The sequence below is a fragment of the Maylandia zebra genome, linkage group LG5, assembly GCF_041146795.1.
Source record: "Maylandia zebra isolate NMK-2024a linkage group LG5, Mzebra_GT3a, whole genome shotgun sequence".
In the NCBI taxonomy this organism is placed as follows: Eukaryota; Metazoa; Chordata; class Actinopteri; order Cichliformes; family Cichlidae; genus Maylandia; species Maylandia zebra.
In genome coordinates, this window is record NC_135171.1 from 19,425,801 (window position 1) to 19,529,781 (window position 103,981).

At 38.9% G+C, this 103,981-nt stretch overlaps 7 protein-coding genes across 13 annotated transcripts; 1 reads left to right on the forward strand and 6 right to left on the reverse strand.

Moving 5' to 3' along the window:
* The first annotated feature begins 400 nt into the window (after positions 1 to 400).
* Positions 401 to 7,293, forward strand: LOC106675089 (cathepsin Z). The gene is made up of 6 exons (XM_014408946.2): positions 401 to 663; positions 3,232 to 3,395; positions 3,536 to 3,715; positions 4,125 to 4,275; positions 6,159 to 6,321; positions 6,517 to 7,293. The coding sequence occupies exons 1-6, from the start codon at positions 536 to 538 to the stop codon at positions 6,640 to 6,642; spliced, it is 912 nt and encodes a 303-aa protein (XP_014264432.1). The 5' UTR covers positions 401 to 535; the 3' UTR covers positions 6,643 to 7,293.
* Positions 7,294 to 8,841: 1,548 nt separating this feature from the next.
* Positions 8,842 to 15,482, reverse strand: nelfcd (negative elongation factor complex member C/D). Its single transcript, XM_004545020.3, has 15 exons — positions 15,267 to 15,482; positions 13,637 to 13,749; positions 13,443 to 13,552; positions 13,233 to 13,342; positions 13,037 to 13,144; positions 12,011 to 12,163; positions 11,741 to 11,871; positions 11,455 to 11,620; positions 11,230 to 11,364; positions 11,008 to 11,147; positions 10,141 to 10,255; positions 9,960 to 10,055; positions 9,715 to 9,855; positions 9,300 to 9,429; positions 8,842 to 9,186 (listed from the first exon to the last, which is right to left on the reverse strand). Exons 1-15 carry the CDS (start codon positions 15,321 to 15,323, stop codon positions 9,152 to 9,154), a joined length of 1,740 nt encoding a protein of 579 aa, XP_004545077.1. The 5' UTR covers positions 15,324 to 15,482; the 3' UTR covers positions 8,842 to 9,151.
* A 2,047-nt stretch (positions 15,483 to 17,529) lies between these two features.
* On the reverse strand, positions 17,530 to 36,530 carry kdm5ba (lysine demethylase 5Ba). Its single transcript, XM_004545019.5, has 27 exons — positions 35,928 to 36,530; positions 31,839 to 31,916; positions 31,353 to 31,475; positions 30,328 to 30,498; positions 28,236 to 28,361; positions 27,471 to 27,564; positions 27,239 to 27,345; positions 26,968 to 27,126; positions 26,710 to 26,829; positions 25,459 to 25,617; positions 24,948 to 25,129; positions 24,487 to 24,649; positions 24,186 to 24,305; positions 23,812 to 24,006; positions 23,389 to 23,570; positions 22,904 to 23,028; positions 22,653 to 22,803; positions 22,219 to 22,339; positions 21,669 to 22,024; positions 21,087 to 21,225; positions 20,825 to 21,004; positions 20,520 to 20,678; positions 19,593 to 20,012; positions 19,339 to 19,429; positions 19,064 to 19,248; positions 18,713 to 18,976; positions 17,530 to 18,594 (listed from the first exon to the last, which is right to left on the reverse strand). The coding sequence occupies exons 1-27, from the start codon at positions 36,078 to 36,080 to the stop codon at positions 18,457 to 18,459; spliced, it is 4,461 nt and encodes a 1,486-aa protein (XP_004545076.1). The 5' UTR covers positions 36,081 to 36,530; the 3' UTR covers positions 17,530 to 18,456.
* Positions 36,531 to 41,043: 4,513 nt separating this feature from the next.
* Positions 41,044 to 44,852, reverse strand: rabif (RAB interacting factor). Its single transcript, XM_004545017.3, has 3 exons — positions 44,737 to 44,852; positions 44,141 to 44,383; positions 41,044 to 41,523 (listed from the first exon to the last, which is right to left on the reverse strand). The coding sequence occupies exons 2-3, from the start codon at positions 44,276 to 44,278 to the stop codon at positions 41,275 to 41,277; spliced, it is 387 nt and encodes a 128-aa protein (XP_004545074.1). The 5' UTR covers positions 44,279 to 44,383; positions 44,737 to 44,852; the 3' UTR covers positions 41,044 to 41,274.
* Positions 44,853 to 47,031: 2,179 nt separating this feature from the next.
* On the reverse strand, positions 47,032 to 54,239 carry adipor1a (adiponectin receptor 1a). Its single transcript, XM_004545016.3, has 8 exons — positions 54,122 to 54,239; positions 52,088 to 52,303; positions 51,893 to 52,006; positions 51,256 to 51,427; positions 50,963 to 51,149; positions 49,467 to 49,654; positions 49,123 to 49,316; positions 47,032 to 48,905 (listed from the first exon to the last, which is right to left on the reverse strand). The coding sequence occupies exons 2-8, from the start codon at positions 52,232 to 52,234 to the stop codon at positions 48,777 to 48,779; spliced, it is 1,131 nt and encodes a 376-aa protein (XP_004545073.1). The 5' UTR covers positions 52,235 to 52,303; positions 54,122 to 54,239; the 3' UTR covers positions 47,032 to 48,776.
* A 1,687-nt stretch (positions 54,240 to 55,926) lies between these two features.
* On the reverse strand, positions 55,927 to 76,333 carry inavab (innate immunity activator b). 7 transcript variants are annotated; one of them, XM_004545014.2, is made up of 11 exons: positions 76,047 to 76,333; positions 69,748 to 69,848; positions 67,373 to 67,450; positions 62,811 to 62,944; positions 60,749 to 60,871; positions 60,430 to 60,661; positions 60,291 to 60,344; positions 59,748 to 60,048; positions 58,936 to 59,091; positions 58,070 to 58,769; positions 55,927 to 57,767 (listed from the first exon to the last, which is right to left on the reverse strand). In XM_004545014.2, the coding sequence occupies exons 3-11, from the start codon at positions 67,425 to 67,427 to the stop codon at positions 57,675 to 57,677; spliced, it is 1,848 nt and encodes a 615-aa protein (XP_004545071.1). In that variant the 5' UTR covers positions 67,428 to 67,450; positions 69,748 to 69,848; positions 76,047 to 76,333; the 3' UTR covers positions 55,927 to 57,674. The 7 variants fall into 7 exon arrangements, with proteins under 7 accessions (XP_004545071.1, XP_004545072.1, XP_004545068.1 ...); XM_004545015.2 differs by having other exon boundaries at positions 67,373 to 67,455; XM_004545011.2 differs by lacking the exon at positions 69,748 to 69,848 and having other exon boundaries at positions 58,936 to 59,088.
* Positions 76,334 to 84,707: 8,374 nt separating this feature from the next.
* Positions 84,708 to 86,301, reverse strand: gpr25 (G protein-coupled receptor 25). Its single transcript, XM_076884462.1, has one exon. The coding sequence runs from the start codon at positions 86,272 to 86,274 to the stop codon at positions 85,171 to 85,173; it is 1,104 nt and encodes a 367-aa protein (XP_076740577.1). The 5' UTR covers positions 86,275 to 86,301; the 3' UTR covers positions 84,708 to 85,170.
* Positions 86,302 to 103,981: the final 17,680 nt, after the last annotated feature.

The following is a 103,981-nucleotide window of genomic DNA, read 5'->3' on the forward strand; positions in this document are numbered from 1 at the left end:
ATATTTATGCTACCCGATGATTTCCTCCAATACACAGTGATGATCTTTGGAAGATGCAGTTTGCCCAGTACATTTCAGAGGCTTCTGAAGTTTACCTCTTTAAAACATATTGTTTAGTTCTAGCTTTCTTTTATTCTTTTGTGTATGCTGGCAGCCTTTCTGCACTCCTTACTGTCTTAAGAATTGTAAAAACGAATCTTATATGTTTAATTTCATCTTATCTTGTCACATTGCTTAATAATTCTTCTCTTGTAGTTTAGGATAGTTTTTCACTGTCATTACAACATTATTAAAACTGAGCTGCACAGACAGTGCGACACTAAGAGCATTCTCACACATGCCACAACATGACTTGTGATTTCCTTGTAAATCACGTGGGCTTTCGTAGTTGGGGTCATGTGACTAGTATCGGCACCGGTTAATCTTTACTGCATGCATCCACCCAACTCACTCTCAGGTTATTTATGCAGCGGACTAAAACTCTAGAAGTGAGTATCTTCTGGTCCCGTAACTAAAGCACTGCTCGGTGTCAGAGATGGCTCTCAAAGCCGCGGTTCTTGTGCTTTTTTCGGCCGTGCTGTCTGAGGTGTCGGCTGGAGTATTTTTTAAGCAGAAGGAGCCGTGCTATGTCCCCTCACCGAAGAGAGGCGGCTTTGGACTGCGGTAAGTTCAACAAAAGCTTATGTCGCTTTTTTACATAAAGCATAGCAAGTAGTTTAAACTATAAAGAGAAGCGGGTTTAAGTATCTAAGTAACTAACCGAGGCTCGCGACAGCCGTCTGTTAGCTAAACTGGCTATTGTAAATAACCTTAACTAAGAGGTTATTTATTCTTTAATAGATTTATATGAATAAATAATTCAATATAAAAGAATTAAATAAGCCGTACACAGATGTACTGGAAGTCAAAATCAGACCGTTTAAATCCCTTGTTTTATTTGCTTTGTTTTTGGAATGTGTAACAAAAGAAAAAAACCTGTTTTCTCGGTCGGTACAAGTCACGGGATTTGGCGGATCCGTTTTTGCGGAAGTTCCCTGCAGCTCAACCATCAGCCCCCAAAGACTCATTTAGATTCAAAAACAGCTGCTAAACAGCCAGGAGTTCAGAAATAACAACGTGTCGTTCCCAAATCTCCGTCAGAACAAATATTAAATACAAGGCGTCTTTATGTGCAATCTGCGCTTCTATGTGAAATAAAAACAATAAAATTGAGAGCTATTTAGTTTGAACTTGAACTGATTTGTGCCATATTTCTGAAACCAGTGCAAAAATAGATATTCAGTATGTTAAAGAAGGATTTGCAGTGCTTTGCAAACTCTCAAACTTCCCCTCGGGTCTTTATATTTTGCTTCCAAGGAGCCAGACTTGCCTTTTAATTTTTTTAATGTGATCTTTAAAGTAGTTCTTCAGGCTCTCTAAAGGTCTTCGCAGCTTTTCTTTGGACATTGTCTGTTTTTTCTCTCCTTTTTAGTCTAGTCATTGTATCTGACCTGACCAAGGGATTAACCAGTGTTGTGTCTACAAATAAAGAACCATTTTTCCTAGCATAAGTACAATTATTTGTTCCAATTTCTTCTGTTAAATCTATGAAACACACAGTGAGAGATATAAAATAGTATTTTTTTTTTCTTCAACAAGCTGTGCTATTGGCTGGAAAGTTGGCATATGACAGCATGTAGTGTAGGGCTGCCACGATTAGTCGACTAGTCACGATTACATCGACTATTAAAATCGTCGACGACTAATTTAATAGTCGACGCCTCATTTGAAGCTTTGTAAGATCACAAAAGACGCAGGAATAAGTAGTAGAATTTAAGAGTGTAATAACGGACTGAAACAGAAGATGGCAGTACTAGATGTAGAAGGATGCCAGCTGCCGTTAAACCCCGAAGAAGAAGCTGTGTCCCAGAATTCATACCACAGCCCAGCACGGCCGTGCTCAGTTTCCAACAATGGCGGCAGCTAGTTAGTTTTAATGTTACTCTTATTATTCTTTCTGGGTCACACAATCAACGTTTAACATATTTTCAGGCGAGAATGTAGCTGTGTAAACTTCAAAAGCGCTCCGACGTTTTCAGAGACGTCTGTTATCCACTAGCTCGATAGCTAGCCGGGGGCAAGGCTCACTAGAGCCTGTGAGAGCACCGGACTCCCGGCAAATCGTTTTCAAACCCACCGCCGTCTTTCGCTACTCAGGTTAAACATGATATTTGAGTCACTTAGATAACTTTTTTTTATTGTTTGGCTTTTTTTCAGTATTTTATTTGTTCCTGAGTAAATCGGTTTGGCTGAGATTAAAGTTATAGTTTTTACACAGTTGAATAAACGTCAAGCAGACAGCTGATTATCAGAAGTGTGAGATGCTGGAGAATATACTCCGGTGTCCTGTTATATTTTAGATAGCAAGGAGTTTATTAAACTCCACCGAGACAATCTGCTGATTTCAATAAAATTTAATAAACTATCATCTTGACTTTATTTTTAGTTAGGATATACCTTAAACACTTAAAGCTGTAAGCTAATGATAGTTATATAAGAGCACATGCATGCTGGTGCAATAAGCTGTAGGTTTTACGTCCAATGACTAATCGCAAAAATAATCGGTGACTAGTCGACTATCAAAATAATCGTTTGTGGCAGCCCTAATGTAGTGTAGTGTGTCCTTAAAAATTAAGGAAACTGGAAAAATAGAGGAACAGTGAAAATGTTGCAGGGCTTAAAAAACTTTCTGCAGCAGATAAACAATGTCCTTAAAATAGTGAAAAAAAGACCTGAGACACAAGACCCGAAAGATAAGTTAGAACTGTGCAAACCCTGTTTTTGCTTAATATACTGTATTTCAATAAAGTACTGCACCAATTTCCCATTTTCTGAGCAAAATCTAAAGAAATGAGGGGTGGCTCAAGACTCATTTTGTATGTTACTGGTATTACATTTGTGTAATACCAGTAATATGTGTAATCTATATGGTATGGACTGACAGAGCACACGATATCTGTGTATTCTTCTCAATACTGCAGCTGTAATGTGAGGTTTTGCACATCAGACTAGTGAGAAGGACAATTCTTTTGCATCTTGTATCAAGACTTTAAAAGTTATTTTTTTAAAGAGAGGAACTGAAACAGAAGAGCAAGAAGATTTTCAAACAGACTTTATATGTTGTAGCGGGGACATCAAACTTAAACATCAGACTGATCCAGTAACTGTGTGCAATGACACGTATGTTCACAGGACCGCACCTCGTCCTCACGAGTATTTGAAGATTTCTGATCTGCCGAAGTCGTGGGACTGGAGGAACATCAATGGCACCAACTACGTCAGCACTACTCGCAACCAGCACATTCCCCAGTACTGTGGGTCCTGCTGGGCACATGGCAGCACCAGTGCGATGGCAGGTATGACTCAGCAAAGCTTAACTATGTCACATTGTACATGACTGTGACACAGGTGTGCTTTCACTTCTTCTTTCCATAGAAGGGACATTGATGAACAGAAAGTAATGGCTGCTACTTATTTCTTATTTGCATTAAATCAGATCGAATCAACATTAAGCGGAAAGGAGCGTGGCCATCTGCCTACCTGTCTGTCCAGAATGTGATCGACTGCGGTGATGCCGGCTCGTGCCACGGAGGAGACCACACTGGGGTTTGGGAATATGCTAACAATCACGGGATCCCAGATGAGACCTGTAATAACTACCAGGCTAAAGACCAGGGTAAGACTTTCACAGTGTACACAGTGACCAGAGTGATGATCATATGCTTCAACATCATATGTTTACTCAGTGCTAATCTAAGAGGCCCTGTTTTGGCTCAGGACACTCCTGCAAGATAGATGAATGCTGTTCTGATAACCTAGGGGAATATGATTATTGACGTTAAAAGGTTTTTACACAGTGTAGGCTAAAATGCACAGGATTTACTGTATTTCACCACATGTGCAAGAGTAGACAGACTCTTTCAAATATGCAACAACTAAGATTAGTAAATATATTTAAAGGACTTCATCAGAATTTGTTAGAAGAAAATACATTTGTGTTTTTAAGGTCAAAATGTTCCCCTGGCTGGCTGCTGCATGTCCCTGTGAGGCTGAGCCATGTATGTTCTGTTTCTCTCTCTCTAAAGATTGCAATAAATTCAACCAATGTGGCACCTGCACCACTTTTGGAGTGTGCAATATTGTGAGTAACTACACCCTGTGGAAGGTGGGAGATTACGGATCCGTCAGTGGGAGAGAGAAGATGATGGCAGAGATTTACGCGCATGGGCCGATCAGGTTTGCAGCTTTTTCATACGTTTATAAAATAGTCCATTCTGGTTGCTTTGTTTTACTTGATAATTCAATCTTAATAATAAAGCAGATATCCCAAACCAACATAGGACACTAGTTAGAATCCTGATTTCCACCCTAAACCTTTTCCTGTCATTCCATACTTTCCTTTCTAATAATTGCTAAAAAGGCAAAAAGAAATCTCTAAAAAATAATTTTGTTCTAGCAAAGTGAATTTTAAAATATTTATAACAATGTAGATTTGAAAAAAGCTATGCAGTACTACAAATTTTGGTATCTGTCCAATACCAAGTAACTAGAAGTGCAGTATTGCCACTACTGTTACCGATTCTTTCAAACTATAAAGGCAGCTTATGTAGGGGAGAGCAGTGTGTCATGATTTATGAGAAAAATTGTCATCGATATACAAATTCTGTAAACATGAAATCGCTGATTTAATAATTAATTTGTTCTTTGGGCCAACTTTCATTTGTTTAAATGTGGTACAGGCTATAAATAAGTAGACCTGACAGTCGAGACAAAAAGTACATGTTTGAGGTATCATTTTTTCAATTCCCAAAAATATATATATTTAAAACAATGAAGCGGGCTACATATTGAATGGATCATAACACACAAGTATTGATCTGATAGCAACACTAGCACCGGTATCTATAAAAATTAATATTTGGATCGATCCACCTGCAGATTTTTAAAAGAATCAAAAGTATGACTCATGTGACATTTCTCCCTTTCAAGGTTTGGTTCCATTATCCACTCAGTTTCCAGTCAACAAAATGTACTCACATTTTGTTAAAAATACAGTATATGAATGTGATGACAATAAGCACATGATGCACGAGAGTTTGTAGTGTGATCGGGTACTAAATATGGTGCAGCTAGAATACTCCTACTTCCTCTTGTCTCGTTTCTGTTAGTTGAAATCTGAGGTGTGAAGCTGTTGGAGCTACATAAAGATTATACTGAAACCGTTTGTCTCTGGGTTGAGCTTCAGTAGGACAGAAGTGTAGTTTTATATACCGCCTTCAATTGCAGTGAAAGTGAATTGTCATTTGTGGCATTATAGGCACATGTCAAACTTAAACCTCAGAGGGCAAATCCTCATTATTTGCAGATTATAAAGTTATTGCAATGACAGATGAGAGTATTTGTAGTTCTTAGGTTTTAATAAGCATCCAATTTTATTGACATTTCCCAGTCATTGAGTTGTCATGTTGAGATTTTTGGAAATGTGTAAAAACCCAATGAAAGGCATAGTGTTTCGCTTTTACACAAGGATTTTTGTGAGCAAAGTATATATTTGTGCTTCACTTACTGAATTGTGTGATGGCAGCTAGTTGAGTTTTTGTTGAAGGTTTGATTGTAAGAGTGGGCCTTGTATTATTTATTACTAGCAAATGTACCAATATATACGATTGTGGGAATCGCATAAAATAGTTGAATGCGAAATATAGATATAGTTTCATCAAGGTCGGTCTGCTCGTCTAGGGGGTGATGGGGAACGTACTGTACATACATAAGCTACAATCATTATAGTGTGATGTCAGTAAAGTGTATTTGCCTGTCCCTGGCAGTTTGACAACCCTGACCCATTTTGACTCTGTTTAGAAGGTGGTGGGTTGAGCAGCTTTTGTAGTTTCTTTGAATCATGTTTCTGTCTTGGAAATAAATGTTTATTAAATTAAATCTGCAGTCAAGAAGATCTGTGGTTTAAAGTAGCTTCTCTAGGCTTCATCATTTCAGCATCCGATCATCTGCTGCTGAAATGTTGTCAGTGCAGCAGAGCATTAAACTCATCAGTGACTGCTGCAACTTTTAAGCAGAAAGAGGAAGTAACCTGTGGTATTTAATGATTTTTAATTTCTTAGCTGCGGGATTATGGCCACAGATAAGCTGGATGCGTACACTGGAGGTCTCTACTCTGAGTACCAGGAGGAGGCCTTCATCAACCACATCGTGTCAGTGGCAGGATGGGGAGTGGAAGACGATGTCGAATACTGGATCGTACGCAACTCCTGGGGAGAGCCATGGGTGAGTCGATGCCAGATAGCTAATGAAATGTCCTCTCGTTGCTGTTTAATTTGCAGCCGGTTTTATCAAATCAAATGCATTTTCGCGGTCACAAATACAAGAATATTATTTCATTTGAGAAAGAAATCCTGTATCTGATTTCTTAAAAGAATGACTTTCTTATTTAAGTCTTGGCTTCTTTATTTTTGCCTTCAGGGTGAAAAGGGCTGGCTCAGGATCGTGACCAGTGCCTACAAGGGAGGAAGTGGCAGTAAGTACAACCTGGCAGTAGAGGAGGACTGCATGTACGGAGACCCAATCGTACCCAAGGACTACCTCTAGAGGAGCCCAGTGTCAGATTGTGGGCAGACACTCCGATGCCTTCCAAAGAAAAGCTTTTTGTGTTTTAATGTTAAGAAGGGAATAAGTTCAGGTTTTTCTTTTTTTAAACCTAAATCATTATCAGGGTCTTCCAGCTGAATATCAAACTGTTTATGCCGATTCAAACTGTCTGATTACCACAGAGAGGTGTGCAGGCTGTTTTACAGATTTAAACTTTTAAAGGGTTTTATCAGAAAGAAGAATGATGCAAGTTTTTGTTCTGCAGAAAAATTCAGGCCATGCAACAGTCATCACAGTAAATAAAGAGGGTTTTTTGTAACCTACAGTATTGCGACAGCATAGGAAAGCTTTTAGTTTTAATTTGTAAATTCACAGTGATTCAGCCAAAGAACACAACTATCACACTTTCTGCTGCACTGCTCTGATGCCGAATGTTTGCAGTGTGTGGCGTTACTGCTACTGACAATGTTGCACTACACAGGGATGAATGCAAAAACTGAAATAAACATACTTTGTGTGCCTTTGTGTGCAGTTTGAGTCAAATATAGATTCTTGTAATTTGCCATTTGTTTTATGATGAACACTTTGAACCCAAAATATTTCATTGTGACAATTTGTTTTCAAACTGTACCAATAAACACTTCATCTGTCCTTTGAGTTAGAATGTTTTATAGAAACCTCTCAGGCTTTTCTATTTTACCATCCACTGTCTTTACTTTAATACACACGTCATTAATTGACGTCAGTCAGGTGGAGATGATTTCCTCCAATACACAGTGATGATCTTTGGAAGATGCAGTTTGCCCAGTACATTTCAGAGGCTTCTGAAGTTTACTGAAAGAAGCTTTTTGCAAAATAAGCAGTCTTCATACCAGCAGATACACAAAAGGAGAAAAGGCACAGAAAGGTAAAAACAAGTTTTCTATTAGTTAATTCAAATCAGTTCCATTTTATTTGTATAGTATCGAATCACTGTCGCCTCACGGCCCTTTATACCATCACCTGATTGAGTTTTCTCGTTTACAGAGAAAGCCAAACAATCGGGTGATTCCTTATGAGGAAGCACGTGGCGACAGTGGGAAGGAAAAACTATCAGGTGGCTCGGCCTGGGTAAAGCTAGAGAGAGTGTAGGACCTGAGAGCAGAAATTAAAGTGAGTGGAAAATTCAGACTGAAAAGCAGATCTTGCATTTTCTATTAATGTGACAGACCTGCAAAGAATGAACTACATACCAACTGTAAATCAAGAGCCTGTGCAGGTGAAATGCACAGCCCGGTGAAGGCCTTTATCAGGAAGTTGCAGTTTCCTTCAAGCCATCTGAAGAGCAACATTCTTACACGCCAGCAGGGAAGATGTTGCTTCTCTTTGAACCCATGTTCATTTGTGAACACATTTTTAGTGATAAAGATTAACAGATACAGATCCTCTCTCAGTGGTGATTGCCTGTCTGCTGGTCTGCTGGTGTAGTCAGGTGTTTCAATACACCTGACTACACAGGTGCTGCTTCTCCTAAAGGAACACTTCCTCTACCATTTGTCATTGTTAGCCAATGGTAAGTATTTAGATAACTACAGAAGTGACATTTTTACAATTCTTAAGACAGTAAGGAGTGCAGAAAGGCTGTCAGCATACACAAAAGAAAAGAAAGGTAGAACTAAACAATATGTTTTAAAGAGGTCTAATTTGCATCGTTAAACAGTCATTGGTTCACTAGGACTTAGCAGGGGACCACTGATGCTAATGACCCCTAGCTTTAAAAAGAGGGAGAGGTCACAATACACCGAATGGGAAAAATAAAACAATGTATTTAAATGTCTTACACAACCAGCTTCAAAGGCTTTGGTGATGTATTTTTGAGATTGTGAGTTCACTACCTCCAGTACTGTTTGCCTTGCAATTAGTATTTTAAATTTCTTAAATCTGCATCTGAGAAATATCTCGTATCATTAAAAGACGAAAGAAAACTATGAAAATTATAAGAACTAACCTGAAATCGTCAAAGTCAGCCTGGAAACAAACCGAAAACAAAAACTTCAAATAAAAGTGGTGTGTAATCACCTGCTTCAATTAAATATGCGGCTTTTGAGGTTTACAGATCTCCATATTAAAACAAACTCTCATGCAAATAAAATGCATGAGAGGGAGCCGATTATATTTACGCAGTCCGAGACTGTATGAAAAACAAAAACAGAAACAAGCAACATTTTAAAGTTTATTTTAAAAGAGCTCAGACCAACATAAAATATAGAAAATCAAATATACAGGTAAAAAAAAGCAACGTTCAGCTGCATCGTCAGATAAATCTGGGTCATTACTTTCACACCACTCAGCCAGCTCAGCGACAGTCACATCTGCTTTCATGTTTCCTTAACAGAAACTAATTTCCACTTCACTTTGCCAAAATGAAAAATCCACCTCCAAGCTATGTGCTTCAGCCACAAGCACCTGCTTATCAGATAACAGATCTTCCACCTCCTTTACGTCTCCCTTTTTGGGTGTCAATTCCACATCAGTTGATCATGATGAAGTTTGACTTGCAGTGGGCTGAAAAACAATCACCCACGTTAGTGCTTCAGACGGATGAGAGCCCAAAGACTTCCTTTTATTTATTAAAGGAATAATAGACTTTCTATAAACTTTCCTTTCTCGCCACTTACCGATAAACTCAGCAACAGCGTCGTGTTCTCCATCTGTGCGGATCGTTCCTGCGATGCTGTCGTTCTCAAGGATCGGCAAGAAGAGTTGAACAAAGTCCGACGTATAGGGAGGCGCGATCACATCCAGCACCTTTAAGAGAAATATCTCACACTGAGCTCTGTTCACAAAGGTCTGATGTACTGAAACAGTGTCTTATTTCCACATTTACCAATTATAGAGCATCAACTTCAGGTGTTTTATGAAGATTCTAGATCAAATATACCAACTACTCGGGTAAAGACGTCACTATCCAATAACAGGAATGGAAACGGTGAACATTAATCTGTGCAAAGCTGAAATTGAACAAACAACAGGAGAACAGACCTGACAGGAAAGAGTGCACACATAAACCAGATTTCCATAAGCAGCTGTTACCTCAGTGACAAAATATCTAATGAGGGAGATATCTGTGTTGAGTTTCTCCAGACATTTGCGGATGTAGCTGACGACGGGCAGCACGTAGCCACGACTCAGCAGGTGAACCATTCGGTCCAGCAGAGTCTTCTTCAACTCCAACTGGAGGGGGAAATAAAACAAACACGCTGTCAGCTCAGAGCTACAACACACAGGCGTCTGTTAACAAGCTGGAATTAAAAGCATGCGAGGCACACAACGCCCACCTGCTCCATGACGTCCAGCTGAGAGTGCTCGGTCTCAAAGAGCTTGATGAGCAGCTGGAGGACCTGCGGGTGCAGCAGCTGGTGACATGTACAGATCTGTGCAGAGAAAATTTTAATGTTTGAACTTTAAGCTCCGCAAATTAAACACAATTTAATCTTTCATCTTGCAGCAGTGTCGCACCTCATCCAGTAAAGCTAAATGGACGGGGGTGTGGTCTGTTTGCAGCTGGAAGTACCGCGGCTCGGACACCGTCCAGTCCACCCACTTCAGAACTCCCATAGCAACCACTGGAAACCTGAACACACAGACAGTCAGTCAGTGTGGAAGTCTGGCTCTCAAACTCCGGTTTTACTTTAAGTACCAATATTTGAACCCTTCTGTACCGTATATACACACAATAGATTCTAATGGTATAAAACTAAATAATCATACATGTAAATAGATTTTTCATTTGCACATTTCTTCTGGTAAATCTTGGAAGCCCATCAGCTCGAGCTCGGCTGTATTCAGGCTTTGAATGATTAACTGAAGATCAACATATTAAAAATGCTGTTGCTTCAAGTTTCCCCTTTGTTTCTTCTTTAACACAATATACTTCCTACTCTTACTACAGACCTTACTCTACAACAATGAAAACATTATGACACACAAATCCGACTGTACGGGTTCTGCTTCAAAATATTGAACTGTTTTCAGTGCCTATGAAAATATCAAAATTAACTGCACAGTCTGGTAACATCACTAGATTTGTTGCTTCAGAAAGAAAAACAGAGGTGAAAGTAACTACGATGGTGCAGTGAGCACTGAAAGAGCTGTATTCTAATAAATAACCTTGTTCATTTTCACTGATTAAAAGTGCATCTTTTCCTGGTAAAACGATGCTTAACAACCATTGCAACATGTCTCAATAACCCTTACACTCCTTTACAAAGATTCACTGCATGATGGGGTTAAGATTAGTGTGTTAGATGATAGAAGAGTCGCATTAGATACGATGAAACCAACTAACCAATATTTCATATTTGAAAGCTCTTGTCAAACACTCACCTGATGCACTGGTACAAAGTGCCGAGCTCAGCAATCAGCTCTGTGGCTCCTTTGTTCTCATTGCAGCACAGGTTGTGCACGGTCTCAATAGCCTTAGAGGTTGACTTCAGCTCATCTTTATTAATGTTCACTCGCTTGTTCTGGAATTGGGATAAAATAAGCATATTTTCATTATTATATGATTTAAATTAACAATGCACACAGCATCATTGTTTTTTGTACCTTTTTCCAGGTCTCCACCACACTGGCAGCATAGGCTAAAATGTGGATGTATTTGTGTTTATGGTCTTGGTTGATCTTCGATCCAGGCTTGAAAAGCGACTGCATAAACAGGTCGAGAAAGGCTGGCACTCTGATCTAAAGACAAGACAGACAAGTGCTTAAATTCAGAGTGCTTTAGTTAGTAAACACTGGACATAAACAGCAGGAAGAATGTTCTGAACTCACCAGTTCGACAGGAGGAGGGTCCATGCTGCTAAACATCTTGAACAGAACTGTTATATCAGCAGGATTCAGGGCTCCTTTGGACAACATGGCGCCGAGAGCCTGGCAGGCTCGAGGGTAGGCTGCCGCTGTACCAAGCGCAAGGGTTATCTGACTGGCATCGTGACCTCTGCAATATAAACCACCTTTATTGCATCGTTTTTATTACTCAAGCTCATCCACAAAACTCTAATCTCACAGTTAATCACATTCGCTTGATCACTTTGACCACATCCGTTGACAACGTTACCTCTCATGTGCAGACTTTTGCACCTCCTGGCCGATCCTGCGGACAGCTGAACCTCCCTGTTCCTCCTGAGCAAGGATGGACATCATTGCCTGGGCAAAGAGGTAGGTGTGCTCGCCGTGACACACCATTTTCTGTTGGAAAGAGTCGGGCGCAGCTCATCAGAGACCATTACTTACAGCACTTTTAAAAAAGTGGCACATAGAGACAAAAAGATACATATTTTACAGATCTTTGATGGTTGACAGAACAGACATGCAAAGTAATCCTCACAGCAAATTCGGGCAGGTTCTTCTCCAGGTTTTCTTCTCCTCCGTCTAGCAGCGTGGCCAAAGATGTTCTCAACACCCGAGAGAAAACTTCCAGCTGTTGGCAGGCTGTGGACACGCTGGTGATCTCGCCCTGGTAACCTGCATCTGAAATGAGCTAAACAAACACAAACACAATACTGAAAAGAAGCAGTGACAGTCCAAGTCATCAAGCTGCAAAAATGTATCAAAAAAAGAAGAAAAATGATTCTATTAAGGTGAATTTTCATAATCGTGTGAATTACAATTACAACAATACACTTACTGACCATGTTTTTATGTGCACCTGTTTAGCTGCACATTAACAAAAATAACTAATGAGTCAAACCCATGCAGAGCCAGACTGATTTACTGGCAGGCCTACATTACCTTTTCTGCTGATCTATTGGTATTGGCATTAACTGTTGCATAGTTTGTCCACCAGAGGGCCCTCTGCAACTTCCCTGCTGCCAATACTTACATGGGATCTCACTAAAACAAAATCTAACTGATCTAAGAAGAGTTGGACAGAGCATATACAAATAAATAAAAAAAAAACTACACATAAAAAATAAAACACAGATAAATCTGTCTGTGTTTCATGTGTCTGAAAAAAATTAGATGCAAATGTCTCTGAATATCTGATTCTTAAATCGGTCATACAAATCATATCAGTCACATGGCAGATCAGTGTGTGTAGACATGATCAAGGCAACCTGCTGAAGATTAAACGAGCATCAGAATGAGAAAGAAAGTTGATATAAGTGACTTTGAACGTTGCACAGGATCAATGTGGACCAAAATCTGAGGAATTTTCCCAGCATGAAGAATTAAGGCAGTTCTGCTCCAAGCAAAGTGTCCCTAATAATGTGTCCAATGAGTGTAAACCACAATGACAGAACATCAGAAACAAATTTAAAGTTAAAATCTTTAACTTGACTCTTTCTATTGGTTAGTTTGTGTTCATGTCCAGCACCTGCTGCTCTTACTGTTTCCACAGCTACTACTATACCTTTACAGTGAAGTTGAGCATCAGGCAATCTGGGTGAGCCTCCGCCAGCTTATAGAAGAGATCTCTCCACGTTGTGTGCGCTATCATCTGCTCAAGCCAAGCAGGAGTCTAAAAGGGCAGGAGACTGGTTTCTCAAGGTTTCTCACCACTTTCATTTGTCATATATGTAATTACCCCGGGTGTTTAGAGATCTCACCTCTCCCTCAACGGTGAAGATGGAATCAGCTTTCTGGGGGTCAAAGTGTTTTATCAGAAGACTCTTGAGGTGATTTTCTACTCGTTCTTGGACCTGTGCAGGCTCCACACCTGAATAATTATATTACACATTAATGAAAAGCCATCAGTAAGACAAACTAAAAATAGCTTTCTGACACAACAACAGTAAGACGAGTAGTCTGACAGGTACCCATCTGGATGAGCCACTCAGCCAGCAGATTAACAGTCTGAGCCACGGCAGAGTAATTTTCAGAGAGAAGCTGGATGACATGTTCTGGAGAGCCACCTGCTTGAAAATACCTGCAGAAACAACATGGTTGTTAATCAATAAATGTCTTTTTAACAAAACTTATATTACATTTACATGAGAGTGCAGACACTTACGTTTTGAGGGTGCTGAAGATAGCAGGCTCCATGATGTAATCCCTGCTGGAGAATTTCTCCAGGCAAGCTTCCTGGATTTTCCCATCATTTTCTCCTTCACCGTAACCATCCTCCTGAAATACACAGTGATGCAGATGCTTCTAAAGTGATTCATCTATCTTGGGAATAATAAGTAATACTCTGGTTCTCATTTGCATATAGTGACATATTATGGTGTAGCTACAAGGTAGAGGAGAATCGACAGGTGCTATACAAGATGTTATTATTAGACTCTGAGCAGGTTTCCTAATAATCATCCAAGTTAAAAGACACGGATATGTAGACATCAGGTTTGTGCTTCAGTTCAGTAACTAAGCAGAAGTTTCGCTTAAAACACACAGCTCTAACAATTTGAGCTTATTTTCTTGTCTCTTCTAGTTGAATACAGGTCTATGTGACTATCACCTTATCCTGATTTACTACTGTTTGAAAAACATGCACACTAAAAACGGAACAAGGTGCCATATTGAAGGCAAACTTAACTTCTACAGTCATAGTTTATATATGAGGACATAATAAAAACCATCCGTTCCTAGAAGTGACAATCACCAGACACTGCACGATGCGTTATCACAATACTTCACTCACGATGTTGATTACACACACAGCTTCTTCTTCTTCAGGGTTTAATGGCAGCTGGCATCCTTGTACATGCAGTGCTACCATCTTCTATTTCAGTCCGTTATTACACTCTTAAATTCTACTACTTATTCTTGCGTCTTTTGGGATCTTACAAAGCTTCAAACAAGCATCGACTATTAAATCAGCCGTCGACGATCTTGATAGTTGACGTAATCGTGACTAGTCGACCAATCGTGGCAGCCCTAACTGGCAGTTTGCTGCTCTGGAGCATTCAGGTGTCTCTGTTCCCCAGAGAACCCATCCCATCAAATTCACCTCAAAGTCAGAGCATGCCATGCTCAGAAAAACTGCAAAAACCCAAGAACTACATCTCAGACTCTACAGACTTCAGTTATCATGTTAAAGGTTAAAGTTCGTGGTGGAGGGCTGATGATTTGGACTCGTTTTGCAGCCACAGGACCTGAGCGTCTTGTAAACATTGAGTCAACTATGAGCTCCTCGGTATACCAAAGTGTTCTAGAGTCAAATGGTCCAACAGCTAAAGCTTGGCCCAAAGTGGGTCAATTTTTATCATGTCCTGATTTACAAAACCTTAGAAATGACACAGGTGCGATTTCTCCTTTGTAACCACGACTGTGTGAACACTATCAAAACAGTCGATTCTGTTTTCTGTTGTTCCAAATCAGAGATAAAATATGTTTTATCAATTTATTTTATCAGATATTTTAGTCAGAAATAAAACAAACTTGAACCTATAGCGAGTTGATCACCAGTTTGTAACATGAACATGAAGCAGCTGTGTCGTTAGTTAGCCTGCAGCTGGCTAACAAAGCCAGAGTTTAGACTATACAATGCATCTTTAGAGTACCGGAAGCACTTGTCTCAGCACATCAGCTCTTGTATTAAAGATAACGAGGGTCTGACAATTAATCATCAGCTGCTGTGACTCCAGCGATGCTAATGCTGGCTAGCTAACCGAGAGCCAAACAGCAACAAGTCGCGATCTCACCATGCTACCCTCCGTGCCTTCCCAGTCTCCGGAACCGCTGTAATATTCCTCGTCCATGGTCACGGGGAAAGCAGGGACGTTGGTAACCGCTGCAATAACACACCTGTTGTATTTAAATCATGCACTGACTCGTTTAACTGCAGAAACCGGGCTGACAGTCAGCTTAGCCAGCAAGCTAACAACAACACAGGAGGAAAATGGCGAGGCTGTAGGCCACGCCCCATTCGTGGGATTTCTCCCTGAGTTTAGACTTTCAGGCTCAAACCGATTGGAGTTTCCTTTGTTTAGTACTTAAAATGGTAAACTTTTGCAAGGAAAACTGGAAAAGGGTGCAGTGATTTATTTAAACTTTAAAAACATAAATGGAAATAACAACATATAAGGGAAAAACTGAGTTTGTGCAATGCTAATGAACTCGAAAGCCACTATTTGGTACAATCACTGGAATCTCAGATGTCTTAGGCAAGCTTTCTCATAATTTTTTAAGTAGTCTTTAGGAATAGTTCTGCAGCCTTCTTGAAGTGCATGGTTCAGGGTTAAGTGGTTTAACAAACAAAAAAAACCCATTCCTTTGAAAATGGTCAGGTAAAAAGAAGACATTCAGAAAGCTTTGTGAAGTATTGCTCAAGAGCACTTAAAAGAAATAAAACAATAGAAACTCTGGCTTCTTGTAAACAAAATATAAAGAAATGAGGAGTGATTAAAATATTTGCATAGTACTGCATGTGACCAATTTATCTTCAGGTAGACCTTTGTAAAAACCAGAGGAATGTTTACTATTTACTTCTTACTAATATAAACTAAGTAGTTCATATAATTAGCACAACTGTTTAAGGCATTTCTGAAGGCACTAAAAGTCCACATATTACATTGTGCACATTATAACCGACAGCAGGACTGTCGAGTAAAATAGCATTAGACAAACAAAAATGATCTCTTAGATTAGTGAAAATATGTTACAGAAGGTGCAGATGGTAAAGCTTTACAGGATGTGAAAATAGTTTCTTTAGATTTGCATGCATGCATTACAGAGGCCTAAACTATTTTAAGTGTGCACTAAGTGAGTCTGTCAAAACTGAGAGTATCCACGTCCTGCCTTGTCTACTTTAGAGAAGAACACAGACTGTCTGGGCTGAGTTACCAGAATTTCTTCTGTAATTTTACACATTTCTTAAAATTTAAGCCCAAAGTGTAGCACTGAAAGATTTCTTTCATTTCCTCCAGCAGAATTTCTATATCATGTGGAAAATGTAGGATATACTGTCAGAATAGTACTTCTTTTTCTTATATTAAACTATTTCAGGGGTTAAATGTGCAGGTAATCGTCTTTACAACAATAGAAAGGAGGGTTTCAGTGGTCTGGCCGGTTTAAGATCAAAGTGGGCTGTATGTGGCCCTTGATTAAAAAAAAAAAAAAACGAGTTTAACATCCTTGTGAGGTCAGTTCCTTCATCCTAACTATGCAAATTCTCATGACCATTGATCAACAACCACTGATCAAGGCCCACTGATGAAAGGCCATGAGTACCATTCACAGAGAGTTGGGAAATGGACGATGTAATTTATGCCTTTACTTTGACGCCCTCTATTGGTCATATACTACATTGCAGAAATTAGTACTTTGTTTTTAATTCTGAAAGATTGGTTCAGACTCTGCTGAAAACGTGCATAGATCACTCTTTTTATTATTATAATTCATTCAATAGAATTAATAAATCTGGTGGAGACTCCATCCACATAATGTTCAGTAAGACCACCCGTGATGTATACCTGTTGGCTCAGCCATCGGACTCATGCACAACTCCTCTCCTCTTTGGTCAGCAGCCTTCTTACCTGTATCTTGTGGCATACTGTTCCCTGTACGTTAGCGTTGACCACAAATTAGGGCTATATATAAATTTTTACAAAGTTAGTGTATCTAAACATATGAGCCACAGAGTACAGTATAGACTTTTAAATTACGAACGGTTCAAATAAACAGGATAGCCAACTAAACAACCCTTTATTGGGTTTTAAAAGAATAGTATGTCAAAAGTTGTGCTTGAGAAAGAACAAGTGAATTTCATTTTTGGCTTGCCAGCAGACACTGGAGCCTGTGATAGTGTGTGTATGCTGAGCTCTTTCTGCAGTTAATTGAATTTACATGTGAGGAATTATATTAGTGGCAATGAATACCTGTGTCTGTTAAACAATCACAAATAAGCTGAAAATCCACAAACTAACTTTCATGGTATTAAACGCCGAGTACTGAGGAGTCCAGCCGTACAGGAACAAACGTTTTATTTTATAATGCAAACTGCAACATATGAATTATATTATTTACCCAAAGGAGCAGGAAAAAGGTCATATACCCGTGGCAAAATAAATCACACAGTCTGTGTTAAATCTAAGTCCAACACATATATCAGCCTCAGCCATAAAGGGAAAATCCACCCAAAAAACAACATGTACATTCCTTTGATGTCGGACAGTTCATTCTTACTTTGTGGCTTTAATTGAGTCTCACCCAACAGCAGGAATATGGGATCCAGGACTTTTACTTTCCTCTGCAGACATCACAGAAGGAAAACCTGACTTTATATCAAAGTCAGTGGTTTGTGAAAGGATCGTTGATCCATTTCGGTTTTGACGTGTACACAAATTTGAAGTGAACTGTGTATCATAGGGTCATAAAGTGAATTCTTCAGGGTTTTTGCTTTAGGAAGGCATTTTATCAAAGTTTTTCTACGCACAAATATAGCTCAGGTGAAAACTGAACCTTCAATTAATCTGTTCAGCTATTGCTTAGATAAATAATATTTAATCTACAAGAAAAAAAAGATAAGTTTCACATTGTTCAGATGCATGTAAAAGAAAAACAAACTGTTCTAAAATGCCAAACTGACATTTTTTGGTTGAAAAATCCCTGCGCTGTTGGTTCTTGAAACACGTTACCACATCTGCATCGAGTCTTGGAAAGTTTCAGAAAGGATTAGTTGACTGGCTGAAAATCCAGCCATGTGACAAACAAAACAAAACAGTGACAGAAGTCTTTAGTAACTCTGGGGAAAAAGAAGTAGCACCATGTTCACTGAGGGCAAGCCAGAAGGTAAAGGGGAGAAGCCGCAGGACACACAGAGTTCAGGTGTGCACTTAAGTGCTGCAGCATCTGCAGTAAATCTGCTCATCCTTCAACATGACTTTTTGGTCTTTATTCTGCTCTGCTGTATTCTGGCTGTGTGCAGCTTATGCAAACATAATCCTCCTTCTCCGCACGCTCAGCAGACAGGCCGACGCAGATCTGGTGAAACCATTGATTGCAGTTGCCGTCACACTGGACCCAGTTTACCTAAAAATGACAAGACGAGATACAATAAATTTTCACTTTGTACACTTAAACTTCAGCTATACAGGCACATAAGTATTTACATAAGTTGGCGTAAATGCAGCAGACTAATGAAACTCACCTCATCACCCTCTGGCTCTCTGCACCACGGTGCAGCACACAGCGAGTAGTCCTCTTCTGAATCTGAAAGAGCAGGGTCAGATGACGTGTGCGTGGGCGAACCGCTTCTCTTCGATTCTTCGGTCCTTTCTTTGCTTCTCTTGGGCTTTTTCTTGCGACACTTCTTGGCCTTCTCGCTGTGCTGAGAATCGGAGCTGTCCTTACGTCGCTTGGTCCGCTTGCTCTGACTGTTCACGGCCTCCTTTTTCAGGCTCGACACGCCATTCTAAGCACAACATACGGAAAGTGGACTTAATAAACAAGAGCATTATGGCATAATGCATTTGGTGTGACACTTAGTAGGAGCTGTTACCTTGTGTTGAGGGCTCCCTTTTGGAGACTTCTGGTCCTGTTCTGTGCTGTTCCCACAGGGAGGGCTCTGTGAGGGCAGGGGGACCAGTTTGTAGAGTAGATATCTGTACAGCTGCTCCGTCTCAGGCAGAGTGACCTGCAGCAGGAATCCCTCCACCATCAGCTCCTCCAGCTCAGGACTAAGTCCTGTGAAAAATTAAAACAAAATGAGCATCAGAGTTGCTCTGAAAAGTGAAACTGCACAGAGTGCTTAAATGAAAAAGCTTTGACACTTACCGTGGAGCGGAACAGACTTGTGCTCTGTATAAAAAGCTGACCCATTTTTTTCCTGAGGCAAATGTGAAGAGACTCTAGGTCCAACTCTCACCTGAAACAATTAAAAACGCCATCAGTGACTGTAAATGCTCAGTGTCTAGTGTTTCCATGATGGTGTCTAGAAAACGGGACTCCTGATGGTGAATCACAATAATTCAGACCACAAACGCTTAACTTAAATCAACAACAATGTTTACAAAATAAAAGACACTGACCATCTTTGACACGTTCTCGAGTACTCCATCTGCGCAGGCTTGCTGGACTCTGTGCTGCCATCTCACAGTCCTCTCGATGAGGAACCGCAGAGCGTCGCCCTCTGGCAGGCGGACCCGAATCCTCTGAAGGGAGGCCAGCAGGGGCAGGACTTTGTCCAGAGGTGGTTTTCTCGACCGCTGGCACAGCGGGCACAGCCAGGCCTGACCGTACTCAAGTTCTGCGGTTGTTGTAACACACCCGCAGTGGAAAATGTCTCGACAGAGCTCGCACTGCATCATGGCTCCTGAGGGAGCCTTTTGGCAAACACAAACACTAAGTGCACAACAGCTTTCAGCAGGAAGGAGCTTTGACTCGTTTGAAGACCTCAGAGACAGTAAGATCTCCATCTCCCTCTGTCGGACCTCGGCGAGAGTGGTCATCTGTGAGGAGAGAAAATTAGATGAAATTAAAAACTAATCTGAAGCTTAATGCCAATGTCTCTATTAATATATGAACTTTCCCTGATGAGACTTCTAATAAAGGAAATCATATTTTTCCCCCCCCATTCATTTTCTGAGGAACCCTCCACTCATCGTTACACAGATTTGTGCCTACTAAACCTTGTTTAATGCTAGGTTAACCTACTAAAGGTGACCAAGATAGAGTCAGAGTCACTGCTTCTAATACTAGGTTAAATGGTTGAAATGGCATTCATAGACAATATTTACTGACAGAGTAAAGAAGAACAAGTGAATAAATAAAAAGATCCGTTTTTATCTGTTTATAAGTTAAAAAGAAAACAAAAACAAAACAAAAAAAAAAAAAACAGCACTTCTTAACAAAGAAGGATTCTGGAGTAAAGGAAACTATACAAGAGCTGGTTTTTAGTCCTAACTATACTGAAAAAGTTACCAGAGAAAAAGAAAATTTGATGCAGCCATACTTACAGCAGAGGCAGAGTCCTTACTCTCAGAGAGAGCTCTCTCTACATCACACAAAGAGTCCAGTTTTGTTAAAGTCTTTTTAATGATCTGTGGAGCTTCTTTCACTTTTTTAGATTTTGACTTCTGATGTGCAGATCCGATGTCACACCTTGGGCAGAGGACCTGAAAACATGATGACAAATTCTATTAGAGGCGCTTTTCAAGTTCAGGTAATTTGCCACACTTGTAGTTTTGTGATATCTGGCACTAAATTTTCATACTGATGCATAATGATTAAATTGGTCAGCCACATTTGCATACGCATTTACCTCTAGAAGTGAGAAAGGGGAGTTTTTCAATAGGAATGTCTTTGCGGCCGTCTCCTTCCAGCTCTTGACATCACTGACAAGGGCCTCCAGTCGACTGAGCGGGTCGAGCTTCACTGGGATGCCCTCTGCTCTGAGAACCAGCTCAGAGAGAATGTCGAGCACAGGAATACGTCCCCCAAGCTGTAAGCACAGACAAGATTAATAATTCAGTTTCACCCATTACTCAAACTAAAGTGCTGAAAGCATAAAGTATGATTTTTACCTGCAGTGTTTCAGCTTCATGGAGCCATTTTTTGGCCTTGGTGACGACATCCTTCAGCTGCAGACAGTTGGGCAGATAAGCAGGGATGTTTTCTACTTCCTGCAGAGCAGCTACAAGGGTTTCTATGCCCTGATATGGCCTGTGAAGAGGCGTCAGGGTTAGAAAACAGTGTAGATGTTTAGGTTTTATACAAGTGATAAAGAAATAAAATAGACATTTCTAAAAATGAAAGACCATAAGCTCATTTGTAGTATTTGGTTTATGTTTATCTATTAATGGGTTAAGCCAGTGGTTCCTAAACTTTTTTTGCTAGGCCCCCCTTTGTTTTACAAGAAAAATGTTCGCCTGCCTGTCACAGCACCATAATCCACTTTTATCCACCACGACCCAGCTCTACAGATGTGGCACATTTCACTCCGTCTGAAGTTTTCAGCTGGTTTTACACTTTCACACAACACAAAATGTGAATTTTACTGCATTTTCATAGAGTTCATTAGTTGCAATAACCTTGGATTTTCTTCATTTCTGCCTTCTGTCATCATGATGTGAGCATGAAAGAAGATGTGAACCGTCATATCTCACCTGGCCTCCAGGAGACTGAGCACTCGCTCCTCCCACTGCTCTGACACTGTCAGCAACTCCTGCAGACGAGCCATGGCCCTCTCCACAGAGCTGTGAGGGGCCAGGCCCACACCCTGGTCTATCAGCCTCCTCATCGTGTCCAGACACAAGCTGTCCGGCCGACTGCTGGCTTGCTGAACGGTCTCCAACCATCGAGCCTGCTCCAGTCTCTCTCTGAGAAGGGGTAGCTGCGGCAGTTCCACGTCCAGGCCCAGACTCACATCCAGCAGGTCCTGCAGCTCCAGCGTGCTGGGTGACTCATCAGAAAGGAGGCATTCACTGCGCTGCTGGAAGTCATCCACCCGAGTCAAAAGATCCTGTAGATCACATCCAACAGGTATGACGTTGCAATATTACCTCGGCCACACCTTACAAATCTAAAGTCTAGAGATACTGCCAAACCTTGGACACATAAGGACTGAAGTTGAAGCAATTTTCTCAAGAGACTAATAGCTTGGAATAATTAAATTTATACAATTAAAAATTGTATTTACTTTTTAAATAAACAAACCTTCAGTAAAGGAGCCTGTCGGATGTTACATGGCAGGCTGTCCAGTTGTTTGACAAATGACCTCAGCTCCTCCACAGTTAACTCATTCTGGCTTTGGGACTTGCCTCCCCCAGAGCGGTACCTGAAACACAGATTAAAACTGATTTACACACCACTTAGCACTTTGACTGGCAAAAAAAAATAAAAAAAAATAAAGAAAACGGCCGAGCAGATAAGCTCAACAACAGCAATTTGCAAAAATGTGAGTAAGCTCACACTAGCACAAATTGGAAATCTGTCCCACAAAACGGGTTGTTCCAGAAAATAACAAGAACATGACATAATTGTGTAATATCTTGTGTGACCTTATATGAAACTGAATCAACATGGCCGTTTCACAGAACTAAAGATGGAGCCACGAGCAGCGTGGAACATTTCAAATCAGATTTCAGTACCTCGTCTGCCTCTTCCCGTTGAGAAGCTGCTGTGCCGTCACAGAAACTTTATCGGCCTCCGAGGCAATTGTACGCAGCTGATCCAGGAGGCTGCTTTGAGGAAACGCCTTTGTTTCCGCTTGCTCTACCAGGATGTGAAGATCCTCCAACCCTAACCAGGAAAAACAAGAGTTCGTTAGAAGAGTCCAAACTACACGTTAACATTTGAGTAACTCGCTGAGATTACAGAAAGTGCATCACTGTGGTGGCACCTTTTTTCTTGGTTCCTTTGTTTTCCACAATGTCCTGGACATTAGACACCCAGTCTTTATATGAATTGGCACGCAGCTTCACAGATGCCATCAATGGGTACAACTCATCCAGTGTAAACTTGTAACTGGACGAAAAAAAGAAAAACAAAACTTGGTGAATAAACTGATAACTGCCATGTCAGTTTTCAGCAGAAAGTCATAATCGCCTCTGCCAAACATTGCAAGCTCCAAACCTTGTCTTTATAAAAAAGGCAGGCTGGCCTTGCACAGCTTAATATTTGTAGGTTGACTAGTAGTTGGTGAAAGTATAAGTTACTTTTTTTGTGAAACAGTGCTTAATTTTTTATGTTTTTGCTTTCAGGGAAAATTTGCTCCAACTTTTACTTCACGTAACATTTAAAGTAGGCCACACAGCTGTGACAGTACATGAGAAGAGAAATGAACATGAAAATGAGTATGCAGAGTTCCTCTGATTAATTACTTACTGGAGTGTGAGGTTGATAGGAGGACAAGAGCAGAGGTTCTGGGTGTGGTACAGGCAAACCATCTTGTCAGGACTGCAGGCACAGGTGATGCCAGACAGGTAACAGGTGGTCAGACACTTGAAACACTGCCGCGCCTCGTCTGGGAGCACCTCATAATCAACCTGTCGAGACTGCATCACACCCTGGGGACACAGATTCAGTCGTTAGAGCAGCACAAGAGACAGAGGAGCCAAATGTGACATATGTGTACCTAAAAAACAAGATCTCTCGAGTGGAAACTTATATTGTGACAAACATCTTTAAAAATTTTAAGTTCTCCCTTATTTCAGTCTGATAGATGAAATCTGTTATTTTGTGCTTCTTTTTTGATGGTTGTAATGTGCATGTTTAAAAACACTGGATACTGAGGATGAAGCTCCTCACCTTTTTAGTGATTTTCTCTCGTAGTTCCTTCTCCTGTTGGATCATGATAACCATATCCTCATGCAGAGTGGCGGCCAGGTTGACATCTATCGTGTCAGCTTTAATGGCCATGTTGCAAACCATCTCATCGTGGGAGAAGACGCAGTATCTGTTCAGCTGACGATAGTGAGCCACACAGCCACGGCCAAAGGGCATCTATCAGAAAACATGGAGATCAAGGGGTGTTCAAGAGGAATGAGTCAATCATGTGGCGCCAAAACAGTAATATTAGTAACAACAAGCTTCTGTTTAGGGTCTAATCCTGGATTAAGCTTAGTGAAACAAACTGAAAACTAAGTATAGTATTATGTGATACATAATAAAACATTTCTTACCCAGTCCATTGTGCAGAAGTTGACCGCTTCAGCAAAGTTGAAACCCTGGTTGAATCCACTGTGGTAAGCTCTGGGGAAAGTGATGACGAACTCACCTGCACACTGGTTGGTGCGATAAATCTACAGGTGAAAATACAAGAAAGAAATGTTCCATGAAGTCGTTTTAAAATGAATTCAATCTCAAAACAAATGAGTAAAACAGTTTAAACAATGTTGACATTTAAATCTTTTTAATTTGATTTCCATAATTGTGTGAGAAAATCATGTATGCGCAAATTTGTCTTCACTGTTTTTAATTTACCGGGACGCCGTTGTTCATCAGCGTGTTGGGATTCATGATGGTGACCAGCTGATGAAGGAGGTCTGGCTGAGACTCAAACAGCTCAGGAGCTAGTTTCTTCATGACCGCTTCGAGGTGCTCTGCAGCATAACCAGGAGCCCCATACCACGTCTTAGGCTCACCCCTGCACATGTGGACAAACCTCTTAGTAACAAAAAAACCCCAATCACGGTAACCCCGCATGTAACACAGTTTTATGCATTATAAATAAGTTTCACAATGGAGTGACACGCTCCTGTCCGTTTGGTTTTTCCTTGATTTTGAAGTTCAGATGAGATGCGTTTCTAATGTACACACACACAAAACTGCTTTTAGAGTTTAAAAAAAAAAAAAAAAAAAAAAAAAAAAAAAAAAATCCAAACTCCCAAATTAAAAATCATCATCATCACAGTTACACAATAGAGTTAAAAAGTCCACTGTACCAGTGAAGATAGTTTATGGAGTAGCTCCAGTGGTCCTCGATGTGCCAGCAGAAAGAGGAAAAACACATGCCCACGTACAGCCAGGGTACCTTCATGCCACAGATGTCGGCTGTAATGTGAGTCAGCACCGAGGCATCGAGGACCGGCATATTGTTCAAGTTCCAGCCGCTGGTCAGGTAATGCTGCGGGTAAGACACAGGTCTAAATACTCCACTCACTCAGATATAGCCCAGAAAACTTTTAATATGCGACTGCAAACATCAGTCATGTTTATTTTTACTGTTGCCTGCCAGAAATCTAACACCACTTTTGGTGATAATTCAGCAGTAAAAGTTACCATGCTTTGAGAAATTAAAAACATTAATATACATAAAAATATTAGTCTTATATAGACAACTATATATTTTTTTCTATTGTTTATTGATATTTAATGCTTTAAAGAAAACAAAAGGAGACAAAGCATTTTCACAGAGAGAAGGCACAATACATTCCCATGACAGACAATTTGTACCTCATCCTCAGGAGAAACTTCAAAATGGCCGTTTCTCACGGGAAAACCACTCCCAAACTCCTTGGAGGCGATGTCTGCTCCATACTCCACAGTCACATCCTCCTCGATGGTACTCACTAGACGCCAGAACTCCTTCTCCACCAGCTCAGTAGGCACCATCTTAATAGAATTAAGAAAAAAATAAATGAAGGATTTATATTAAAGCATTTATAATCATAATGGAATCCAGGGCCGTTTTCCTTGTTTTTTTTAAAAAAACCAAAAAAAACTGGTTTATGATGAAAACGGCACTTTCGTGCACTGGAATACTTTCATTTTGTACATTGTTATGGTGTTGCGCACAGAGCAGTTAGTAAGAGCCAGTGCAGCCTCTGTTTTGATTGTGCAAGCTGTCACATTTGGAGGACATTCAATAGCATAAATAAATAAAGTTGTGGGAAAACTAGATTTACATCACTTCTGGTAAGAAATGTAAGAAATACTCAAAGTTGCTTACAACGTGGTTAAAAAAAAAAAAAAAAAGCAGCAAACTGGAGCATATTAAAGAATTTCTCAATTTGTTTTGTTTTCACTTCTGATTGTTGTTATTCTATTTCTATCATGGCCTGTATGTGTGTGTTTAAAATTTCTGAATAGTGAAATAAATTTAAATAAATTCCTTCCACTTCCCCAACTTATCATAATTGTACTTAGTAATAACTTAATCTAGTATGTGTTTCATATTAGTGCTCATATGTTTGAGCTGAAAAATATGATGAAATTCTCATTTATGTTGATCGTTGGTTAAAAGACATTATTATAGCATAAAGTCATTGGCCAATTCATTAGATAGGTCTGGTCAACTGCTTATTAATGCAGGTGTCTAATTAGCCAATCACATGGCAGCAGCTATCACAAATGAGTATCGCAAATGAGGAAGAAAGGTGATTTAAATGACACTGAACATGTGTGGTTGTAGGTGCCAGTCTGACTGGTTTGAGGATTTCATGTGCTGAAATCTTCCCCACAAAACCACCTCTGTTTATAGAGAATGGTTTGAAAAAGAGGAATTATTCAGAGAGTGTCCATTTAGCCCGTTTTTGTTGTATATAGAGAACCTTCACGCTTACATTTCTAAACTATTAAGCTGCTGACATCAATAAACAGAAACAAGAAACTGGAACTTAAAGACTTTACTTTTGACTAAAATGAACTGCAAGTATCAACAAAACAGACTAAAGGCTACTCAGTGTATGTGTGATGAAAACTCACATGAACTGGCATATTGAAATAATCAGACTTGAAGGAGTCAGCCATGTCTCCAAAAGTTTGGAGGGTGTAGCTCCTGCTGGCCTGCTCAAAGCCAAATGCAACAGCTGGTTTGCCACATTCCTGTCAAAACCAAAAGATTGTATATGAAGTTAAAACAAGTCACTTGGGATTATACTATAATTGTACATGTCAGATGGGAGACTACACTCCAGTTCACGGTGACTTGAGCTTCCTGAGGGGGCAGGAGGTATAGCTCACCTCAACCAGGCACCTGGGGCATCTCCAGTCGCCTCTGGGAACATCGTGGAGCGGAGGAATGAGACAGAAGATGTGATAGCTGTCATCGCAGCCGTCGCATAATAGCAGGCGGTCCTCAGCACTTCCACTGCCACACACCAGACACATGTAGTGGTCCACCTGATGAGACAGAACACTTATGAGGATGTACTGTGTACAAAATAGATCCATGTTTGAATCATGTAACAAAAAGTAGTTGGCCAATAAATTTAGTACATAGGGAAACATTTACTTTATTCACTGGAGGTTTGATAATTTTATCTAATACAGTTTCTTCATATTCAGTTGTATCCTTGTGATCAATGGGCTCCTTTTTCACCTCAGTGACTGCCATTCTCACTGAAAGACAAGGACGAAGATTGATTGGAGGCTTCAGGAGTCCCCAATAACACTCAGACCCATTACACAAACCAATTATTTCTATTTATAAATATATCAGTACAGGTCAGGTTTATTTTTCTTACCAGGTTCTGGCTTGGCAACAAATGTTCCCATCCTCCTCCTCAGGTTGGGACGAGTCTCACGAACTTCTCTGGGTTCACTTTTGACATAGCCCCTCTGCAGCAAGAGTCAGAAACAGAGTCAGCTGTACTTTCAAAACTAATGTGGGAATATAACTAGTAAAATGCTGTCATAATGACAAGACATAGAAACATCTTGTTTTAGAGCTGAAACAAAAGCCTGTCAAGACAAATGCACAACACTTTATTTTTAAAAAATTAATAATAAATTTAAAAAAAACCCAAAAAAAACGCATGCAGCAGAGTCATTAAGAATGCTGCACACTGGAACAGTGCCCACTACTCATGCGTCAGCTAAGCCTTCCTGCAGTTCTTCTGCAGTCAACAGGGAGTTGTGTTTTGCCTAAATGCCCAGCAGACATGTGGTTTTCTGGTTCCTGCTGTTTTGCTGCAACTTTCACAGTTCCTTTATCCTCCATTACAGTCAGTGTAAACTACCTTTTTATAGCCTTTGCCTGCTTCAAAGGCATCAATTAGCTTCGCTGGAGATCAGATGGTTAAAGGAGGCCATCGTTGTTTAAAGTAACCACAAATCTGGAGAACGAACTCTACTGCCAGCAGCCAGTAACAATTATTGACCTGACCTTATAGGTGAAAATGAGTTAATCAAAGCCTAACAATTAAATAGAGTTTTAAGAATTTCAGAGTAAAATCCATAACACAAAGAAGTTATGATTCAGAGGGAAATGTCAAAGATGACAGACTCACCTCAGATCTCATTCGTTTGGCTCGGCGAGCAATGCTGCAGGTCTCCTGGGGCTGGACAGATTGGCGCTGCGGCAGGTCGTGAGGGGTGTACTCCTTATCTTTAGTGTCATTGGTCAAGGTGGCTGCCTGTAGGAAGAAGTGAATGACACCAAATTAAACACACAGAACCCCCTGCCCCCCCCAAAAAAAGATTAAAAACTGGCAACGATTTAATTATCAAATATCTGAGGATCTCTACATTCAAACATGGTTGTCAACATTTGAAAGTACCAGAATTGAGTATATGAGTTTCAAAAAGTCAAAAGTTTTACCGCTGTGATGCTTCTATTTAAAGACATCAAAAAAGAAATGTCAGTCAGAGTGTAGATCTGTCAACAGATCTCAAAGTTTAAGTCAAACTTGCAAGATACCTGCAACTAAATTTGTTCCCAGTGAATTTTTACTGTCAGTTTTAACTTTTAGGAATTTGTGTTTGATAAAATCAGTCTTTCTTACACTGGAAAAGTCACTCTGACAACACCTTATTTTGGTGTGTGCATAATGGAAGGTCATAAAACACTTGAATTTACATGGTGGAAACTTTTACAATAAAAAGCACATCAAGTGCAAATAAAATTCCTTCATACTCATTTGCTTTCAAGACACTGTCAAGAGACTGAACTGCACCGTTTTTGGTGTGTACTGGATGAAGGTTAAGCAACAGTACTACATGCTTTGTAGTCCTGAGGTCTGTACTACAAGGCCAATTTAACATAACCAGGATGTCCTGTCTGTTATCTGGTTTCACTTACCCTAAGATCAACAATCAGGTTACGTGGTCACATGAAGCTGAGCGCATAACTCAGTAAGTATAACCCAGGGTTTCCCCAATCTAGCTACCAGCACATTAACATGAAAGAGGTGACATTAATGGCATCTGACCAGTAACAAACATGGACAGGTCCACTGTCTGAATGGCTGGTTTTACAAAGAAAGCTAAATCTATTAGAAAAATATGGAGAATTAACACATAAAACAAGCTTAAAGTATATTACAAATAAGTGGTACGAATGTCTGTAACAGGATAAGCACCGAAAAGCTCTTTGGCCAGTGAGACTGGAAAAGGTCTACTACATTAATAAAGTTTAGCCTATTTAAAACCAGGAAGGAAAGCTGGCAAAAATGCTGACACTGCAAGTTAACAACCTTCTTAGTATCACTTAGCTGTATTATTAAGACGTGGGAGTGTCTGACAGTTAATATAATTGTTGTTCCATTAAATTAATGTTTAGATGTGCTTATGATAGTTTTCCTTTTCAATCCATCAGCTGCAGTGGTATTTGACAATATGAGTGTAAGGATTAAATATAGAGACATCGTTCACATGTAGAATTGCTCTACTTGCAAATTTTATATAAGGTCAACAAGCACAAATAGGTGCCCTGTTCTTTAGACCATCCACACTGATTCCGTGTGGAATCTTCTGGGAATTGTGACGCCATTTTCCAGAGATTTGATCAGTCACTAAGTGTAGATTTCACACCTGCTGACCTCTAAACTAGAACATAGCTTACTCAGGAGGCAGTTAGGTCTGCAGTATAAGTTACCATGGAGATGTACTCCAGCAAGAATTGAACTGCTATTGCAATTTTGAAAACCCAGGGTTAACCCTGGAGTTACTTTCACATGCCTGCTTTGTACTACAGGCTTCTGGTTGATCTAACCTCTGAAGCACAAAATAAATTAATTAATTAAAAAAATAAAAATCACAAAATAAACCCCCCGTTACTCTTTGATAACTGTGCACAGTATCACTGTGGGTGAGAAGACTCAATAAGACACTAAAGTGCTTAAGACCAGGCTGTTGTTTCCATCATATTCCACATTTATTCCATTAAAATAATTATTTTTCTGTCATTATAATCCAACCAATAATTTCATGTGCATTTAGCCTGCAAACAAGCAGTCCCCGGTCATTGCTCCTGAGTTCATCTCCTGTGTACATCTTGGAAGAAACTAATGGATTGCAGAGTCTTCCAATAAACATCCAGCCAGCTGTGAACCAGACTGCCTACTGTTACTCTGTAAAAAGAAAACAGGTGAGAGTACGTACAGGGAGATTGGCTCCAGTCTGGAAAAGGTTATATGGGTAGAGGATTCGCTCATAGTGTGCCCGCAGATGGGAGCCAATAGCCTTTCCTGGAGCAAAGCCCATCTTGACGGAAATCTTAGTCCAGCGGCGTTCTCTGCAGACTGCATCAAAACCACCCTCTTCGTTCACCAACTTGCGTGAAATAAGTGAAATAATAAATTAAATATCAAGTAAGGCAAGTTCACTGGTGTAGAAAGTTGTTGTACTGACAAGTGACAAATTAAAAAAAATAAAAAAATAAATAATGGAGATGAATTGTCTTAGTAGGAAAATCATTTTCCAAGTCTCTGCTCCCAGCTGGGGTGCAGGTTTTTCCCAGCTCAGATTGGAGTCTAAGCCACTATTGAGGGTGTTACTTTCACCAGGACAAGTGAAACCAAACAATCTTAGTTAAATCAGATTAACTAAGCACCCTTATAGGGGTGTAAAAAAATTTTAAGAACCCCTTTAAAATCCTCATGCTGATAAAACTCTGGGTGCTTTGTGATGAGATGCCGCTTTAGGTTGGCTGGCTTCATTTACTAACACTCGAAGACAAACAACACATTTTGGTCTTCCATTGCCATTCTCGATAAAGCCAAGATCGAGGTAAATGTTGTCATACTTTCTAATTTTAGCTGGTTTGGCTTTTGTATTACTTAGTAATGTGAACTGACTTAAATATTTTTCCATTGTGCTAATTAGCTCAACCGCAGATGATGCATTTACGTGCCACTACATGCCAGGTACCATAACGTGTTAATGTAATTACCCAATTTGTGGCTCACAAACCCTAGTTTGAGGCCACTGAGCTAAATGATCCCCCCCTCCTCTTATACTTAGCCTCACAGCTCCTCACTGTAGTACTTAAATGTTCAGGTTTTTCCTTTAATTTGTCACCCATCTGCTGATTCACAAGTCATAAAAATCAATTGTAATTCAGTTGTAACGTATTCATGATCACCCTCTTAGATTCATAACTGTAGCACTAGTGGGGATTTTCACACCTTATTCAGTTGGTACAGATCCAGAATCTTTCTTTCCACTTGAGGAATTTTCAGTTTGCATCCTTGTAGCTCCCAGAATTTTGCTATTTGATCCAGGAAGTTGAGTTTAACTCTGGTCTGAGCCTTAAGGAAAAAAGAAAAATTGTTTAGCTCCTCAAACAATAAGCATTGGAGTTGTAAGAAAATAACCTGAGAAGTACTAAGTGCTCCAAAAAGAAGAGTACAAAAAATAAAGAAATAAAATGACTGAGTTACTATCTTTTTGATTCTCTCCTACTAGTATTAACATTTTTTAAAAGAGGGAAATATGTCTGCAGTCTTTTCACGGCTCACCATGACATGATAGTGAATCAGATATTTTGACGATGCTGCCATTTTTTTTTTTTTTGAAGGACAATGAACAAAAGCACAGCGAGTGAGGCAATACCTGAATACAAGAGATGAGCAAAACTGGATTTTGTAAATATATAAAGATGACAAATGTACCTCAAGCTCATTGAGCCGTTGTATTCGCGGTGTGAATTTAAGTCTGTCGACATCACAAGCAAACGGTGGCTGCCAATCCTGAAATGAGTAAAGGAAAAACAAAAAACAAAATAAAAAGACAGACCATTTTAAGCAAGATTAGACTAAAGCTGTGACGATTAGACTCACTGAAACATGCTTTTGTTTGCACATTTTTCAGTTTCAGCGGTATCATCATATACAGCAAGATTCCAAGTCTACTTGCAGTAATCATCATCATTACACTCAAATGAACCAACATAGAGGAAAAAGCTGATGTTACCAAATTAATTAGGCTTTAGTCTTTCAGGCTTTATACCCATCTGAGCTCCATGTAAATACTTCAATTTCAATACCTGAAAATAAGATGCGAGTACTGCAGCTTGGCACATAAGAATGAGGCAAAGACAATTGCATAATGAGAAACAGTAAGCCATTGTTTCAGAAAAGTCAACATTTTAATGCTATTAAATATAATGAGTGTAAATATGACAAAAAGGTAGTAAATTTGTCAAACATAGGTTCTCTTTATTTCTGCTAATTAGCTGTTATTTAACAGAACCTGTCCCCACTTTCACTTAAAAACACAAACTTCACTTCGATGTCTAACCGCATGCGAAGCAACTGAGCAAAACAACTGTCTTACAAACTAAAACACTAACCATGCTATACTGCACAACTTCCTGTACGACTAGTTGTAAGTGCAAGTTCAAGATTCAGGAAAATGATCTCAATTTTGTACAGTTCAATGTGTGATACAAAACAGTGTTATTATAACTGTGTTATTCTCACATATTATCAAACCGATAATGGAAAATGCTGTCATACAGTTAAAGGACAGTCTCAACTGCTTCCTAAGAACAAAGAACAGTAAACAAAAAAAAAAAAAAAGAAAAAAAAAGAAAAAAAAAAGTTTATTGTGGAGATAAGCTTTTCAGGTTTCACATTTGTTCTTCTATAGCGTAACAAGCACTCATAAAAACAACTATACAGAAACCTCCCAATAAATCTGCAGCCACAGCTTCTCTCAGTTATTTGTTGTTGCATTGTGCCTTTTATTATTGACTAATGTTTAGTCGATAGAGTTTCCACATTGTGAACATGTATCCATTAAACTTTCTGTGCCTAAAGTGACGTCTTCCAATGTACTGTTTTGTCTATTCTGGAGTCAAAAAGGCCAAAATGTTCAGTCTGTGGGATTCTTAGAGTCAGAACATGAAGCATTCGGGTAGAAAATTATCATTGTTATTCAAAACTAAACAAAACATGCAGGTTACATTTTCTTTAATGTTTCAATGGCATTGTTAGCATTTTTTGAAACGTCTAAATATTATTAATACTGATGGAAAATAGATGAACAGATGCTGTAAACAGCAATGTTTGCACTGTAGGATCTAATATCAATAGATTATGATTTTGTAACTTTTAGTCATTTGTGATAACATCCTAACCTGTGATAAGTATACAAAAAGGGGAGCCATTTTTACTTAAAAAACAAAAAACAAAACAGGTCCGTTTTCTCTTTTAAGACGACTACATTTACATGCCAAACCAACTGAAACAGTACTGTAATGAGAAGGAAATGTGGCAAATTTACATATACAGGCTGATAATGAGACCTGCAAATTAGTCTAACGCTCCTGATGTGTTTCAATCTTCAACTATTGCAACATTTCTTAAAAATGAACACAAACATTTACTGTTAAGGCTGACTGCCTACTGTGTGCAGCGTTACCAGAGGCTCTTTAAAATGTCACAGTCAAGATTTACTGGGCCTGGACAATGAGTGAAATGCTGAAATGAAATGCTGGCCAGAGAAGAGATAACAACAGCTGCATTAACACCACCTTATTGTTGGATTAGTCTAACAAATGTTGTGGGACCAAAGCAAAACAATCATTTTTGAAAACAAATAGAAATGTGCTCTGTTTTACTGACCATCCTCCACAAGTCTGACCATGGTAGTTAAGACTGCAAGCACAAATTCTGGTCTCTACATGACTCAGGCCCTCCAATCTCAATCCAAAATGACAAATACAATTGTGAGAAATTAACCACAAACAGGCCTGGCAATGTCCCCGAAAATCATCTGCATGTGCGCTAACCTCTATAGTCAAAATGTGATCCATGTAAAACCCTGAAGGAAACTCTACCTGTATACCGTGCACCAAATAAAAATCACTGATCGAAAACAGGTTGTGGTGCAGTGTTTACTTCCTTTTTCAAACATTGTCTGAACCGTTTGTACATGGGAAAGGGTTAAAAGAGAATAATGAAACAAAGAAACAGGGCTCTCAAATAAGAGCCAATCTATAATCTCTGGATTGTATACACCATTTGCACACACAATTTGCAGACAAAAAATAAAACTCCAGGATCTCTCTCTTCACAAATAGACATTAATAACAGGTTTTTTTTTTTTTTAAAAAACACATTAAAATTACAAACTTATAAATTTGTCCTGGTAGAAAACCCAGCTCAAGAGCCCAGTTTCCATCACTTCAAGGATTTAAGATTATTTATTGGTCTGCCTGAGCCACATTTTGATCAAAACATTCCAGAATAAACTGCTGGTGCTGACTTATAATTGTGAAATGTAAATCATAGTTTAGACAGCACAAATAGATCTCGAATATCAATCCAACTACTATCAGCAGCTAATCTTTGCTCACATTTACCCCACTGGCTTCTTTTGTTTACATGAGCTGTGCATTTCAGCCATTTACCCAGCAAACACTGAAAGCAGTCACCCCACCCATCCGCTTTTGATGACAATTCAATCCCTTGTACTCATACCCAACGGGTTAAAGTGTGCAAAATAAGCTTTTTTTTTTCTCCTTTTTTCATGCTTCCTGATTTCTGCTTTAGACGCATGCACACATGTTAAAACATTTCCACCCATGTCAAGGACCTTGCAAAAAATAAATATATATTTTATCTTTTTAAGTTGACATAGAGAATACCTGGAAAAAAATTACGTCAGGCATATTTAAAAAAAAAAAGAAAGGAAAAAAAATCAGTTCAATCTACCCTTTTAACGCATGGACACACCCTTGAATAAAATATATGCCCACTACTGTCACATGTCTCAGAAATAAGGTCAATGGGACATTATTTTTGCATTATGTTAGCTCTAAGATATTTAAGGGGGGGGGGAAGCCATTTTATTGTCAGTATTTCCTTACAGACTTTGATATTTGACCCCTGAGACGTTAGAGAGGTGTAGATTACGCCAGGCTAATCGTCCAATTAGAATTATTATTAAAAAATAGCCCTGGATTTGCTTCCATAATAGCGAAATAAAGATTAGCCAGCAAGTATAAAACTATCTGGTTAATAAACTAACGCTAGTAGCAGTCGAGAATAACCGTAATTTGAGTGGATAAAGTTGATAAAACTACGATGAAAGAGAGAAACAGTGTCCCCCACAGAGTGCCGTGTTTCTACGACCCTTTTCTCCATAAACAGTTGGCCACCGAGCACGTACGTTAGCCAGCGTGAGATGTCAGAAAACTGCGGCTTTAAACGGGCCCCGACTGATGCTAGTCAGGTTAATTCACCCTGTCTAAATCCGTCAAATCCTGCTCAGATACTTGGACTTTACATTTAACCAAGTGCGCAGAAATGGTTGTTAAATTATTAGTAGGTCAAGTCTAGGCGAGCCATTTCCGTGCGCAGACTCCAGGAAGCACTTCATTCTGCGCTAACGTAAACAATTTGCATCATATTTTGCGTACAGGCAAACTTTTGCGTTTGAATTATTTTTTTATAGCGCTCTTTAAGTTGGGCGACCCTCTATCATGAATCCAGGCTGGTTTGTTTTTACGACTAAGCCCGACCAGGACACAGGTTTCCTCTTGAATGGCATGTGTCTGAGAGCTTCCCATTGCCGTTACAAACACAACACAGTCCAGCTCGGGCTAGCTCACTATTCTTACTCGCAGGCGCAATCCGCCATGTTGAAACCTGTCTTAAAAACACAACTTTGCCTTCTAAATTAGCCACAGCGGCAGAGGCCAGCACACCGTGCAAACACCACGAATAATTGTAAAAAATAAAAGAATTACTCACCGGCGGTGGTCGGATCTTGCAGATACCAGTTTTCTCTGCAATTGGTCGTATTTTGTTGATGTACGCAAAAGGGTCGGCAAATTCCTCCCAGCTGGGCTCAAAAACAGGGCACTCGGGAGGAGGAATGAACTCATTCACCTGCGGCTGAGTCATCGTTGCATCTTCGTTATGACTCCAGCTGAAATATTTTTTTAAAAAAAAGGGGGGGTTCCAAGCCGTCTGTGCTTGCTTTGATCTCCAGTCTTTCAGTTCATGTCCACTCTCCACTCATTGAACTCAAAGACGAATTATCTAGTTGGAGACGAGCTCTGACAGCGAGGGGAAGTACACGTCCGCTTCGACAAATAGACACCCACGAATTATTTAGGCTAACGTCATTTTTGCGCCGTTTTCGTGCGCAAACATGCACTTTTGCTACCGAGATAGAAGTAAAAAACGGACTGTGTCTAAACTGACATTTTATTACACCAATTTAAGGTGTGCTTTCGTAACACAAAGGACTTACATGGCTGCAAATCTGTGGTAAGATGGAGTAACTTTATTTCAGTTTTCACAGCGTTTTTAAAAATACACTGTAGTTAATACTTTAGTAGCGAACAGTTTAGGACTATATAGCTTATTGGCTCAGTGGTTTCCTCACAGATGATTGCTCCCTTGTTTGGTGCGTTTGGTTATCTCACCCTGTGGTGAGACAATGCTCCTGTTCTCCCCTTCTCAAATAAAGATAGAAGCCTCACTCCGCCCGGCTAAGGCGAAAGACTAGCAGACATTACCCGGTGCTTACTAATCGAACTCACCTTGAAGATCTTTGCGCGCTGACCGGCACTTTGTTTTTAAATGGTCTAGAGAAGCTCGTTGATTGGCAGAGAGGAGTCATATGTTGATAGTTCAGCCGTTTGTGTTTTTAAAATAAACATTTTCATTTGTTTGACGCCAAATTTATAATAACAATAATAATTATACGATATATTATTTTTATGCTATCGATAGCTTGTTGGGTGTGCTACAATTGCTTTAAACATCTAACTTCACAAAGAGTAGCCTTTGGCTCTGAAAGGCTACTCTTTGTGCCAAAAACTGACCACCACCACCCAAAAAACAATAACAACAAAGTTTTTTTTTTCTTCAGTTTTTGGCATATTTGTCACACTTGCATGCTTCAGATCAACAAAAACAAATCTTAGTGATAGTCAAAGATAACCTGTGTAAATACAAAATGTAGTTTTTAAATGATTGTTTCATTTATTAAGAGAGAAAGGCTATCTTAACTTGGGGGACTATGTGGAAAAGTAATTGCTCTCTAAACCCAATAATTGGGTTTGGCAATAATCTTTCATTTTGTCTCACTCTTCTTTTCAGCCACATTGGAAGGTTTTCCAGGATTAAAAAAATATGAACAAATAATTTTTTCATTGTATTTTTGTGATCATTATTGACCTAAAGCATAGGTGTCAAACTCTGGCCCGCGGGCCAAATTTGGCCCGCAGCCTAATTACATTTGGCCCGCGAAGCCATACCAAATGACTATTAGAGCTGGCCTACTGGTATTATACAGCTAATATATATATTGTTTAGTATAAAGCTTTGCTTGTTCCATATTCAGTTTTTCAGCAAAACGTGTTCGAGTCCATCAGAAGAGATTCATTCTCATATCTGGAGGAAGATTTTTTTTTTCAATAAATATTAATGTTAGCCTGCGACTTTGTTCCAGATTTGAATTTTGGCCCACTGTGTATTTGAGTTTGACAACCCTGACCTAAAGGAATAGAAAATATGAACAAATAATTTTTTTCATTGTATTTTTCTAGGTGAGGCAGTCAAAAGGGTTAAGCTCTGTACCCAAAGGAGAATGTCAAGCCCTGAAACTCGAACTAACTCAAGTTACTCAACAGGACAATCATCCGAAACACACCAGCGAGTCCACCTCTGAATTGGACCTCTTTGACTACCCCCCCCCCCCCCCCCAAAAAAAAAAAAGGTTTTGGGGTAGTTAAAGAGGTCTTGAAGCCGATTGAAATGCTTTGTCATGATCTTAAACAGGCCGTTAAGTCACGGTACCACCACCATGTTTGACTGTTGTTATGAAATGCTATGTTAGTTTTACACCAGATGTAACAGGACTCAAACCATCAGTCCACAGAATATTATCCCAAAAGTCTTGGTATTTTGGCAAATATGAGACAAGACTTTGTCCTGTTTATTTTCAGCAGTGTTTGAAAAAGGAAAAAAAAAAAAAAATGGAGGATGCCATTTTTGACCAGTCTCTTTCTTATTGTTGAATCATGAACTCTGACCAAAGCTGAGGGAAGTGAAGCCTGCGGTTCTTTAAATGTTGTTCTGGGTTCTCTTGTGACTTCCTGGAGAAGTCATTAATGCGCTCTTGGAGTAATTTTGGTAGGCCGGTCACCCCTGGAAAGGTTCAACAGTGTCCCAAGTTTTCTTCTGTTTGTGGATAATGGCTTTCATTGTAGTTCACTGGAGTTCCAAAGCCTTAGGAAATTGCTTTATAACCCTTTCCAGACTGAGATGTCACTGACTTAGTTTCTCAGTTGCTTCTTTAGATCGTGGAATGATTCGTTGCTGTTTGAGATAATTTAGCCTACTTCACTCTGTCAGACAGGTTCTATTTAAGCGATTTCAGGGAGTAGTCAGGCATGGGTGAGGCTAGTGAAAATGAACTGTTTTCTAAAAATTGTGGTTATTAACTGTTAATTCATGATTTAACAAGAGGGGCAGTTCCTTTTCCACACAGGACCAGGCATGTTTGAATAGCTTTTCCCCCTTAATGAATAAAATATTTTAAAAACTGGACTTTGCCTTTATTTCGGTTATTTTTCTCTCATATTAAAATTTGTTTGATGATCTGAAACATGTGTGACAAATACGCAAAAAAGAATAAGAACTCAGGAAGCAGGCAAATACTGTTTTTCTCAGCACTGTATAGAGCTGATTTGAATGTCCCTGTTTTCTGTTTCGCCTAAACTTCCTGTTGGACGGTAAACTGGCAGGTGTTTTTTAATGTATGCTCACTCTTAATAAAAACTGCTGTTAGCACTGGATATTTTCTTCCCTTCTGTCCCAAGCAAGTGAAGAACTTTACGTCATTCTGGTACCTTTGAACTCATAATGACATAGTAATACATAATTTATACAGCGGTAGTCTTCAGAACACAAATCTTTTCATTCTTCACAAACCCACATCCACCACACAAGCTATTTCAACTAATACCACCCCTGAAACTCACATGGTGGGACTCATCTTACTAGGTGTGAGCATCTGGAACCACATCACAAAGAAAATGTGCTGGCAGCTATAAAATCAGGACCCTTAGTGATGAACAGTAGACCTCTCATAGCGTGAACCACAGAACATAAATTATTACAGAGAAACTGGAGACAGTTGGGTTGAACAAAATTATATTCAGAACTATAAAATCTACAACTTAAAACTTTGCTTTGCAAGGAGGATCAGACTGGATGCAAATGTAATAAATGCTTCCAACACCATATCGATAATGCAGACTTGCTCACATATTAACACCTCGTTTGTGGATTTAAATGAATAATGTACAAAACTGAATTTCAGATGGCAAGTAACTTAGCATTTCCAGTTTTACTTGTTTTTGGGACCAGAAGTCCAAAACTGTGAAATACACTAAAACCTACATGCAGTCATGTGATGGAAAAAATGTATTTGCAGCACTTTGTGTTGACTTATGAAAAGCAAAGTACACTCTTACAGTTTCCAGATGTATTAAGAGAGTAAATATTTGTCAGGTGCTGCCAAATAAATGTGTGTGCACTTATTTAAAAGCAGAAGTTTTGGCAGTTTGCTATTCTGGAGCATTCAGTCAAGACTGAGAAACTAAAATTCCAAAAGCTACATCTCAGACATTACAGGCCTCAGTTATCATGTTAAATGTTAAGGTTCATGATAGTACAATTAGAAAAAGCCTGAGCAAGTGTGGCTTGTTTGAAAGGCCTTCCATGTGAGAGCCTATTCTCTCTACAAAAACATGGCAGCACAGCTTAGGTTCGCAAAGTTTCATCTGAGCAAATCATAAGAATTTGTGAACAATGTCCTTTAGACAGACAAGACCAAAGTGGAGATATTTGACCATAATGACCAGCACCACATCTGGAGAAAACAAAAGCACAGCCTATCAGCACAAGTAGCTCATATCAACTGTTAGACATGGTGGTGGAAGGATCATGATTTGGGCTTGATTTGTAACCACAGGACTCAGGCATCTTGTAGTCGACCATGAACTCCTTTGTATACCAAAGTATTCTCAAGCTTGGCCGACACTGGGGCAACACGACAATGAGCAATAGCACAACAGCAAATTTACAGCAGAATGGCTGAAAAAGAAAAGAATCAAGGTATTGCGATTGTCCAGTCAGTCCAGAACTCAACCTGATTAAATGCTGTGATGGGAACTGTGAGAGCTGTGCATGAATGAATGCCTGTAAACCACAATGAACTGAATTAACACTATAAAGAAGATTGGGACAAAATTCCTCGATGTGAGACACTGACAAAGTCAGACCGAAAAAGATTCCTTAAAGTTGTTGCTGCTAAAGGTGCTTCTACAAGCTACTGAATCATCAGTGTACTTTTCCCAGGACTGTCATAGGATAAACTGAGTGATTACCTGCATTTTTGTGCTCCATAATGTTTCAGTGTTCAACTGGCATCTTTTAACTGATTATAAAAGAATATGCTAAAATAAATGGCCTGGCCTGTATTTGTATAGCGCTTTTCTAGTCCCTAAGGACCCCAAAGCGCTTTACACAACCTGTCATCCACCCAGTCACACACACATTCACACACTGGTGATGGCAAGCTACAATGTAGCCACAGCCACCCTGGGGCGCACTGACAGAGGCGAGGCTGCCGGACACTGGCGCCACCGGGCCCTCTGACCACCACCAGTAGGCAACGGGTGAAGTGTTTTGCCCAAGGACACAACGACCAAGACTGTCCAAGGCGGGGCTCGAACCGGCAACCTTCCGATTACAAGGCGAACTCCCAACTCTTGAGCCACGATCGCCCCAAGGATGAAACCAAATTTTCTTTCAGGAGGAAGCTGCAAAAGACTGCATTCAACATCAATTTCCTAAAAACCTTTTTTATTAGAACAAGATGGTGAAACTTGTCAACATGAAACATGAGAATGAACACAACACAGTCCTGTCACCGTTAAAGACATACACACCAGTATCTGTAAGCATGTGTGGTGGATGAAGTTGGGGTCACCTCTGGGAGTAAATCCATGAACCGATGCTCTGCCTGCCAACACATGATTTTCAAGTTCTCGTGCACTCACTTACATATGCACTCAAACTATGCGTGGTTCACCCTGTCCAAAGCAATGTAGAAACTTTTCTTGTCATCCAAACAGTGCCAGCCGATTGGTCCAATCTCGCAGTCTGCACAGATGAGGTACTTGATCCTCCCCACGTCGTTAGTGAAGCCTACATTCTCAAAAGTGTACATGTCATCCACGAACCAGTGGGCAGTCAGTGTGTCACCGTCCACTGAGGCCTCTGTGCTGCTGAGGCCACTCTTTTTCCGCATGGATGGCAGGAACAGCTGGTGGCAGAAAACACAGGAACAGATGATTTAAAAAACAAAACAAAAAAAACTTGTGAAACAGCACAAAATTAGGAGTGAAACAGGGTAAGCATGAAGGGGTTTGTGTCAGCCTCCAGCTCAGATTTAAGTTTCTCTCATCTGTTGAGCACAAATACAGCTCATCTTGAAGAAACAGAGTTAAATCCCTGATTTTCTACTTTGCATTTCAGCGTAAATAGGATGTTTTTCTTTGCATAGAATTAGCCGAGTATGAACATTTTTTAATAAAAACCTCCAGCACCTGCAGTTGTATTCTGCTCTTCAAAGAGTCAGCATATCCTAAATATCCATGTGCCTTTTGCTCACACATCTGCAGAGCCAAGTCTGTCTTTAGTAACTAAGGCCTAAAGAATACATCTGTTTCCTTTCTTAATTCAGTAGCAGCACCTGCAGTATATTTACTGAAAAGCACCCTGAAGAATCAGTAATTTCATTAATTTATTTATTTATAAAGCACGTTTAATAACAACAGGGAGCTGACCAAAGTGCTGTACAGAGTAACAGTTAAACAATGACATTGACAACAACGACAGGTAAGAAAATTAAAGGAAAATTAAGATAAAAGAATTGGTAACTCTCATGCAGTTTCGAAAGTCAGAGTAAAAAAATATGTTTTAAGATGCGATTTAAAAAGTAACAGTTGGGGCCTTTATAATGTGGAGAGGTAGATCATTCCACATTTTCGGTGCCACAACCGCAAATACCCGATCTCCTCTATGAACCATCCTAGACTTATGTAAGGTAAGGAGCAGGTGATCGCTTGATCGAAGGGCTCTAGAGGGCGTATAAAGCTGCAATAGGTCAGACAAATAGTCTGGTGCCTGGCCAATTAGCACTTTATAAGTCAAAAGTAAGATTTTGAATTTAATTCTAAAACGCACTGGAAGCCAATGAAGGGAAGCAAGCACCGGAGTAATATGTTGGTGTTTCTTCACACGAGTCAAAAGGCGAGCTGCAGCATTCTGTACAAGTTGGAGCCGGGCCAAGCTGGACTGACTGACACCCACATATAGTGAATTGCAGTAATCCAGTTGAGATAAAACAAACGCATGAATTGCTCGTTCCAAATTTCTAAAAGATAAAAAAAGATCTCACTTTGGATAGGAGCCTTAATTTAAAAAAAGGACCGCTGGACAACTGAATTAATTTGTTTCTCAAATGTAAGTTTGCTATCCAAGAAAACCCCCAGGGTTTTTACATGCGTTTTAACAGCACATGTTAGGTTGCATAAGTCCAGATCTGGGGCATTGAAATAACAGCTCGGTCCAAAAATAATTACCTCAGTTTTATCCTCATTGAAGGTAAGAAAATTTGAGGCTATCCAGGTTTTAACTTCGTCAAGACATTTGACTAGCGATTCCATGGGCGTGGAGGTGTTTCTATTAAACCGAAGATAAATCTGGGTGTCGTCGGCATATGAGTGAAAGCAAATGTTATGCTTCCTAAAGATTAGGCCTATGGGCAACATGTAGATTGAAAAAAAGAATTGGGCCTAATACGGAACCCTGCGGGACACCACAAGTAAAAGGAGCTGGAGAAGAAATAAAATCATCAAGGCTCACGGAAAAAGTCCTCTCGGAGAGGTACGGCCTAAACCATTCCAAGGGGATACCTTTGATACCACATTGCTCCAAACGGGAGTTCAGAATGATGTGGTCAACAGTATCAAAGGCTGCAGTTAAGTCTAGGAGCAGGAGCACAGCTGGGTCTCCTGAGTCAGTGATTAATAAAATATCATTAAGTATTTTTAGGAGGGCAGTTTCTGTGCTGTGGTGGGTTTTGAAGCCCGACTGGAACTTCTCAAAAATATTATGACTATTTAGAAAGGTTTGTAGCTGCTCAAATACAATCCTTTCTAAAAATTTTGACAGAAACGGAAGCTTGGAAACAGGTCTAAAATTAGCAAGAACTACAGTACCGTAATGACTTTGGTGTTTACAATCATTGGTCATTTTTTATTAGGTACATCTGTTCAATCGCTCATTAATACAAATAGCTAATCAACCAATCACATGTACCTGGCAGCAGACAACCTGCTGAAGTTTAAACTGAGCATAAGAATGCAGAAGAGAATCTGAACGCACAACACCTACCGATCTTCTGATTGTGGCTTACAGCAGGATAACACTCAATGTAACAGCTCAAATGAACCCAAACTGATTTCTTAAACATAAAAATGAATTTGCTGTACTCAAATCATCTCCACTGTCATTGGATCTCCCAAAAAGCACCTTTGGGATGTGGTGGAACAGGAGTCACATCATGGATCTGCAGCCAACAAATCTGCAGCAACTGTGTGATGTTTTCATGTCAATATGGACCCAAATCTCATGAGGAATTTTTCCACCTTGTTGAATCTCTGCCACAAAGAATTAATGCAGTCCTAAAGACAAAAACTGGTCGAACCTGGTCCTAGCAAGTTGTACCTAATAAAATGACCAGTGAGTGCATATCTGCCTCTGATTGGTTTGTTTCAGCAGCACTTTGGTTTGGCGTTATTATCCTTTGAAGCACACAGGAACTCACTGATATTAAAACGATCAATGTCAAAAGAGACTGAATGCATGCGCCATACCTCCTTCTCCGCTAACACGGCCGTACCGGGGCAGAGTACCTTGGACCCGCAGCGTTGACACAGCACAGACTTGCTGTTTTTGCCGTCATCAGAAACCAGGCTGGATCGGTCCGTGCTTTCTTTCGATTCCTGATCCATGTCGATCCCCAAAGAAGAGCAGGTTTACTCGGACGAACGAGCACAAAGAGGCTCAGGGGAGACTTCCACCAAGAAAACCAGGCTGGTCCAAGAGATCTCCGTTAACTGTAACGGTTAAGGAGATGATGTTAACTAAAGTGCGATCTTAAACAAACAAACAAAAAAAAAGAATAAAGGGAGGGAACGAACAGAAAGGGTGCACCGGAATTACGAGCCGTGCGGAAGTCCCTAATCCTAATTCATTTTTCTTTACGTTCCAAATACAGGTCACACATATTCCTAAACCACAGCTTAAAAAATACATTTAAAAAGATAATTTTAACCTAATGCAGTCCAACGGGATGACCTGTATCTTCATGTGTGCTAACTCCGGATCTGACACTGACAGACATAAAGCTACAGAGCAGAGACATATGTTTTAGACACATGCATTTTAAATTAAGTCAAATAACGCGTACCTATATGCTGCAGAAGATGCTTTGAACAAAACTGCATGAGACAAGCAAGCTAGCCCAAGCTAGGCAAACAATCTGGGTCTCTGTGTGCCAACCAGTAAATGCTCCCGTGTTGAAACACGGAGCTGTGACTTGGTTCCCAGTTAGATTTTATTTTATGTTGTTTTTTTCTTCACTGTTTACCTAACCAACCAACCAACCAACCAACCAACCAAACAACCAAACAAACAAACAAAATCAGCTTAGTTTAGGTTACTTTCCGTACGAAGAAGTATTAGGACCACATTAAAAAATAGTGTCCATTTTAAATATTAAAGTCAAGATTTTGAGATTAAACTCGAAATAGCAAACAAACAAACACGAACTGTAGAGATTCCATTTGTCATTTTAAGCCAAACAGCTGCCACGGCTCCTATGCCCTCTACAAAACGTGTAGATGAGTTAGTGAAACAAAATGATCAGTTGTCTTATCGTGTCCTGTGTTACAACATACAGGACGTGATCATCGAGTCCAAAGCGGGTGGATTATGGCTATCCTTGCATCTGACCATTGCCAGCCATTTCATTTTCTATAAATCCGGCCACCAGATGCAGCTTTCTGCTTTCTCTCTTCAGTTTCTTTATACTTACCGCCACAATTTCCTTGTAACTAAAACCGAATCCGAAGTAAGATTTCACTATCCCATCTACACAAGGCATTTTGTAGAGGGTATAACAGCCGTGGCAGTTTGTCTTAAAACAAAAACTGTAATCTCCACATTTTGACTTTATTTTCAAAATGATACTCCTTCATATGTATACCAGAGCCTACTTGAGTATTGAATATTAGGAAAATCAGTACAGGTATTATAATAAAGCCTCATCAGTTATCATAACAAATTAACAAGTATCTGCTTGCCCAAGTTAGTTTTCCCCAAAAGTTCCCCAAATCATTTCACTTAGTTTTTATTTTAGTTAACTATAATAACCTTGTTTCCAATGTGTGGGCCGCGATCTTGCAAGTGAGCCGTCAGAGGTAATTTCCTGTATAAATAATTCAATTGCCTGAAATCCCTCTCACCATGTGTGTTGCCCTGTGGTAGGACAAACAGACTGAGATGGAGCTACTTTACGAATACCTTAACACTGAACCTCAATAGACACTGACTTCAACCACCTCCACCTTCTCTTTCTGCAATCATTTCTCTGGTGTATAATATCACAGCTAATGATCAATATCTTCAAATGATTCGAATTCTCTTTGCAATATTGCCTATTTTTAGCTAAGTCACGATGATGTACATGCAGTTTCATGCTGCTCCTTAACATGAATGCTTTTTGTTACCACATTATTACCATCTCATGTAGTACTTTTGTAGATCTTATGTAGTACTTAGTACTATAACTTTAAAAGAAAAACTATGGGATAAGATGCACTCATATATGCTGAATCAAATGACAATCCTTATGAAATAAATTTTATAAGATCAGATGAGGATAAAATCCTTTGGCTCTCAAATTTACCTTAGGAATCCCAATGGAGTTTTGACTTGTGTTTTGAAATGCAGTTTAAAATTGTCATGAAATGTTAACATTGTAAAAAGAAACTGAACTAGTCAAGCCACAGGGTTTAAAAAATACAATCAGAACACAAAAATAATATTCTGTTATTACAGGTGTATTTTTCTTTGAGTCAGTGCTGCAGTATAATTATAGCTAGCAAATGATGGATAAAATAAAAAAGAGGGTTACATATAAAATATTTGTAGGAGTACTATAAAGTAAACAAATTACGTCTACTAAGTATCCCTGCTGACATGCAGCTGACCTGAGAAAAAGAACTAATATTTTAGGCTCCTGCGTAGTACAATATCGCACCCGCACCCCCCCCAAAAAAAACAAAACATGTCAAACTGCATATACTTTATAGCTAAACATTTATCACCTTCAGTAAGTTTGAGGCTTCATTTGTGAATTAAAAATATTAAGTGTGTTCAGGAGTGCAGTTTTGCTAACACAGCAGTTTACATTTAATTTGTACCACTGACGACATGATACAATCAAATTATGTTTGAACAAACATCAAACCACAAAGGAAAGCACTGAAACATGGTACAGATTATATTCTCGACATAACTGAGAAGAAGTAGACCATGAATGCGTTTGTCTTCATTTTTTAAACTGGTGATGTGTCATTTGAATTTTCAAGTCATACATTCCTGTGACTGATGCTGAACCTGCTGAATGTATGTTAATGTAATCAGCTGCTTGTAGTCCCTGAACCTTTAAAATGTACACTGGAGAAAACTGGACACCACATTTTCACGTGTGGAAAAGAATTTATTACAATAATTTTCCAAGATTACCATTAATAAATATTTAGGTTTACATTTCTGTGAAATGTATGATTTATCACTTTCTACACAGGACATTACACAAAGTCAAGAATACACATTGTTTTAGTCTTTGTAATAAAGCTTGAATAAGTTCATCTAGAAAAAGGAGTCTTAAATTGAAGTTCATACAACCTATCAATGGAAGTGTAAGTGTAATGCAAATCCAGTAATGATTCGATTGGGAGAAGAAGAAAAACAAAAATTGTTATTTTTATATATATATATATATATATATATATATATATATATGGCAAGGAAAAACAAGAAAAATCAACATCTGGAAATCCTTGATACTCCCTTGACTCTTAAGATAGGCCATTTTATTTAAAAACATTTCCATTGGCCTAAGGCACAGGAATACTAAAACTTTATACAGAGCATGTTTCCTCATATGGATTCTAAGTTTTTTAATTTAATAATGTACGCTAAGGTGTATTTGATATTTATACCTCTCATTTCATTTGAGATCTAGCACAAAAGAAAAACCTCTGACAAAAACGCAATTGAACCAATCCATATCTGTACATTGTGCGTAGCCCAGGAACTAACTCTAGAAATTAATCCATGAAGTGCTGGGTGACTGATAAATAATGATTGGGTAGTTCTTGTCACCTCAATGTTTCAAGCATCTTAGTTTAACCTGAACTAAGCTGATTTATTTTTATACAGCAGCTACAAACTCTTAGGGCTTTTCTGTGCCATTAAATGATTTGAAAATGATCCATTTGGGATTTTTCTTGATTTAAACGACGCAACAGAAGCAGAAAAGAAACATCCAACCCTGTGTGGATCTGATTAGCTTTAATCCATGTGTTATTCAGACACTTACTGTGCGTAGCTCTTATTTATGGGGCCTAAGCTCTAAGCTTTATTCAAAAATTATTTATCCGTTTGCTGAGCAGGGAGTCTCCACATGAACAAATGAGCTGTGGATGAGCTGGAGTTAGCCAAGAGGCAGTTTTCCTCCTCCAGGCATATGGTTCAAAGTCACCCTAAAACCACACAAGAACGTAACACTTAAGCTTTGACCGGGCTTTCAGATAAACTTGTGGTTTATTGCTGAGTGGGCTTATGTAACAGATAAATGAATATGTGCCGGTACACACACCAAAACAGACAAACAAAAACAAAAAACAAGTGCTGACAACCATGCCGAAAACTAGATGCTCCCAACCAGCTAAGCTGTCTTCAGTTGCTCTACACCAAACTCTTGCTGGACAGCACATTCATCTACTAGCTTCCATGGAAAATAGGAAAGGAATGGTTTACAGTATGTGCCTTCTTCTACAGCACAAATTGGTGATAAATGACAAAGTGGCTGGGGTACTAGTAAGCTGCAGTTTCAGGAATACATGACTTTTTTTGGGCTAAAATCCCACCTTTATCTTAGCTGAAAATGCAGATTTTAAGCTTAATAACAATTTTATTAACAAGTAGCGCCTGTTTCCACCATGGTACATTGGCTAGTTAATGCTACTTTATTGAAGCAAAAAGGAGCCAAAGCAGAAAGATCACAAAAAACCCAAACAAGATGTTAAAAAACATCAGAAGTATAGAAGGAGGAATAAGTGACTGTTTTGAATTCCAGCAGCATTTTGTGTTTGTGTGTGTGTGTGAGAGAGAGAAAGAGGGGGCTATAGAGAAAAGTTTAAGTCACAGTCAAGCCTCTCAGAGCAGAGAGTCATCTGTGCATCCTCCCTCGAGGCCGTATCGGAACTCCTGCAGGTTGGAAACGCCATAGAAATGGATGAACGCTGCTGCCACGACCAGAACATGAAAAATCTGATGAGAATGGAACTGACAGAAAGAAAGATGTGCATATTAGCAGCATTTATTATCATTTGCTTGGTATTTAAACAAACTACCAAAGATACATCCAGAGGCTACTGCTGAGTATAACTGTTCCTTTAGTCACTCACTCCCTTCTAAACCTACAATAGACTGTAAATACTGAGCTTTGAACTTGCTCAGACCACTACTGACTGCATGCATGTTTGAGGGAGGAAAAACTTACCCAGATGTCGCACTTGCCAGGGAAAAAGCGTTCAGGGATCCTGGCTGCGTACAGACCAGCGCCAGTGATATACATGGCCCCCATCAGGTAGAACCAACCCATCTGGCCGACTGTGGTTGCCTTAACAAAGCCCTCCTCAATGGTGAAGTGCATGGTGGGAACAATGCCACTTAGTCCGAGACCCATGAAGACGCCTAGAAACATGGATTGCAGTTACGTGTTATTAGTTTCCTGAAAATATCCCCACTGCTCAGAAGAGGAATAAATGGAGGTGTGATAAAACTGCAACCAAAACAAACTGCTGCAAGTGTAAACAGTGTGTATGTTCTTTTACTGGCGCCCACCTGCTCTTGTAGGTCTGTGCCGAGGTGTAGAGAATCGGTCCCACTGGGCGACAATGATGGCGGCAATGCCGAGGATACATACAATGGTGAGGTAGATAAGGCGAGGCTGAGGGGAACAATAGAATGAGTAGTACAGCCAGGGCACGAAGGAGCCCATGATTAGGAGGGCGATCCCCGAGTAGTCAAGCCTGAGGAGAGAAAATGAGTGTTTGTATAGAAGACCTACAACAGAAATATCAAACTCATTTTACACTGCCGACCACATACAGCCCACTTTGATCTTAAGTGGAACGCACCAGTTTCACTCCTCTTTCTGTCGGTTTAGAAAGTTTTGAAATATTTTAATATTAAAAAAAAGTGCAAGTTCAGAAATGCCTCTAAGTTTTTCTAGATGAGAACGAAATGCTGCTTTGGTCTTAAATTGTAACAAATAAATCTGTAAAATTACAGAAAAAGTTCTGTTAGCTCACTGTGCAGACTGTCCTGCAATAATAAAACAGATAATTTTTGTTAACTGAGAGAATGTCCTCTTTTTTTCCTTTTACGGTGAACCCAATGTAAAAAAACAAAAAACAAAAAATCCCCAAACAAACCCTCAAACAAAATCATACATTTTGTTAGTAGACAGTGAAAAAACAGGAACTTTCTGTCATTTAATTGTTTATCTATTACTTAGTTACTTTGGTGTAGTATGAATGGATATAGTGGAGGTCTTTATCAGTAGGAAAGGATGTAAAACCTGTGAAAATACAGTTAAAAGTCTAAAATGCATTCTGTGCTTCACATTTTTCAAAGCCATCAGGTGGGCTAGATTGGGGTCTTTTGCGGACTGATTCTGGGCCCCAGGCCTTAAGCTGCAACACCCATAATCTAGAAGAAGCAAAAACTAAAAACTTTTTCATGTTTCTGAAAAAGGAAAACAACAGAACTTTGTTTCCAGGTCTATTCAAAACATATTGTTGAAATATGATAACTGCCATGTAAACATGAGCTGTGGGTATATTAAGTATAGTGATGCTTCAAGTCTGCCACAATAAATACTCTGCATCTTTAACCACAGATCAATAAAAGCACTGACAAACTCTGGGGTCAGGTTCTTGTTAAATGACCCTTGGAACATGGACAAAAAGGGTTGGCATCAAATAACTAGCTCCCCCTGTTCTTACAGTAATATATGTGTGTGTGTGTGTGTGTGTGTGTGTGTGTGTGTGTGTGTGTGTATATATATCAGTTAAACATCCAAACAGAAACATGTTTTAAAATAAATACTAAAGTCACTTGATGATTAAACAAAAACTATAGAGGATTTAGCATAGCGTTATAAATATTTAATCAATATTACACAACACTCAAGGCGACAAGTACGAGTTGCATGTGTGATTTGAAGATGCGACTGAACTTTAACAGCCTCCATAAACAAATGAAATTTTATTTAGTCTGACAGAAATTAATCGTTCATGATGTGCAAAGCACCATTTGACAGTGTGAGGCCTTACTTGGAGAATGTGCGAGACACTTTCTCAGAGTGGCAGTAGACCGTATGAAAAAGCCAGGAGAAGCTGAGGCAAAGCACAGCACCCAGGAAGAACATCCCAAACACAACCTTCTCTTGCAGTGGGGCCATAAAATACATGTTGGGCCGCAGCATGGTTAATGTGCCCAGACATAGGAATAAGATCAGCCCTGAGAAAGACAAAACAGGCGGGAAATATGCAGAATGACTCAGATGAAAATATTTTTGACCATAATGAAAATTTTTATCTGCTGCTAATCAGTTTGTAACGCTCACCTAACAGGTGAGTCCAGATGTTTCCTGTTTCAGTGTGAATTCTGAAGATGCTTCCGAAACAGGCCCGGAAGGATGGCATGGGTGGTCGATGTCCGTGCAGGAGGTAATCATTGTCCTTCAGCCACTCTGGCAGGACATGAAAAGGGATTACTCTCCAGCGCCCCTCCCAGACCTGAGAAACAAGAATAACTTTTGCTCAGAGAGGCATAAATTCTGAGTTTATTGTGAGGGTCTTCAAATAAAACACCCAGAAAAATGAAAAACAATACAGGAGTTATATTCAGCATGTTAAAGATTGTGTATGAATTAAAAACAAAAAACCAAAAACCAAATATGGAAACATGTCTGAGAGTTTGAAGGCAAAATTAAACAGACCAATATTATAAAAAAAAAAAAAAAAAAAAAAACTCTGTAAATGTGTTGTTACAGAACTGTGACCTAGATATGAAAGACATTTTTCAGTACAAAAAAAGAAGTGCTCATCATTGCTCTTGTGTGGACTACTTACTTAATGAACACAGTTTCTTGTGATTTATTAAGAACACTGACATATTCTTAATAAGCCAATTCATTAGTCTTTTTCCCTCAACGAGTTCTGTTTAAGCATTAAAAGACAATTTTGGTTTTTTTGTTTTACCTTATGTACAAACTCCTCCATCTTCTCCATAGCATGGTGAGCCTGTAGCGGTAAGGTCAGAACCTCACCCACCTCATCATCCTCCTCTTCCTCATCAGCAAGCATTGCGGCTCCCTTTAAAGAGGTTATGACACTACTGAAGTTACAGAGAAATAACAGCTTCTTTCTTTGTTGCTTATTCTGAAACAGTCCTACCTCAGAATGGACACTTTTGGATACTCCCTGCCGCGCCCCTCCCTCTTCCAGCAATGGCCCCAGCTCCATCAGCTCAACATCTGGGACCTGGCAGTCCTCAGAGATCCGGCAGTCTGCATCACTGGCAGACCCGTTTCGGCCTGACATAGGGAGACTGCCTGATGATCCACTCACAGTCGATGTATTCTGCTTCAGATGGTATACTTGAATTTCCTCCTGGGGGGCACCAGAATTGCAATCAGCTTTACAATCTAAGTATGTCAACACCTTCATGTAGTCTGACTCCAGTTCTCTTCAGTCCTCGAAACACTCAGTGATTAAAACTACACAACTAAAGACTGCAACAAAAATAATAAACTAATAAAAGAAAAGTAAAAACAACCACAATTAAATAACGAATATCTATGATAAGACTGATATTACGTTATCTACAGACAAAAATGCCTCACAATGCAAATGAGCTAGAATTAATTATGAGATGATAACTGTGGAGGCAAGAGGCCAACAGTATTATTGGCTGATATCTCTGTTGTACAGGATAAAAGACTCATTTCGAAGCACCCAGAGCACAACCGGAAGAAATAAAAATGAACTGCTTTGTCCACGACTTGAATTCGGAATATTTAAAAGAACTAAACAAAGAAAATCAGGATATGTTGTGTTTTGTATTTAGAACCTGACAAGTATGTCAACTAATATGGAGCTCTAGACCAGGGATGTCACCTAAAACCTGGTCTGAAAGGGGATCAGCTTTAAGTAACTGAGAACACAAAAGCAGAGCCTGCCAGTAAGGAGAAAAGAGGTGACTGACTTTAACCTACATATTTAAATAAGCAGGATTTGAATGTAACATGTTAAGTTTACATTTATCAAATGAAGGGTATATCCTATGAACGCTGACACTGATGTTAAACACTTTTCTTTTTTTTGTGCCTGCAGTAAAATAAAGCCATCAGTCCAATTTGCTTCAATTGACCTCATTTGTAAGTGAAGTTTCTCTTTCCATGTTACTGTGTCACTATTAGTAAGCTGCTATATTATATTACTATAAAACATTTAGTATAAATAGTCTGCATTGCCTTGCTTCAGGTTTATGCCTAACTGAGAATAAGCCTTTGTAGAAAAACAAAGTGAACAATGAACGCAATCTGTCTGTGATGCCTTGTTTTTTGATTAAAGTTTAACGGTTATTTCTGCACTTCTGATAAACAAAATGTCCTGTGCTTCAGGAAATGAGCCCCGCTTAACAAAACTGGTTAGAAAAAAATCACTTTATTACAGATAAATGCTGCTGATTTCCTACTTTCACTCTAAATGAAACCTCTTAAGAGGTTCTCAATAACTCATCTATGCCATAAACCCATCTACTTGTCATTTCATAGGGCTTCAACAGCTCAATAATTAGCACTCACGAAGAAATTAATACGTCTAGTACTTCTAAGAAAACAAAGGACATTAATGTGAGCTTCGCATGAAACCCCTGTGTTACTGACCAAAAAAATAACAACAAGGAAACAAAAGAAGTAGCTAAACTTGTTTAGCTGTACGTCTCCGGACAAGTACAGCACGACGGCAATTCTTATTTCAGACAGGATAACGATTTATCTAATACTGACTGCATACATAACACATTTAACCATTTTACTGTTTAGCCCAGGCTCCCAGACGGATGTTGATTAACGTTAGCACAGCGTCAGACGAAACAGGGACAACAAAATGTAAACAACACCAAAATACAGAGGATTTGATACAAATTCTCAGTATTAGTACGCTTTCTTACACTTTTTAAAGAGTAAAGCATTAATTGTAACCTTCTCCGACAACGCTTATAATGAGCTGGTCTGAGGTGCTATAATATCAGGTTGCTAACGTTTCCTTTATGCTAGCGCCGAGCTGTCGCTGAGGAGGGGACAATTTTCAGAGAATTAACTTAATAATAAAAGTATTTACGAATTCATCAGTCTGAAGTATTATTTAGAAGCTTTACTGTCCCAAGATTCTTTATGACAAGTTCATTTAAAGCAGAAAAGTTACCTGGCAGGGTAGCCTTCAAACCAGGAAGGTGAATTATTTACCGACGAGAAACACAATTCTTTCCGGAAGTTGAAATCTCTTTTGTAAGCCGAATCCAGTTCTCCTTCCAAAATAAAAGCATCCATTCGAATGTCGAGAACAAGTCAGACGTCTTCATGAAGTCAGAAAAGGTTTTTAAATTATTAATTTTAGTCAGTGCAATTCCAAAATGACTTAAACAATGTAAAAATATTGTTTTTAAATGTAAATGTTTACAAATGTAAAACAGACAATAGTGCAGACCCCCAGCCCATTACACAATAACTGGTAGGACTGATATGATACATAGGCGAATGCGTAGTGTTGGAATCTTTGCATTGGCGATTTACATTTCTGTAGATGTCTTGGGCATTTACCCAATATATCTGTAAATGATGTTCATCGACTTGTCGATATTTTTGCACAAAATAAGTCCCGATGTCCTGATGCGGTCTGCTGCCATAACAGTCAAGAAAATGTTTTTATATGCTCCTGTTGTTGCATATTGCTCTTTTATTGCAATTTTTTATACTTGTCTACTTGTCTTTTTTAAAATCTAATTTTATCCCACGTCGTCCGTTGACAGTCACCAAACGTGATTTTGTTGCATTTTTTTAAAATTACAAATAAATAATCTTAATCTTAAATCTAAATGATATCAAAATTAATTTACTATCGTGTATAACTATTACACTTTCGTTTCTTCTAATTAGCTTTTGTTTTGAGTTTAGCCATTTATTCGTTTCAGCAATAATTTAACTCTTTATAATTATTCCACTTTGGAAGGATTTTATTATTGTTTGTACAACACTTTTTGAAGTGTTGTGTCAAACACTAAATATAAGGACATTTCTGTATAATTTGTGTGTACAATATTGGTCAGTATCTATTTTTATTTCAATTAACCAAAATTGTAATTTTCAGTTATTGCATCTACAGTAGCAATTTAAAAATCCTAACGTTGCCTCGTTTACCAGTTATCATGTCCACAAATGTGGGTGTCCACGCCGCCTGCCAGGCGGTGATGATAATAACCCATCAGCCTTTTATGACAGAGGGATTAAAAGTAGACTTGTGCAGCTTTTTGGAAACACTAAGAATATACATGGTAATATTTTTTTTTTACCATCTCAGATATAAAACACCTGCTGTTATGGGTAATGTCTCAAATATTAATGCAAAATTTTCTATTTACAGTTTATCAAATTGGGTTTCTCCCTTCAATGTTAATAATAATTAATGTTAATAGTAATTAATAGTAACTGGTATTCAGATCAATGCTTAACCTGTAAATATTAAAGTGTCCAAAAAACAAAGAAAAACAAAAACATTCCACTCACATTAATGAGGATGTCTTTAATCATAAATGACTAAGTAGTGTGTTACTTCATCTCACACCGTTTTCTGTATTTGTGAAGTTTATATAAAAATTCTAGCATCAGCACATTTACTCTAAATGTAAAACCAAAACACTTAACTTCATAATTAATATTTTGTTAGCTCCTCTTCTTATTTCTCAGTCATATTTTGTATGATCGTATGCCATCCTTGCTCTTTCAAAGGTAAATGGCACAAAAGGCACATGATCAGTTGTGTCCGAGGACGACCAGAGAGTGTGATAGTGAGCCAGCATCTTGAAAATTAATAATTCAAGCAACGATATGGCCATAATTGCGTACATTTACATCAATTTTTTTCTACCTCGACATGTCAGAATGTCTTCAGGAAGTATTTGTATTACAAAGATTCCGTCACAACACACAATATAAGCTAATTAAACTCAACAATACTCAAACAATAATCTTTATTTATCTCCACAGGGAAAACACTTTCACAGATTTCTTTTTAAAACAGCAACATAACACAATAACTCCACTTAAACTACTGTAAATGATAAATAAAAAAGACAGTAAAAAAAGAGACACAAAGGGTAACATGATTGTGGTCTGTTTTTCTTTTTGTAAACTAGACACCTGATTCGTTTTGCAAACTCTGGTCCATATTTTATTTAATTTCAAGTCTGACTTTTCACAGGTCCAGTGGTGCAAATCACAATAAATTAAGATAAATAGATTACTGTGAGAGACCAGTCAGTGTGTATCTGTAGCTGAATTCGCTCTACATGACTCGGATTCTCAAATATCTATTATTTGAAGTTTGTTTGGTTGAGAGTGGTGGGCTTGGAGTGTTTGTGTCTACCTCAGTGTCAAACTATTACTGCTGCTAACAGAAAGGTTAGTGAGCTGCTCTCTCAGACGCAGGTAAAGGCACGGATAAGTTCAAAACATTACAATTTGGCACACTAATAGCTGCCAAGCCTCAAGCCTCTGCTCAATTTGCCACCATCCCACATGGATGAGTTAGTGTCTAGTTTCAACTAGCTGATTAAGTCTGTTAATTCAAGTCAAATGTTTCTGTAGCTGTGCCAGTTGTAACAAGTATAACACTGAGACAAATTTGCCTGCATAAGTATGTGATAAAGAGGTCAAACCTGGGATCTTGAAATAAAGCAGCACAAGTTCAGTAAAACTGTGACTTCATTAATCTCAGGCATCATGATAAAAAAAAAAACAACAACAACCCAAACACACAATTAAAGGATGTGTTGCTAATTTACATTATTTTGACGGTAGACTCCTTTCCTTCATACAGGTAGAATGAAAATGAGTATATTAGTTTTCCAACTAGCAAACAGCAGAAACTTAGTTTCTCTGTCTGGGGGTACATTTCTCAAAATGATTAATTATTTGGTTTGTTTTAAGCTAGAGATAACCACATCTATGTTACATTAAGGCCGTGCTAACACGTGTATTTTCTTGTTTTAAATACATTTATACATCATGTCCACATTACTGCATTTAAGGCACCATAAAGCATTATTTTTTTAACCCTGTTTAATTCTGCATGTTATAGATGCAGGACGCACATCCATTGTGTTTTAAAACAAAAACATGTTAGTGTGGATCTAAAGTACCTAAGGTAGTTCAATACCAATCTGGCATTATCAATTCATCCCAGATTCATTTCTAATACAACTTTACATCTGACTACACTATGCACATTTTGGTAGCTGATTCTTTGTAGGATCTCATGTCATCTCTTCCTCCATTTTTCATTTTGTTCGATTGCTTCAGATGTGAAGGAATGATAAGAAACCTGCAAGGTTTAATCAATGGATTGACCTAAATTTAGCTGGCTGCTTCATTAATAGTGATTCACTGGCATTCAGATCAATGCTTAACCTATAAATATTAAAATGGCCAAAAAACAAAGAAAATCAAACAAACACTGCACTCACATTTCTGAGGATGTCTGATTTATGGTAACCTGGAAACTATAGTTAGTGCTGTGCCATGTAACATTGTTTTGTAAGACGCTCCAATTTTTTACTCCAGGATAACAAAAACTTTCATGAGAAGTCCTTTTAGAAATAAAAAATTCCTCTATATCAATTTTCTATCTCACTTTGGTATAATGGGAAAATATGCTGCCTTTACATTAACAGAGTTAAGTTTGGCATCCAAGTTTCTTCTCTTTATACTTGGCTGTAAAAGTGAGAGGCGTCCTCTCCAAACCAGCGGCCTTGAGCACCCTCTACAGCTCTGTGGAGAGTTCCTCTCTGAATAACCTGGAAATGATCAACAGAAAGAAAAGATGAACATGTTGAGACGTACGTACAGCAGTGAAAAGCAGCGTATTCTCCCTGTCGCAGCAACACAAAGTAATTGTTCACTTTCACTTCAAACAGCTGCCAGCATTTAAAAACTGAGACAGGTGAACAGTGTTACTGTGTCAGATCATCACAATGCAAACATTTTGTCTGTATCATATCAGCATTTACGTATTGTTCAATTTCTCACCTACTTATGACTCTATTAAAGAAAGCAGAATGAAATGCTTTGAAAACAAGAATAAGCTTAGCTCATTTACCTGCTCATGGTACTGCTGAGTTTGGTAGCAGGGCGACTCTCCGACAAACATGTTTTTCATCCGCACTGCTCCCTGTCTGTCAAGGGAACGAGACCTGGGCGCTCTTTGCTGACTGCGTCTGTGCCACGACTTTAGCTGTTCGTTCACTGCTTGTCGTGGGAGACCATTAGCGTGGCAGTGTGGATGGTCCCAATTTGCTGGCGGGGTGATTCTAATATCAGGAGCAAAAGGCCTCTGTACTCGCTGGTGAGGTACTGCAGTGTCTTTATATCTATAATCATATCTATTCGAGGAACAAGGAGCTTGCTGGGGGAAATAGCTCCGTGGTATATCCATCTCATTGTAGATCAGTTCTTCATTGTAATAGGCTTTTGGAATACCAGGACTGGGCTGCTGCCGGGGATTACGGTAAAAGCCAGCATGCGGGAAAGCTTGAGGTCCATAGCTGCCAACTGGGCTGGGGAGCAGGAATGCAGATGGAAATTGTTTGGGCAAATCACCGGTCAATTCCCGACACGGGGAGCTATTGTAAGAAGGAAATGAGTTTTCAGAGTTGCTGTCCTCAGAGCTAGCATGGCTTCTGTAGTTCAGTGTAGGAGATGGAGTCTCTGGTAAAGTTATTGAGTATTCGGTCAGCCGCCTCCTCGGGCCTCGGGGGCGACCACGCTCCTTTTCAAATGCAGAGTCAGGAGAGGACAGCCTGTGCAAACCACAATAATTATAACAAACACAATAACAAAGCTACTTTGCAAAGAAACTGCGTGAGGCTTAAATAACTTCAACTATATTCTTAAATAATCCATTCTGTAAAGGAGCACCACACAGGGTGCAATTTCAACATGCAGATGTGTGTGAGGTATAGCTACCTGAGGGAGAGCTGTCTGTGCACTCGCATCTCTGGGGTGGAGGGTGTACTGTTTGACTGGGTGCGACTCAGCTTTAGATGGGAAAGTTGAACAGGCAGAGCCAACTGTGCTAAACAAGCTTCCAAGGGTGGCAAAGACTCAGGTTTGGCTGGGCTGTTGAACACACAACATAGGAGAGTAATTAATTAATATAACAATATATCTTATGAATGGTTAATGTGGGTACTACATGAAGGGTGGACAGTGTGGACATATACACGCACACACACTTTGATAAATGCATTTTGACATGTCAAACATTGAGTGATTTAATACTGTGGCAAACAGCAATTGTTCCTTTTAGAAATGAAAACAAATAGAAGAATACACATTATCAGGGGCAGGAGTTTCTATATATAATTATGTAAAGAGTTACAGTTGGCTCTGCACACTGACTGCTGCAAAAACAAATGGCAGTATTGACATGTTCTATTTAATTCAGAGCATTAATGGTTGTAGTGAAAACAAGGTTACTTTTTAAAAATGGCTTCTCTAAAGTAGATGAAGATGACCTGTTTTGAAGTAAAGGAATTTCTTACACTGTTAACGTGTTAATTAACAGTTTCCTTTTAGATTTTAGAAGTGAAAGGATGTTTTTTTGTTTTTTTAAATCTCATTTGGTCGTCGGGTTCTTTGGAAAAAATCCAACTGGATTCCTTCCAAAGAATCCAACGTTCGTTTACATAACATCACAAATCATAATTTGTGTTTCCAATTCCAATCCTCACAACTTGATAAACAGGAAAGGAGTTATAATGGATAGCCTGGGTTACCTCATCTTGACGGACGAGTGCGACTTCTTGCTCTTCTGGTAGGGCTGGTCAAGACTTGACTCGGTCCATGGGGAGTGCTCGATGGGAGGAAGGTCATACGCTGGCCTCGAGGTAAAGCTCAAGTCAACGCTTGGATGGGGAGAGTGACTCAGGTTCAGCTGCAGGGACTGCGGAGTCACACATGGAGAAATGTAGGCGCCATCCACGCAAGACTGCGTGGACAGAGGGAGCAGCTGGGGAGGATCCGTCTCTGCTGGATAAGGGAGTCCTGAAGAAGGCTGTGAAGACTGACTTGTGACTTCTAGGAAAAAACAGAACAAACCCCCCCCACAAATGATGCGCATGGTAAAAAATTTTGCATGGATAACATTTATTGTCACCACAGACTCTCTACCTTTGTGAATGACACTATTTAGGAAACATTTGAATTCTCGTGAAGTTTCTGTGGTTAACTAGTCATCTAATAAACTCTGTGAGGGTTTTAAACCAAAGAAAATGAAAGAAGGAAAAAAGTGCTTTCAAAGAAATAAGCAAAAACCTTACCTTCATCTTGCACAACAGAATCAGATAGAGAGCTGTCATCAGATGTGCCAAGATCTAAAAAAAACAAAACCGAAAGACACTCAGTATTAAAATTAAACATTTCTATGAAGAGCCGTTATGATTTGAATTGTCACCTTACCTTGTTGCGTAACACTGAGGGCAGGGAGTGGTGATGATCGGCCATGCTCCAGTCGAAGGCTGAAGGCTGTCTCTTGTAGATGCTCGAGTTTCTTCTCCTCTCTTTTGCACTGCTGCAGGCGGCTCTTCCTCACAGACTTGCTCAAGTTTTCCTCTTCACAGAGCTTCCGTGCAGCTTCATATATCTTCATCTGAAGCGCTAGAGAAGCGTCGACTGAACTCAATTTTGAATCCTGCAAAGGTTACGGCAGTTTAGCAGAGAGACAGACAACAACAAGAGGACACTATTCCATTGTGCAGTCTCCAAATTTGGCTTATACCTCTGCTCCTCGAGGGATTTTGAGTTCGTCAAGTTTAAACGCAGCTCCAACGCGGCGGTGAACCTGCGGGGCCTTCTCTCCTGGCTGCAGAGGATAATCTTCTGACAGCCGGCCCGTCAGCTCCTAAACAATATGTAACTAATTAAAATCCAAATGTCCCTAAAGCAACATCTCAGCATGAATGAAAGTTTATTTTTATAAGGATACACAGAAGCTTGGTTAAATGGTCAATCAAAACCAGGCTTCTTTTAAAAATCAACACCGATAAATCTCTTCAGTTTTGTTCCTGGCAGTTTTTTTTTCCCCATTCAGTTTACTCAACCATCTCCATGTTGTAGTTCTGAAATGGTGTACAAGTATCTACCTCTTATCTCTTTACATGTTCAGACTTATAGGTGCAGAGACGTGGTTGCACAATTTTGCATTTGCAGAGATTTTCTTTCACAACACATTCTTTGGGTTTCACTTTCCCACTGTATTAAGTACCCGTGTCTTCACTGAACCCAGAGAAAAGCAAAGCACTGTTTCCGATTTCATTAAAGATCAGACAAAAGAGGCTCGTACTTTGAGTTACTCAAAGTCAACCGCCTTTACAGACAGACAAAATCTCACGTGTAGCCAATGAGCTTACTTATTCTTTTGTCACCGAGTTCTGGGAGAGGTATCATGACTCTCATTAGTTCGCCTAGAGCATGTCCCAACAGGACTGCCTTGCCCAAGTGTCAGCAGGAAAGAATGATCTGGCCTGGGATTTTACCCCGGAGCACCCATGCACGTCATGAACATGCCTGAATCTGTGTGTCCAGTTGGGAAATTTCTAGATTTCATTTCATAGAAAAGAGAAAAGACTTAACATGAAAAATAACGACGTGAAAAAAAGTCTCATGCTGGATCCAAACTGAGGCTGAAACTGCTTAAAAGTCTTTAACAGCTATAATGCATTCATACACTACAGCCACATTACATGGACTGATTTCTCTCCACGGTCTATCTGAAAGGAAATGGGATAACAGAACAGGTACGATGGATAACGGAGATAACCTTGAAAATGCATTAGTTAGAATTGGTGTTGGCCTTATTCCTTTTAAATGGCCTAAAAGGAAAAGAGAATAGCTGAGATGACGTCTCAGTCTCACTGCGGCACTGAACTATTTTGAATGACTCACTTTTGAAATCGGCTAAAATTTCATATCTTTTCCTGTGATTTGAAAATTCTCTGTGATGGACTGGAGACCTGACCAGAGTGTACCAGATCTTGTTTACTTCAACTCACAAAAAAAAAAAAAAAAAAAAAAAAAAAAAAAAAAAAAATCAAACCTTTACTGTCATTCAATCTCCTGGAACTTTTAGTTCACACTTTAATATTCTCCTGCCTTGATTATTGCAATTCACTTTTCAATTTTTCATCTCTCAGTCCTTCATAGATTATTTCCAACTGGTGCAAAATATAGCAGCTAGGCTGCTAACAAAAACTAGCTGTGATCCTCTAACCAGGGTCTCCTAACTGCCCGTCGCTCTGGTTTTAAAACCAGAGGTGATTGTTGATCAGTTCCAGCTCATCTGCAACCATGTATTAGATAAGTGATTAAAAAGGATGGAAGGGTTGATTTGGAAATGGAGCATGTAAAAACTGCAACCTATGACTGTCCTGTGATTTCGCATTAGCGTCCCATCCTCAGTCACTTTGCATTCATACATATTTGTGCATCCACTTGTGCTACCAATATTGTCATTAAACAAACACGAAATGTCCCTCCTGCAGGTCACTTAACACGAAAACATAACAAGAAAACTGCCCCACCACTTTAATCCTTCATAAACGGAGGCTGAATCATCTGCAGTGTGCTTCCAGTGTGAGCAAAAGCTGTACTTGTGACAGCTTGCTTAATTTCCTAACAATTGTCTTTACTTTGTGTAGATCTACTTAAACCATTAAGACTTTAATGAAGAGATGAATTAGATGTGACTCATTTGTTCTGTGACATGTTTCATTGTGATATGCAGCCTCGCCAGGTTTTAAACGGTTGATCTGTGGATGACCAGTGGAGTAAGCGTTACTTACAGCTTCTCGGATGCACAGTTTCCTCAGCTCATGTATGCACATCTCTAACTTCTCTTGGAGCTCCTGGTGTTTGATCTTTATGGCCCGTGTGTGTGTGGTCACATCCTTTGTGTGGGTTGTTGGGCTGTCAGACCCTGCAATAGCAAAGGAGCATATGAACAAATCTGAGATGATGTGACATTCATGTATTTCTTTATTTAAATACATAATAAATACAAAATCTATTATATTTGATGCATGTGTTTTTGGGACCTCAGCATCATCGATGTGATTTTTCCCCCCCAGAAAAATCTGAGATATATTTAATTTCTTTTTTTTTTTTTTTTTAGAAAAATGTGTTAAAAGGTTCAATAAACACTCCACTTTCAAAGAAAAATAATTTTCTGTCAGTTACTTGATGGTTAAGACTTTACAAGGTAAAGCAAAAGCTTAAATCTCCAATGACACTTAAATCCAAAAGAAAAAAAAGTAATTAAAAGCACCTGTGACAACTGTAACTTAAGCAGAAACTCAGTGATGATTGTCATTGTGTATCAGCAAGATGACAGAAACACTACCAAGAACACCCGAGAAAAATGAGATTTGAAATCTTAGACCGAGATTTGAAATCTTAACAGCGGTTACACAACATGTACAATAATTACACACATATGCAGGGAGAGGAATAGTAAACTTCAGAGCTAAAGAAACATCTAAGCATGCTACTGTCCAACTCCAATGGAGGTCAAACAGGGACAGCCATAAGATTCACAGCCTGATGAGTCAGCCTCCAACTTTTAAAACATCTTGAATTTAATTTCATAAAATGTGGTGGGCCTGTGACCCCAAAACGGAATAACAGCAGAAAATGAATGGATGGATGGATGGATGGCTAAAGAACTCAAATAAACCTGTCCAAATAAACTAAAGGAAAATAGATGAAAAGCAGTGAATCGTCTAAAACACACAATATTTAATTATTTTCACCTGATATTTGACATCACTCATAAAGGTAAATACAAAAAACAGTCAGCTCTTCTTAAAGATACCAAAGCACATACACGTTGCTGGTTCATTGGCTGAGCCAAGACAAATTTGATTCGATTTCAAAGAAGAGTCCTGCAACAACTCCCGCCTTTGTGAAGCTTAACATGCTCAGTTTCTGTTGACATTGTGTTGCAGATGTGTGGTTTCAGCACCATCCTCATTTTGCTTCTGAAATGTGTTGTGCTAAAGTGACAACTCTGTGTGCACAAAAATGCCTGGATCTTAAAAGAAATTCACCACAAAAACAAGAAACTGATTAAAGACACTAAAAATCATTCAATGTCATACTTACAGAGAAGTCAGACTACTATGGAGATACAAATTCAATTGTACTCACATATTTTATCTGTACTGTGCCGTTTAAATCTAGTTTTTTTCCTGGTGTGTATATAAAAGGGTTGTTTATGATGTATACTTTTATGTCTGTAAATCTATTCAGTCATATCATTGAAGCAGATTAACAATGGAGGCCACTGAAACTAAAAGCAACAATAACAGTGGACAGAAGAACGAATCCTTTGTTTTATCTGCTGTTTTAATTAGTAACACTGAAGAAAAATAACCGTCAGCTTCTCTGTAACTATAAACAACGCGAGCGTTCGACTGGTGCTGTCTGTAGCCTTGGTGACTAATGCCATTAGGTCTCCGGCTTATGGGAGTGGTTTCAGGCATCATCCATTAAGCACCACATACCTTCAGAGATTATTAACAGAATCCCTGCAGGTACTGACAAACATATGAGGCGCGACAGGAGAAAAAAGAAAAGAAAAAAAGAGTGACAGCACTACAATAGGCTGAGAAATTCCTCTTCCTCACAGTCATAATCACCCTATTCTTTCTGGTGTGACATTTTTTCATTGTATAGAACAAAGATCATGCGGCTCAATTAGGGCGTGAGGAATTTCAGAGGGGCCACAGCAAATCAGCAGAAACTAATGTGTGTGCAAAAACAAAACAGCTAATGTTTGCCGTTAATTATATGATACTGTGAGGAAGATAACCAAAGTGGAGAGGCAACTTTACTGACACCCTGAAGTAAACTGTGGCAATCCTTCCCCCAAAAATGACAGAATACAAAGACCCGCATGTTTACCAGGGCTGAACTTAAAATGCCCAGTTGCGCCTTTGGGCAGGCAAATTGTTTAACCTCTTCCACCCTGCATTTGTGACCAACAAGCAACTCACCCTGCTCTGCTATGATCAGTATGTGCGCTGCATTGTTGGACTTCATTCCTACTGCACCAAATTCATGAAAGCTGTAGCTGGACATTTATTAAAGTTGTTCAATAACAAAAATGTCTATTTACTCACTGTTACAAGATATTATTAGATCTTGACAAGTGAAAATGTTTTTACATATCATTATGTCCTCCTAAGGGGCATTACTTATATTTCAAAACTCACAAAGTTGTTTGAATTGACCCTAAAGTTATGGAACTGTAACAACTGAAATAAGATGCTTTCATGTGTAAATAAAACAAAAAAGTGGTTATAGAGTTAGGCAGACATAACCTCTTTTAGCTATTCCTCATCTCTGTTTACATCTCTGAATACAATGGCTACTACAAGCATACCGTCCAAATTTCTGACCCAAGTGTCAGCAGCAGTTGCATTGTGTAGGTTGTAGGCAACAAAAGGTTTCCATGAATGGGAAGAATGAAAACTATGGTCTCTGCTGCACTGATTTCATCCTGTTGTTTGTTTAACTTGGTAGATAACATCTACCTGACCTTGAATGGGAAGGAATGACTTCTTAAAAGTGAAAAGTTAGTGGAGATTATTTTATCGAGAACATAACTGATTTTTCTGCTACCAGGGTATAAGTCCATGTTTGGATGAATTCTGTTATTTTCTAAAAGGATACTGTTTTGCTAAGTTAGCAGTGATCTCAAGAAATCATCGACACTGTTGCTTAAAAATACAATATACTTTAGGTTTTACTAAGAGTGACTTGAAAGCATGTGCTGTGATAAATTTATCTGGTTTGATGTGTTTGCTCAGTTTCAGCACTCGTTTACGGCAAAAGCAAGGCTTTACTGGGAAAAATGACTTTATGCTTTACAGGTCAGATGTGGGTTTCAATGCCTGTTTCAAATCGAAATAGTCTATTACCATTTTGATAATTGACACACTGCATGGGAAAAACCAAGCAAAGACGCAGATGAGAATCATTGCAATGATGCAATCAAGAACAACCGTACTTTCCAGTAGTTACAGTGTTGATCTTATTTTAACTGTCTGCAATACAGGGTGTATCAAAAGAATCTTCCAAAGTGCTTTAATTCTGCATCCGTTCACTGGTAATGATCGAAACACACCGTTAAAAAGAGGGGATTCATGGAGTTTGCATGGACATAGATTGACATAGATCCTGACCTTGTATGTCAAACAAAGTTTACTCCATCTTACTGCAAAGGTCCATTACCTTTGAAATCAGATGATTCTTTTTGCATTTCTCAATTACCCCCCCCCCCCCCACAAAAAAAAGTAGTTTACTGCCGTATAAATTGCAAACGAAGCACTCTTGTGTTACAGGTCCTCGCCCAGCAAACTGGACATGAGGGGAACATCAGTGCTCAGTGTAGTCACACACATGTAGGAGTACGACCTGACTAGTTCATAGGTGTCAAACTCTGGCCCGCGGGCCAAATTTGGCCCGCAGCCTAATTACATTTGGCCCGCGAAGCCAAACCAAATTACTATTAGAGCTGGCCTACTGGTATTATACAGCTAATATATATATTGTTTAGTATTAAGCTTTGCTTGTTCCATATTCAGTTTTTCAGCAAAACGTGTTTGAGTCCATAAGAAAAGATTCATTCTTATATCTGGAGGAATAAATATATTTCAATAAATATTAACGTTAGCCCGCGACTTTGTTCCAGTTTTGAGTTTTGGCCCACTGTGTATTTGAGTTTGACACCCCTGGACTAGTTAGTCAGTTAGTGAGGCCGATGACTTTTCAGTCTTCAGCCTGTGGAAATAAAGCTGTGTGGATTGTAATTGACTGACAGTTTTGTATAGTTTTAAGTATTCGCATTGCTACTAAACCACAATATTTCAAAGAATGGACACGGTTTGACATCTTCAAGTAAAAAAAAAAAAAAAAAACAAGTGAAAAACTAAAAGACAGAACAACAAAGAGTCATTACTGAAATTAGTTTCTTTGTATGTTAGTTGTTTTGAAATGCGAGGAAACAAAAAAAAAGGTGAAGAAATTAAAAGTGGTCTTTCACATGGCTTTTTCATGCTGAGTTACAACTGTCATCTCTGTCTAGCACTTAACTCTACTTCCTACTTTCACATTAATGAAAGCATCTGAGGTTGTTAAAGTTGCCCAGTTTGTTCCTCCTGCCTGTAGCTGTTCTATACTGACACAGACTCAGGGGAACAGTTTGAAATCTCAACTCTATATCAAATGTAATGATCATATTGCAATGTGCAATGATTAGAGTGCATAGCTTTTTTTTACTAAGCGTGCTATGACATTTAAAAATAAATAAATGCTGAAACACTGATTTTTTGTTTGTTTTTACCTGAATGAAGAATGATGCCGCTGTCAGTGTCGCTGATCTCCCCGTTCCCCTCCATGTCAGTAGATGGTCTTCCTGTTCCTGTTCTTCAGTGGAGGCAAAAGATAATGTCACATACCATGTCCTTCTGTTACGTAAGTAAGAATTTCATTTTCATTTAATTTAAAGTGACAGCCTCTTTTTTTCTTTTTCTTTTTAGTGTCATAGCCCTGAATTGGACAAAGCAAGTGTTGGCAAATTTGATACAGAATTTGGGAGTTTATTCACAAAGCCTGCGACCTAAGATAATCCAACAGCAAGGAGAAAAAACTGAGAATAATCCTAAATAACTAGACATTATGCTTCAAATAAAACCAATAGCGTAATTAAAAACAAACAAAAAACCTAAAACCAAGGAAAACATCATTAACACACAAGCTTCGCAAAGACCGCCCATTACGTAATCTGTGACCTGTTACTTAAGTGATTCAGGTGTGACTTGCCTCTTTGAACTCTTAGACAGGTGTAGTCACAGTCTTCCACAGCACACGTTTGTGTAGCATGAGTACACATATGTGTTGTCAAGTCTAGGGTGTTTCCTGTGACGGCCTGTTTGTTAAGCTCTGATGTCATGATTGCCACTAACTCACTCCGTGTCATAGCTGGCTCACAATGCATGAGTTATAAATCCATCTGGTGGCAAATAAAAACTGGGAAGTTTAATAATTAACTGAGTGAACAGAGGAATGCCACTGTGGTTGCATTCCAGCACACAGGCTTGGTTAACTTCAGCTAAGACTAGAAAGCAAAGGAACAACTACCCAAGGTAAAGTCAGCTATGTCATACAAGAACCAGTTTAATGTTAGTCGATCTATTGGGTAAACACCAGGAAACATGCAGAGATCTTCAAAAATAATTAAATAAAAATAAAAGTATCCCATTATCTTATCCTATTCTAAAAATGACATAACCATGACATACATCCACAAACCTGTGACTGTTACCTCCACACCTCTGAATCACAGATAACTGCCAGGTGTTTTTGCACAGTTACAGCAAAACAGTAAAAAGCCACCTCATCACTGAGCACTGACATCTCAAACCAAGCAATTAAAATAAATAAATAAATAGACGCAGCCACACATCTTTGGCAGATACACCAACACAATCTTTAAAATCCATAGGTCAGGAGTGCCACCAAATTTCATGCGACTGTCTGGACCAACATAATCATACACAGTACACAACAGTTTTTTGTTTTTAACTACACTTGCATACTGTTAAAGTACATGCAAGTCAAAATGATAAATAAACCCACTTCTAATTGGGCCTCAAAACAGACCCCTTACTGGGAAGAAGATTTGCCAAGGATATCTCCATAATCCTAACACTGATTTAGCTGTTTGACTAATAAACAACGCTGCACAGCAGCAGGAACAGCTCGTTACAACCCTGAGAGAAGTGAACGAGACTAAAGCGATGTGTCACAATCTTATCAGTTTCTAGCCCAGAGATAACCAAGGAGGGAGCAACAAACACAGCATTCTCATTTTATACACATTAATGGTCCAAATCTGTGGAAATGGACTTAAATGATGCAGCAAAACTTTAAGATTTATAGCAAAGTATGCCAAAGACGCCCCTTTCAGAACCACTGGACTGATCAATCAATGTTCTTTCAATGAAGCCTTAACAGCCACCACTAATTCTATTAGCCCAAATAATGTCAGTACAAACAATTCAGTTACTGAAACAATTAGTCTGCTTTATTCTGAGACATTTTAATCAACGGTATGATTATTCAACGTTGATTTTCATTTCCAACAATACACCAAAGCATATCCTTTACATTAAAATCTGGGGAGTCCAGTTATATGCCTTGGAGCATTTTTGAGTTTTCCGTTTCCCACTTGGCAAGTTGAAGTCAAGTTAAAATCCCCAGGAAATAATCTGCACTCATCTATCCTCCACGCATGGATGAAGTTGCATTCTCAGTTGCAAGTGAACTGAAACTTGTCAAGTGTTTACAGGTAGGCATTTGGTTTGGTGTGATTTACCTGCCGGTAAAACATCTTTTTCTTGTTTGTAATATTTTTTGAACAACTTTACATCCTTGAGGACAACTAATTAACAGTTTCAGTAAAAGAATTTCATTGTGTATAAGCATTCACATTAATAGTACAATTACAGATATTCTACATTAATCCAAGTTAACGCACATGGACGTTTGTAGGTTTTATGAAGAATGTCATTAGGACAAAAAAACAAACAAACTTACTTTACTTCATGGAAAACTCAAAAATCCAACCAGTGAAAAGTGTCCAACAGAATTCCCAACTTGAACGGCGATACACAAAACCTGAGCCGCACAGAATCTGGGCAGGAGCGAGAGACTCACCGCTAAGAAAGCGCTGCTTGCTGAAGAGGTGTGGCCTCGGACAGCGAGGGCTGAACACTTGAGATGGTATCACATAACTCGACTCCTGTGTGAGCTTGAAACTGTGTCAACAACAATGACCAACACACCGAGAAATTACAAGTCACTTCATGCTCTTATCAGTCCACTTACAGATGGGTGGGGCCATCTTTGACTGAAACGTGCGTCTCATGACAAATGCAATATCGATTGGCCCCCTGACAATAACACTTTAATTCATTGATAAACAAATTGTTAAAAAAAAAAAAAAAAAAAAGACGGTAGACTGTTATTAGCCAAAACAAAAAAGCAAAAAAATACTATTTTCATGCTCAAAAAATTGCAAATTTCTGTTCTCACATTTTATAGACCAAAAGATTAATTAGCACCAAAGTCATTCAAGAGATTAATCATGAGCTCATTATTTATTAGTAAGTTTATCCTTATCAGCAGCCGGATTGCAGCAGTCAAAGATCCTGGTTCACTGTGATTTGTTTAAGGGCTGGAAATTTGTTTGTGGGACAGAGCTCATATCTGGTTTAAATGACTCTATGACTTCATAACTGCATTTAAATGACTCGCTCACAGAGTTGGGCTTCTATTTTCTCACTATGATCATTATAAACTATTCCTAATAACTGTGAGAGTTTGAGGTAGTACAGACCAAAGATGAGAACACCAGAGTCAGTGCATGTTTACTGCCATCTCCTGGTTGATTAAAAGCAGAGAAAAACAACAACAACACGCAATCATGAATTTAAAACTTTACTAGCATAGATTTTCGTGTGTCCCCTTAAACTTCCCCCACCTGTCTACCTACTTCCGGTCTACCCATACAGAGGCTTTTTTGCATCCACCTCTTTCCTCCTGCACTGAAAAGAGGGAAACAAATGGTACTGGCATAGTTCACGTGATTTACAGAGCACCTGCTTTGCATGGTTCACATTCATTCTGAATCTCAATATTCAGTTTGGCTTTCCAGGAATGTTGGTGCTCAGACACCCGCAAAAAGGTCCAGCAATTCCCAGACACTCGGGGATCAGATCTTAAATGACATGGCACCGAGAAAGCAGCAAGGTTTTGGTTCAGTGACTTCTACACTTAAGACTTCACACTGTGAGCACTACTCAACACATTTCACAGATACTAAGCCATGTCAGACTTTCAAGTTTGCCTTTGACTAGGTGGGTTTTTCTGCACTGAAGATTTCTGAGCACCTCAGACCCAGGAAAAATACCCTCCTCCCATTTAAATGCTTTTGCTCATTTAGGATTCATTTAATCAAGTATAATCTACATTTTTGTATATCAAATGATCAGAAATAACAGGAAAATGCATAGATTTCTGTTTAAGAAATAAGTGGTAATTATCCTTTCACGTGGAAAACTGCATACACAAACAGACGATATTTGGTGTCTCCTTCAAAAACAAAAGCTAAATGATTTTTAAAACACAATTCTTCTGCAGTATCAAAAGGTTTAAGCCTATTAGGTAATGCAGCCTAATAGACTTCAAATGTTTTCTAAATGGGAATTTCAGGAAATCTAGTTTCTCATGTGGCTCAACTGATCAGACAGGTCTTTCTGACAGTTTGCCCATCCCATTTATTTTAAGGCTAAATAAATATGAGTTCAACAGCCTTTTTTATGGTTTATTATAGCACTAGATGTATTAGTTGTATGACTATATTAAGCTATATTAGATGCATTAGTTTGACCTAATAATAATGCAAATAAAGGTTGTAGTTGGGAACCGTGCTTACCACCTACTTCAGTCAGCTGAGATTTTGTCTTTTTCAAAGCGCACTCATAAACAGTATTAAACATGGGCATAGCTTCCAGGTCTGCAAAGTAAAGGCAACATGGAATTCCCTTAAATATGTATTCATTTTAACTTCCACCAGTGACCTTGACTCCTATAGACATCTATGGGAAAACATCACCCCAACATCAGTAAACATATGAGTTTATGGGTTAAGTCACTAATTTCATGTCATACTGAATAAAGCACGAAGTTTAGTTTGGATAAATAACCCCCTGGCTATTTACTTACTGAGAAGCCAATAAGTGTGTGGTTTCTCATCGAATCGGCTTTCAAAACACCAAAATAGTGACATCATCATCTCGAGGCTTTAAAACAGGGCTTCAGAAACCACTGGTTGATGTCATAGAGGGTTAGCGTTTTCACAATACTAGAATTACAAACTCGATACCGATACACAGGAAAACACTCGACACTCAACAGCATTTTCAATACCACGACAAAGATTTTGTTCCCCTTAAGCAAAAACAGAAGGAATGAACTGATATTTAGAAAGTGTTCATTTTTTAATGTTTAATTATCCAAATTATAAGTTAGATTGAACAAAATTAGTATTTAAGATTACATTTTAAAATTGGAAAACTTCATTAGAGATCATGAAGTTAAATATATTTTAGAACCTACTTAGAAAAAAAAGGTACAGAAAACAACACAACACCTAACATTTAAAGTGTGGTGTTAGTTGTGTTATGTTCACTGTGAAAGACTGAACCACCGGCCACTGCCTGCATTTTAAAACTGACCTCACAGCTGGCTACAACAAAATAACAAACATTTTAATAAATTATTGTAAAGGAAAAAAAGTCAAAGTTAATCATCTTGTCCACATGTGCCTGCAGCCTGTCATCCACCGTTCACATTGCTCTGTCTCAGTCTGCATCTTTTTACATCCTCAGCTCCGCTCTTCAGGCATGAAACCTGTCTGATTCTGCTGTTCTGCTCTGGATTTCACTCTTTATTTCTACTTTGATTTCCTCGCTGCTCTGCACAGCAAGCAACCCTCCAGGTTCCCAATGACAACATGATGATAATGTCGCTATCGGGCAATTGCTAACAGTTAAATGGATAAAGTGTGCACAGGCCAGGTTAACATTTCTAATAACAGTTTAATACTTCACTGTTGTTGAAACAGAAGCTTTACTGATCACTGAAATTCCTGTGTCTGTCATCCAGCAGCAGTGAGGTGAAATTGTACAGCTGCAAATGGCGATCTTAATTGGATATTAATTTTAGTATCTATTAATATGAGGCTTTAGATTTTTTTTTTTTTGGTCAAACCTACAGTGGGTACGCCCATCTTTTACTTTATATGTGTGCACCTCATTTCTTTATAGAAATGGCTTTTTCCCTATTTCCCTATTGTTTAGTTAAGATTTACTCACTTAACAACTGAAAATACACAATATTTAAGGCTCAAGGAAAATCAAAGATCAGTTATAAAGTTAAATGAATGCATCCATAGTTAATGAGTAAATAATGCCATGAGAATAATGATCAAATTAGTAGTGATGAAGCATCCCTACCTATTACCAGCGCCTGTTAGTACAATACAGCAGCACATTATACAAAAACAAAACAACAACAAAACAGCATCAAATCATATACAAGAAATTAATTCATATTTTTTTAAGTACTCGTGTAAAACGCTACTGTTAAATTCTAGGATTCTCACAGGTTTTCCAAGACCGTCTGAGCCCATATAATACCCCGCACTGATCTGGGAAACTACAGTTAAGAGGAACTGAGAGAAAGCTGTAAATGAGAAATGTTTAGCCACATTTTAACAACTAGTCAAAGATGCAATTATAGTGTAACATTTCACAGTCAGAAGCGCATTAGTCACATCGCAGCTGTCCACCAACAGTGTGTTTAAGTCCATCATGCTTGATGTGATGACTAGTAAAACTGTTTCCCACAAAGATACCAAACACACAGCATCCAGAGTTATGGTAGCCAGTTGGTGGATGTCATCATGGGTAGTTTATATAAACCAGAAGTCCCAGAGAGACAGAGAGCAGGCTTTGTAAAGGAAACATAGCAGCTGGCAAAACAAATTCTTTAAATATTCTCGAGTCCTTTTTATAAGTGCATGGGCTAGACCGCCGCTGCCAATGCAGAATTATTAAGTGCCAGTCCTCAATACTTTAAAACTTAAGACAAATGTGTGCCAGTGAAACACTTTTTAAGCTGCACTAATAAACCACAAACCCTAAAAAAAAAAGAAAATCAAAAAAATAAAACGCACAGGAAGAGAATCCTGTTTCAAACCTTCACACTTCTCACTGCCTGCAGCCAACTTAAGCTTCATGTTGGTTCAAACTCCAACAAACTAACGTACATGTGAGAAAAAAAAAACAAAAAAAAACCCCTAAACAAAACACTACATGCACACTTTGGCAGAAGAAAAGTCCCTGATTTGATCACTGAACAATTTGTTTATCACATGCAAACCAAGCATTAAAATTGTGGCCGAGAGGGAACAAGCCTAACACATTAAAAACTACAATTAAAAAGATGAGTATACAGTTATGGTTAAAGAGGGAAAAACGTATACCCTTAGCAGGTAAAAACAACCAGCAACAAATGACATATTACACAGTGTCATTATTTATTTAACAAAAACCAAATCAAAATTGAGAAGCAATGTGTGGAAAAACGAAGTTCAACCCACGATTCAGTAGCTGGCAGAAGCACCTTTAGTAGCAGTAACCTGAAATTACTTTTAGTTTCTTTATGACTATCAGTCTCTCACATCGTTGCGGAGGAATTTTAGCCCACTTTTCTTTGCAATCTTTACAACGTGGCTTCCGTTCATTGAGTCCCCCCCCCCCCCCCACACTTATGTACAGCTCTCCTCACTCCAGGTCCTGCTAGATTAATTAAATTGGTTTGAAGTCTGGACTTTGATTGGACCACTGCAAAACCTTGATTCTTTTCTTTTTCAAACATTCTAACATAGATTTGCTGCTGTGTTGCTGCAATGCTCACCATGCTTCAGCTGTCAGACAGGTGGGCTCATAATTTACTCTAGAATACTTTGGTATAGAGAGGAGTTCATGGTCAACTTGGTGACTGCTAGACGCCTTGATTATTTGGAGTTATTTGGCAAAACAAGCCCAAATCATCACCCCTCCGCCACTGTGCTTGACAGCTAATGTCTAGTGGAGGTGTTTGTGGAGGTGTTTGTGAAAGTCAAAGTCCAGACTTCAACTCAATTGAACCGCTGTGGCGGGATACAAGAGAGCTGTATATAAATGGATCATTGCTAACCTCAATGGTGCGAGTCATACAGTCATACAGAAACCTGAAGTTCCTTTAATAGTGATAACTTGAAGTTACTTCAAGTTATCACTATTAAAGGTGTTTCTTCTGGTAAAGGTGGTTTTACCATGACAGTATATTCTGTTTCAGTTTTCTTTATCTCTTAAATCCCAGTGTTATATTATATTTACACCAAATACCAAACACGTTTTTTATGGCCTCACACATTTAGTAAATTTTACACTCATTCTCTAACACTCAACTAGGGGTGACTGACACATCAGGAAACTTTAAGGTTTTATGTGGGTTTAAACAATGCTGGGCGGCACAGCATGAGTTTGTAATTACTGCTGCACTGGAGGGTCAGTGAAGTAGTAGGGGTTAAGCCACTTCTGTCTTTTGCCCTTGGGTCAATGCTGAGGAATGTGTGACTGCGGTAAAATTTCAATCAAGTGAAATGAGAAACTAACCAATGGGACGACTGCACAGGAGATAACCTTTGCATGGATCGGAGCATAATAGCACCAAACTTGGGAGTATGCCTAGTATTAACAATTCTGTAAACTGTGTGCACATTTCAAAAAGCTTGCAAAAGTACTTCATTAGGCTTGCATTTTATGATCAGACATGTTTACTCTTCCAGTCAAAGAGGATGTTGCAATCCGACAACTTCTGTGTACAGTCAGGGATCTGTAGACAGTTTATGGTTCACCTTCAAGCTTGACTTCTCGTTTGCAAACAATTGACACACCAATATTTTTTTAAACAGCTTTTTAAAGTAAATAAGTATCACATAAAAAATTAATTCACATTTTAAAAAAGAAGATAAACAGACTCCGTGATACTTAGTGTTTCAGGATCACTGGTTTATACACACACACACACACACACACACACACACACACACACACACACACACACACTGAATACAAAAACAAATAAAAGTAAATCTAACTGAGAAAGGAGAGTGTGACTGTATCATCCACTCGCTCAGTCAGATGCACTGAGTTTGCTGGGCCTCATCTTTAGAGTTTCTCAAAGTTTAGGAACTTCTTCGCTTCAGTGGTCAGCTCTTCCCCAAAAATACTTTCACCCTCGGCTCACTGTTACCCAGCATTAAGTTAGGTTCAGCAGTTCTAAATAAACAACATGCTTCACAAAACTAGTAAGATAATAATTCTTAGCTTTCTTGCTCTTACCTTCGTAGCTAGTTAGCCTGCTAGCAGCATGCCTCATCTACATCCATACAATCTGCGCTCCATTGGCTCGCAGCCTCCCAGATTTGAGCTGGAAGTTTACTTTAGCTACAGTGAAAAAAAAAGGAGTGGAAGAAAACAGAATCGAGTCCCAGCGTTACGTCAGTGTAGTCTAGCCGCTTGAATTAACAGGAAAACAACCATTAAGCTGAAGCTGAGTTCTCAAACCGCTAACTTTGTTGGAAAGCATACACCGAGCGCTCACTGAGGCAAAGGAACGCCGAGCTGCCTTCAGGTACCGTCGGAAACAGTTAGCACACGAGCCAACAACAAGTAAATACCATGGTAACCGCGTTGTGCCAAAAAGTGATCATCTTCTAAAAACTGATTTCCAGTGTTTCCATTTGTGTTTTTTTTATATGCAATGTCTTTACTTATATTGGTAAATAGACTAAATAAACAGGATTTACTACGTGGCTTTTAAATAAAGGATATATTACAGTCACTTTGCCAAAAACTGATTTCGGCTTCTACCTTGCAACAGAAATGTTGTTTGTGGCTCAAGATGATTCGATATCATTCATGATGGATACGTTTAACATTTGTTTTACATATTATTGCCAAACAAGTTATTTATACCACTTTAAATACAGACAATGGCTTTTTGGCAAATACCGGAAATCATTGGTAATATGGTTACCAATGATTCACATACATTTACGTGTTGTTTTCGAGCCACGAACTACTCGTGGTTTCAGCCCTGCTGGTTTGGTGTTTCTTACATGAAACAATATAGCAAGAAAAAAAAGCCGCAGTGTTGAGCAATCCTTCACCAGCAGTTAATTAAGTCTGAGATGTCCAGCAACACTTCTGCAGTTTACATGACTCCTGCTGTGTTGTCACGGGGACATCCTGGGCTTCCTATTGATGCCAAATGTGTAGGGACTGGGCTAATATAGCACACAGAGTTTTTCAAAATGATGGAAATTACAGCTTCCATATTTTGTGGCTGCAAGGAAAGTTAAGTAACGCCTCCCCCCCCTCCCCCCCCCCCAAAACAACAACAACAACAACAACAACAACAACAACAACAACAACAACAACAACAACAAAAATCAAATGAATGTAGTGTCATCTGGAAAGTGAGAACTCTCTCAAATATAATGAAACAAGGCTCACATATACGGATTCCCTTCACAGGTTAGTGTCCTGTGCGGCAGCTGAGAAACCAAATCTCACAACGCCAGAGCCCAAACTTATACGATACTAAAATAAAACATTCTTCTGCCTTTTTTCATCCAGTGATCAACCAAGACCTGATGTCCATTTAAAGGGACAGAAGATAAGAAATATATAATAAAAATTTTAAGATGATGCAAAATGTTTCTTTGAAACACAGTATTTACATGTTCTAAAATAAAATAAAAATAAAGGGCCTACACGCTGTGTCAGCCACTCGGATGTAAGAAATTCCGAATGTTAGATAGGATTGTGAAGGCAGCACCACTTACGGGTAGTGAGCTACAGATGACCAATGCATGAGTCCTCATAAAGAATCATGTATTGGTCATCAAAATATTTTTTTTAAAGTCACAAACAAAGAAACAAAAGCAAAAACCAAAAACCAAACAACAACAAAACTCTCACTGTGAATCTTTATTAGGATGACTAATAAGAGGTAGGATACACATACATTAGAATTCTATCGAAACGTCCACTAGAGGTCACCCGCACCTTACTCTGAGTTCCCTGTAAACAATGCAGTCCTGTGAAAAACTAAGTACGCTCTCATTTAAGAGAGTGTACTTACGATAGAACACTATCGCTGGGTGATTTTCACCCGAGCAAATACATTTACATGATTTCTCTCTCCCACAGGTGTTAGCGTGTCAAAGAGACTGTGCCTTCACCAGGGAAGTCTCAAATATCCCCACTAATGGGTGGACCAAAGACCAGCTTTCCAGTGTCATTATTTTTTTTAGGAATTTTTTTATTCTTGAATTCCTAATCTTTCTGTAATTTTGGAGCATTATTTTAGGGTCCACCCATGACACTTTTTCATTTTGTTAGACATGGTACAGTTGAAAGTAAAAGAAGACAACTCTAACTTGTCATGTGTTGTCATATTTTGATATATTTTGATGACAAGTACTTTTTATTGGTCATATTATATCGGGTAAAAATCACCTGGCATTAGTGATTGTGTTACTATTTATAGCGATAGTGTTCTAGGGTTAAGAAGGTAAGTGGCCGCTGCTAATTAAATGCACTTCATTCATTGATCAACAGTAAGTGTGACCACCTCTATAACTGCAGAAGTTCTGTCAGTTTGCTGGCCTGAAGCATTCAGGCTTGTGTTAACGCAATGCCACAGTCTTTCCAGGAATAGATGTTGAGCAAATTCACTGGAAGATGACACCTTGAAATACTCAGAGAAATTGCAAAAACGCAAGAGTTATTTCTAAGACGCTGCAGGACTCAGCATGTTGATAAGAAAATGAGACTGAACAAATATGGTTTGTTTGGAAGAAAAAAAAAAACACAACCTGGCAGCATGTCTTACGTTTGCAAAGTTTCATCTGGATCCACAAACAAGCTGGAGATGTTTAGCCATAATGCAAAGTGGTACATTTGGGGAGAGCAAAAGCACATAAGCACAAACACCTCATACCAAGTGTCAAGCACGATGGTGGTGGGGTGATGATTTAGGCTTGTTTGCAACCACAGCACCTTGGCAGCTTGCAATCATTGAGTAAAGCGTGGACATCTCTGCATACCAAAGTATTCTAGAATCCAATGTGAGCTGTGCAACAGCTACAGCTTTGTGCTACAAGCAAATCTACAACAGAATTGCGGAAAAGAAGATGTTGGAGTTGCCCATTCAAAGTCGAGACCTCAAGCCTGTTTAGATGCTGTGGTGTGTTAAGAGAGTTGTGCATAGAAAAATACCCACAAACCTCAAGGAACTGAAGCAACGCTCAAAGAATAGTGGAACAAAATTCCTTCACAATGATGTGAGAGACTGTTCAAGTCATACAGAAACTTCACGTTGCGTCAAGTTATTACTGTATGATAAGGCAACGTCGATTTTCACAGAGTCCTGTACTGTATAGACCGCATAGAGTCCTGTGAAAGCTTTCTTTTTCTTATCACTCTACATTACACTCATAACATATTTCCTCTTATGAGTCCCTCCGTGTAGGAGAAAATATTATGCCTGCGTAGCAGGTTTCAAAACTAACAAAGGCCAACAAATGAGGTTTATTTAAAAAAAGGAATGATTCGAAGAAGACAATTTTCCGGTAAGTCTAATAAATGTTACTGTCACGGCTGGGAAGGCGAGCCGTGTGGTGTGGAGGAAGGAGGACCCAAGATGCAAGCAGTGGATGAAAACGCTAGTGAAGTTTATTTACAAGGTGTAGTGGCAAACAAGCAGTGGGGGCATGACAAATAACTGAAAACATCTAAACTGGGAGAACTAAAATAACAGACCTGGGAGCATACGACAAAGGGATGAGAGGCAGAGAGGCAGCGAGGCAGCGAGGCAGCGAGGCAGAGAGGCAGAGAGGCAGAGAGGCAGAGAGGCAGAGAGGCAGAGAGGCAGAGAGGCAGAGAGGCAGAGAGGCAGAGAGGCAGAGAGGCAGAGAGGCAGAGAGGCAGAGAGGCAGAGAGGCAGACGTCGAGCAGGACACCGAGTAACACAGACTGACACCGAGTAACAGGCAGGAGAACACACAGGGCTTAAATACACACACCAGTAATCAGGGGATGAGAGACAGGAGGGCAACACAGCTGGGAGGAATCGGAGCTGACGGGACAGGGGAAACGTAAACTGAACACACTCACATCAGACAGAGACCTTCACAATAAAGCAGGAAACTCAAACACGGGGAACCAAACAAGACACAGAACTAAACAGACAGCTTCACAAATAGACGGGTTGACACCATAGACAGACAGAGACACAGACGCAGACTCAAAGGCAGACCGAATATAATACATAGAACTCAAACAATAATAATCATCATCATCATCATAAACTAGAAAATGATAATAAACTAAAAGCGCTGGGTCACCGACCCAGGACCATGACAGTTTAGGACAACCACAATAAAAATCTCCAGCTGAATATCCACTACATTTTAAATTCAGGGTCATCAGTGTCACAGATCAAGAGGCAGTACATGCTGGACAGGCCATCAGTCTATTGTCGGGTCATCGCACAGAAACACTCACACTTGTAGCCAGTTTAGAATCATCAGGTAAACTAACGTGTGTGTCTTTGTATTGTGAAGAAGCTGGAGTTTCAACAGAGCACCCACTCAGGCGTGGGAAGAACATGCAAACTACACAAGTGAGTGGTTTCAAAACCAGGACCTTCTTGCTTCGTGGTGACAGTGCTAACCACTGCGCTGCTAAATAACATAATTCTGAATATTAACTGATGTAACCAGTCGATTTTTTATAGTTTTTTTTAAAGTTTTTGTTCAGATTTTGCAGGTGGTTTTTAATCCCAAACATCAAGCCATTATGTGCCCTGAACACTGAGTGACATAATCATAATAAAATCCTGAGTTGTAAGTCAGTGTAAAGCAGATGATGTTTTCATCTGGATGTGTTATTGAAAGAGGATATAGCCAGTTTTTAATAGTAAACAACGTCTGTCTGTCTTTTTTTTCTTTTTTCCTCAGCACTTCCTTGCTTCTTGTAATCAACAACATGTAACCACATCAGTTGAGGTGTTGTTTCATTTTTCAGGTAGACAGAAAAAATCTGAAACATCTACCCTTTGTTTTTCTTTTCTTTTTTTATTCTAACAGCAGCTATCTTTAAAAACATAGCATACACATTATTCAGAAACACAGTTCATGTAGAATTATTATGAAAACTTTCAGTATAAGCCAAATGATCTATTCCTGTTAGCAAAGGAAAGAAAGTTGCTAAATCTTAATCAGGGTTCCTTACAGGAAAGTCTCAAAGGCATATCTGTGCAGGTGCATGATTTTAAATCTTTCAGTGTTTATTTGAGACGCCTTGTTTATCAAATGTTGCTCATGCAGGCTTCGTTTATGAGATTATAAAAACCACAGCCAGTCGTCTCATCTGAGGCTTACAATGCTGGCATGATCTCATTGCAAATGTTGTATGTGTTTGTGGTCGAAAGGGGGTGTAAACATTTTTTAGCTGCTCACCGTTATTTTGCAGTACTGCTTGAAGTGGGGCAAAAACAAAAAAAGAAAGAAAAAAAAGTGATGGCTACTTTGACACTACTGTGCATGTACTTACGTTCATACTCATTTTATATTTGTTTTTGCAATTAGTAACATTAATATTTGAATGAAATGCATTTATTTGCCGTTTTTGCCTTGAAACCTCTTTCATTAAAACTCTTTAAAGAAACTATGATCCAAGCCAAAACAAGGGACAACTACAGGAAAAATAAAGTAAAAATAAAAACTAATATTAAGTGTAAATCCAGCATAATTGAAAGAATAAGTAGAAAGTTGTGTTGAGTAATCAATCAATCTGATACTTGCAGAAGTTACATAAATGGCCTTTTTGTGAAGACTGAAACATTAACCAAAAATATTTTGAAGATTACACTCACGGACCAACAGCCACAATGGTTCTAGTTAGCTTTGATGTCAGCATTAAAATACAACACCACTGTTTTATTATTATATTTTCTTTTCTTAAAATGACTTAACGGCTCAAGAATAAACTTACTTTTAATTTTAAAAACGAACAGAAACGTTCACACGGCATAGGGCACGACTGTTTTAGCCCATAGGGGTTTTGTAACAAGTGCAGGGGAAAGAACTGCAATAATGCTATGAGAACACTGCAAGTTCATAGTCACGCCAACACTAGAAAGAGAAACTGGCAGTTCAAACGTAAGAAAGGTTTGATAAAAAACCAAGTGCCAAGGTCTCACCTTTCAATTTGCGTGTGCTTGACTGGCAGAGTGACGACTAAGTCATTTCCTTACCCGAAGAGTTTGAGCTTTAACATTTGCATTTCTTCCATAGATTTTCTGCTGTGAATGTAGAAGTGTCAGAATTAAATCAGTTGGGGGTAGATATCAGGTAGCAGACATTGCCTGTAAAAGTTATTTTATGATTTTCTTTTATAGTTGTGTCATATAAAAGTGATACATTGCAAAATGTTCACAGCTTTTAACTGAAGCGTAGACAAAATAATCTGATAACATTTCGTATTTGAAATGTATTTTAGTTTTGGGTTAGAGATAAAATCTGGCTGTGTGAAAATAGCATTTAGTTAGCGTTGACCTCACAGGTTAAGTCCACGTGACTTTTAGCATTAACAACAACATGGGCTGCACTGAATTAATTGCATTTAAGAAAAAATTATTTGCAAGTAAAGTTTAATCTTTGAAGAAAACATTTTTCCATCATTAGCATGCTTTAGCATTTGTATGCTGACTTCATAGGCGAAGTGTGAGAAGCATCTCCTGTTACCCACACGACCCATGCCATCTTTAAAAATAAGACAACAAAAAAGGGAATGAATCATTATATATTTTCAAGAACACATGTCATCTTTGTGAAACATTTCACATTTAGTCAGTTAAGAAAAATATTATGACTAAGTGTCCCAGAGCTGTTCGTTGAGCCCGAGAGCTGCAGCACTTGGCACCTCTGGTTCCCTCTTTGCACATCGTCTGTGATTATCTGCAAACATTTCATCAAAGCAACCTGTGCAATAAATGCAAAAACAAGTTTAACTGAAATGACTTTGGCAAACTGGTGCAACAAAAAAAAAAAAAAAAACCCAAACCAAAAAACACAGAAATAACTGCATATTAACATAAAGGGTTTGGATTTTGACTGTTTTTAGATCGCAAACCACCTAAACATGATTCACTCACAGTATATATACACCTATTTTTTAGTAAAGACCATTATCTATATCAGGCAACATACATGTCCACTGTGTCTATATATTTGAATAGAATAGACTAATGTTTCTCAAGTGTGTGCATGTGCGCTCCACACACAAGATACAGCTGTCTAACAGCTGTGATTTTTATATGCCAGAAACAGCAGGTAAAATATTTGTGCCAGCATTATAACCAAAGCTGGTAAGATATATCTAAAAGCAGGAAAGGGGAATTCGTGACTTCCCTATTCTCACAGCCAGCACTGAGTCTGTTTTTTCACATGATTCAAATCACTCATACAACTGAAAAACAAGTGGGCAAGCATGAACATTTGAACTTTCACACACCTGACGTCCCCTTTGCCATCGTGCGAATGCATTTGACTTCTGAGAAACTGCATTTGGGGCACATTATGTCTGAGTTGGGGTCAAAAGGGTGTGTGTGTGTGTGTGTGTGTGTGTGTGTGTGTGTGTGTGTGTGTGTGTGTGTGTGTGGGTGAGGGGCTACAATGCAAATGTAAATGTAAAAACGATTGTAATATGTAATATGCAACTTTTAAACATTTGTGTTACAGATAACCTGACCTCTCCACCACACATGAACATAAATAAGTAAAAGAAAATTTGAAAAAAATAAGAAAAAGGAAAAAGCAACCCCCACTCACTCAACAAAACCAAACTGTTGCTTCCTGTTGCAATTTTCTGTGTTGGTTGACCTCGGGTTGCCAGCTCAGTGCCTCCTTATATGTGTCAGCGCACTTTTTTCTCATGTTCACCTTCTCATCTCTGTTCGGTTTCTGTTGCAGTTCACATGGAGATCACTGACCCTATACTTCATATTTTAGCGAGAATCCCACATCACTTCTGTTTTAAAAAAAATTTATTTTATATATTATCACCTATTTGGGCTCCATGAAAAAGAAGATATTGATTCATATCAGTACTAAAATGATAAAACTGTTTAGGTAGAGTTAAAAGACAAAGTATAACATAACAAGACAAGGACGTTGGGTCCCTTGTAAGACCCTAAGCTTCACACCTAGCAGAACTATGCTGCTCTGCTGCAATTAGAGAAGTATTGTTTGTTCACATTTTAATGCAGTTGTGTAATTTCTTTGTGCCAAAATATGCGTTATCATTGTAGGTTAAAAAACCCCAAACCAAAACAAAGCCAGCTTTATTAATAAACGTGTGAGAAATAATGTGTGAAAACACACACTTCCTCTGTAAGGACAAGACAAACTTTTACTCTACAGTGAACTCATCTCTCAGAACCTTCACAGACATCTCTTATTTATCTACTCTTCATTAGTGAACTGGCTCAACTGAAATTGTACCGCTGTGACTTATATTAGTTATTATTGTTATTTTTAGTGTTATGTAATTAACTGTGAAAATTAAATAAAACTCTGGGGAGAGTTTTTTTAATAAAAGTTTTCAGTGTGCAGCCTTTTATGTTGATGACAAATTTTTTGTTGAGTTTTAATTAAGTTACGAAATACATCTGCAGATCATTATATTTTAATTTAATTTAATTTTGGTTTAATTTTATATTTAAATTAAACCAAAATAATAAATTATGTCATTTAGCGCTATTAACCATAACTACTGTAACTACTGTAATTAAGTGTAACTGTAACTAAATTTAACTACTGTTTTTAGCAGATTTTTAGTCATAGTATCAATTCATCACAGAAATCTGAGGCTTTATTAAAGAGGATTCAGTTTTAAGTCCCACAACATTTTTGTTCAGATTTTATTTATTAACTGCAACCATATTATGCAAATATAGAAAATAATTATAATAGTTATAAAAATGATACACAGAAGACACAGAATATTTTTTGATTTTCATTTTCCACTTTTCCAAATGATCTGTTCAGCTACAAATGTTAAATGTTATTTACATTTCTAAATTAATGCAACTGTAGGATATTGTCTGTTAATGCAAAATATTTACAACATTAATACATTTCATACAAAGCAGATATTATGGGAAAATTGCAATTTAAGAAAAATCCATATCATACTTTTCCAAGTAATATATGCATGCTTGATATGTTAAATACAATAAAAGGCCAAAAACAAATTTGAAAGTATAGTATCATAAAAATCAAAAAACAAAACATATAATGATGCACAAACAAGATGTTAAATTGATCTTAAGGGTGGCAGTAACATTATTACTTTAACACCTCCAGAGTTCACCATATCAATCTTCCTCCTACTAAACCATTTGAGTTTGACTTCTCCCACCAGTTGTTCCATTGCTCTCTGAAGTGTAGCCGTTGGTGAATGAAGCTGAAGAGTTGAAGCTCTGCAGCATCTTTGACTTTCCCAAGCAGGTTTTGTACATCATCTCAGCACGTCGTCTGAAGTGATGGTCCAAGAAAAAGTAAATGGCTGGATTCACGCAGCTGTTGAGGAATGCCAGGCAGCAGGAGATGATGAGCCCGTTTTTAAGTTGTGAGTTAACTTCACAGCTGGTTTCAACGTCTGCGAGACGTAAAATAACTGTGATGGATTTAAAAACATTGTAGGGGAGCCAGGACACCACAAAGGCCACTATGATGCAGAGGACCATCTTCAGGGAGTGCTTGCGGCGCGCTTCAGCACGAGGATTTCCCGCAGCAGCACAGTGCTTGTTGAGGTGCATGATGATGGTGCCATAGCAGAGCATAATGATAAACACTGGGAAGATAAAGGTGAGTAAGGCCATGACCAGGCTTATTCCAAGAAAAAAAGGTGAACTTCGATCTTCTGTACAGAAATTGCCATCTTTCTCTACTTTCCGGTACACCAGAGATGGGATGCCAAGCACCAAGGAGCTTGCCCACACTGCAAGACAAGTGGCACGAATGCACAAACTACTCCTGAGGTACCTCGAATCCATCAGCTTCACAACAGCCAGGTAGCGATCAACACTCATGCAGGTAAGGAAGAAGATATTGGAGAAGCGGTTCACAGCAATCATGTAGCTGCTCATCTTGCAGAGAAAGTTGCTAAATTGCCCAAAGTTCCAGTAATTTTTCTTCATTGCAGAAATGGCCCACAGTGGCAGCGTCAGGACAAAGACGAGGTCAGCCAGGGCCAAGTTGACAACAAAGGTGTCCACGAGACGACCACCTCTCTTCTTGTTTCCCACCACTAGGATCACAAGGAGGTTGCCCACAAATCCTGTGAAAAATATCAGGAAATAAATTGTAGGCAAAAAATACTCTGAGCCATTAAGGGTTTGTTCACACTCTTCCTGGAGATCATAAAGCGAAAAATTGCCAGTGTAGTTCTCAGAAATGTACAAATAGTCTACAGGAGTTGTGTATCCGTCCATTCTGGAAGATCACACAGAGGCTCTGTAGTGCAGCCGTTGTATTGTGGCAGAGTGGTTAATCTAACCATGTCAGCATGCAGCTGCTTGATATTACAAGTGCTAACCACAGAGAATCCTATTTCAGCTCTCTTCCTCTCACTTTACTGTGCTGCGTCTCCGTCTCTCCGTCTGCCAAAAACAAACAAACAAAAAAACTTGACACACATTAATCAAACTTGCTATACAATAACGTGATGTTCCAATATTACAGTGCATTATTATGGGTACAGCAGATTGTATGAGTGCAAAACTTTTGCATTTAAAGTATAGAACTCCTACAAATGTTTTCCTTCTGAAAAACTTTGAAGTCTTATACATATTTATGCAACTTTCTACTCTAGATTGTTATACGATGGTGCCTATATTCATAAAAAAGGACAGATTTCACCTTTAAATTGCTTTACATGAGCGCATTTTCTTTTTCCTTTATCAAAGAAATTGTGTATTGATGTGCCACACCAGTAGGGGGCAGTTTGATACTGTATGTGGTGACCTCCCACTTAATGTCAGGGGCTGTGATTCCTGAGAAAATGCCACTGATCTACTTCAAAGCAGTAGAAACAGACAGGATATACACTGTTTGGTTCTTGTTTCTATGCTTTTTCCTGTCAGACTTGATATTTGAACTGCTGATCTCACCTCTGTTTTATTTTGTTTTATAGAGAAAGTAAGCTTTCCATTACTTAAAATTCAGCGGTGCATTCATCTTTGTTTGTGCAGATTTTTGCGGATTTTAACCTGCTTACACCTGCCTGCACGACTCTTACTATTTAAGTCCAAATCTTTCATTAAACAGTATAGTGATCATGATTTCAGTTATGCTGTGTTCAGACAATGTGACTGCATAAGTGCACACATTTGTAATTGTGTGACAGCATATTATACTGTTGAATTTTAGGAAGCAGCTGACCTACATGTCTGAACTTAGAAGTTCTTCATTGTACAACTGTAAACACATTTGTGTGAAACCCTCAGAGTGCCAAGGAAATGTATATGACCAAAACCTCAAAACCAAAAAAAAGAAGAAGAACAAAAACGAAAACATGTATCTCGCGAACCAGAGATATACTCGGTTACGCCTGAATACCAACAGAGTCAGCAGAGGATATTAGTCATAAAACCAAGCAGACACTAAAGAGATGTGTGTACATTGTGCACAGATGTTTCCACGCATAACCACAAAAAACGACCATGAGCAACACTGAAAATCACTTTTGTCAAATAAATGGACTTCAGAGTTTGATTTTGGAATTTGAGTGGACCCTTGTTACAGGAAAGGAAACTGTCATCACGACTACCTCGACCACGACAGGGCAGACCAAAGGTGAAACGAAGTCCCTGGTCTGGCTCGTTGCTGTTGTGTTAGAGCCAGAAAAAGTGAGGCTGGCCACATCTTATAGGAGCCTGGAGAATGTGTTATTGTTCTGCGGAGAGTTTCAGTTAAGAAAGCGCAGTGAGTGAATGACCTTCTTATGGGATCCCTGCTCCACTTTCTAGCATTGTACGTTATTCAAACACTCCTTCACTTTGTAGTGTCAAGGTGATGTGTGGATATACTCATCACGGCAGAAAATCCTGTCAGTGCTCATTGTTTGGTTCGACGTTGTTCTCCCTCACACTCAGCTGTACCTTTTCCATGGAAAAGTTTTAATTATTTCTCCTGCATTCTTGCTGCTCTGTCAGTGGAACGCTACATTCCTCTCCTCGAATAAGTGCTGTCTCACTCCAATTGAGCAGAGTAAATGTGAGAGCCAGTGAATGGAGCAGCCTCAATAGGAGAAAATAAACAATTGCATTGGTCCATGGGTGCAGCGGGGGAGAGCGGATGAGAGGAAGGGAAAAAGGCCTCCCTAACGTGCTAAGATTCCCATGGATACTCAGTCCTTTTTCTGTTTGGAGGAGGATCTCGTAAAGTACTTCAACAGTGGATGATTTCTCTTTTCCTTTTACTCTGTTTTTATTCGAGGAGAGAAAGGGTGGTATGTGTCAGGGTGATTGTTAGACATGGTGGTGGTGGTGGGGGGTCACATGCACACATGTGCGCTCTTGTACACACACACACACACACACACACACACACACACACACACACACACACACACACACACACACACACACACACACAGATGTACAATTTGCTCCTCATTTGTCAAGTGTTACGTTTAAGAAGGGAGTCCATTGTTTGGGTGTGAAAGGTTCTTGTTTTAGCAGTTTAACTGAATCAAAAGTTCCCCCAACACAAAGGGTTGCGCAGCCCCAGTGCTCTATTTTACCTGATCCCTGATGTCTGAAATACTCCACAGTTTTAACCCACTTTTTGTCTCATTTACGTACAAAACCAAATGATGCAAAACGCAGAATAACATCTGAATGCTCACATATACGTGATTACGTAGATTTAAAGTGTGGGGGATAAATGAGTCAAAAACAACTAAAAGAGTCATTCCTGTGAAACTTGGGTTAAATGTCATGTAAGCACAATTCCCAGGTGTCTGACTCTCCTCTGTCATTGTTAAGAGTTCACGACCCAAGCAAAGAGTTGGCAATGTGAGTAACAGAAGACAACAGTAGATGTTTTTCCCCGGGCTGTCAAAGTGAGGCCTGCAGGCCCACAGCAGGTTAAGAATGCATTTTCTTTATCAGCAGTTCATGTCATATCGCGAGTAGTGCATTTCTCTCCCACTATTACAGCAGACTAGAGACTAGTCACACTCCCAAAGTTGGCTAAAGTTACTTTTAATAGTCACTTGATAATTGGAGCATTTAGAAATAATGTTTTATATTACAATGTCACCTACAGTGAGAGGTAGGTATTAGAGAAAATCAGTTTAGCTTGTACATGTTGGTTATTTTTTTTCCTGTGTAGCCAGCTGTAGCTACATTTACCTCTGAGCACACTGACCTCATTGCATACACGCTAGTAGAATTTCTTCCACCACATAAAAAAAATGAGCAAAACGTGTTTTTCCCCTGAGCGACATCTTTAAACATCTAAAAGATAGCTGTGGTACCAGCATCATTCTCCTCTTCAACGCCCATGCTGTGTATCTGCTCTTAATGTGCACAAACTTCCTCAGATTTGAAGTGGAGCTGCTTGGTTGTAAAATAATGTGAATGTTTCCACAGTGCAATGACTGCCCTCTGTGCCAGCTTGCTAGGTGACCTTAACATACACTCTTACAAAGCCTACATCGTGAATGTGTTGGGGATTTCCTTTGGCCACAATAAAAGAACCATGCAGTTACATTTGCGATAGTTTGCTTGACAAAGTAGCTAACTGATTTGTAGAACTGCTAAATGAATGTTCAGCATTACTTGCTCCAACAAATAGTAATGCGAGAACTTGCCCTGCAAATGCCCTACTTTGAAATGTCTTCCCATCAACACAGATTGCTGAAAAAGATAAAAAAAAAAAAAAAAAGACAATTAGAGAAGAGAAACCATCATCATCTTAATAGAAACACTACTAACACTTACAAAATGTTTGGCCCTTAATCATTTTCTGGCTCCATAAATTCGGTCATGTAGGTGGTTAATTAGGTTTTTAATATAATATCCACATTTTACTCTAGTTTTTAGTTTGAAAGTATTAGTGGCGATGTAGTCTGGGGTGGTAAATATCTGAAGATACCCGGTTAGTGTGAGTGTGTCATTAGGTGAACACTGAAGCTGTGCCCACAGTCACTTATTCATTACCAACAAAGAAGTTGGTTCAAAGTAGTAGTGACAGGGAAATGTGGATGGGAATTTTCTCCTTTCTATAAACTGTGTAGAAAAAAGAATACATGTTAGAATAACAGTGTATTTGTATGTGTGAGTTATCACAATCATTAAAACATAATTACTGAAATCTGTCAAACCCCCCCCCCCCCCAAAACCTTGTTGCTATCTTGGTCACAGTATCTAAAGCAGTGAAAATGGTCATTATATGTAACATTCCAGAGAGGTTTTGGTATTTAATTTAATTTTAGCAAAGGCACCTTGCATGAGTAAATATTGGTTCATGTATGAGGGACTTTTTTGGTTTGTTTTTGAAGTTGTTGGTCATTAGTTTGATGGCACTGTATTGTGGCTGAATTTAATGTAATGACTAAACACCAATAAAAAGACCACAAGTGGAATACAACACTATTACTGCTATTCTTCATGATGATGCAATGGAAAGAAGACTGCCGTCTATTTGAATTTTTTTTTCATTCTTGATTTTGCAAGATCTGCTTTAACCTTTTTCATCATGCCATGCATGTCACTGTTTATTTTGATCAGTTCAAGGAACATGACTAATGACGCTAATCCACCTGCTTGTTTTTGCAAAACGGGAAATAAGCTACATGACTCAAGGTGACTTGATATGGACTGGAAGCTTAAATGTGTACAGGTTAGATTTTCATCCCCCAGCATTTAGCATACATGCTGCTGAATCACTCAGGGAGTCATGTTTCATCTGCTTTTGACATAAGAAGCAGGCACGAGAGAGGACGGAGCAAAGAACTCTTTCAGCCGGATCACATTTTTATTTCAGCAGTTTCATAATGTGCATACAACATCATGTCATGTTGTCATGATGAGCATATATTAAAAAATGTGCAAATAATGCAAAAGAAAATTAGCATTTGTGCATTTGTTTATTGATCTCTCGCTACAGTCTCACAGTGTTTTAATTATAAAACACATTTGGTCACAAAGTGCTCTACAGCAAAATAGACTAAAACAAATAAAAATCCCAGGAGGAATCCCAAAGAACATAATAGACAATTAAAGTATAGCTAGCATTTAAAAGTAACCTAAAAAAAGGGATTAAAGATTCAGTTATTAATGAATTCTAGACTGATTTAATTATTGTGCTATTCTAGTTAAGCCTTGGTTGAAGTCAGAAACACAAACATTTTATTGACTAAATTAATGTTATTGGTGTTAAGTTGTAACTTTTATTACTTTTCACTTAAGTTCTGCATGAAGTCCAGTTTATGAGTCCATTGGAGACATATTGCATATTCCCTAATCGGTTTGTTTTAGACACTTTATAATCTAGTCATTATGTTGTGTAAACTTCAATCAGCTTCAAGCAGATTGGTGATAATTAAGGGAATAAAAAGCAACAGATTTGCAATCTCATTCCTAATGATAATAGCAATGAGATTGTGGATGTTTGTTGGCTTACAGGTATAGTGCTCCTGCTGGTTTCGCCTCGTCTCCCAGGGGAAATTTTTAGGAGCAGATGGTTGCCTGAGTGGACGAGTGTTAGCTAACAGTAGATGATCTTCTCAGCAAGGGGCCATCATGCTATAGTTTGCCCTTGTAAAATGAAGAACAAGGTTTTATCTAAATGTAACAAAAGATGTGACAATGCTTTTGATTACTGACCAGCAAAACAGGCCACGATTGGTCGATGACATTTGTCACGAGACCTGTAACCCAATCTGATCCCAGGGTGATACGAGAACGATGAAAGCCTGAGCTGTGGTCATGATAATAGAGACAGAGCCAGCCAGAGGTGGCAAAAGTACAGACTTTCTTTACTTAAGTAGAAGTACTGATTCAACTTCTATACTAAAGTAAATGTGAAAGAGTACAAGCAATGAAATTGAATGAAAGAAAGTAAAAAGTAGCTCTTTGAAGGAAAATTTTACTAACCATTTTTGACCTGACATTTTTGCAGGTACCTTGAACCTTGCGCTATATTATTACAATAATAAAATAATATTCTAATTCTAATGAATCTGTTATGTAGGACACATACAGTGAAAGAGAATTTTAAACAATAACAATTTACCCACATTGAAGAGAATGGCTTTCCTCCACACCTAAACAAAAAAATGAGCTTCAGTAGATTTTCTCGGTGTACAGGCTGTGATCAGCTGACCTGCTGCTCTTTGTGGGTTCACAGAACTAATCTGAGCAAGATGTCAGCAGTTTCACAAGCTATCTTGACTGATGTTTATCCTCTACTCTGACAGTATAGAGTTTATACTGCCTTCATACTAGACAGTATATGGTTGGTATAAAGTTCGTTTCCAGTGAATTAATCTAATCATTTGCATCTTAAATGCAAATTACATGCAAATTCATAAAATCTAAATCTAACCGTAAGCACCAGAGACACTGTGCACCAACGCAGTGCTTTAATGCAAGCTAACCAGTTTATCCAGGGTAAAACTAACCAGAGTTTTCATGCAACATTTCAATAACACAAAGTTAGTATAGCTTAGTTTGTTTTGCAGGACGTTTCACAAAATGAAAATGCATAATTATATGTATGGACGTTTGCAGATATATGCGTATGTATATGTGTATATATATATGTATATGTAGTGTGTACGTGTGTGTGTACATGTCTATACTCATAGATACTTATAGATATCTATTATTTAGATATCTATAGTAATAGTAGTGATACAATAGTTAAATTTATTTCTTGCATATTTCCACAACCCTCTATCCATAATCACATACGGTGTATGCTACCGTTGTATGTAGTGTATTATCTTATTTATTTTGTATTTTTTTGTATTTTATTTGTATTTTTTGTATTTTCCTTCTGCTATCTGAACCTAAGCTGAGGTAATGCACACATTTCCCCACCATGGGATCAACAAAGTCTTATCTTATCTCTTATCTTAAGTTAACAAAACACATCATGGACAATATGATGTATGTATATCATATGTTTTTATAATTTTAATCAATATATGATTAAAAGTATGGCATTACATGTAAGCTTAAAAGCAGCAGTTTATCAAGTGTCACTGAGCAGTCCTTACCTTTAAATATAACCTCTCTTCTTCATCTGCTGTCTTGTCTGTCTTCCTACGTCTTTCTGTTTAAATTTCCCTCCTGGGAAATTCAGACCTTTAGCTACCAACACGCAGCCTGATAAACTGCACACAAACAGTCTCTGTGTTTGCTGATGTTTCTTCAGCTGATAGAAACACTAAATTTGAAGTTACCCGACACCTATAATTCTGTCACTATCTTCATGCTTCCTCCTCTTCTGTAATGCTAGCTATTCTGAAGTACTGCGACCACAACTTGCGGACACCTGCACTCGTCCGGCCTACTTTGACTCCAGAGTATAAACCCTATAAATGATGCCATCAAACCTAAAGTAATTAGTCTGTTTTGAAAATGTAAGAACAGATATTTGTTTAAAAGTTAAGAAAGTAAAAGTAAAAAGTTGTCAGAACAACAAATACTCAAGGAAAGTACAGATACCTGGAAATTCTACTTAAGTACAATAACAAAGTATTTGTACTTCGTTACTTCCCACCTCTGGAGCAAGCACTTTCCTTCTGAAATCAATGATAAGCGTTTTCCTTATCATTATTGTCAGTATGAGCACTTTTACCATCTGAGCTGGCAGAACTACCGGCCTCCCGGTGAGGCGATAATGTGTCTCACTTTCTATGAGCTGGGACCGTTCCCACTCTGTGTTTTGTCAGTAGAACATATTTCATTCTCAGTTTTGTCATTAGCTGTTTAGACCTGTTCATTTCCAGAGTGTTTTAGGTCACAAGGTCAGAGGACAGGCTCCCCCAACACCTGGGGGACAGAGTTCATCACTCAGTGAGCCATTAAGAAACAGAAGTCTGAACAAGACCAAAGACAGACCTATCACTTGTATAGGGGGTGATCAGAGAGAACATGCATTTGTCTAGAGGCATGAATCAGGGGCGCCACCAAGTGGGGGCCAGGGGGGGCACTTGCCACGCCCCACAATTTGCTGCCCCCCCTCAGCAAGACTGATCTATGTTGGTAATAATGTGATAAGGCTGTAGAAAAGGTGGTGCCAATCCCAGGGCAGATCACTTGTGCATCTAAGGGCCAACACAGAGACAGGCAACAGTTCACACTCTTACATGATCTGATACTTACTCGTCTTTCCTGAACAAGTTTGCTCTTAAACTTAACTCTGGGAAAGTGAATGCTTCTGCTTCTGAATTTATTAAAGCAGTGGTTGGGACTTCCAGTCAGCCAGTTAGAACAGATTATTATTTATGTCAACCTATTTTCAGTGATATCAACTTTAATAGCAGACAGTGAACTATAATTATTTTCTTTCTTTCTTTTTTTGCCATATTTTTTTTTGTTTTTAGTGTGCCGTGCCAGTATTTTTAGTGGCCCCCATATGAAAAAATTCTGGAGGCGCCCCTGGCATGAATGTGAGCAAATGTGTGCTTTTAGGTAGGAAGAGGGCGGGGACATGCACAAGCATGGATGCATTGTTGATTTTGCAGAAGAATTGTTTTCTGAAGAGAAAGGGGGTGGATTCATAGGTGGGGTTGATGAATGTGTTGATGGTGGCATTTTGATAGGGGTAATTTTGACCTGACAGGGCCCAGGCTCTCTCATGAATCAAAATGTGTCAGCCAGTCGCTGGAGATGGAGGGTCGCTCATTGTGGCTCTGACACCCGTGTGAGGGGCTGAGGCTGCTGGGGGTCAAGTGTGACACCTCATTAGGACGATGTTGATTTAGTGTGGCCACAGCGCAACAGACCTCCTCCCATGGGGTATGGAGAGGCGTGTGAGTGAGGGGGGTGGGGAGCACCTCACACTGGACAGAGAATGGGGGCCTACTGCTCTTCGTCCGCAAGGCCATCATCTGACAGCTTGCAAATCACGCACCTCGACCCCTCAATCCCCCCCCCCCCCCATTTAATTTCCACCCTATCCGTAGTTTTAAACATGCATTTCATTGAATCACAAAAGAGCTGCGTCCAGTTTCTGAGGGATATAAAATGTGTTTTCTGTTTTCTTTGAAGGTTGAAGGTCTGGTCTGGTCAGTTTTTCACCTCAGTGAGCCTACCACCCCTGGCAGAGCAATTCTGGTCTTTCACCTTTGAACTTTCAATTTGAAGTTTTCCATGATGTCAAGATTGCTTCTGACAAGCTGCAGTTGCGCTCTCAGCTCAAGTGCAAACATGTCATTTTAAGGAATGAGTGTTTAAGGTTTACAAGCAGCCCCCCTGTCATGTGTTCTAAATTTGTACCTAACTGTTTTGAGTAGATGCTACTGACAGAAATGTTGGAAACAACAAAATGTTGTTTTACTGTGTGAACTCACAGCTTGAGTGTTTCTTTTTATGTCATGCTTAAAGTTCCGTTTTGTCTCAGCAGTTAATCCCCTTTAGGGCAACTTTTTTTATCAGCACGCTGTCAGACTATTAGTGGTTTATATGACACTGAGCACTGTGTCATATACAGAGATGAATGTTATATGTCACCATCAAACATCAATGTGATTTATGTAACTCTGACTGCGGCGAAGCTAAAAGTCATTTCCGAACTTTGATTTGAAATATATTTGAGTATTAAAGGTTGTTGCATAAGTAGAACTACACATTAAGTCACAATACTGATTCCTGCACGCCAACAGCAACCACTCCTCAATTTATTCTTAAGGTTTGTTACTAACAAGAACTTCATTTTCTTGTTAGTTACTTAGTTTTCATTTTCTTTCTTCATCTATCTATCTATCTATCTATCTATCTATCTATCTATCTATCTATCTATCTATCTATCTATCTATCTATCTATCTATCTATCTATCTATCTATCTATCTATCTATCTATCTATCTATCTATCTATCTATCTATCTATCAGAATAAAATAGATTGATAAAAATGCTTTAACCATTATGGTAGAGTAACAGTAAGATTAAGTAAGTATGAAGACTGATTGTGTTAAGTCTAAACTTTGACCTTTAGTTGTAGTGCCCCCCTCTGGTCAAGTTGTTATACTGCATTTAAAATCGTCCATGTGCAGCTTTTGCAACTAAAACTATTCCTGCTGGTTTATGCAACCTTTACAGGAACTGCACATATCAATTAAAAACCTTTACTTGACACGTATTTATTAACAACAAACGTGATCATTATCTGAAAGCCAACATTTAAATAAGATCATGCAAACTGGTGCGCACCATTATGAACCATCATCTCCATTCTTCTTTGATGCTTGACACATCCACTCCTGACAACAGACTGGTGATGCATCTCATTGGCACAGAATTCATTGAGAAAATTAACATCTGTCTTAATGTCTCTCCAACTGCTTGAATTTGATTACACCGGCTCAGAGGCATCCACCAAATGTCACGGCTTGTCACTGTGCGCTTTCCCCCACTTTCTGTGCTGCACAAACGATATTAAATGACCCTTTTTTGCATTAACTCATCATGCATACCTAAATCTAAAATGATGGAAAGCATTGAACTAAATTAGTGTATAATTGTATGCATGAATAATGGATGAATATATTTAACTCCATCGTTATCAGTCATTTATTCATTAATAAAAAAGTAAATCAATTAAGATTTTATGTTTTTTTTTTATTATGTTAAATAAACGCTGAATTATGCCCAAAAACGCATTCAAATGTAAAATAACATTGTCATGAATCACACCTTTTTCTATTCCTCAGTGTGTGAGTGATGTGGACACACACACACACACACACACACACACACACACACACACACACACACACACACACACACACACACACACACACACACAAATGTGCAGTGGGCCATCTGTCTTTTCTGATGCTGCAGATCTGGGATAACAATGAAGGCTTCGTGACATTTCACAGATTTGCCTCTAAACGTTTCACACCACCACAACAGACATCTGCTTTTCTTGTCACCGCTGTCGGGTGTGATAATTAGAATTTTGTAAGTTGCAGAAAATTATATTTGTCACCCACTTATCAATAAATCGCTCTCGCTGAGAATGAATGATTTATGAATGCTGGTATAGCTGATGTCACAGTCCACTTTTGTTGCCTTTGAGATTTTACTCATTAGCCTGAATAATAACTGTCACTAATTCAAGCTGTTCTCGAATGGCTTTTTGAATAGAAGGAGAGGGAGAGAGTGCGAGCGAGAGAGAGGCAGCAATAGAGAGGAGAGATTAACTCCAGTGAGCTCACTCTGAGAGGCCCAGGAACGGCTGAATATTGTTCTAGTGGTGGGGAGAAGGGGCTGGTGGGGTGGTGGTGGGGTTTGAGGGAAGGAAAAAAAAATCCCTATGCAACCAGAGAAATGAACTTGATGATCTCAAGGGGGCGGGGGGAGGATCACCATTCCTTGCTCCTGACAATCAAAATTAGATTGGCCAGCACTGTGTCAACACTAGCCTCAGTTAAGGCATGACAGGGGGAGGGAGGGAGCACACCCCACTCACCCCCACCCCCCTGTGGGTGTTTGAGAGTTTGCCATGTGAACTATGGAGACCCCACAGTGCCTTTCACTGACTGCTCAAGCCCCAAAGAAATCCTCAAGCCTTTTTTATTGGTCGGCACTGTAACCGATGGCACCTCTTCCCCCGAGTTTCATATTTTGGCAGCTCATTAATGCTTCAGTTTGGTACTTGGCTTCATTACACCCCAAAACTTGAAGTTCTGGGATTTTAATCTGCAAGAAATAAACGTGGGGGCATTCCTTCACGTTTTTAACCTTTCACTCCTCCTCACTTCATCCCGTGTGAACTCTTAAGGTCGGCTGACCCGTGGCATTAAAGCTCAAATTCATCCAAACAGCCCTGCCCCTTTTGGTGTTCTCTATATATTAGTATATTAAAGGGATGTACTTTAAAACTGGCAAACAAACAAAACATGGAGATAAAAAGATATAGATAAGTACATGCGACTGTTTATCAGGCCGTTCACATTTTATCCTACATATTAACCAAAGGAGAATGCTACCCTTTAGAGCAAAAAACAAAACATCAGCAGAACACACTGCATAAAGCAAATGTGAAAAAAATAAAAACAAAAATGTTTAAGATGTTGTGATTATGAAGCAATCAGTTTAAGTTGTCAAGAGCCTGAAATGAGGCCTTTATTTTGTTTGTATTTCCCCCACATTAGCTATTGGTGTAAAAGGAGAGTTAAGAGGAAGTTGATTAAGGGTTGTGTTTTTGCAGGTTTGGTCAGTGACCTGGAATATTTGGTGTGTCCAGCCTTACCATTAGAGAGGGAGTGCAGCTGTGTCCTCATCTAACCCCCTTCTTTTTATTCCTGTTTTATCATCCCAGTGAAATTCATCTGAAGCAACTCAACAGAGGAACAACTTTTGTACGTTTTCTTGATTATAGAGACACGGCATCCTGGTGTTTTGGGTATTTTGTGTTATGTTATTGAATTTATTTGCTGCAGGATTCATTAATGGTATTACATAATATTTCTGAGATTCTTACTCCTGGGTTTTTGTCTCCTGTTGATCCACAGATTTAAGATATTGCAGTGATAGGATTAATACTCGTGGTACTGCAGGGGCAAGAGTGTGGGGTTTTGTTTTTCACTCTTAAGCTGATTCCTGTTGTTGCCAAAAGAGAGATGTCCGACTGACTTTCAAGCAATCACACGCTGCTGTGAGGAGCATTCAAAATAAATGGAGCAAATGTGCTGATTGCTGTTTACTGGCAGAGGAGGATGTCATTAAGACGTCGTACCTGTGAGGACTAGAAAGAAAACTATCTGCTTTTTATGTGTTTTTCTTATAGATACACCTTCCTCTAAGCATTTGTCTCCATTTTGGCAAAAATCCTGTAACACATATTATGGTTAGGGGGATGAGGGGTGAAATGAGGACATGAGGAGAAAAGGAAAAACAGGGAATAAAATGAAAACAAACAACATCAGCAGGTAGTAATTTGTTAAGTATTTACTAGATAGTTAACCTACAATTTCTGTGTGAAATGTAAAATGATATTTCACATCGATGCATATGTAATTAATGCCTGCATTTTGTATTGTGTGCACTTAAAAACACTCCAGTTTATTTAAACAACTGATGAATAAAAATGCTCTCATGTCCTACATTGAGGTGAAGCAGCTTTCAGAAGAAAGCTCAAGTATTTTTTATGTAGAACATTTAAAACCGTGTGTGTATTGTTTTACAATACAATACACACATTGAAAAGTTTCACAGCTCCAGAGATCAGCAGTTTTCAAAAGCTTGAGAAAAACGTAAAAATAAACTTTTTAAAAAGCCACAGCTTGTCCGAGGTCACACCAAATAATTAACTCATAGTAAATTAATTACCTTCAATTTCCCAAGGTTTATAAGTAAAATGCATTTCACTCACTGACATTTCACTTGCTGAATTCAGGAGAATGAGAGGGTCTGACTGCAGAGGGTTTTCAGACTTATAATTGAAACATTTGTGACTTCCTTACGTGTGCCTTGTATTTAAACAAAGGAAATCCTTCAGGGTTGGGGTTGGTCATCTTGTCCCCAGGTATACTCTGTGGGTCTGTGAGACTGTACTGCGACATGCCCGAGCAAAGCTGCACTTCACCTCCACCATCTCACCATCAGGGCCAGCAATTGTCTGCTTTGAACCAGATGGTGTGCTGGGAGCACAAAAGAGTGACAGCTGTCATTCATGGGAATGAAAGAGTCTCTGTAGTGAGCTGTGAGTTAATGTGTGCAAGCTGCACCGGAGGAGAGAATAAAATAGATTAAATGAAGTTGGTAACTGTGTTTCCCTGCATCAAAATAGAAAGGTGGCAGGGTTAGGTTACGTGAAGCAGACTAAAATCGATGCAAAGGTACAAACTCAGGAGTTCGATGTATGACTAAGTGTGAGCTTTATATTAAAAGATGATAAATGTACAATAAAAGTGTTTCGGTTTTATTCTTTTCTCTGCATTTAGAGAGGTTAGGGGTGATTTACAGCTCATAAAAGTGAACCATATGACAAAATCTGAACCAAACCAAAAAGAAAAAAATATTTATGATCAGCTTGAAAAGTCAGGTTTATTGCAGTGTTGATAATTATAACATTTAATGAGGATTTTTCAGTGTGACCGTTCATTTTATTGTCACGTGAGACTCTGAGTGTGTGACCTTTCTTGAACAGGCCCCCTCTCTAAACAGCAGCCCATCTCCAAGCCAGACAAAAAGGTGTTACTGATAACTGTGTCCAGCAATTTAAGTTGTTGAGTGCTGCCCCCACTTCACCTTCTTTCTAAACTTTATGGCTATAATTGCCATAAAACTCCTCCTAAACCCTCCCAGCCCCCACCACCCTGAGATCTTTGTGACATGTTCAGCACTCCCATTGTACTGTACGTTTTCTTCTCCTTCCATAAGAGCCAGTATGGCATACTTTAGTTCTTATTTAATGAAGCTGGGTCAGAGTTCATCATGTTAGCGGGTTTAAGGCTCTAAGTGCAGCATTCAGCCCTTAACACTTCATGTCCAACTTGAACAACCCCTTCTTATGTGCCAAAACAATAAAAACATCCATCAATGTCCCTGTCTATGTAGGGCGCTTATGACTGATGATGTGTACGGTGCATTGACGCACTTGAGGGCCAGGGGACTGTGTGAATGTTTGTTTATGTCGAGTGAGGATTTGTCAAAAGGTTTATGTCATTGCTGGCATCGGGCTCCTCGAGCTTGTACTGGGTGGTCTTTGTCTGTTTGCATCCGTAAAAAGCTTCGTTCTCACTCTCGTTTGTCCCCTATTGATTCTCTAAATTAGGTTGATGAGAGGCCCTCCTATCAGGTGGCATATTAATTGGGTCAGGCTGGATTTTATATGAAATCCAAATAATGGCAAGTCGAACCCCAACACTAAACCTTTGTCCTGCAAGTGCTCTCTTTCACCAATTAGCCTCGCAGTGAATCTGCTTCCTGCCACCTCTGCGGCCTGTCACTATGAACCAAGAATTAGGATGCCACCAGCTGCTCAAGCAAGTGTGTATGTGTGTGTGTGTGTGTGTGTGTGTGTGTGTGTGTGTGTGTGTGTGCATTAGAGGAAGACAGGAGTGTGTTTGCTTGTTACTACTGAGCAGGTCCTGTCCTCTGTATTTGTTTTATTTATATATTAGGTTTGCATAGCCCGTTTAAGAACTTCCATCCATCTATTTATCCTATTTAAATTTCTGCAAGTTTAAAGGTTCATTTTCAATTTGGTTACATTTAGTAGTTTTAGGACAACAATACGAAAAATAAATGTATCAGCATTTTCCCTCTTGACATCCGGGTGACAGTATTTATTACAATTATAGTTTTCATGTATAGTAAGTGCAACATAAACAAACCCAAAAAATATTACGATCTAATTTAAAATGGTCACCATTTTTTAAACAAGAACTAAATGGTAATCTTTGCTTTTACACTTAGCTTATCCAATTCCATTCAATTCAATTTACGTATATAACACCAAATCACAACAGCAGTCTCCTCAAGGCAATTTATACTGCTAGATAAACACCCTACAGTGTTAGAGAGAAAAACGCAAAAGCATTAGGTGATTTTGGGAAGGAAAAATATTGTTTTCACAGGAAAAAACTTGCAGGATCAGGCAGCGGCACACATTTGGTCACGGGTGAGGAGAAAGATAAGAGAAGGAACAAGAGAAAATGTTTAGTCTACTCTGAACTGTTGAACATGTATAAAATTGGTTTCAATAGTAAAAGAACAACAACAACAACAACAACAAACCCCCCCCCCCCCTTAAAACAGATTTTGTAAAAGCTTTTGGGTGAACTCCAGGACTAACAAACATCATTAACTTCCTGAAAAAACACAAATTAAAAAAGCTATATAATAATGTGAAATAATGTTCAGGCTAACGTTGTTAGCATGTATTGTTTTAATGTTTATAATGTTAGAAAATAAGACATTTACTTTTATGGTTAATTTCATGTAATATTTCTCATTTCCTCTCTAATGGTGCGCTAACACCAGGGGTTCAGTTCTTCGCTTGAGTTCAGTTTGTTTGAGTGTGATGACGGTGTACCGGACATGCTATGCATAACTGCTGTAATTACATCTTAAGGCTTCCTCACTGAGAGCTGCCACAGTGAAAATCTCCTTGTTAGATAAACAGCAAATATCTGACAGGACAGTATGTCACAGCTTCCCCAAGTAAGCCACAAAATGCATAAAATCACGAACCACATTGTGCTTTGCGAAAGTGCTTTTCACGAATGCATAGTGAGAGAGCTAAGAGCAGGAAAGGAGCTGAGATGCTCTGACAAACAGAAGTGTACTTGGCTTGGATCTGTGAGAGCAGGACAGTTGGGGGTGGGGGGCTGGTGTGAGTACAGTCTGAAAAAGGTATTTGTCCAGTCAGTCTTGAGGTGGTTATAAATATTATGTAGCTATGAGCATAAAAAGCTCACATTGACTCATGATGAGAATTGAACATGAGCAAAATAAAGCAGGAAACTCAACACAAACGGATACAAGTTAGCTAGTTAACCCTAGTTAACCCTAAACTGTCTAACTTCCACCTGCAACTTCATTTAAGTGTTGGTAAATGTTGACTTTGACTGTACAGTAAGTAAGTAATGGTTGACACATTTGAAATGTGATCTAAAATGATCATTTTATTGATTTGAATACAGAATTTTCTCTTAAAACTATTATAAACATAAAATTTAATGTTCTAAGACAAAGTGTTTGTTTAGGTTAGCATAATTTTACCCATTCTAGACAGCATGCTGCCAGAATAGAAAGGTAGAGCTCATCATGCTTGTGTAATGCACTTATACCTACAATTTTTTTTTCACATATATGTTGAATTTAGTCTATTATTTGGGCTCCTTCAAGTGTTAATTTGCATAATAGTCTGCAATAAATTCGTCCTCTTTTTTATTTTTAGTGTACTGCAGATATTAAGCAGCAATGAGTTTAAACATTAGAAGGTCTTCTAGTCTTAAATGTTTTAATGGTACAGTCTGATTTGGTAAATTGAAATATTTTATGTACATTTTAATCTTAAAGGTAGGACAGATGCACACGACAGGGGTGCCCTTTGTCACCTCTCCTTTTTGCCATTGCAATTGAACCGCTAGCTATTGCTCTGAGACACTGTGTTGAGGTTGAGGGAATACGTTGTGGGGATATCGAGCATAAAGTCTCTCTTTATGCCGACGACATGCTCTTGTTTATTTCCAACCCTTCAAATAGCCTCCCTAAACTTTTAGATGTACTCAAGGAATTCGGGACAATTTCCGGATATAAGGTGAATTTCGGGAAAAGCGAGGCAATGCCTTTAGGTACAATAACCGGGGAACTTTCGTCTATTTTAGCAGCTTTCAAGCTCAGCTATAACAAGTTCAAATACTTGGGCATTTGGATTACGCAGAACCATAGAGAGTTGTATAAAACTAATTATCTTCCTTTATTGTCTGAGCTAAAGGAGGATTTTGGAAAGTGGGAGTCCTTGCCTCTTTCGCTGGGTGGTAGATTAAATATCATTAAGATGACTATATTTCCTAAATTTCTATATCTTTTCCAGTGTCTTCCAATTTTTTTTAACTAAGTCATTTTTTAATAATCTAAATAGTCAAATCTCCTCCTTCATTTGGAACAAAAAACCACCTAGGCTGAAACAGAGTGTATTACAAAGACCGCGGAGCGCAGGAGGCTTAGCACTCCCAAATTTTCTGTTTTATTACTGGGCAGCTAATATAAGAGCATTATTGTACTGGATAAAAGACCATGATAATTTATCATCATCATGGGTAACACTGGAGCAGCTGTTGGTGAGTCAATCTTCCCTGATGTCTTTGCTGTGTGCCAGATTACCTCTGGCTTCACCACGAATCCTCTTGTTGTCCACTCACTGAAATTATGGTATCAGCTCAGACGGCACTTTAAACAGACTGAACTCTCTCTTAATGCACCACCGCATAGACATTGC

Coding starts and splice junctions, on each gene's coding strand:
- inavab (XM_004545009.2), bottom strand. CDS start 76,083: ATGAGGCATGCTGCTAGCAGGCTAACTAGCTACGAAG. Junction 62,945..67,372: donor CGGCATCATTCTTCATTCAG/GTAAAAACAAAC, acceptor TTGCTATTGCAG/GGTCTGACAGCCCAACAACC. Junction 60,662..60,748: donor AAATCCCTCGAGGAGCAGAG/GTATAAGCCAAA, acceptor TAACCTTTGCAG/GATTCAAAATTGAGTTCAGT.
- adipor1a (XM_004545016.3), bottom strand. CDS start 52,234: ATGTCAGGCCGAAACGGGTCTGCCAGTGATGCAGACTGCCGGATCTCT. Junction 52,007..52,087: donor CCAAAAGTGTCCATTCTGAG/GTAGGACTGTTT, acceptor ACCTCTTTAAAG/GGAGCCGCAATGCTTGCTGA. Junction 51,150..51,255: donor CATCTGGACTCACCTGTTAG/GTGAGCGTTACA, acceptor TGTCTTTCTCAG/GGCTGATCTTATTCCTATGT.
- nelfcd (XM_004545020.3), bottom strand. CDS start 15,323: ATGGACGAGGAATATTACAGCGGTTCCGGAGACTGGGAAGGCACGGAG. Junction 13,145..13,232: donor TCTTCACCGTTGAGGGAGAG/GTGAGATCTCTA, acceptor CTGCCCTTTTAG/ACTCCTGCTTGGCTTGAGCA. Junction 11,365..11,454: donor ACCCTCCTCCTGTCGAACTG/GTGAGTTCAGAA, acceptor TCTTGTCTTTAG/ATCAGAGTGCCAGCCTTTCT.
- LOC106675089 (XM_014408946.2), top strand. CDS start 536: ATGGCTCTCAAAGCCGCGGTTCTTGTGCTTTTTTCGGCCGTGCTGTCT. Junction 3,396..3,535: donor CAGCACCAGTGCGATGGCAG/GTATGACTCAGC, acceptor GCATTAAATCAG/ATCGAATCAACATTAAGCGG. Junction 6,322..6,516: donor ACTCCTGGGGAGAGCCATGG/GTGAGTCGATGC, acceptor TTTTGCCTTCAG/GGTGAAAAGGGCTGGCTCAG.
- rabif (XM_004545017.3), bottom strand. CDS start 44,278: ATGGATCAGGAATCGAAAGAAAGCACGGACCGATCCAGCCTGGTTTCT. Junction 41,524..44,140: donor CCGTGTTAGCGGAGAAGGAG/GTATGGCGCATG, acceptor TTCTGCCACCAG/CTGTTCCTGCCATCCATGCG.
- gpr25 (XM_076884462.1), bottom strand. CDS start 86,274: ATGGACGGATACACAACTCCTGTAGACTATTTGTACATTTCTGAGAAC.
- kdm5ba (XM_004545019.5), bottom strand. CDS start 36,080: ATGACTCAGCCGCAGGTGAATGAGTTCATTCCTCCTCCCGAGTGCCCT. Junction 27,346..27,470: donor TGTTGCCAAGCCAGAACCTG/GTAAGAAAAATA, acceptor CTTGTCTTTCAG/TGAGAATGGCAGTCACTGAG. Junction 25,130..25,458: donor AAGTTTCTCCTGAGGATGAG/GTACAAATTGTC, acceptor TCTTACCCGCAG/CATTACCTGACCAGCGGCTG.